Raw genomic sequence first — 144179 nt, 5'->3', positions numbered from 1 at the left:
TTTACAGGTAAAATAAAGGGGTCGTCTCAAATACAAAAAAACGTCTGATTATCATTACGTATATACATTCGATTTGGCGGTTATGTATAGCTACAGAAGATATATAAAAAGAGTAAATACAGTTTTAATTTCTCTAACATATATAATAATATTGATATTACATCATAATAAATCACGATAAATGTGTTTCTGTGAAATTCTGTAAAATTCTGGACTGTATGTCCGTCTGTTACACACTTGTAAATACAGTCGATTTTGCGTTTTACAAACGAGCTTATAATATTCGTACCCGATGTACATATTCAATTTCGGGAGGGGTGGAAATATATTGATTTCAAAAGTAGAAGGAAAAGATCACATCGCCATTATTACCAACGAAAGACTACGCCGCTTCAAGATGCCTGGTTAAAGTTGATGTATTTCCTTCATGAATAGGAAAGGGGGGGGGGGGGTAATTGATTTCTCGTTCCAGGGTTTCACCATTGAAGCAGTACTTACGCAAACCTGCCTATTGAATTTATAATACACTGAACACGCTAGTTACTATAGAGCATTGCAAATTCTTTTTGAACAGTGATAAGCAGGGGTTGGGATTCCGATGACTTAGGTTATAACTTATTTAATTATATAGTCATCATCACGAACTGATTGGCCCTTATAATTGCTAGTGTTCCCTTTATCGTAGAGCAATTCCCCAGTTGTCGAAAACTATCGTAAGGTGTCTTACAAGAAGCGGGTATCGCAAAGCAATGCATTATGGAGTTGAATGGGGTCCGTGTTGATCAAGTATCGTTGGTTTTATAGGTTACACTGTCATTGCTATTTTTTATTTTGTTGTCAACGGGTCAGACATTGTTTCTCTGTTTCTCTTTTTTCTTGACAAAGCTTTGCCGGTTTTATAATCATTACTATACTAGTAAAACCCCGTCGCATTTTTTTTGTGAGCCTGAACCACAGGCACTTATCTCAGAAAAGAATTCCTATAATATACCTTAATATATATAGGGCAAAAAAATCTGAGACAAGTGCCTGTGGCCTGAACCAAGTCCTGAAAATGTTGGTAATTTGAACGGCCTTCACACAGTAGAAACTTAGTTAATGATGTGCTGTTTTGACACCAGTCTTCGTCTTCATATTTGATTCCCTTTTAGTCGTTAAGTAAATCCTCTTCTTTATTTTAAGTTTAAACAAAATCCATGTCATTTGGACTTTGGTAGAAAGATGTATCATTGCCAACCAAAGAAATGTCAACTAATAAATCCAATAGTGATCAATAGCATTATTTTCAATCTTTATAATAAGACGACCCACACATCTTAACTGTCGAAGTCGTGCTCAACTGTGGTTGTAGACAATTGTTGAAAAGGTCTACTAGTACCAATTATTAAGATTAACCCCAAGATTAAAAAAAAACGTTAACTGGGAATGTGTTTATAAGAGAGGGACCAAAGACACAAAAGGGACAGTCAAACTCGTAAATCTAAAACAAACTGACAACGCCATGGCTAGAAATATAAAAGACAAACAGAAAAACAATATTACACATGACACAACATAGAAAACTAAAGAATAAACAACACGAACCCCACCAAAAACTAGGGGTGATCTCAGGTGCTCCGGAAGGGTAAACAGATGCTGCTCCACATGCGGCACCCGTCGTGTTACTTATGTGATTACAAATCCGGTAAAAAGTCTAATTCGGTAGGTCAAATTCACGAAAGGGAAGGGGATTGTAGTTACGACGTAAGGAACATATCCGATATCATTTGTGAAACGGTTATTCCATAACGGTCAACCAACTCGTGATGGCGTCCGTAAAATTTACGAAGGATTGATTTCAACTTCACCATTTGGAACTCTTGGTTTATTAGCTTCCTTGTGAGCAGTAACCCTCTACCAAGAAAATCATGTAAGTAAAGATATGAAGCCGACTTAACTGTATCTGTAGTATCCTTTATCTCCAATTGGATGGGATAGATGCGATCCAGATAGTCACCGAATTTTGAATTGTTTAGTGAAAGAACGTCATCTATATAGCGGAAAGTAGAGTTAAAGGCTTTTGCTAACTTCTTATCTTTCTTCCTAAGAAGTTCCTGCATGAAGTCAGCCTCATAATAATAAAGAAACAAGTCAGCAAGTAGAGGGGCACAGTTTGTTCCCATTGGGATGCCGACAGTTTGTTGAAAAACACGTCCTCCGAACGTAACAAATATTTTGTCAATCAAGAAATCAAGCATCTTGATAATATCGGTTTCAGAGAATTTTTTATTTGAATCAGAATGATTCTTTACAAAGTAGGATTTATCCCTCCCTAAGACAAGATACTTGTATCTACGTTGGCCATTCTTTTTTGTGAAGCAAAGTAATACCAACTCTTTTAATTTGTCTTTTAGTTTGGAATGTGGAATACTTGTGTAAAGAGTAGAAAAATCAAATGTTTTATAACTCACATCAAAAGTCCTTCACCGAAGTTGAGACGTAATTTATTTAAATAAATGTATATTAGTATTTATTAATACACCTTCTTATTTATCCAGGACAGAAACAATTAACCACCTTATTGAGTATATGATAATTGTATATCATGTTTCATGTAACTCCGTTGTATTTTTTCCCTGCATTAGTGTTTCCTTGTTTTTATTAATTTTCGATACAGATTCACACAGATCGACACGTTTTTAAATTTTCAGTTTTAAAAGTGTTATATATGTTTCCCGTATAAGTTAACGTGGGAAGTATCAGTAGACATATTTAATTACCGACCAATTGTACTGCAAACAATACTTGAAATGTTTAAATACTTCAGAATGACGACGTAGACATGTATATATACTCATGCGCAAAACATTTAGATAAAGACACGCTTCTAATTCATATTACAATTAGTAACAAGGACACATTATATAGTATTTCAAACATGGATAGACATTGAACAGTTCCCTTCGTTGTTATTTACAGATCCATAGTTGAATCAGATATCAGATGCCTTGAAGTAAGTAGTCTCATTTGTTTCTTCAACTAGAATTTTTTGTTAAATGTTCATAGTTAGAACTAGAATAGTGTCTTGGTTGGAACGTGTGTTTTTATCTTATTTTGTTTTTAGTGTAAAGTTTTTTTTTTTTTAGTGTAAAACATAAATATATAATCTTGGCATTTCGAAAGCTCTTGTTTTTTATCTGACTGTTTATGACGTCTTTACACTAAATCCATGGGATGTTGGATGTGTACGGATTATTAAAAAGTAAAATCACAAAAATACTGACCTCAGAGGAAAATCGAATCGGTTTGTCCCTAATCACATGGCAAAACCGAATGACAAAAGACATAAAAAACGAATGGACAAGATCTTCCATACTCCTAACTTGGTACACAGGCATTTTCAAATGTAGAAGTTGGAGGATTTAACTGGTTTTATAGCGCTAAACCTCTTACTTTGTACGACAGTCCAAAACAAGTCCGTTAAATTTACAATGATGAATGAACTAAACAGACATACAAAATAAAAGAGTCAAGATTTGGGTACAACAGTCATCATCGTGTTAATTTAGTCTGAGATGTTTTTTTTTAGTTAGTTGTCAGTTAACTGCGAGTACTTTTAGATATGTTCCTAGTGTCTTTTTGTTGTTGGTATATTCAACTTCCCGGCCACGTCCACTTGTGTTTTAGTCCATCTGATGAGTTAAGGTTTTTTCAACTGATTTTTATTGTTCGTTCTTATGTTGTACTGTTATACCACTGTCCCAGGTTGGGGGAGAATTAGGATTCCGCTAACATGTTCAAACCCGCTACATTATGTATGCCTGTGCTTGTCGCAAGTCAGATGGTCGTTTGTTTATGTGTTACCTTTTTGTTTTTCGTTCTTGTTTTGTACAAAAAAGGTCTTTATTTTTCTGGTTTGAATTGATTTACTTTGTCATTTCGGAGCCTTATTTAGCTGACTATGCGGTATTGGCTTTGCTTATTTTTGAAGGCCGTACGGTGACCTATAGTTGTTAATTTCTGTGTCATTTTTGTCTATTGTGGAGAGTTTTCTCATTGGCAGTCATACCACATCTTCTTTTTTTATTTTATATACAAGATTATACTATGTTACTAATTTAGTATTTGTAATGACTCTCTGTGCATACCCAATTAAGACCGGACATCGACATGGACTTGTATGTGGACAAGTAACTGTACATAGCCGAACGGACGCTCTCTTATGTCAACACCGAGTGGGACACCACGGCAAGAAGGGGAAGAGAAAACTTTTGGATTCACCAACTCCACACCTTAGAACCTGATGGTCTTAACGAAAAATACGAGAAAAGATACAGGAAAGATGTCACTGATGAGTCTTTTGTAGACGAAACGCGCGTCTGGCGTATATACTAATTTAGTCCTGGTATCTATGTTGAGTTTATCATGTTTATGTATATACAAATATTTATACAAGAAAGTGATGCATTTGTAATATTAATCTTTTAAATTGAGATAATTATGTATTACATTGTATTATTCAAACTGTTTCAAAAATTACTAAACATTTTTTTGCATAAATTATTTCATTTCAACTTTGGCAAATAAGGGGAAGCAATTCATTCAACCTCAGTTTTACTACAAACAAATGATAAATTACACCACTTTCCGCATAATATATATTTAGTCCCCATGCAACGACGTTGCGGAGAGTATCATGTTTTTGATCCGTCAGTCCGTTCGTCAGTCCTGTTTCTTGTCTTCGCAACTCCTATCATCACACAACAGAATTTCACGAAACCTTTTTAGATGAAAAAGACATATTATGTAGTTGTGCATATCAACAGGAAATTACGATTCATATTTTTCTAAGGGTTACGCCTCTTCGAACTTATTTACTTTAATGTACTACTGTTACAGTTTGTCATCGCAACTTCTCTGAAACTACACAACACAATTTCATTAAACCGTTTAAGATAATAAGGACATGCTATGTAGATATGCATATCGGCAGGAAATTTTCTAGGAGTTACATCGCCTTGAACCTATTAACTTTAAGGTACTACTTTAGCAGTTTGTGATATCAACTTTTCTGAAACCACACAAGATAATTTTATGAAACTTGTAGATAATAAGGACAGTCTAGATGTGCATATCGACAGGAAATTACATTTTTTTATGAGTTACGCCTCTTTCAACTTATTTGCTTCAATGTACTTCTGCAACAGTTTGTCATTTTAACTCCTCTGAAACCACACAACATAATTTCATGAACTTTTGTAGATAATAAGGACATACTATGTAGATGTAAAAATTGACAAGATGTTACGATTCATTTTTTTCTAGGAGTTACATCGCTTTTAACTTATTTGCATTAAGGTACTTCTTCAACAGTTTGTCATCTCAAGCTCTTTGAAACCACACAACAGAGCTTTATGAAACTTTGTAAATAATAAGGACATACTACGTAGTTGTGCATATCGACAAGAAATTACGACCCTTTGTACTTTTTTGCTTCAGTGTTCTTCTGCAACTGTTTGTCATTTTAACTCCTCTGAAACCAAACAACAGAATTTCATGTTATTTAATTTTGTATCATTTTAGTTAAAACTGCCAGAGAAAAATACGACCTTGTGCAATGCCAAGATACATGTGTCGACATGTGTCGACATATTGCCCTTTTATAGCTTATTGCTCGATGTTAGCCAACGCTCCGTGTTGAAGGCCGTACATTGACCCATGATGGTTTACTTTTAGATTGTTAAGCTTTTTCATTTTTAATACTTATTAAACGGTCCCGTCCTAATGATAAAGGCTTTAAACAAAAATTAAGAGAAGATTACAACGAACTATTTAAAATTTTCTTATTGCATTGGTTGTACGAACAAATTTTATTCATTTAGATATCAACAGTGGAGTTAACTGGACAAAAAGACGAAACCAGTATCTCGTCTTTCACATTGAACTGGTTTGCTTTCCGAGTGGTAAACTGTATTTTTTTGTGCAATATGTTTATTTTTCGCTCATCCATGCATTTATGTCCTGTTAATAAATGAGCATAATCCCCCTCCCATATTTAACTTATATGAGAATGACATGCCTTGTATGTTTAAACATCTGAGAATAAATGATTGTCCCCATAACATAAAGAATGATGACAAAAAAGGTGAGCATACATATATTTATAACTTAATGCTGAAGTACACAGTAATTATATAAATATGTATGTCTAATAAAAAAAAATCCTACAGACACAAAAATTCTGTAAACAGGCTACAAATAAAAAAACATTGTCCTCTTATAAATGTAAATGAAATCATTGATTATTTCAAAGATATAATAATTTAAAATAATATTTTATCTGTAATAAGTTATACTTAATATTTAGAATGGTGAGTGACATACTCCAACATAACACCTTTTTTAAAACACTGATTGTATTACTGTAAGTGATACATTTCTCTTTCTTTTCATTTTACAGGGGTTCCGGATTCCAAAACATTTGATGTAACGTTGATGATCTGTTTGATCAGAAACTTGACATCTATCAATCCTCCAATCAATGGATTTGACAGTCTACCACTACCAGGGGAGATAACTCCAGGATCTGATCTAGCCAGGATAAAATGTTACAGGAATAAACTAGCTCATCATGATGGTAATACAATGGACACTACTTATTTCAATACAGCATGGGAAGATATATCAGATGTAAGTATCTCTACATTGATACTTGGATTGATTTTAACATGTTGGACTATGATCCCATTGTCAATACATAGCTCAAGTAAAATAATATTTGAATTAAGTAATCAATAAACTTTTCTTACCATCTTGCCTCTGAAGGGATCTTTGGGACTGAGGAAGGATGTCATAAACTTCCACATTGCACTATACACCATTGTGCATTCCACATCAAACACTACACTTTTCCACATTGCACAATACACCATTCTGCATTCCACATCATACGCTACACTATTCCACATTGCACCTTATACACCATTCTGCATTCCACATCAAACACTACACCATTCCACATTGCACATTGCACTATGCACCATTCCAATTGCACCATACACCATTCCATATTGCACCATAAACCATTCCACACCAGACACTACACCATTCCCATTTGCATTATGCAGCATTCCAATTCGCCTTTTCAGAATCTAAAACACTATGGGTAATCTCATTGTTCATGTTAAAAAAATCATCTGCTCTGCAACTAGGCGATTTGCTACCAAAATATACCTGAATGTTTCATAGGGTTTCTTGTTTCTAAATTGTATCTGGGGATTTAATATATTAATAAACCTGGATGATGTTGCTAAATATAAAGCAAGTAAAAGGTCGTAAAATGCAGTTTTTGGGATACGATTGCTGAAGACTTTTACCACTGACTCCTTTCCAAGGCCCTCACGTCAACCGTTTTGTGCATTACATTAAGGAACAACTCAGATTCTTAAGATTGTCTTGTTATAAAAGGTAAAAACAAACAAACATATTGAATTTAAACAACTTTCCTATAATTTTCATCTCATAATCTTCATGTTTTGTTTGGAAAATCAGAATTAATCAGTATTTATATTTAGAAACACGTCAAAGAGGGAATTCCGCAGTTATGATAAAATCATCATCAGAGTTGTTCCTATAAAACTATTTCTGTCAGCTAAGTACTGAAGTGGAGTTTTTCTTATATGTTACCATGGTTACCGTTATGAAACTGAAACTTTGATATTGAACTTCCATAAGGAAATGGAGAACCATCTATGACGTTTAACTAACATTTAATATGCTACAATTGACCTAAATCAAATCATAATTCTAACGGTTTGTTTAGGTATTATGTGCATGCATATAGTTTTCTTGACCTATAGGGGTATCAGACTAAATGGTTGATCTGGTTTCCCCACTCCATTGATTAATTTGAAACTCGAGAGATCCTTTCTGTGTCTATCTGCTATTTAGGGTAATTGTTGTTGCATAATTTTAAATCATGTGCAACATTTAAATAAAAAAATGTAGTCAACAATAATATGGTAGAACTAGAACACCCCTTCAGCCGAAATGGAGTCTTCCATATTATCAACGTTAAGAAACTTGCTGCTCATCTTTGATCAAAGATTTTTTTTAAAGTAAAATTTCTTAAGCATGTTGTGAACTTGGTCATTGATAGATTGTGAACAGCACAAGTTTATTTAAAATGATTTATACTTTATACTGTTATGGGTAACTCTCCTACCTTATCGTGTTGTTCATAAACATTCGGACATTTAATGCAGGGAACCATATTTAGAGTTGTCGCCCATACAATACTTCGGTCAATTAAGAATCAAAATACCACGACACGACAAGTAAAATTGATCCGTTCTGTCAATAGATGTTGAATTTTATTAAAAGCGATGGCAATTTAAACAGAGGAATGTGTACGGAAAGGAGTCATGCCCACTGACCTAAAGGAAATTAAATTTTTAATGAATTAGAATTGGGATTCCTCCTAGAATTCACGTAGGAAAATAGATGATAAGGTACAATGATACCTTCTCTCTATATAATATATCAGTGACCGCTGTGTATATAGTAAACATGGAATTGATAGTACAAAATTAAAACACAATAATTACATCATTTACATTGTTCATACACTTGTATTAGAGATTGGCTATTTTCTAAACATGTAAATCTAATCAAATAGAAATACATGTGCAGTTAAATCATTTTGGAGAATAATACTAATATCAATGAAAACAATATCAATCGTATCCCTCAGAGGAATCATGCTCTTTGATTGTATTTTTTATCTAAAAAAAAAGTAGTCATGGTAGTTGATACAAAACTGAAAAAGCAAAAAATTAACAGCAAGTTAAGGTCTATATAATGTTAGATTTTCTGATAAATCTAAAGATCCATTATTGGCATATTTATGCCCCCCGCCGTAGCGGAGGGGGCATTAAGTTTTACCCTTGTCCGTCTAGATCTGCACGTCCGTGTGTCCCGAACTTGGTTTCGGTTCTGTAACTTTAGTTTGCCTCAACCAAATGTTTTGAAACTTGCACATAATGCCTATTACTACAAAACACAGATCAAGAATTTTGGTGGCGTCACTTCTAGAGTTATGTCCCTTTTCAAATGCAAAAAATGCTGAATTTGTCATTTCTGTTCTCTATCTTTAGTTTGCTCAACCAAATGTTATGAAACTTATACACAATGATCATTACCACAAAAAAAAAAGGATCAAGTTTAAATTTTAGTGGTGTCACTTTTACAGTTTTAGTGTTATGCCCCTTTACAAATGGAAAAATTGCTGAATTTTTCATATCTGTTCTCTTACTTTAGTTTGCTCAACCAAATGTTATGAAACTTATACACAATGCTCATTACCACAAAAAAAAAGATCAAGTTTGAATTTTAGTGGCGTCACTTTTACAGTTTTAGTGTTATGCCCTTTTACAAATGGTTTTTCGTTTCCATTCTTTTTCTTTAGTTTGCTTCAACAAAATGTTACTCATTACCCCAAGACACATATCAAGTTTGAATTTTGGTGGCGTCACTTTCACCGTTCTAGAGTTATGCCCCTTTACAAAAGGAAAAATTGCTGAATTTTTCGTTACTGTTTTTAACTTTAGTTTGCCTTAACCAAATGTTTTGAAACTTATACACAAGGCTTATTACCCAAAAACACAGATCAAGTTTGAATTTGGGTGGCATCACCTTTACAGTTCTAGAGTTATACCACTTTACAAATGTCCGTTCTCAAATTAGATATAAGAAGATGTGGTATGAGTGCCAATAAGACAACTCTCTATCCAAGTCAAAATTTATAAAAGTAAACCAATATAGGTCAAAGTACGGTCTTCAACATGGAGTCTTGGCTCACACCGAAAAGCAAGCTATAAGGGCCTCCAAATTACTAGTGTAAAACCATTCAAATGGGTAAACCAAGGGTCCAATCTATATAAAAAATGAGAAACGAGAAACACTTATGAACCACATTAACAAACAACAACTACTGAACATCAGATTCCTGACTTAGAACAGGTGCACACAATTGCAGTGGGTTTAAAGTTTTAATGGTACCAAACCTTCAGCCTTATCTTAAATAATAGTGCAACATCACAACATAGAAAGACACACTATAAAATATCAATTGAAATGGCTTAACTCAATCAAAAGACATATTAACACCAGTGAACATACACTGAACAAATAAATATGATCTATGATACAATGTAAATACTAAATAAATAAACTAAGGGAAGAATAATTAAAATAACATGTTATACCGCTGTGAAATGTTAAACAATTTGCCTCAACCAAATGTTATGAAACGTATACACAATGCTTATTACCACAAAAATCAGATCAAGTACAAATTTTGCTAGCCCACTTTTACAGTTCTTGAGTTGTGTCCCTTTTTAACAGTATATGCAAGCGGGGGCATCATCTGTTTCCCATGGACACATTCCCCAATTATTTTTTACCTATTTACCACAATGACACAATGTTTGGCCTTTTGAATAGCAGCCCAAAATACACTTTATAATGTAATTTATGATCTTGTGGTACAACTGTATACTATACACACAATTTAATCCTCATGTTTACAGCATTGCCTAGCTATCTTGATTTACAAGCAAGGCTCGTTTAAATGAATTAAAAATGATTATTGTATCTATAGTTATACATGAAAATGAATGATGATTTGAAGAATAAAAAAAATATCAAAAATTGAACTATTCATTTCTAGGCTGTAGGTCGATTGGGAGGTCAAACAATGTATCAAGAGTGTCAAGGGTTAAAGGTGAAAATCTTGGACCAGTCTAATCAGGAAATTATGTTGGAAATCAAACAATCACTGGAAGAGTTGAAAGAACTGAAACTAACAATGGAAATTTTGAAAGACCCAATACCATGGCACATCAAAGGTACATTATACTTATTGATACAGATAAAAGTAGACTATCAATTGACAGGGTAAACATTTACCAATTCTTCATTTTCTCATATATTTTGCAATGTTTTACTCCTATACGTCACGTATATTGATCTAAACAAATATCAACATTCCCTACAGAAATGTCTCGCCTGTGAAGAAAGTTGCAGTATGGGAGACTTGGGTATGAAAAACCTGTGGGATCTACGGCATAAACAATTTGTTTAAAGCTATATATTTCAGAAGGAAGAAGACCTGGATGCTTCATACCTCATTTTCATGGTTGTGTGACTGCTTGAGAAAAAGTTTTCTTTTTAAGTGAAATACTCACTTATTATGACTATCAGGATAACTATATTTGGTATATTGGTTCTTGCAACGTATACATGTCCGTCAGGTAGGATTCTCCTGACCTCGACCTTATTCCATGGATCAAGATCAAGGACAATGTACATATGACAGACAAAATCTTCGTAACATAAGGTATCCGCACACAAGGTATCAAGGTTAAAATTACATGGTAAAGTCCATATCTCGGATAATATAAGCGATAGGTCAACAATATTTGGTTTATGGAATGATTGCAATTTCATGGTTCATTGGGTAATGTTTAGTTTTTGCGGTTTGATCTGTTTTTCAGGTACTATATAATCAATACGACCACTATATTTGTTGTGTGGAATGACTGTCAGTTGTACATGTCTGTATGACAGGTTTTATCTAACCTTGACCTCATTTCCATGGTTCATTAGACAATTTTAAGTTTGTGTGTTTTGGTTTATGTCTCAGATATTATAAGCAATAGGTCAGTTATATTTAATGAATAGAACAATCTTGAGGTGTACATATCTGTCTGGTATGGTTCATATGACCTTATCTCATTTTCATGGTTCTTTGGTCAATGATAAGTTTTTGTAATTATGTCAATTTATAAATTACCAAAAGCAAAAGGTCAACTGCTTTTGGTGTCTAGAATGATTGTAAGGTTTACATGTCTGTCTGGCAGCTAGAGTTCATATGACCTTGACCTCATTTTCATGGTTCATTAGTCAATGTTAAAATTGTGTGGTTTGATCTGTTTCTCTGGTACTTTTAGCAATGGGACCACTAAATTTAGTGTATAGAATGATTGTAAGCCGAGGTATGCATGTCTGTCTGGCATGGGTCATATGACCGTGACCTCATTTTCATAGTACATTGTTAATGGTAAGATGATGAGATACTATTAGTAAACCCTTTATATAACAGACTTTCAACATGAGTTCATGAGTTACATACAATCTTGATAATGTCATGTTAATGTGATACTTGTAGTAAAATCTTTATTTTAAAGACTTTCAGCAGAATTTCAATCATGATCAGTTTAGCAGGCAAGACAGTTCATCCTTTAAACTCTTGCATGTCTTGTTTTCATATTTTGGCCGGATTTTTTTTCTTAACAGAACCTAGGCTAACCTATAAGGGACATGTAACTTTGGCATACACATGTAAAATTGTGTGCATAGTCAGATCTCAGTAGGGTCATTATAATTTATTCACCTCGAATTGATGTACTCAAATATGTATTAGTAAGTAAATCAAATAGTCTTTGCTGTGATATTGGATACGTTTCAATTTTTAAAAAGTTTGTGCTTATTCAAAAAGCAGAGCATCATTCAATAAATTTGTAAATAAAGGCAACAGTAGTATACCGCTGTTCAAAACTCATAAATCCATGGACAAAAAACAAAATCGGGGTAACAAACCAAAACCGAGCGAAACGCATTAAATATAAGAGGAGAACAACAACACAACACCGAAACGCAACACACACAGAAACAGACCAATCATCAGACAAAACACCACGAGAATAACAAATGTAACATGAAAACCAAATACATGAATTTAAGATAGACAAGTACCGTGCCACCTCTAATCTCAATATCTCAAAAATAAGAGAAAACACAAACGACTCAACGTTAAAATGCAACACAAAGAGAAACGAACAATATTATAACAATGACCATCTTCCTGACTTGGTACAGGACACTTTTAAAGGGGAATAAAAGTGGTGGGTTGAACCTGGTTTTAAGGCATGCCAAACCTCGAACTTTAATGGCAAAGTTAAAGATAACATTGAAATGACAACATAATATTACAGGACTACAATACAAATAAATAGGAGAACATAATAGACACAGAAAAACATGATTAATAGATAACAAAAAGCATCAGGTTTAAAATTGAATACGCCAAAAACGCGCCTTGTCCACACAAGACTCACCAGTGACACCCAGATATAAAAGATCGAAAGTGAAAAAAGTACAAAGTTGTACAGCAATGAAGATCAAAAGTTGAAAAGGTTTCGCAAAATACGGCATTGTTTTTATGCCCGGGATAAGAACATTCTTATTATATAGAACAATTCATGCTATTGCAAACAGTAAATTTTATCAAATGAATATGAAAGAGATATACACAAAGAAACTAAAGTATTAACTAATTACAGAAAACTAAACCTGAATACATAACGCCTAGATATAAAAGATCGAACGTGAAAAAGGTACAAAGTTGTACAACACTTGTAAAACCTATGGAGTTATTAAATGTATGCAAAGTACTAAATTTTAAAATAATTTATTCATTGTTATTGTGTGAAAAAAAACCCAGAAGCTACATCACAAGGGGCTTTTTAGGGTCAATTATTGAAATATAAATATCACTTTGGACCCCGAAAATTTCACCTCACATGTGCAAATGTCTCAGCTTCGAAACAAGCCATCATACATATATGCAAGTTTGCCAATAATACAGCTTTGTCCTCGCCAAAACTTTTTTACACTGTGTATGAAGGTGTATAATTGTATCATTATATGACGCTGTTGTGTTATAATCTTTATGTGACCTTGACCTTTAACCTGATGGTCAAATTAGTTGATTTTTGGGGATATTGTTTTATTTGACTTTTCATATTTAGAATAAGGGTTCACCAATGAGTCCACACCATGATGAATGATCATTCAATTCAAGATAAAATACTTAAGTATGTTCAGAGGAACCCAAAATCATGTATTTTAATGATTTTTTTCAATTTCGATTGTATCAAGACAAGTAGATGTGATATGATGGCCAATGAGACAAATATCAACAAAAGTACAGGCAGGTATACAACCACTGGTCAGCATCCCGCCATCAACAATGAGTACCACAGATATTGTATAGCAAATTGTATATTAAGGTATGAAAGGTTTTGAGATAACACAATGTGAAACAACTTACACCATAGACTTATTTCACCATTTTACATATGTTTTAATTGATTATAATTAATTCATATGAATAGTAAGTTTTTTATGCCACGCCGTAGCGGAGGGGGCATTTAGTTTTACCCTTGTCCGTACATACGTCCCAAAGTTGATTTTCGTTCTCTAATTCTGGTTTGCGAAATGTTACCAAATGTTATAAAACTTTTACACAATGATTATTACCTCAAGTTTGAATTTTGGAGGCGTCACTTTTACCGTTCTAGAGTTGTGCCCTTTACAAATGGAAAAATTGCAAATTTTTTCGTTTCTGTTCACTAACTTTAGTTTGCCTCAACCAAATGTTATGAAATTTATACACAATGCTTATTACTACAAAATACAGATCAAGTTTGAATTTTGGTGGTGTCACTAATAAACCGTTCTAGAGTTGTGCCGCTTTAGTTTCCGTTCTCTAACTTAAGTTTGCCTCAACCAAATGTTATGAAACTTATACACAATGCTTATTACCACAAAATACAGATCAAGTGTGGTTTTTGTTGGTGTCACTTTTACTGTTCTAGAGTTATGTCACTTACAAAAGGAAAAATTGCTGAATTTTTTGTTGCAGTTCTCTAACTTAGTTTGCCTCAACAAAATGTTACAAAACTTATACACAATACTTATTACCACACTATAGATCAATAACAAATTTGGGTACCATCACTTTTAACGTTCTTCAGTTATGTCCCTTTATAACTTTATATGATATGCAATCGGGGGCATCATCTGTGTCCCATGGACACATTCCCCATTTATTTTATTTCTAATTAGCTACACTTAATATATTTTTCAGAGCTGTTAAAAAAACAAATAGAAGACTGGGAAAAGAAAGATAAGATGTTCGTGTCTACAAGAGCTTGTGATTATGTCATGGAACAGTTACAGGACAACAGTTGTTTGACATTAACCGCCCCATCAGGAGTTGGAAAATCATTTATTGCAAGACACACAGCACTTCTTTTAAAGAAGGAAGGGTACAATATAATACCAGTGTTCTCACCAACAGACATTAGAGATTATTATCAGCCTGATAAACAGACCGTCTTCATTGTAGATGATATTTGTGGAAATTTCACTGCCAACCAACAACAGATTGATAACTGGAAACAACTGTTACCTGTGATTAAAACAATAATGGCAGACAAATGTTGTAAGATTATTGTATCTTGTAGATTACAAGTCTATAAAGATGAAAAGTTTAACATATTATCACCTTTTAAATCTTGTGAATGTAATTTAATATCAGATAAGTTATGTCTTACATCTGTAGAGAAAACAAATATAGCAAAAATTTATATTGGCACAAGCATGACAGACATTGATGATTCATCTTCTAAATGTGATTTTTTCCCACTCTTATGTTCCTTATATCATGAAAAAGAAGATGTAGATGTCAAAGAGTTTTTCAAAAATCCTTTTAATGTCTATAAACGTGAGCTAGACAGGTTAAGTGAGCATGGTGATGAAGGGAACTATAAAATATGTAGTCTTGCTTTATGTGTTCTCTTTAATAATCAGCTGAAAGAGAAATGGTTCCAGGGTAAAGTTACAAATGAACAACAAAATATTATAGAAGACACATGTGAGGCTTGTAAATTGAACCGAGGTACATCGAAAGCAAAACTTAAAGAGGCTATTGACACTCTAGATGGTACATTTATATGTAAACATAATGATATTTATAGAACTCTACATGATAAACTGTTTGACTTTCTTGCTCATTACTTTGGTCAGAAAATGATTGAATGTTTAATAGACCATGGTGATAGTGATTTAGTACATGAACGTTTTATCTGGCAGGAATCATCAGATGACAAGAACAGTAACATAGACTTCATTATTAAAATACCAGATGATTGTTTAGAATCATATTTACAAAGGTTTAGAAAGGACTGGTCAGTAGGAAAGGTGTCAGCTTTATTCAGAAACAATAATATAAAAGTATCATCATTCAGACAAAAGTTATTACAGTACTTACTACAACTAGATAAACCACAACAAGTAATATTAGCCAGTACCAAGGATACAGTGCTACCAAAGGAGAATTCTGGATCAGGTAATACTCCACTGATACTTACTTGTTTTCGTGGTTATACAGATATGGTACAGTGGATGTTACATAATAATGTGGATGTGGATCAGTGTAGAGATGATGGGGTTACTGGACTACGCATGGTAAGTGATAAAGGACATACTGATATAGTAAAGTTACTGTTAGAGAGGAATCCTAATGTTAATCTATGTGACAAGAATGGCTATAGTCCTCTGTACATGGCAAGTTGTAAAGGACATACTGATATAGTAAAGTTACTGTTAGAGAAGAATCCTAATGTTAATCTATGTGACAAGAATGGCTGTAGTCCTCTGTTATGTGCAAGTAGTAATGGACATACTGAAATAGTAAAGTTACTTTTGGAGAAGAATCCCAATGTTGATCTATGTGCCAAAGAAGGTTTTACACCACTGATCATTTCATGTAGTAGTAACCACACCAGTATAGTCCAGCTATTAATGAAACATAAACCAGACATCAAAGCCCAGACGGATGATGGAGGTAATGCTTTATATTTCAGTGCACTGAACGGAAACCTAGAGATAACACGGTTATTGTTAGAGAACAATGCTGACAGTAATATATGTATGCATAGTAAACAGTCTATAGCAGAGACATATAATAACCGTCTGGATTACACCTTAGATAAAGAAAGACAGGAATGGTTTGACTTTCTCTTAGAAAAGGCTTCATCAAATATTAGAGATTACATCAGTGATATGTCAGTAGGTTATGGGTTTAATGTAGTAGTTAGTTCTTCTCCATTACATATAGCCTGTTTTATGGGTAGGACAGATGTAGTCCATTGTCTTCTCAAATACCATGTTAACATCAATATGACAAAAGAAGATGGAACAACTCCATTATTTTATGCATGTGAAGTAGGACATGAAGATATTGTACATTTATTGTTAGATAAAGGGGCAGATACAAAGATATATAGACTAGATGGAAAATCCCCGTTAAACATCGCAACAGATAATGGACATACATCTATAGTAATGATGTTACAAATCGCACAAAGAAAGAAGAAAGTTCAACTTTCTTCTTAAGTCTTGTTCTTTAGTCAGTGGTTTTTCATGAAATATAAAAAAAGATATGCAAGGAATGTGGATTTTTTTTTTATTCAACTCTTGTTCTGTAGTCAGTGGTTTGTAATGACATGTAAAAATCATGCAGCAGATGAGAAAAAAACCTTTCTTTTTTATTTTCTTGTTGTTAGGTGTTAGTTTATGTTTGGTATTTACTGCAATTCATCCCATCATATTCTCTCTATTTCTACACATGCAGTTAAGCTTCACATTACATGAATATATATCTTAATTGTATCACAAGGAATAGAAGAAACATTTTAAAGTAGGAAATACTTTTGCACTCTTGTTTCAAATTATTTTATCCTGGAAGTAATGAAAGTAATACGACTGAATGCTGTGTATAACCACCCTGCTTAAAAAAAAAGTATGAAACTTACTTGCCTTGCCAGTTTTTTTACTATTTTGTAGTAACCTCATAAAGTTTTAACATGGCAGCTAACTCCATTTTAAGTCAATATTTTATATCCGTTTTCAAAATTGCTGGGGCTGTTTCAAAAAAATCTTACTGCAAGAATTGTTTGTAAGTTATTTACTGAAATGTTCTTGACTGAAGAGTATTTTTTTCTCTTTCGAATTTTTGTGATATTTGTCCTAATTTTTAACATTGCAGAGAAATGCATCTGTAGAAAAAAAGTTTGAATATGACAGCTTCTGTTGCAGTAAAATATGTACCATTACTATGACAGGTTTAGATAAATTCCCCTGGTAAAGAAATGTTCAACATCACAGTTTTACTGTCTAGAGTGCCATGTAAGCAATGCAGACTCAAGTTTATTATAGTTAATTAACTCCTTGTAAGTTACAGCAAAATCAATCTATATACTGTGATTAGTCTCAAGTAATAGAATTAAGAATTTCCAGTAACAATTATTTTTACCATTTATTACTGTTTGAATTATATATTGTAATATAGAAATATATTTTGATGATATAAAAATAATCATAATAAAATCATTTATCAGTATTTTATGTATTTTTATTCACTTAAATATGTTAATTTGTTGACAAGACAACTGCTGATAGTTATGGTCTTCTACGTTTGAATTGGGTTTGAACAGTATTCAATGTGAATATGATAGATTTGGAGAAGGCATTCATCATTTTGTCTTTGCAGTTTACATTTCATAATGACAAATTGTGTAGTTAACATGACGGAGTAGTGCAACCAACTTTTATACAAACAAAGCAAGTAGGCCAAACAAACCTTTTACTTGCTAGCATTAGGATAACAGATGAAGGAGTGGTGCAACCAACTTTTATACAAACAAAGCAAGTAGGCCAAACAAACCTTTTACTTGCTAGCATTAGGTTAACAGATGACGGAGTAGTGCAACCAACTTTTATACAAACAAAGCAAGTAGTCCAAACAAACCTTTTACTTGCTAGCATTAGGATAACAGATGACGGAATAGTGCAACCAACTTTTATACAAACAAAGCAAGTAGGCCAAACAAACCTTTTACTTGCTAGTATTAGGTTAACAGCTTTAACTACAAAAGTCAACTTGGATTTATTATAATCATATCATAAAAGATGTCTGGGAGTCGGCTTTCTAGTTTTCTTAGGGACAGAATATTTCAATTCAAAATGATTATTTCACACAACTTGTTTTGATATTGCTCCGTTGGAAAACTGTACTGATTTTAGGATTAATAGGTCATGTTACAGTGTCTGTAAATCTACTGAAAGTTTTGAGGCCTATATTGAGTTTTAGGTTACTAATATAAAGATATAGAGATGTGATATGATTGCCAATGAGAATATTATACCATAGTATAAAAAGAGACCAAAATTATATGTCATCAGCTATAGGTCAACAATTAGCAAAACCTATAACTGTAGTCAGCTGTATAAGGCTCAGACATAAAAAAAAACTAAATTATATTTCAAACAAACAAGAGTACACACGTTTTAATGTCTCGCCAGCTTTACTGACCATTGATTTTATGTTGAAAGTCTTAAAGATAAAGGTTTAACTAAAAAAATCACAGAAACTCAGGTCAGATAAATGCCGTCAAACAGACATACACACCTTACAATTTGTTTATACACAAAATATAATTGACCTATTGCTTATGCTATTGAAAGACAGACAAAACAAAAAACATTTACCAATGAACCAATGAAAATGAGGGCAAGGTCAGAGGATACCTGCCAGACGGATATACACCTTACAACCATTCCATACAACAAATATAGTTGACCTATTGCTTATAGTACTGGAAAAACAGACCAAAACCAAAAAAACTTAACATTGGCCAATGAACCGTTAAAATGAGGTCAAGGTCAGATGATAACTGCCAGACAGACATGTACACCTTACAACGATTCCATACACCAAATATAGTTGAGCTGTTGCTTATAGTACTTGAAAAACAGATCAACACACAAAAACTTAACATTAAACCAATGAACCATGACAATGAGGTCAAGGTCAAGGTCAGATGAAAACTGCCAGTCTGACATGTACCCATTACAGTCATTCCATACACCAAATATAGTTAACCTACCGATTATACGGTATTTGAGAAACGGACCTTATCACGTAACTTTCACCTTGATCACTGATCCATGAAATAAGGTCCATGTCTGACGGACATGTAGACGTTGTAAGGTACTCATATACAAAATATGGTTATCCTATTACTTATAATAAGTGAAAAATTCACATGACAAACAAACTCAAATTTGTTATCAAACAGTCGCTGAACCATGAAAATGGGGGTCAAGGACATTGGACATATGACAGACAGAAACTTCGCAGCATAAGTTTTCTACATAAAAGATATGAAGCATCCAGGTATTGTACCTTCTAAAATATAAAGCTTTACACATACAGTTTACACCGCCGGATAGTAATACATATGTCTCGCATACTGCGACGAATTTCGACGGCGAGACAAAAACTAAAGGGCCTTATGTATGAACAAGTCCAAAGCCATAAGGCACAGTCGACTAAAATTATGGCAATATTAATTGTTTCCTGATGCTATCTTTAAATCAAATGTCCTATCTTCACGAAAATTTGGGAAAGGTTTGCTTCAGGACAATATATTGAGTAATGAATAAACTATCTGGGGTGTAAAATTTCTTTTTGAGAGATAAAAATCCCTAGTATTTTAAGGAAAAATTGTTAATTTTACAGTGGTTATCAATAAACTGAAATAATTGGTGGTGTATTATTTTCCTGAAGGTCTCAGTGTAACTTTCAAATGAAGAACAACAAAAAAAATCCCAATTCGATTTTGTCTGTATCGAGTGGACATGACATATGATATAAGAACCACCTATTGTAGTCTAGTGGTAGTGTGCTTGCCTTCGAGTGTGGGCGGACGTGAGTTCGAGCCAAAACAGGTTCAAAGATTTGAAATGTGCTGTTCTCGGCTTTGCGTGGAGCATATAGAAGTAAGAGCTCTAATCAAGAACAATGTGTTCATGTAATATATGTTTCTGTGGACTATAACCATGTGAACTAGCATTGGTTTCTTACTCGATTTGTCTCTAATTTTTCTGGGACCTTTTTGTCGGACCTGTTGTCACGGAAGCGAAAAAGCGATCATACTCTTTGTCGTCAGCGTCATCAGTCTGATGTTTAAATATAAAAAGAAGAAGATGACTGTATGATTTTCAATGAGACAACCAGGGAACAAATGACGTATATGTTAGCAACAATAAGTCGCTGTACGGCTTCAGTAATGAGTAAAACCCATACTGTATAGTAATTTATAATGAGACAACTATCCACCAGAGAACAAATGATGTAGATGTTAGCAACAATAGGTCACCGTACAGCTTCAAAAATGAGTAAAACCCATACTGTGTAGTAAGTTATAATGAGACAACTATCCATCAGAGAACAAATGACGTAGATGTTAGCAACAATAAGTCGCTGTACGGATTCAACAATGAGTAAAACCCATACTGTATAGTAAGTTATAATGAGACAACTATCCACCAGAGAACAAATGACGTAGATGTTAGCAACAATATGTCACTGTACAGCTTCATCAATGAGTGAAACCCATAATGTATAGTAAGTTATAATGAGACAACTATCCACCGGAGAACAAATGAAGTAGATGTAATCAACAATAATTCGCCGTACAGCTTCAACAATGAGTAAAAACTAAACCGTATAGTTAGTTATTAGAAATGGGCCCGATATTAAAAAATGGTACAATTATGACGAGAAAACTAATGACATGATTTATGAACAAAACAATGAACTTAAACAGGTGCTTCTTTATGAGCAATAGACAGTAGCCAGTACAAAGTTTTAATTTCTTTTTCATTCGTTTATATTTTACATTACAGTTTTGAATTTTCATATATATATATCACTGAGGAGACAATAATTGTCGGAATGCTGATATGCTGCATATAATTCGTACCATTACTGTGATGTTAGCAGGGTCAGAGTCATATTGTATTAACATATTCTAGTCTTGATATTCATGTGATATTTGCCACTGGACATTAAACATAAATTCCCCCTCCTGTCGGTCCAGATAGAATACAGATCTCATTATTTTCTGCATCCGAAGTTATCTAAGAGATACCTCGATGTGCACCGTGGTTGCCTTAATATTACTATTATATAGCTTTTTTTCTTCAATTCACAGTTGTGACGTGATCATCAGTTTGCAAAGAATTCTGCTTAAATCAGAGCTAGGGGTGAGAGTATTTTTTCTACGTGCCGAAAGCTTCACTTTTACTTTGAGCAATCAGATGACTAGTTCTGTGAATTTTGTGTTTTTTGCTGTGCATATACTGATTTTGTGTCATGGAAGGATGCCCCATATCATTTCTTTTCTACAAATCATTATTTGACATGCTTTATTTCAAGTTAAGATTGATCGACGTGTTGAAAGAATATGTAAGTTGTATCACTCCACGGATCGAAATTAAAATGGATGATTGAGATTACAAAAAAACTAGCTTTAACCCAATACATATTCATTTGCCTATCCTACCACAGGAAGTTGGTAAGTGGTTGTCTTGTTTGATATACATTTTAATGCGGTTGCTTTGTGGTGTACTATGTACTGGCGTTAGATCTTAATGCGTTTGATATTTGGTGTTAAGGTATTGACGGTTGTTACTTGGTGTAGAAGGTATGACGGTTGTTATTTGGTGTAGTAGGAATTGACGGTTGTTATTTAGTGTAGAAGGAATGAGGTTGTTATTTGGTGTAGTAGGAATGAGGGTTGTAATTTGGTGTAGAAGGAATGAGGTTGTTATTTGGTGTAGTAGGAATGAGGGTTGTTATTTGGTGCAGTAGATATTAACGGTTGTTACTTGGTGTAGAAGGTAATGACGGTTATCATTAGGGTAGTAGATATTGACGGTTGTTATTTGGTGTAGAAGGACTTGACGATTGTTATTTGGTGTGGTAGGAATGAGGTTGTTGTTTGGTGTAGTAGATATTGACGGTTGTTATTTAGTGTAGTAAATATTGACGGTTGTTATTTGATGTGGTAGGAATTGACGGTTGTTATTTGGTGAAGTAGGAATTGACGGTTGTTTTATTGTGTAGTAGGAATTGATGGTTGTTATTTGGTGTAGTAGATATTGACGGTTGTTATTTGGTTTAGTAGATATTGACGGTTGTTATTTGGTGTAGTAGATATTGACGTTTTTTTTTTTTGTGTAGTAGATATTGACGGTTGTTATTTGGTGAAGTAGGTTTTGACGGTTTTTCATTTGGTGCAGTAGGTATTGACGGTTGATATTTGGTTTAGTAGACATTGACGGTTGTTATTTGGTGTAGTAGGTATTGACGGTTGCTATTTGGTGTAGTAGGAATTGATGGTTGTCATTTGTTGTAGTAGGTATTGACGGTTGCTATTTGGTGTAGTTGGTATTGACGGTTGTTATTTGGTGTAGTAGATATTGGCGGTTGTTGTTTGCTTTAGTAGGTATTGACGGTTTTTCATTTGGTGCAGTATTTATTGACGTTTACTATTGGGTGTATTAGGTATTGACGGTTGGTATTTGGTGTAGTAGGTATTGACGGTTTGTCTTTTGGTTTGGTAGGCATTGACGGTTGTTATTTGGTTTAATAGGTATTGATGCTTGCTATTTGGTGTAGTAGGAAATGACGGTTGTTGTTTGGTGTAGTAGGTATTGACGGTTGTTATTTTGTGTAGTAGATATTGAAAGTTGTCATCTGGTGAATAAGGTATTGACGGTTTTTCATTTGGTGCAGTAATTATTGACGTTTACTATTAGGTGTATATGGTATTGACGGTTGTTATTTGTTGTAGTAGGTATTGATGGTTAGTCATTTGGTTTAGTAGGTATTGACGGTTACTATTTGGTGAAGTAGGAAATGACGGTTGATTATTTGTGCAGTATGAATTTACGGTTGTTATTTGGTGTAGTAGGTATTGCCGGTTGTTTTTCTGGTGTAGTTGGTATTGACGTAAATCGGTGTGGATAATTGACACTGAGACTTAACTCTAGAACGTTAATGTAAAATCAATGTTTACACGTAGTTTATAAACAGGTGCAGTCGATAGTCAATGTAGTCAATGTAGACCATTTCGGGGCCTTTTATATCTGACTATGCGGTATGGGCTTTGCCATTGTTGAAGGCCGTGTAATTGTTAATTTCTGCGTCATTTGGTTTTTGTGAAGAGTTGTCTCATTGGCAATCATACTACATTTTCTTTTTTTTTTTACATTTGTGGGTTAAGTGTACATGTGCATAAAACTAGATGTTGAAAAATTAAAGTAGATTCGATTATGAATATTTAAGGAAATTACTTACATTGAATACAAATGATTATAATAGAGTAATGAATTAAGATATTTACCTATTTATATGACAAAAACCCAACAATTGCTCATTTTAAACTTGATGAGTACGAATAATTTAGCGCGAAAATTGTTTTCACGTTTTGTACACAACTCTTTCTTGCAAAGTCCTGCACGCAACAATAATTCTTTATCGCTATCATACGATTGAGAGGTTTAGCTTGCTATAGAATCATGTTTAATCCGCCATTTTCAACATAAGGAAATGCCTTTACCATGACAGGGATATGATGATTGTTTTCCATTCGTTTGATGTTTTTGAGCTTTTCATTTTGCCATTTGATAAAGGACTTTCCAATTTGAATTTTTCTTGGACTTCTGTATTTCTGTTTTTTACTTTTTTTGGGGGGAATATAAATATGTTCACTTACGTTTTCTTCTGATCGACCGTAAAATTCTCGCCAAAGTCTGTTTGGCTGTGCGGGATGTACAAGTACTCAGCCGACATTGAATCCGATGCATCGTGAAGAGAGAGTGCCACGCACGCTGTATGTTAAGAACCATTGCAATAATTCTTTGAGGGGTCCGGGGATGGTCTGTTGCACGGCAAAATTTCTGTCACTAACCAAAATACTGCGAGTATTTTCCATTTGCCCCGATCTTCTTCCCCGACGGCCTTTATTATTGTATTTATAGGGGATTTATTTTCGTCCTGAACATGTATGTAACATTTGCCACTGGACATTAAACAACCGTCAATCGATCAATTTATTGAAATCATTTTCAAAATCCTGTTTTCGCCCATTGTTACATTTTAATGTAGCAACATTCCAGCAGCACTTAGCTGCATACGGAGTATATATTTCCTATTTGATACGATATTCCAGGGCATGTATTTTCTATCATGATTTCCTTGGTAGAGGGTTGCTGCTTACAAAGAAACTATTAAACCAAGAGTACCGCAGTGGCTAATCCAGAAATTTTCCTAAGGGGGGAGGGGGCACTGACAGCCTAAGAGGGGACCCGCTCCAATCATGTCTCAGTGATTGTCTAGTATATAACCAACCAAATTGTTCCAACAAAATGTGGGGGGGGGGGGGCAACCTGCCCCCCTAAATCCGCCTCTGGTACCAAGTGGAGAAGTTGAAATCATTCCTTCGCAAATTTTACGAACGCAATCACGAGTTGGTTGACCGTTACGGAATATCCGTATCACAGATGATAGCGGATATGTCCCTAATGTCGTAACTACAACCCGGTTCCCTTTACCCGAATATGACCTTAGTACGGAATTATACTTATTACCGGGGTGTGTACTAACATGAGCAACACAACGGATGCCACATGTGGAGCCGGATCTGCTTACCCTTCCGGACCACCTGCGGTCACCCCCAGTTTTGGTGGGGTTCGTGTTGTTTTTCTATGTTATGAATTGTGTACTTTTGTTTGTTTGTTTGTCTTTTTTTTTTTAGCCATGTTTATTTTCGACTCATAAGTTTCGATGTCCCTTTGGTATCTTTTGCCTCTCTGTTACTCTTTTTTGTTCAGTTTTAATCAATCGAACGATTTTCTGAAGGTACCGACTATTCATCTTCGTAGGAAAAGACATTTGTGTATTACATTGCCTTCATACGTAGTATATATTTAAATCAATGACATGTATGTGCAGCATATACATATAAAAAAGAAATGATTTGTTTTTACTCAATTTCTCGAGTTCCCGATTTCCCGATTTCTTGATTTCGCGTGAAAGTGAAAGAAGAAAACGCGAAAACGCGAAATGGCCGCATCCGGCCACCATACATATTCCTGACTTGGTACAGGCATTTTCGAATGTAGAAAATGGTGGATTGAACCTGGTTTTATAGCGCTAAACCTCTCACTTGTATGACAGTCGTATGAAATTCCCTTATATTTACAACAATGAGTGAACAAAACAGACATAATAGGTTACATTGTCAAAATATGGGTACAGCAGTCCTCACTGTGTCACGATCTCAAAACAAACAAAGATTTAACAAAGAAGCACAAACAGCATCTATTAAATTTAACAACGACATTCATTGCTTACTTATATATGTTTTTCAAATCAACCCATAAAGAATTGAAATATTTAAAGTCCTGTGACTACATTCACATCTACTCTTAGTGTAGAGTCGCGTGTTTGACGCCGGAAAATGTAAACGTCACACAGGAAGAAATATAAAATAATTTTGTAGTTCAAAGTATTTTCAAAATTATAATTTCACATGGGGAATGGTGGTATACAGGGTTGAGAAATCAAAAGTTTTTGTTAGAACTAATTTCAGATAAAGACCGCGATTTAAAATTATCCAGAAGTTCTTTAGAATTTTTAAGAATCTACATATGGTTAATACCACAAAGCAAGTAAAATAAATGTGTCGTTCATTCAAAGTTTTTTCAAAATTATAATAGAACAATAATTAATCTCCTTAAGATATAGGAGACAAAACGTTAAATAGACAGACCTCACCAAGTATAATAAAATTAGTAGAACATAAAACTGATTATATTGAGTTGAATTTTTAACCTGCAACAGAAGATTTTGTCAGTAAACAAACAAATAGATTAAATATAAGAAAAGGTACTGGATATAACAATAGTTCACCAAAAATAATAAAAATAGCACAACCAGTAATATCATATCCTATTAAAATCTTAGTTAATAAATCAATTGAAAGTTCAACTTTCAAGATAATGTTAAAGCTGCTCAGGTGTCTCCGTTTAAAAAGAATAACTCTCTAAACAAACAAAAAAATTATAGACCTGTAAGTGTGTTTTAAATAAAAATATGAAAGAGTTATACTTGATCAATTAAAGGAATTTTCAAATAAACATTTGAATACTCTTCTTTTGGCATTTGGGTCAGGTTTTGACAACCAAACTGCACATATTAAAATAATAGAAGACTGGAAAAAAGCTCTGGACGACAACAAATGTATTGCTGCAATTCTGGCGGATCTATCTAAAGCATTTGAATGTTTACCGCAAGATTTTCTGTTACTAAATTTGGAAGCATAATGGTCTGTCAAAAAATTCTCTAAAATAATTACAAGATTTTTTACATAACAACAAAACAACGTATAAAAATGGGAAGTTCTTACAGTGAATGAGATCGTATGTTTAAAGGTGTACCACAAGGATCAATTCTTCGTCCGTTTTTTTCAAGTCTTCATAAATGATATCTTTCATTTTTGTACAAAATAGAACCATTTATAATTATACTAATAACAACACTGTATCATATAGTAATTATGATATAGATAAAGTTGTTAAAAATTTAGAAGCTGATAGTTTTAATCAAATAAACTGGTTTTCGATACATTTAAGGCTAATCCTGACAAATTTCAGGCAATAGCCATTGAAAAAAACAACAAATAAACATAGTTTGACATTCAATGTAAATCAAAACAAAATCTGTTGTGAAGAAAATGATACAGTTCTTGGAATAACTATAGATTTGGACTATAACTATAACAATCATATACATTTAGTTGAGGGGAAATCGCCAGGTGGTTAAAACGTAGGAATGGTGGAATAACTATAGATTTGGACTATAACTATAACAATCATATACATTTAGTTGAGGGGAAATCGCTAGGTGGTTAAAACGTAGGGATGGTGGAATAACTATAGATTTGGACTATAACTATAACAATCATATACATTTAGTTGAGGGGAATTCGCACGGTAGTTAAAACGTAGGGATTGTGGAATAACTTTAGATTTGGACTATAACAATAACAATCATATACATTTAGTTGAGGGGAAATCGCTAGGTGGTTAAAACGTAGGGATGGTGGAATAACTATAGATTTGGACTGTAACTATAACAATCATATACATTTAGTTGAGGGGAAATCGCCAGATGGTTAAAACGTAGGGATGGTAGAATAACTATAGAATTGGACTATAACTTTAACAATCATATACATTTAGTTGAGGGGAAATCGCCAGGTGGTTAAAACGTAGGGATGGTATTTGGTGTTTAAAGAGTACATTTTAATTGGTGTTTAACTATATTGCAAATCTGCAGGACGATAAATATTAGTTCTATGGGCCGAACAAAATCATACAGGACGATAAATATTAGTTCTATGGGCCGAACCAAAATCCTACAGGACGATAAATATTAGTTCTATGGGCTGAACAAACACCTACAGGACGATAAATATTAGTTCTATGGGCCGAACAAAATCCTACAGGACGATAAATATCATAAGGGACAAAATCCGTCATCTTCTTTCAGTGGAATTAAAATCAGTAATCAAATAATTATTTTGGAAATAATCCCTGAGGATTTTCAATCCTTTAGAATAAAAACGATATCCTACATGATAAAGGTAATATCATACAGGATAAAGTTAATATCCTACATAATAAAGTTAATATCCTACAGGATAAAGTTAATATCCTACAAGATAAAGTTAATATCCTACAGGATAAAGTTAATATCCTACATGAGAAAGTTAATAACCTACAAGGTACAGTTTATGTCCTACAGGATAAAGTTAATATCCTATAGGGTAAAGTTAATATTATAGATGATACAATTAATATCCTACATGATAAAGTTAATATCCTACATGGTAAAGTTGATATCCTACAGGGTAAAGTTAATATCCTACGTGATGAAGTTAAAATCCTACGGGGTAAAGTTAATACCAAACATAATAAAGTTGATAACCTACATGATAAAGTTAATATCCTACAGGGTAAAGTTAATATCCTATAGGGTAAAGTTAATATCCTACAGGGTAAAGTTAATATTCTACAGGATAGAGTTAATATCCTACATGATAAAGTTAATATCCTACTTGATAAAGTTAATATCTTACATGATAAAGTTAATATCCTACATGATAAAGTTAATATCCTACATGATAAAGTAAATATCCTACAGGGCAAAGTTAATATCCTACAGGATAAAGTTAATATCCTACAGGATAAAGTTAATATCCTACAGGATAAAGTTAATATCCTACAGGATAAAGTTAATATCCTACAGGATAAAGTTAATATCCTACAGGGTAAAGTAAATATTCTAGATGATAAAGTTAATATCCTACATGAGAAAGTTAATATTCTACAGGGTAAAGTTAATATCCTACAGGGTAAAGTTAATATCCTACGAGATAAAGTTAAGATCCTACGGGGTTAAGTTAATATCCCACATGATAAAGTTAATATCTTACATGATAAAGTAGAAATTAATATCCTACAGTGTAAAGTTAATTTCCTACGGGGTAAAGTTAATATCCTACGCGATAAAGTTAATATCCTAAGTGATAAAGTTAATGTCCTACAGGGTAAAGCCAATATCCTACAGGGTAAAGTTAATATCCTACAGAGTAAAGTTAATATCCTACAGGGTAAAGTTAATATCCTACGTGATAAAGTTAATATTCTACATGATAAAGTTAATATCTTACATGATAAAGTTAATATCCTACATGATAAAGTTAATATCCTACATGATAAAGTAAATATCCTACAAGGCAAAGTTAATATCCTACAAGATAAAGTTAATATCCTACAGGATACAGTTAATATCCTACAGGGCAAAGTAAATATTCTAGATGATAAAGTTAATATCCTACATGAGAAAGTTAATATCCTACAGGGTAAAGTTAATATCCTACAGGGTAAAGTTTATATCATACAGGGTAAAGTTAATATTCTACAGGATAGAGTTAATATCCTACATGATAAAGTTAATATCCTACATGATAAAGTTAATATCTTACATGATAAAATTAATATCCTACATGATAAAGTTAATATACTACATGATAAAGTAAATATCCTACAGGGCAAAGTTAATATCCTACAGGATAAAGTTAATATCCTACAGGATAGTTAATATCCTACAGGGTAAAGTTAATATTCTAGATGATAAAGTTAATATCCTACATGAGAAAGTTAATATTCTACAGGGTAAAGTTAATATTCTACAGGTAAAGTGATCTCAGGAGCTATCTTCATTTTTTAAATTTGAAAAAAATAGCAAATAAAGGAGGAAAAGATAATCATGAATAATGTAACGGATAACTATATTTCCTCTCATAGTTTTATTATTAAATGAATAAGAAGTCCAGTACAATCAAGACACAAATTTAACCTTTGTTTTTACATCAGCTGTGAAATCTGCGATTAAAAATTTAAAGAAAATAATAATCGTGAAAAGTGGTTTTAGTGTGCTGCATACGAATTTTTATAATAACTATCTTTTAGAGATCGTTTTCAAATCACAAGACACTATAAGATAGAAAATGGAATATTAGCAATGCTGTCATTTGTTATGTGAATGTCGATGTCAAATGAATGATACATCATTTGGACTTAAAATATGTGTCCTTGACAATATACATATAAAATGAAATTGATACTGTTTACGTTTATGAGTTTATATTCATGTTTAAAAGAAGCACTTGAAAGTGTTCATTAAGATCATATTATTAAAAACTGGTTTTGATAATACGACGTTTATTTCATTCAATGGCCGAATATATTTGTAATACATAAAGGATGATCAGCTGAGATACTACTGACAACTTTTCCATTTAATACGTTTTTAAAAAATGCTTTATTTTTTATTTTGTCGAATGTCCAACATTAGAGGAAATTAGAGGGAAATAAATGTTTAAAGTTATGAAGTAGACGAAACTTGAGAACTTTAGTTTATGATCAATTTCTAAATATATTTACGGAAAATTAAAACAAATTCAAATATACAATTTATCATGTAACATGTGTGTTTTGTTCATTTTCAAAAATCAGTATCTCATATGCCTAAAAGATAGACGAAAGATCCAAAAGGACAGAAAACGCTATGTATGGTTAAAAAAAGACCAATAGACGAACAATAGTACACAAACACAATATAGAGAACTAAAGACTGAACAATACTAACCCTACCAAAAATTGGAGGTGACCTCAGGTGCTCTGAAAGGGTAAACAAATTCTGCTCCACCTTTGACACCCGTCGTGTTGAATTAAACTATGTCCAGTATCATATTGCTTAATATCTATTGCAGATTAAAACAGTTGAATTGTTTGTTACTACTGAGTTAATGGAACTCTATGAAGCTAGAAAAAAACAATTCAATTTTCATTTGTAGATTTTTTTGATTTTTTTTTGTATTATCTGCTTGTATCCTAAAATACCGTTAACGTAAGGTTTCGTTTACTTTTTTAAGTATACGTTATTGTGATAACATTTTTTTTTTAAATCAGACGTGGTTAGATTGTAAATGGAAAAATATCCACCAGACTACATGTGCGTGTAAGGAATTATAGGTTAACGTAAATTATTTTACAAAAATACTTCAATCAAACAACAATGTTAATTGTGTTCATCAAGATCGAATTTTAGAATATCATATACCAAGTTCATCATCCTATTTTTTTCTTAAGTCACTATAACGCATTAACCGAGTTTAATAATACGCCAAATACAATTATTCTTTTGCTATTTTTGTAGATATTCAACTAATTCATTTGCATATGAAATAGTTGTACTTAAACAGTTTCTGTCCTACTATCTGACATTTAAAAACATAGGTGGGTATAAACTGAATTTTTAGACCGTAAACTATTATAGAAAACCAGTAATATGAGTATAATGATGTACCTGAATTTTTGATGACATAAAAGTCGGTAAATACTTGCTATTGTATTCTATATATTCATTATATTTTTGATGATGATTAAGTCAACTGTGTTCTATCAATTGCAAGGAATGGTATATTCAGTTTTTTTTGTGGTGTGACTATATAAATAAAAGGAATCGTCCATTCTGTTTTTTTCTGCCTCTTTGGCAATAGTATTATGTACTTGAAATGATAGGCTCATCTTTAACTTGTGATTTATATCAATCTAGTTAACGTTTAAGATCGTGTATGTGCCCAAAACAATCGGCTTGATATACTGAGCTTAACGAGATAACATAGAAAAAAGAATATATACTAATAATAAAGAGAGTGTATGACATTCTGACGTAAACATGTAAGAATAAGATGTCTCTTTGACACATTCTTCATTACCATTCTCAATTTATATGCAGAAGCATGGATTGATTAATATGATGACACACATCTGACATGTTTCACAACAATTGTAGATAACAATACGGAACAGTACGAGGCTAAGGAATGCAAGTCAGGAATGTGGCAGTTGATTTTCACTCGTTTACATGGTGGAAAACTTTGAATTTTGATAATTAAACATTCCGGAATCAACCTTGGAGTTCTGTGCTTTTGAATTTGTTTGTCTATTTAGAATGCAGAAGGCTTATTATCATCAGCGTTTTCTCATTTATTTTACATCTGAAATAGTTTTGAAAACAATACTGACAATATGCCTGATTTATGATAAAGACATCATCTTTCAATAATCTTAATTGAGGTCTGGAGGTGGCATGTAAGTTAACTACTAGATGTCCTTGATATTTATGTATTAGTGTCATTTTATTTATTTTCTTTTGTTACATCTTTTGACATCGGACTCGGACTTCTTTTGAACTGAATTTTAATGTGCGTATTGTTATGCGTTTAATTTTCTACTTTGGCTAGATGTATAGGGGGAGGGTTGTGATCTCATAAACATGTTTAACCCCGCCGCAATTTTGTGCGTGTCCCAAGTCAGGAGCCTATGGCCTTTGTTAGTCTTGTATGATTTTTTAATTTTTGTTTCTTGTGTATAATTCGGAGTTGCGTATGACCCCCATTTTCACTGTACTAGTATACATATTTTTAAAGGGCCAGCTGAAGGACACCTACGAGTGCAGGAATTCTCTTTACATTGAAGACCAATTGGTGGCCTTCGGCTGTTGTCTGCTCTATTGTCGGGTTGTTGTCGCTTTGACACGTTCACCATGTCCTTTTTATACTATTGCTATTTAAACAAAATATACAAAATGTTTTGTTCATTAACCACCAGAATGTCTCAATAATTTAGCCGGAATTATTAGATTCAGAGGAGACTATTATACAATTAATGTCTTCTGATAAAGAAAAGATGCCGTTTCAATGACCTGTGAACATGTGACTGCCGAAGTGAATGTCAATTTTTAAAAAGTCAACTAAACCACATAAATACCGGCCCTTAAGACTGCGATAATTGTTTTATTCCATATTCAGAGAGAAATATATGTATTTGAAATTATTTACCAAACGTGTTTTGCAAAATACAACGAAATAATACACGTAATAGAACGCAACGTTTTGCGCCGTGAATTTACTGTTTCTAACGATGAATACGCTTATTTAATCAAAATCCCTTTTCTATAGGAAAACCTACTTAAGTTTAAAAATATCAGGTGAATATGGAGTAAGACGTTTTAAAAACTTTCGCAAGGGATCGTCTAAGCCAATCAAATGTTGATTTCGCTTTCCATATTTATATACAGTGGAAAAAAGACATGTCTGCCTTGAATATTTAGCTTGTCGACGCCTGTTTTCATGTTTCCTGATCCTAAATTTGGTTGAAATTCGGTCGATTATGTCATTTTATACCAAAATATGTTATCTAAGACTATTTTGGAAGTAAAAATCAGCGCTAATTATTAATGTCAACGTGAAACCTTTTTAATCATGTTACGCTGAACTTTATAATCGGGGCTAAATTCAAAGTTTCGGGGATCAATATATTTTACACATGGCATTAAGTATTTCACATACTTAAAGACACAAACTGTGAAGGAGAATATTACAACAGTCAAATCGAAATATATTTTTTAAAACTATTCATATTCAATTAAGTAATTTAAAAAACATCACATGACTGGGCAAGTCAGAATGGGCATACTGATATAGTAAAGATACTGTTAAAGAAGAATCCTAATGTGGATATATATGACAAGGATGACTGTAGTTCTTTGTACAGGGCAAGTGCAGAATGATGGTTTCCCACCACTGATCCAGTCATGTATCAGTAACCACACCAGTATAGTATAGCTTTTAATTAAACATAAACCAAACATAAATGCCCAGACATTTGATGGTGGTAATGATTTATATCTCAGTGCAAAAAATGGAATCATAGAGATAACAACATGACTGTTAGAGAACAATGGTGACTGTAACATCTGTATCCAGAGTAAACAGTTTATAGCAGATACAGTGAATAATCACCCACTGTACACCATGGACACATTAGACGAAATAAAACAAGGCTTTTTAAATGAATTTGTAAAGAATAAATCATCACATGTAACAGATTATGTCAATAAGAAGTCAGTAGATTATGCCTTTGATGTAATAGCTGGTTCTTCTCCATTACACTTTGCATGTTTTGAGGGTAATATAGATAGTCAGTTGTCTTCTGGACTACATTGCTGACACCAACATGACAAAAGAAGATGGAACAACACCATTATTTTTTGCATGTGAAGTAGGACATGAAGATATTGTATGTTTATTGTTTGATAAAGGAGCAGATACATAGATATGTAGACTAGATGGGACATCTCCGTTAACCATTGCAACAAATAATGGACATACATCTATAGTAATGATGTTAAAAATCACACAAAGAAAGAAGAAAGTTTAACTTTCTTCTTCTTCTTAAATCTTGTTCTTTGGGCAGTGATTTTTCATGACATGTAAAAAAAAATTATGCAGGGAATGTTGAAATTTTTTCTTTTATTAAACTCTTGTACTTTAGTCAGTGGTTTGTAATGACATGTAAAAATCATGCAGCAGATGAGAAAAAAAAAACGTTCTTTTTTATTTTCTTGTTGTTATGTGTTTGTTTATGTTTGGTATTTACTGCAATTCATCCCATCATATTCTCTCTATTTTTACACATGCAGTTAAGCTTCACATTACGTGAACATATATCTTAATTGTATCACAAGGAATAGAAGAAACATTTTAGATTCAAATGCAGTAAAAATATTTTGTTGATGCCAATGAATAAAACTGTACCACACTTAGTACACATTGTATTTCTATTGTTACTTAGTATTCTTTTTAATTACTTCATTGTTTTCTAAATTCACATTTCTTTCTGCCTGACTAGCCAGGTCATTTTTTGTATTATTTAGTGTAACAATATTCAATTCAGAAAACAAATAAATAAATACGTACATGTACATCAATACAATACAGGTATCGGAAAACAAGTGATAAGTCACTTGTAAAACTCTTTTTGAATGGCGAAATTAATTACAATGGACAGACAAATTTACAATCATATCATTGCCTAATTTGCTTCTCGTGTTAAACATACACCATTTTACTGTATTATTGGTAGGATAGGTGTAGTCCGTTGTCTTCTGAACCACACTGCCAACATAAACATGACAAAAGAAGATGGAACAACTCCATTATTTTTTGCATACGAAGTGGGACATGAGCATATTGTACGTTTATTGTAAGATGGTGCAGTTATATATAGCGGTATGCGCTTTGCTCATTGTTAAAGGTCGTATTGTGACCTATAGTTGTTAATTTCTGTGTCATTTAGTCTCTTGTGAAGAGTTGTTTCATTGGCAATCATACCACATTTTCTTTTTGTATGTATACAAATATAGCCTACCATTTTATTTGTATTGTTATGTAGAGTCGTGTTTTCTCTTGTGTAACATTTTACTGATTGTATGACGTACTTTTATGTACTGTATACAAATATAGCCTACCGTTTTATTTGTATTGTTATAAATGTTTGTTCGTGTTTTCTCTTGTGTATGTATTCCTTTCTATATTTTTGCTAACATGACAAACCCCTATATTGTTTGTTTTGTTTGGATGTTTGGGAACTGTATAATTGCAAGATAAATATGTTGTATTTAATCTGTTAATAGAACTAAAACCATACTTTCTAAAGAAGTAAAACAGTGATTTATATATGCTAAAGAAATAATATTGTATCACAGCATGTTTGAAAGGCCATATAAGATCTGTCATCACTTTGGGTCCATTGTTTGTTTGTCTTTCCGTCTATTGCTTTTCAGCTTTTGAAAGATGATTTTATTTGAAACCTTGAATGAGTTTTTACTTAATTTTGTATGCATTTTTATACGACCACAAACAAATTTGTGGTCGTATAATGGTATTACGTCATCATATGCATGGTCCGATGAATTTTGAATTACCTTTACAATTCTAAGTTCTTTGACTACAGTTATTCTGTGTCAGAAACCTATTATGTGTCAAATATTGAATTACAATCCAAATTCAGACCTGTATCAAGCGCGAATATTGTGTCCATTTTTGCCCCAACTGTTCAGGGCTGGACCTCTGTGGTCGTATCCAGCTGCGCTCGGCAATTTATTTCTTCTGGTTTAAACATTCAAAATTTATATTCGTATGATTGATTTAAAGATTTTTTACTTATGTCACTTTAAGTTTTTATATTGGTGAAATTGTACTGACAAAGATAATACTAAATATATTGTTTTTGTTTGAAGTCTTATGACTAGCTTGGTATTAAACATGATTGAAACTCTCAAAAAGGATCAGAGGCAAAATTGAACTAAAAATAATGAGTAAAGCAGGAAAGACTTTTCAGTGTTTGCACTCTTGTTTCAAATTCTTTGATCTCTCCTGGAAGTTATGAAAGTAATAGACTAAATGCTGTGTATAACCACCCTGCTTCAAAAAAAGTATGAAACTTACTTGCCTTGCCAGTTTTTTTACTATTTTGTAGTAACCTCATAAAGTTTTAACATGGCAGCTAACACCATTTTAAGTCAATATTTTATATCCGTTTTCAAAATTGCTAGGGCTGTTTCAAAAAAATCTTACTGCAAGAATTGTTTATAAGTTATTTACTGAAATGTTCTTGACTGAAGAGTATTTTTTTCTCTTTCGAATTTTTGTGAAATTTGTCCTAATTTTTAACATTGCAGAGTAATGCATCTGTAGAAAAACAAGTTTCAATATGACAGCTTCTGGTGCAGTAAAATATGTACCATTACTATGACAGTTTTAGATAAATTTCCCTGGTAAAGAAATGTTCAACATCACAGTTTTACTGTCTAGAGATGTCATGTTATCAATGCAGACTCAAGTTTATTAATGTTAATTAATTCCTTGTAAGTTACAGCAAAATCAATCTATATATTGTGATAAGTCTCAAGTTATAGAATTAAGATTTTCCAGTAACAATTATTTTTACCATTAATTAATATTTGAATTATATATTGTAATATAGAAATATATTTTGATGATATAAAAATAATCATAATAAAATCATTTATCAGTATTTTATGTATTTTAATTTACTTAACTATATGTTAATTTGTTGACAAGACAACTGCTGATAGTTCTTCTACGTTTGGGTTTGACCAGTATTCAATGTGAATATGATAGATTTGGAGAATGCATTCATCATTTTGTCTTTGCAGTTTACATTTCATAATGACAAATTGTGCAATTAACATGACGGAGTAGTGTAACCAACTTTTTTACAAAAAAAGCAAGTAGGCCAAACAAACCTTTTACTTGCTAGCATTAGGATAACAGATGACGGAGTAGTGCAACCAACTTTTATACAAACAAAGCAAGTAGGCCAAAAAAACCTTTTACTTGCTAGCATTAGGATAACAGCTTTAACTACAAAAGTCAACTTGGCTTTATTATAATCATATCATAAAAGATGTCTGGGAGTCAGCTTTATAGTTTTCTTAGGGACAGAATATTTCAATCCAAAATGATTATTTCACACAACTTGTTTTGATATTGCTCCGTTGGGGAAACTGTACTGATTTTAGGATTAATAGGTCATGTTACAGTGTCTGTAAATCTACTGAAAGTTTTGAGGCCTATATTGAGTTTTAGGTAACTAATATAAAGATATGGAGATGCCAATGAGACTATTATACCATAGAGACCAACATTATATGTCATCAGCTATAGGTCACCATAAGGCCTTCAACAATTAGCAAAACCTATAACTGTAGTAAGCTGTATAAGGCTCAGACATAAAAAAAAAACTATATTATATTTCAAAAAAACAAGAGTACACACGTTTTAATGTCTCGTCAGCTTTACTGACCATTGATTTTATGTTGAAAGTCTTAAAGATAAAGGTTTAACTAAAAAAATCACAGAAACTCAGGTCAGATAAATGCCGTCAAACAGACACCTTACAATTTGTGTATACACAAAATATAATTGACCTATTGCTTATGATAATTGAAAGACAGACAAAACAAAAAACACCACATTTACCAATGAACCATGAAAATGAGGGCAAGGTCAGATGATACCTGCCAGACAGACATATACACCTTACAACCATTCCATACACCAAATATAGTTGACCTATTGCTTATAGTACTGGAAAAACAGACCAAAACCAAAAAAACTTAACATTGGCCAATGAACCGTTAAAATGAGGTCAAGGTCAGATGATAACTGCCAGACAAACATGTACACCTTACAACGAGTCCATACACCAAATATAGTTGAGCTGTTATATATATATAGTACTTGAAAAACAGATCAAAACACAAAAACTTAACATTAAACCAATGAACCATGACAATGAGGTCAAGGTCAGATGAAAACTGCCAGTTTGACATGTACCCATTACAGTCATTCCATACACCAAATATAGTTAACCTACCGATTATAGTATTTGAGAAACGGACCTTATCACGTAACTTTCACCTTGATCACTGATCCATGAAATAATCCCAACAGTTTAGGAATTAGGGGCCAAAAAGGGACCCAAATAAGCATTTTTCTTGGTTTTAGCACCATAACGTTAGTATAAGTAAATAGAAATCTATAAAATTTAAACGCTAGGTTTATGACCATAAAAGGAAGGTTGGTATTGATTTTTGGAGTTTTGGTCCCAACAGAATAAGGGGTCCAAAGGGTCCAAAATAAAACTTTGTTTGATAAGGTCTATGTCAGGCGAACCATATCTGACGGACATTTAGACGTTGTAACTCATATACAAAATATGGTTATCCTATTACTTATAATAAGTGAAAAATTCACATGCCAAAAAAACTCAAATTTGCAGTCGCTGAACCATGAAAATTGGGGTCAAGGACATTGGACATATGACAGACAGGAACTTCGCAGCATAAGGTATCAACATAAAAGATATGAAGCATCCAGGTCTTGTACCTTCTAAAATATAAAGCTTTACACATATAGTTTACACCGCCGGATAGTAATACATATGTCTCGCATACTGCGACGAATTTCGACGGCGAAACAAAAACTAAACGGCCTAATGTATGTGCAAGTCCAAAGCCATAAGGCACAGAAGACTGAAATTGTGGCAATATTAATTGTTTCCTGATGCTATCTTTAAATCAAATGTCCTATCTTCACGAAAATTTGGGAAAGGTTTTGCTTCAGGACAATATATATTGAGTAATGAATAACCTATCTGGGGTGTACAATTTCTTTTTGAGAGATAAAAATCCCTAGTATTTTAAATATCAATTGTTAATTTTACAATGGTTATCAATAGACTGAAATTATTTGTGGTGTATTATTTCCCTGAAGGTCTCAGTGTAACTTTCAAGAAGAACAAATAAAAAAATCCAAATTTGATTTTGTTTGTGTCGAGTAGACATGACATGTGATATAAGAACCACATATTGTAGTCTAGTGGTAGCGTGCTTGCCTTCGAGTGTTGGAGGACGTGAGGTCGAGCCAAAACAGGTTCAAAGACTTGAAATGTGCTGTTCTCGGCTCTGCGTGGAGCATATAGAAGTAAGAGCTCTAATCAAGAACAATGTGTTCATGTAATATATGTTTCTGTGGACTATAACCATGTGAACTAGCATTGGTTTCTTACTCGATTTGTCTCTAATTTTTCTGGGAGTTTTTGTCGGACCTGTTGTCACGGAAGCGAAAAAGCGATCATACTCACTGTCTTCAGCGTCATCAGTCTGTTGTTTAAATATAAAAAAAGAAGATGTATGATTTTTGATGAGACAACTATCCACCAGAAAACAAATGACGTATATGTTAGCAACAATAAGTCGCTGCACGGCTTCAACAATGAGTAAAGCCCATACTGTATAGTAAGTTATAATGAGACAAATAAATTTATGTGCAGTATGCGTACGAATTTTTGGATCTATTTTAGTCTATCTTTTAACAATAGAATAAACTAGTTATGCAAATTAGTAAGGTATATAATAGATTGAAAACGGGTTTTTAAGTTTATCGAAGGCTGGGCGGTGACCACTCAACTCAATTTTTTTTTTTTTTTTTTTTTTTTTTTTTTTGTATTGTTAAATGTGTATAAGACGTCTGTAGTGAATATGTATATATAGTATACTGATTTGTAATGTTTAATTTATAGATTTGATAGGATGAAGTGTTTATGCAGAGATGTTTGATGAAATGAAATGAAAAGACATTGATAGAAAATTGATTACTAGTAGATTGTGAATTATGATGAATAAATATAAATGGTCACCGTGCCTGTTAGTATCAGAACTATTCTTGTCTTATGTGTATACATATATACAATATGAGTCAGTTTAGAATAGAAATTAGGAGCAGAATTGTACAAGAAAAATAGAGCAAGTTAGCACATAAATCTGTTATGTTCGTTTGAACATCGTGAATTAAGATCATAACTATCCACCAGAGAACAAATGAAGTAGATGTAATCAACAATAAGTCGCCGTTCAGCTTCAACAATGAGTAAAACCTAAACCGTATAGTTAGTTATTATAAATGGCTCCGATATGACAAAATGGTACAACTCTAACGAGAAAACTAATTACATGATTTATGAACAAAACCATGAACTTTGACAGATGCTTCTTCATGATCAATAGACAGTAGCCAGTGCAAATTTTAATTTCTTTTTCATTCTTTCAAATTTCACATTACAGTTTTGAATTTTCAAATATATTTATCTAGAGTACACGTGTATCACTGAGGAAACAATAATTGTCGAATTGTGATATGCTGCATATAATTTGTACCATTAATGTGGTGATAGCAGGTTCAGAGTCATATTGTATAACATATTATAGTCCGGATATTCATGTAATATTTGCCACTGTACGTTAAACAAAAATTCACCCTCCTGTCGTTCCAGATAGAATACAGATCTCATTATTTTCTGCATCGGATGGAATCTAAGAGAAACCTCGATGTGCACCGTGGTTGTCTAAATATTACTCTATGGCTTTTTTCTTCAATTCACAGTTGTGACGTGGTCGTCAGTTTGCAAAGAATTCTGCTCAAATCAGAGCTAGGTGTGAGAGTATTTTTTCTACGTGCCGAAAGCCTCACTTTTACTTTGAGCAATAAGATCGCTAGTTCTGTGAATTTTGTGTTTTTTGCTGTGCATATACTGATTTTGTGTCATGGAAGGATACCCCATATCATTTCTTTTCTACTATTATTAGATTTTGTGTCATAGAAGGATACCCCATATCATTTCTTTTCTACTATTATTAGATTTTGTGTCATAGAAGGATACCCCATATCATTTCTTTTCTACTATTATTAGATTTTGTGTCATAGAAGGATACCCCATATCATTTCTTTTCTACTATTATTAGATTTTGAGTCATAAAAGGATACCCCATATCATATCATTTCTTTTCTACTATAATTAGATTTTGTGTCATAGAAGGATACCCCATATCATTTCTTTTCTACTATTATTATGTGATATCCTTTATTTCAAGTAAAGGTTGATCGACGTGTTAAAAGGTCATGTTTGTTATATCACTCCACAGATCGAAATTAAAATGGATGATTGAGATTTTAAAAAAAAAAGTTTTATCCCAATAGATATTGCCTATCCTACCACAGGAAGTTGGTCACGTTGTTGTCTTGTTTGATATATATTTTAATGCGATTGCTTTGTGGTGTACTATGTACTGACGTTAGATCTTAATGCGTTTGGTATTTGGTGTTTAGGTATTGACGGTTGTTACTTGGTGTTTAGGTATTGATTATCAGATTATTATCGTGATATATGGACTGCCCACAGAACAGTGATATTAACTAAGACAGCGATAATGACCAAGCCGTATAGGTAGCACATGTATTACATTAACGAGCAGTATGTAGCCCATGTATTACATTAACGAGCAGTAGGTAGTCCATGTATTACATAAACGAGCAGTAGGTAGCCCATGTATTACATTAACGAGCAGTATGTAGCCCATGTATTACATAAACGAGCAGTAGGTAGTCCATGTATTACATTAACGAGCAGTAGGTAGTCCATGTATTACATTAACGAGCAGTAGGTAGTTATGTATAACATTAACGAGAAGTAGGTAGTCCATGTATTACATTAACGAGCCGTAGGTAGTCCATGTATTACATTAACGAGCAGTAGGTAGTTCATGTACCTTCAATAACTATAATGTTTATTTCATTGAGGAACCATTTTTTTTAATTCGTGATGAAATGTTATACTAGAGAATAAAGCATGTCATGTGGCCCCTTGTTGTTCAATAACAGAAGCTAATGCTTCCCCTTCCAGAGCACCTGAGACCACCCCCATTTTTTTGGTGGGTTGTGTTGCTTAGTCTTTAGTTTTCTATGTTGTGTCTTGTGTTCTATTGTTTGTCTTTTTCTTTTTTAGCTATGGCATTGTCAGTTTATATTCGTTCTATTCGTTTGACTGTCCCTTTGGCATTTTCGCCCCTCCTCTTAACCGATATGAAATATGATGTATTATCAAAATGTGTATGACTACTTCCCCCTGACTTTGTTCAAATCAGTCCAGGGATAAAATCATGATGGTTGTTGAAATTAAGTGGAATAATTGCTAGAACTTGCTGTTGAATATAAAAGTAAGAAAACTCGGTTTGTTATATTGAAAACGAGACAAGGATCAACTAGAAACTAAGTTATAAGTTCAAGACAACTTTAAGAGAAAAAGTGAAAAACATGTACGTTTCGATCAAATTTGCATTGAATAATTAATTGAACTTCAATGGCAAATATTTCATGTACATTGAGGAAATATATTAGACGTTGTCAACCAAACGGAATCCATGTATACATTTGTAAAAGAGCATACGAACTTTGAGTAGGATATTAACGTTATCATGTAGGATATTAACTATATCATGTAGGATATTGACTTTATCATGTAGGATATTGACTTTACCCTGTATGATATTAACTTTATCATGTAGGATATTAACTTTACCCTGTAGGATATTAACTTTACCCTGTAGGATATCAACTTTATCATGTAGGATATTAACTTTACCCTGTAGGATATTAACTTTACCCTGTAGAATATTAACTTTATCTGGTAGGATATTAACTTTACCCTGTAGGATATTAACTTTATTATGTAGGATATTAACTTTACCATGTAGAATATTAAATTTACCTTGTAGGATATTAACTTTATCATGTAGGATATTAACTTTACCCTGTAGGATATTAACTTTATCATGTAGGATATTAACTTTACCCTGTAGGATATTAACTTTACCCTGTAGGATATTACCCTGTAGGATATTAAATTTACCCTGTAGGATATTAACTTTATCATGTAGGCTATTAACTTTATCATGTAGGTTATTGACTTTACCCTGTAGGATATTAACTTTATCCTGTAGAATATTAACTTTACTATGTAGGATATTAACTTTATCATGTAGGATATTAATTTTATCATGTAGGATATTGACTTTATCACGTAGGATATTAACTTTACCATCAAGGATATTAACTTTACCATAAAGGATATTGACTTTATCTTGTAGGATATTGACTTTATCTTGTAGGATATTAATTTTATCCTGTAGGATATTAATTTTATCCTGTAGGATATTAACTTTATCATGTAGGATATTGACTTTATCACGTAGGATATTAACTTTACCCTGTACGATATTAACTTTATCATGTAGGATATTGACTTTATCATGTAGGATATTAACTTTACCATGTAGGATATTGACTTTATCATGTAGGATATTAACTTTATCATGTAGGATATTGACTTTATCATGTAGGATATTAACTTTATCTTTTAGGATATTAACTTTACCATGTAGGATATTGACTTTATCATGTAGGACATTGAATTTACCCTGTAGGATATTAACTTTATCATGTAGGATAGTGACGTTCTCCTGTATGATATTGACGTTATCCTGTAGGATATGGACTTTACCATGTAGGATATTGACTTTACCCTGTAGGATATTCACTTTACCCTTTAGGATGTCGGTGATTTAGAGACAGTTTAACTTACGCGTCAAACGTTAACACTACTTTTAACGCCGTTTCCATTCACATTGTTAACGTCATCATTATCTTCTGTTAATGTTGTTCTATTGTTATGTATCATGTTACTATATTGAGTTCAGATTACCCATCGAGGAGCCGCGAGGAGATTAATTTTAAAGATTGAAGAGGAATTAGAGAAAGAAACAACACAACGCGACGAAATAAAAAGCCTATGTGATACTTTGAAGAAGAAGAGGGATATTTTTTCGGAACTTGATAATGAAATATTAGAGGAGATTGCAGAGGAAAACATGGAAGCAGAGATAGAAGACTCAGATCGGTATGTTTTAGATATAGAACGAATTTTGACAAAAGTACGCAATTCATCAAGTTCAAAACAGAAAAATAAACCAAATGAAACTAGCTCTAATCAGAACTTAAATCCAAATGCAGCAGATTTTGTATTTATCAACTCCACATCTACATGTAATTCTCCACATCTACATGTAATTCTCCACATCCCATGCAGAATAATGATATGCAATACAGATCGACAATGAGCGCAACAAATTCAAGCATCTACCACAAGCTACCAAAATTGAATCTTCCATATTTTAATGGCAATTTGTTAAACTGGCAACCTTTCTGGGATGCGTATCAATCAACAATATACGATAACCAAACATTAACAGACGTGCAGAAATTTACGTATTTGCAAAATCAAATTCAGGGAATAGCCGCGCAATGTATCGCCGGTTTACCACTCACAAGTGCAAATTACTATCAAGCCGTATCAATACTGAGAGAGAGGTTTGGTCAGAACCACAAAATCACGAACGCATATATTCAAAATGTAATTGATTTACCCGCACCGAGGTCAAACGCAGACAGTTTGTGAAACTTTTCCGACAGAATTGAGTGTAGCATACACGGATTAGAATCGTTAGGAACAAACGAGAGAACATTTGGAGCCATTCTTACGCCTATTAAATACAATAAATTGCCGTCCGACGTACGAAAAAACATAACCCGAGATCGCGGAAACGACGACTGGGACATCGAATCATTCAGAACAGCAATAAAGAGGGAGGTATGCGTACAGGTCGCAGGACAATCTACAGGTCCAAGTAATGAAGATTTAGAAATTTTACCGACCGCTTCGTTTATTGCAGAAACATTTCCCAGAAAGAACAGAAAACAGTCACGTAAGAAATGTTTATTTTGTGAAGTATCCCATCATCCAAATACATGCAAAAACGTGAAAGATGTTGAGAAACGAATTGAAATTGTGAAGCGAAAAAAGGTATGTTTTAACTGTTTCGGAAGTCATAGAGTAGCTGAATGTAAGTCTAAATTTATATGCCGCCAGTGCGGAAAGAAACATCACACGAGTATACATGTACAAGTACATTACACAGAACCAAAGAGCTTAACCGAAAACCAGTATAGTACACAAAAGACCGTAGCACATACCGCCGTAGAGGAAACGCCACTAGAGCTTACCACATCATTACATTCTACTGTTACTGCTTATACAGATGTTTTTGAAAACTGCCGTAACTCCAGTTTGGTCCGAAAATCGATCTATCATGACAAATATTCTACTTGACGAGGGAGCACAAAATTCATTCATAACTGAAGATTTAGCTAGAAAACTAGAAATTGAATCCACCGAAAAGATTGCACTGAAAATATCTGGATTTGGAGGAAACGCAGGACAAGTTCGTCATCTTGATAAAGCAAACATAGCTATTGAAACTGTTGATAATCAAAGAATAGAAATAGAAGTAATAATTGTACCGAATTGTATCCGATATGCGCAGAAGACAAGTTTAACATATCTTTATTGATTGGTGCAGACTATTACTGGTCAATAGTTGAAGATGAAATAATAAGAGGAAATGGGCCGACCGCAGTTAAGTCGAAAATTGGTTACCTCTTGTCGGGACCCGTACTTACTAAGAACGGAAGCACTTCAAAACAGTCAGCAAGGCTGAATATTTTGACTGATCACAAAGCCGTTGTTTGCGACTTGGAAAAGTTTTGGAACTTAGAAGCGTTGGGGGTTTCAGGAAGCGATACCATTAAAAGTCAGTCTGAAGTTGTACGAGAATACGAAGACAAGTCTATAATACTAGAAAATGGACAGTACACAGCTAAGTTACCATGTAAACCAGATTTCCTTCCGCTGCCTCATAACAGGGAATTGGTTAAACAGAGGACAAGTAGCGTTATTAGGCGTCTAACCTGATTTACTTAAAATGTATGGAGATATCATAATGGAGCAGGAGAGACGACATTTTATTGAAAAGGTTGAAGAAACAAAACTTCCTACCGATCGACCCGTACACTATATCCCGCATCATCCTGTTTCCAAGGAATCATCTACTACGCAAATACGCATTGTTTATGATTGTAGCTTCAAAGATGGAAGAGTCAATCCAAATTTTTATTCATCCATTGGACAAGTCAGAGATCCTGAACAATCATTTTGCTGATATAGCTAATATTGATATAGAACCAGAAATTCCTGTTAATAATGAGCCTCCTCCATGTCGTTTAAACAAATTTGTCATCACTGAGAAAGAAATTTTAGACCAGTTAAAAATTTTGAATGTTAATAAACCAGCTGGACCTGATGGTATCAGTCCTAGAATTTTAAAAGAGGTTGCTAGCTTTATTTCTAAACCATTGACTAAGTTATTTAATATGTCTCTATCAGTTAAACAGGTTCCACTGTTATGGAAAATTGCACATGTTAATCCTATCTTTAAAGGAAAAGGTAGTCCACATTCAGCTCTAAACTATCGTCCAATATCTGTTACTAGTATTGTTTGTAAGATTATGGAAAAAGTTTTATTTAAACATTTGTATAATTATATGAGGAGTAATAACCTTTTGTCAAAGTTTCAATCTGGATTCCAACCAGGTGATTCTACTGTTAATCAGTTAATCGAAATATATCATAAAATTATTAGTAATATGGATAGTGGTAGGGATGTTAGGTTTGTATTTTGTGATGTATCTAGAGCTTTCGATAAAGTTTGGCATAAAGGACTTTTATTTAAACTGAAACAATCTGGCTTAAATGACCAGCTCTTATCGTGGATAGAAAGTTATCTTTCGGATCGTCAACAAAAGGTAGTTTCAGGAGGCTATCGTCAACTCTAAGAAGTGTACATGCAGGTGTCCCCCAGGGATCAGTTTTGGGACCCTTTCTGTTTCTTGTTTATATAAATGATATAGTTAATGACATTGCTAATGATATTAGACTTTTTGCAGATGACACCTCTTTATTTGTCATAGTAGATGATGATCATGATGTAGCAGCCACTTCTTTAACTAATGACTTAGATGTTATCTCAAATTGGGCAAAATCATGGGCTGTTCAATTTAACTCTAAGAAAACTAAAAATATTGTATTTACTAGAAGGGAAAGGGAGCATCCACCTGTATTTTTTGGGATAAATGGTGAAGAGGTTGAGAAAATAAATATTCACTGTCATCTTGAGATAACATTTCAGTCATCAGCTTCATGGCATACACATATTGATATTATTTATAAAAAAGCATGCTCTCGTCTTTCTGTGCTTCGCCAAGTTAAGCACTTATTAGATAGGAGTTCACTTATCCGTATTTATTATGCTTTTATTAGACCTATATTAGAATATGGTGATGTTATTTGGGGCAATTGTTCCCAGCATGAGACTGAGCTCCTTGAAAATATTCAGATAGAAGCTGCTAGAATTATTACAGGATTACGACGTAATTCCTCCAGACAAAAACTTTATATTGAGTTAGGTTTAGAAAATCTGGAGAATAGACGTAATAAACATAAGCTTATACTATTCTATAAAATATTAAATGGGATGACACCTGCATACTTATATGAGTTAATCCAGCCATATCTTCCCAGACAAACCCCTTATACTTTGAGGAATGAAAATAACACTTTTCACCCGCCTCTTGCTAGAACTAGCTCTTATTTTAATAGTTTCATTCCTTCCACTATAAGACTTTGGAATAGTCTTCCTTTGAGCTTACAAAAGTCACCAAGTTTGGGTATATTTAGAAGTGGACTGGATAAGTTTTATAGGACTGGTGATATATTTAAACCTTTCAACTATGGGATAAGGAAACTTAATATAAGTCATTGTCAACTCAGAAATAATGCTAGCAACCTTAAATCTCATTTATTTAATCAGTTCTTATCTGAGAACACTTTTTGCACAAACTGTAACCATCCTGTTGAGGATAACAAACATTTCTTTTTTATTTGCCCTAAGTATAATGATGTAAGACAGATCCTTCTTGATTCCATTTACTCCATTGTTGATAATGTTGACATAAATATTGAATTACTACTTTTTGGAAACAGATTATTATCATATGATATGAATATTGCTATTTTTAAATCTGTTCAGAAATATATCAGTGACACTCAACGTTTTGTTTGAAACTTACTTAATTTTTGTTTCATCTAGTTTTATTTTTTATTTTTTTATTTTTTTTCTACACTCCAACGTTAATTCATTTGTTCCACTAAGCAAGCTTAGTGTCTCCTTCAAGCCATATATATATTTCTAATGACTTATAAAGGATATTTGCATGTTTCAAGGTAATTTAAATAACTGAAGATTAATTGCCTATATATTTATTTATACTTTGCATTTATTAAGTAACACTGTAATCATATTTTGCTCGTGTGTGCTCACAAGTAGCATGCATGTTCCACTAAATTGCATTATTTTAAATACAGTTGTTGTATAAATTGAATCATACCTTGTACATGTATTATGGAGAGAGCTTTTATAGGCTGTGCCTGTTGCTCAATCCTTTTCATATCTTAATGAATAAAATATGTTTAAAATCAAATCAATCCAAGTCTAAATGAATGCTTAGAATCACACCCACCAGTTATGAATGATATTACGGGAATACTTGTGAGATTTCGCGCTAAGAAATGTGCTACAACATCAGATTTAGAAAAGGCATTTCTACAAATACAGCTCGACGAGAAAGACCGAGATGCAACGAGGTTCTTATGGCTTAGCGATCCTACAAACACATCAAGTCCGCTAATAACATATCGTTTTAAGTCCGTACTCTTCGGAGCTACATGTTCGCCATTCATTTTGAGCGCCACACTTCTCAAGCATTTTAAGGAAAATCCATTGAAACTTTCTGATACACTTGAAAATGTGTTATATGTGGACAACATTTTAACTAGCTTTGATAACGAAAATAGCGTAGTAGACTATTATAGGAGATCGAGAAAATTACTTACGAAAGGAGGATTCAACCTACGCTCATGGAATTCAAACAGTCTAAAATTACAAGAAATCGCTAGCAAATAACAAACCTTAGACAAAGATGAGCTTACAAAAATTCTTGGTATGCAATGGAACGCTAAATCGGACATGTCATTTTACCAAAGTAACACGTTCGAGATGGACAAAAAAGGAAAACTGACTAAAAGATATATTTTACGGCAATCATCCAAGATTTTCGATCCGTTAGGACTATTAAGCCCAGTTAATGTAAAGGCTAAAATCTTTATGCAATCACTTTGGAAGCTAAATTTGGAGTGGGACGAAATATTACCTGAAGATATCCAATCAAAATGGATATTAATTTCACGAGATCTAGCATCGAGCTTAGAAACAGAGATTCATCGAAGTACTCAAACACAGAACGAGAAAAACAGAAATTTACCAACTCTTCATGTATTTACCGATGCTTCAACTCATGCGTATGGCGCATGCGCGTACATCATGTATGACAGAAAACCAACAATAGTAATGGCAAAGAATCGAGTTGCGCCTATCAAGACTATAACCTTACCAAAACTAGAGCTTATGGGGGCTGTAATTGGAGCAAGACTTGCTGATCATATCTGCAAAAACTTCCCAGAAACTTTCAGTGAAATACAATTTTGGAGTGATAGTCAAATCGTACTTAGTTGGCTTTCATCCGTAAAACCACAGAGACAATTTATGCGAAATAGTATTGAAGAAATTAAAATTTTATGTGGAGATAATGTATGGAGATACAGCACTACGAAAGACAATCCCGCAGATCTGCTTACACGTGGTATAACATCTAAAGAACTGCAACAGAATGAAATATGGTTTAGTGGACCTAAATGGTTAAACAGCAAAGAAGATTGGCCGAGACATGGAACGGAAACAATGTAACGTCTAATGTATGTACAACAATGTCGGAGAACGATGACAAAATTGAAACAATGGAAAATAATCAAAATGTATGTATTGGTATAGGAGAAATCATAGATATCGAACGGTACAATTCTTATAGAAAGCTAACCCGCATTACCGCATATGTAATGAGATTCGCAACGAACTGCAGAGCAACGGAAACTGAACAAAAGAAAGATTTGTTACGTAGTGATGAAATTGAAAATGCAAAATTCCTATGGATAAGATATACACAAGGTAAAATATTTAGTGACGAAATAAATTGTATAGATAATTCTACAAAACGTAATACAATTGTGCGACAATTAAAACTCTTTCTAGACGAAAAGCAATTATTACGATGTGGTGGCCGCCGAATAGACAATGCGACAGTAGGAGAAACAGTCAAGTTTCCATATCTGTTACCAGCAAAGGACCGTATTACACATTTGCTAGTGTTAGAAGCACATGAGAACACACTACATTCAGGTATAAATATCACTCTAGCATACATACAACAAACATTTTGGATTCCGAAATTAAGACAGTGCGTGAAATCTATGTTGTCGAAATGTGTAACGTGCCGAAAAGTAATTGGAAAATCTTATTCCGCACCAGAAATTCCACCATTACCAAAGGAGAGAGTTCAAGATGCTATACCCTTTAGCATAACCGGTGTAGACTTCACAGGAGCGCTAACGATAAGGAACAGACACAACGAAGAATCGAAGGTTTACATTTGCCTGTTTACGTGTGCTGTCACTCGAGACGTACGTTTGGAGTTAGTTTACGATCTCAGCGAAGAATCTTTTTTATTGTGTTATCGGAGATTTGTAAGTCGACGATCAGTGCCGAAAATTATGATGTCAGATAATGCGCTAACATTAAAAGCTGCTTCAAACGAAGTTTCACGACTTTGCAATTCCACAAAAGTTAAAGAAAATGTTCGGAATCATGGCATTGAATGGAAATTCATCCCAAATAGAGCTCCATGGTTCGGGGGCATGTGGGAAAGAATGATTGGCTTAACAAAAGCATCACTTAAGAATGTATTAGGACGTGCACATGACAACGATGAGACTCTAAGGACTGTATTAACAGAGATTGAAGCCACGCTCAACGATCGACCAGTGACGTATATTTCAACAGATATCAGAGATCCGGAGCCGCTTCCACCATCCCATCTTATACATGGACGAAGAATAACAACTTTACCGTATGTATCGTCAAATAGCTATTGACAATCTAAATATTTGCGAATTAACACACACAAACTTGAACAATCAAGCGATACGACAGAGACAATTGATTGAGAACTTCTGGACAAGATGGAAAGGAGAATACCTTACTTCATTGCGAGAATATCACCAAAGAGCTGTAAGCGACGTTCGGAAGATCAAAGAAGGCGATGTCGTTCAGATACACGACGAATCAAAGCGCGTGCATTGGAGACTTGGAGTTGTGCAGGACACTGTTAAAGGCAAGGACGGCTTGGTACGCGTCGCTATGGTGCGTACCTAATCAGGAATTACAAATCGACCCGTGACGAAACTCTACCCATTAGAAGTCAACAGCATTGACTCGTATCTGAGACGTAGTGAACGAAGAAACTAACGTGTGTGAACAGACTTGTTAATTTTTCTTATTTGTGAAAAGACTGTAAATTCAAAGAGTTTTTTACGTAATTTAATAATTTAATCCTTTTTTTCATTATTTGTGAGATCAATCTATTTTTTGTTCTTTCCGCATGCCACTACATATCACAGCTAATGGACATTGCATCTGGTGGCCCCGAGTATGTCGGTGATTTAGAGACAGTTTAACTTACGCGTCAAACGTTAACACTACTTTTAACGCCGTTTCCATTCACATTGTTAACGTCATCATTATCTTCTGTTAACGTTGTGCTATTGTTATGTATCATGTTACTATATTGAGTTCAGATTATACGATCAAACGAACCAGACGTTGTTTTACTGCCTGTCTAGACTTTTAGATAACACATCCGTCACATAGGATGTCAACTTTATCATGTAGGATATTGACTTGATCACGTAGGATATTAACTTTACCATGTAGGATATTGACATTATCATGTAGGATACTAACTTCATCCTGTAGGATATTAACTGTACTTGAGAATCACTATGGCATGACTGGAGCGGGCCCCCTCTTAGGCAGTCAGTGCCCCCCCCCCCTTTATGAAAATATCTGGATCCGCCACTGCGGTACTCTTGGTTTAATAGCTTCTTTGTGAGCAGCAACCCTCTATCAAGGAACTCGTGCTAGAAAATACAAGCCCTGAAATATCGTATCAAATAGGAGATATATACTCCGTATGCAGCTAAGCGCTGCTGGAATGTTGCTACATTAAAATGTAACAATGGGCGAAAATAGGATTTTGAAAATGATTTCATTAAATTGATCGATTGGCGGATGTTTAATGTCCAGTGGCAAATGTTACATACATGTTCAGGACGAAAACAAATTCCCTATAAATACAATAATATAGGCCGTCGGGGAAGAAGATCGGGGCAAATGGAAAAAACTCACAGTATTTTAGTTAGTGACAGACATGTTGCCTTGCAACAGACCATCCCCGGACCCCTCAATGATTTATTGCAATGGTTCTAAACATACAGAGAACGTGGCACTCTCTCTTCACGATGCATCGGATTCAATGTCGGCTGAGTACTTGTACATCCCGCACAGCCAAACAGACGCCCCATTTTGGCGAGGATTTTACGGTCGATTGGAAGAAAACGTAAGTGAACATACTTATATTCCCCCAAAAAAAGTGAAATAACAGAAATTCAGAAGTCCAAGGAAAATTCAAAACAGAAAGTCCTTTATCAAATGGCACAAGGAAAAGGTCAAAAACATCAAACGAATGGAAAACAACTATCATATTCCTGTCATGGTAAAAGCATTTTCTTATGTTGAAAATGGTGGATTAAACATGGTTCTATAGCAAGCTGAACCTCTCACTTGTATGACAGCGATAAAGAATTATTGCTGTGTGCAGGACTTTGCAAGAAAGAGTTGTGTACAAAACGTGAAAACAATTTTCGCGCTAATTTATCCGTACTCATCAAGTTTAAAATGAGCAATTGTTGGGTTTTTGTCATATAAATAGGTAAATATCTTAATTCATTACTCTTTTATAATCATTTGTATTCAATGTATGTAATTTCCTCAAATATTCAAAATCGAATCTACTTTAATTTTTAACATCTAGTTTTATGCACATGTACACTTAACCCACAAATGTAAAAAAGAAAAGAAGATGTGGTATGATTGCCAATGAGACAACTCTTCACAAGAAACCAAATGACGCAGAAATTAACAATTATACGGCCTTCAACAATGAGCAAAGCCCATACCGCATAGTCAGCTATAAAAGGCCCCGGAATGGTCTACATTGACTATCGACTGCACCTGTTTATAAACTACATGTAAACATTGATTTTTATCAATGGGAACGTACTAGAGTAAAGTTTAAGTGTGAATTACCCTTACACCACACCGAATTACGTCAATACCAGCTACACCAAAAAACGACCGGCAATACATACTACATCAAATAACAACCGTCAATTCCTACTACACCAAAAAAACAAACGTCATTTTTTACTACACCAAATATTAACCGTCAATACCTACTAAACAAAATAACAACAGTCAATACCTTCTAAACCAATGCAAATGACAAACCGTCAATACCTACTACACCAAATAATAATTGTTAATACCTACTACACCAAATAACAACCGTCAATACCTACTACACCTTATAGTAAACGTCAATACCTACTACACCAACTAACAACCGTCAATTCCTTATACACCAAATAACAACCGTCAATACATACTGCACCAAATGAAAAACCGTCAATATCTACTACACCAAATAACAACTTTCAATACCTACTACACCAGATGACAACCGTCAATACCTACTACACCAAATGACGACCGTCAATTCCTACTACACAAAATAACAACCGTCAATACCTACTACACCAAACAACAACCGCCAATTTATACAGTCCGCCAAAAGTTAAGCACCACCGACATATAACTGGCAATATTTTTTAAACTATTGTGAAATTAATATTAATGTTTGGTGTTATGAATTACCTTTAACATACACTACGAAAATGCATTACGACCGAAAAAGATTGAACCCCGATAAAGCAGTCAAGCAACCTCTTATCAAATGTCATTTGAGTGTTTACAAATACCCTGTTTCTCCAGGTAGCCGCGTTAGTGTTCCTACATTGGTCTGTCGACTTCTTAGAGGCAGCCGAAGAGTATGTCATGGTGTATAGAGACCTATACTTACAGGCAGGCACTCTACCGTCAGGTTTCAATGGCATAATGACTATCTATGCTTGAACATAAAAAGATGACCAAACACTCATTGATCAGATGACAGTAGACTCCATAATACCAATTTCGCCGGAAACAAAACGGCCTTTGACCATAACAATGTTTGCACAAGGACTGCATTCAGTGCTGGTGGTGTTCCAGAACGGGGTTGCTTCTTATACCGTGATAAGCTTGGTTTGCATATTCTGCTGGGTAACATAAACGGACAGAAATACAGAGATTTTGTGCCTTAAAACATTGCAGTCCCTCATTTTAGTAATCTCCCACTTGCGTCAACATTGCCAAGACCCTTGTACATGGACGACAACGCTAGACCACACTGGGCAAGGATTTTAATTGAGCCCAAAGAGCAACAAGCCATTACACTATGTTTTGACCTTCCATGTCTCCATACATAAACCCTGTCAAACATTTCTGAGATGCCATTGGCGGAAATTTTGATCGCAGAGATCCACCTTCACGATATTTTGTCGATTTAAAAGTGGCATTTGTTCTTTAATGCAACATATTTCCTCATCTAAAGTTGTGAAGGCTTGTACTGAGAATGATACGTCGTGATATGAAACTGAACCGGAAAAGAGGTTGTTACACATGCTATTGACTCAAACATTGACATAAAATTTGCCGATTATACCAAAGATTATGTGTAGAAAATTTTAATGATATTGGGTGATCAATTGTTGTCAAAAAATTATCTTCGGCTCAGAATATAAAACAAGATAAATAAAACTTTTATTTTGGCAGAAAATTATTATAATACAAGTTCATTTAACAAATAATTTATACACATACATGACATAGAGTATACACAATTGCGGGCCCTACAAAAATAAACCGCACAAATTAAATCTGTCAATATTAAACTCACAAGTACAATAATTAGATATTAGGGATGGGTGGGAGGGTAACTAATCGAAAATATATCTAATAATGATTACAAAGTTACTAAGAAGTACTCACTGAACATATACTATAGATAGTAGAGAATTACGAAATGTCGAAGAAAACGAACTTCGCATATAATTATGCGTTTTTAGAATTAAAAACTATACAATCATCTTTGGCTCAGAATATAAAACAAGATAAATAAAACTTTTATTTTGGCCGAAAATTATTGTACAAGTTCATTTAACAAATAATTTATACACATACATGACATAGAGTATACACAATTGCGGGCCCTACAAAAATAAACCGCCAAACAAGCCCGCAAAAGACAAAAATAAAAAAAGCAAAAGCAAAAGAAAAATAAATAATAAAAAAAAAAGAAAACTATATTCTAAAAACAAAACAAAACACTCTTAGAATAGCAATAACTCAGACCCACAAACTGATATACACTTGTGTAAGCCTGACGAGACTCAAGAAATCAAAACCATACTTTCTTGTAAATCTCTTACTGAAGATCCAAAGAATATGTTACTTCTTTGAAAATCTTCTGACTCAACGAATAAAGAACTTCATTGTAAGCCGCATACTAGAATGGTTATCTACAAAATATGAACAAATCAGAATTAACATACTATAAATTACAACTACATAATTAAATATATACAATTTACAAATGTGAAATGACATGAATAAAACACATCTTAAGCTGGGCAACTCCAGCTTCATTTAAATGCAAACCTCCATCTTTAATTGCAAATAAATCTCTTTTAGGAGAGCCCTTAAATAAAAATCTTCTATAAGACTTAATGAAACTTATTTTCTCATCTTTACAAATACCAATTAAGGCTTTATTAATCTGAGAAACCTTATATCTTAACTGAACAAAATCAACTGGTCGCGGTAAAATAGAAGATATCAAGATATTTATATCTCTATTTCTATTTCTTACACTATATATCAAATTTCTAAATTTACATACAATAATCTCTATAGAATGTTTCTCTATATAATTGGTACCAAAATGTAAAATAACATGCGAAAAGCTATCAAACTCATGAAGATATATATACTCCTTATCAATAACATATTTAATGTAACCTAAATTAGCTCCACTAAAACTCTTTACAACCGTGTCTTTCATCCCATCCAGATATTTCCCAATAGAGTCACATAAGATTAACACCCTCTTCTTCATTACTGCAATTAAGGGATAAATTAAGTCATGGCCTTAGCAACAGAGACTTTCTCGGATAAAGAAAATAGAAGATATAATTTTTAGGCATCACTTGCCCAATCACCATCATGAACTTGTATTAACTCTGCAGGTACCTTAGATTCAAAAGCAAAGGTCGCAACCCCTCGGCGGAAACTATGAGTAGAAAATAGTCGTGAATTCCTGCCTATCTTACTAATAAACTCCTTAATATACCGCTGAAAATCTGTATATGTCACAGGAACTAACTTGTGTTTACTAGGAAATAAAAAGGCTGGACTATCTCCGGCGGCAGGAATTAATTTAGTACCTGATTCTAAAATGTCTTTTGACATAGATAAACAGTTAACAAGAAATAAAGTAATTTTAGAGGGTAATATTGCTATTGTAATTTTTAATTGGTCAAAAACCATACAGATGGGTAATAGAATTTAGAAGATACCATTGATTGAAAATACTAGATCTGCATTATGTCCATTAAGAGCTTATGAAATATGTGTAAATTAATTCCTGCCGCCGGAGATAGTCCAGCCTTTTTATTTCCTAGTAAATACAAGTTAGTTCCTGTGACATATACAAATTTTCAGCGGTATATTAAGGAGTTTATTAGTAAGATAGGCAGGAATCCACGACTATTTTCTACTCATAGTTTCCGCCGAGGGGGTGCGACCTTTGCTTTTGAATCTAAGGTACCTGCAGAGTTAATACAAGTTCATGATGGTGATTGGGCAAGTGATGCCTATAAATTATATCTTCAATTTTCTTTATCCGAGAAAGTCTCTGTTGCTAAGGCCATGACTAAATTTATCCCTTAATTGCAGTAATGTAGAAGAGGGTGTTAATCTTATGTGACTCTATTGGGAAATATCTGGATGGGATGAAAGACACGGTTGTACAGAGTTTTAATGGAGCTAATTTAGGTTACATTAAATATGTTATTGATAAGGAGTATATATATCTTCATGAGTTTGATAGCTTTTCGCATGTTATTTTACATTTTGGTACCAATTATATAGAGAAACATTCTATAGAGATTATTGTATGAAAATTTAGAAATTTGATATATAGTGTAAGAAATAGAAATAGAGACATAAATATCTTGATATCTTCTATTTTACCGCGACCAGTTGATTTTGTTCAGTTAGGATTTAAGGTTGCTGAGATTAATAAAGCCTTAATTGGTATTTGTAAAGATGAGAAAATAAGTTTCATTAAGTCTTATAGAAGATTTTTATTTAAGGGCTCTCCTAAAAGAGATTTATTTACAATTAAAGATGGAGGTTTGCATTTAAATGAAGCTGGAGTTGCCCAGCTTAAGATGTGTTTTATTCATGTCATTTCACATTTGTAAATTGTATATGTTTAATTATGTAGTTGTAATTTGTAGTATGTTAATTCTGATTTGTTCATATTTTGTAGATAACCATTCTAGTATGCGGCTTACAATGAAGTTCTATATTCGTTGAGTCAGAAGATTTTCAAAGAAGTAACATATTCTTTGGATCTTCAGTAAGAGATTTACAAGAAAGTATGCTTTTGATTTCTTGAGTCTCGTCAGGCTTACACAAGTGTATATCAGTTTGTGGGTCTGAGTTATTGCTATTCTAAGAGTGTTTTGTTTTGTTTTTAGAATATAGTTTTCTTTTTTTTTATTATTTATTTTTCTTTTGCTTTATCTTTTTTTATTTTTGTCTTTTGCGGGCTTGTTTGAAAAAGGCAAATAAAAATAAACACCATATAGTGCACTGCTTTGGATCGTCGTGATTTATAACTCTATTAATATCTAATAACATATCTACAGTAATAGCTTACGCTTGTTGTGGTAAATGCTGCTTCTCTCTAGTAATCCCTTTCAATAATAACTTGACACAAAATTCATCTAAATGAACAAAAGGTTTGTCTAACATTAAATGCATAGTTTTAACCCCACATACATAATTTTTTATAGAACTTACTGATTTGAACGATCTACTCAAAAATTGAATAAACAAACAGATCGTTTTTAATGAAACAGGACATTCATTTAAATTAAAAAATGTACACAAAAGCAAAAAGGCTCGCCACTGAACCAATAAATTATTTTTTGTTCCTACAGCAAAGGCTGATAATGTCGATATCTTTACATGGCTTTGTAGTTCTCTAATTTGTCTATCTGAAAACGTAATTTACCATTCATGAATAAACTGAAACAACTCATTTGTCACTTCAAATTCTTCTAAATGTATATATTTTGTCTCTTCAAAAAATGTTTTAGCATAATTACTATGTAAATGCCAGCGAGACAACATATCAGCTAAACGATTGTCAACACCTGCAATGTGAACTGCCCTCAATTCAAATTCGTTAATGGCGGCTACAAAACAAATCTCACGCAAACAAGATTGTAAAAACTGATTTCTTGATCGTCCAGTGTTAATTATTGTTACTGTAACCTGGTTATCACATTTAATTATAATTCTCTTTCCTCTCAATTTAGTTCCCCATAATTTCAGGCATACCACTACTGTTAACATTTCTAATGCATATGAAGCTGTTCATTAACAATAGCATCAGGGAATTCAACATGAAAAAAATGTTCTTTGAACATGCCACCACAACCTGTCATGCATGCATCCGAAGAGCATATTTCATCTGGTTTCGACCATTTCTCTATTAACATCATTGATACACCATTATATAAAGGTAAAAACTTTTTCCACCATAAGATGTCTTTTTTAACAAGTTCAGGCACCTCGCTCTTTTTTTTATATCTTGATAAATATATCTTAACCAATTAAGTATTCGAGAAATAAAAACTCGTCCGACAAAATTCAGTTTTCCAACAAGCGATTGAATTTCACGCTTAGAGGCGAATTCTTTTCCTACCCACTCCAATAAAATTAAATCTATCTCTGTTAATCTTTCAATAGAAATTTCTAAAGTCATTTTAACTGAGTCACAAATAATTCCTAAAAACTCCATTCTAGTTGAAGAACCCACAGCTTTATGTTCGGACTCTTCAATTCCACAAGAAGCTAACACATTTTGTAATTCTAAAAAGGCTTTTGCAGACAATTCTGGACTTTCTACCCCGGCAAAGTCATCTAAATAGTTTATGATATCAAACCCTAAAGAGCTATAAATATAAGCAATAACGTTTGTCAATCTTCGACATATTTGTGCAGCTGATCTTAAGCCCATAGACAGCACAATATCAAAAAATATATGTCCATTCCAAGCAAATCCTACTAAAAAGGTATCTCCAATATCAATTGGAATTTGTCTGTAAGCCCGGGCAAGATCCCGTTTGAAAAGATGAGATCCACTTCCCTTTTTCTTTGTTAACAAAACTAAATCATCTACTCTTGGATATGTTAAAGATACTGGTTCACCTAAATAATTATCTATAAATTCATTTAAACCAGTTCCACCAGCCGAACTTAGGTCTAGAATGATCCTTCTTTCCGTTGAATCCTTTTTAGGAACCGTATTCAATGGAGATAAAATAATACCATGATCAAAAGGATTCACATGAAAAGGGCCAATAATTTAATTAACTAATCGAAAATATATCAAATAATGATTACAAAGTTACTAAGAAGTACTCACTGAACATATACTATAGATAGTAGAGAATTACGAAATGTCGAAGAAAACGAACTTCGCATATAATTATGCGTTTTTAGAATTAAAAACTATACAATAAAATCACAGTGAAACTTAAATTCCGTTTCTAAATTGTGTAATTTACACTCTTTCTATGAACCAAAAACCTACATGCATAAAACCTTCATAAGTGACCAATATTCCCTGTGTGGTTTGTTTATGATATACATTAGCAAAATTGCCATATGATTGTTTTCTTTTTTTCGAGGAATAATGGATTTTTTGAATTTGAAAAAAAATCGATGCAATAAAAATGAGTGGTGCTTAACTTTTGGCGGACTGTATATATTAAACCTAATAGTAAACGTCAATACCTACTAGACATAATAGTAAAGTGACTGTAAACGCCAATACCTACTACACCTTATAGTAAACGTCTAAATCTACTACACCTTACAGTAGATAGAGAATATCATATGGCTTTTCAATATCACATCCGTATCAATCCGAGACACCAATGTAATCCCAAGAGCTCTGGTTGAGGGTTGATACGGTGTGTGATATTGAAAAAGCCATATCATATACACCTTATTATATACATATACCTCACGTAGATTTTTTATGTGAAATGACGTCATACAGATTATAGGTTTGACATGACGTCATACAGATAAGGGGTTTGATAAAGCCTTTGCAACAGTGACTGCAATCGTTAATGTGACGTCATACAGATTAAAGGTGTGATAAAGCATTTGCAACCGTGCTGATATCGATATCGTCAGGGGTGGCTGATACAGCACGCTAGCAAATGATTCTATTACACATACAATTTATCTGTATTTACTACTTAATTATATAATAAACGTCACTAACTACTACACCAAATAACAACCGCCAATACCTACTACACCTAATAGTAAACGTCAATACCTACTAACTACACCAAATGACAACCGTCAATGCCTACTACACCAGATGACAACCGTCAATACCTACTACACCAGATGACAACCGTCAATAACTACTACACCTAATAGTAATCGTCAATGCCTACTAACTACACCAAATGACAACCGTCAATACCTACTACACCAGATGACAACCGTCAAAACCTACTACACCAGATGACAACCGTCAATACCAAGTACCCCAAATAACAACCGTCAATATCTACTACACCAAATAACAACCGTCAATATCTACTACACCAAATAACAACCGTCAATATCTACTACACCAAATAACAACCTTTATCATATACTTAGACTAAATAACATTAAAGTTTTTTCCATATTTTTCGAATTGGTGCTTAGCGGGCTGATATGAAAAGTTAATCACATGCTTCGATTGTTATCACATGCCTTTCCGTAACGTTATGACATGGCATTCCGGTGATACTCGCCAAATCCGGAAATTACACCTCAATGCTATGTTTTCAGTGAAAAACATTAAAAAGAAGTGTACAAAACAATTATTTGAATACTGAAAAGTATATTCTGTAAAATAATAAAAAAAAAAAAAAAAATTTAAAAAACCAACATTAAATAAATGCATTTTTTAAATTCTTCTGAAACATAAAAGTTAGAAAGTTACTTTAAAAAAGTTGACTTTTCCAAACAATGTTCATTACGTATATTGTTGAATTTATTTTTGCCTATTTGTCCATATTAAAATGTGTTTTTTCTCTCCGTTGAGGTAAATGATAGAAAGCTTTCATATTGAATGTATCTAATTTTGGGTCCGACATCCGTGAACATTTTACTTTTTCAATCTCTTTTCGGGAACCACGTAAAAGGATCAATATATGAATCTGTTATTTTTCTCTACTGATGAAGCATATGATAAAAAGATCATAACATGTCATTTTTCATATCGCATGTATTATCAGCCCTCGGTCAATATCAGCCATGCGGCTCTTGGGCTGACATTGAACCTAGGGCTGATAATACATGCGATATGAAAAATGCCATGTAATGACCAGTTTTACAATAACTATTATATAAGTAAAACTCCTTGTCAAAAACTAGAATTTTGTATTTCCAAGTAGAAGCACTTTTGGAGAAACTAATAACTGTTGACTCCGTCACATGTACGTTATTGTGCAGTTTAAAGTTATTGATTGGAGAAACTAATAACTGTTGACTCCGTCACATGTACGTTATTGTGCAGTTTAAAGTTATTGATTGGAGAAACTAATAACTGTTGACTCCGTCACGTGTACGTTATTGTGCAGTTTTAAGTTATTGATTGGATGTATTAGAACAGGCTGACTCACTCTAAACAACTTTAAGATTTATAAAACAAAATATTTTCATATGCAAATACGTGAAACCAAGCCACAAGCCATTCCTTAAGTTTAATAGAAGAACCATTTAAATTCAAGGGAGAGGGAGTTATTGCTTTTAATATTGGTTTGAATTGTTTTTCAACAGATGGACACATTTTCACTTTTTTTAACAAATTCAAACTCTTTTTTATTTATTACCGATTCGGAAGCGATAAGTTCTTTTTCAACTGCCCAGAAAGTAAATATCGTCTGTGTTCCTTTGAAATCACTAGCAGTAAATAAGGCTTTCAATGGAAAAATTATAAGTTGATATCAATGATACAGCAAACCCTTGTATTGATCAAAATAAAGGTTCTAATTCTACTGCACCAAATGCGCATTTCGAAAACTATTGCGCGGTTATGCAGCTGTTAACTTAAATTCTACTAGCAGCCTTGCCATCTGCTTATAAATATTCATGTCCACCGTACAAAAAACATCGGAATTGCAAAAACAAAATCTTACAAAACATGTGCCTGTAGCCAACCAGCAATCGCTAAATAACCTGGTGACCTTAAATTATGTGTGCTATATAAAAAAAAAATCAAAGGAACACGCTGCCATGTGATAACCTTAGTGTATTGCCCTAGATAAAACAACTGATCCGCGTATGGAAAATTCCACTAGTTGACATCATGTATACATGCAATACGGGGCGTTATTAATCTAGAGGAATTAGAATAAAATATATTTAATATATTTCTCTGTCATATTTAATTTTAAATCAGAATTGCTAATAGAGATAAAAAAAAGCACTGTTAAACTAAACTCTAAATACAATTTTGTATAATAACCAAATCAAATATATTCGTCCTCTAAAAATGAAGTCTTTTTTTTATAACCAAAAGTAACTGACAGTTGTTGAAAACTTGTGGGAAGAATGTAGTACGATTTATATTTACGGAAATTTCTGTAAAACCATTAAACAGTTCATTTTATTTATAGATTGACACCTTGCAATGATTCATTAAATGATTGTGTAGTTTCCTTGTTGGTTTGAACTTAAATGTTTTTGTTTAAAAGAAGCGTATGACAAAGGTCCGCTTAATGACAAATGCAGCGCGTTGTATTCCTTGGCAGATTATATACAGTATTTTCCAACGTTATATGTAACGCAACTACGTACGTTCTGTATACTCATGACAGCGGTGCTTCCTGTTGTAGTATAAGATAGAGGCAGAAATGTAGAATAAGGGCCAATTGTCGAATTAAGTTTTAAAAGGCTTTGTACAACTGGACAACAAGCTTCGATGATGTTTCGCCAAGAGTTAAAGGTTCCGTGATACTTTCTGTTAACGTCTGTCATATACGTATCTTATCATCATTATCAACCCGCTGGTACAAAGAAAGGGATGCTACTGACTTATGTCCAGTTAACGGCAGGCATGGGGCGAATAACATTGCAATGTAATGTATAACAATACAATTACTTTGACAAAACCATGCATTATATTACAATTACCATTACATGAATTTATCAAAGTAATGCATTACATTACAATTACTTTTGCAAAGTAGCGCATTGAATGACACATTACATTTGTAAATTTTATTTATATCAAGTGAAAAGAAAATTCAAACATTTTGAATAACAAAATAAAGTCACAAAAGCATATTCAGTAACTGTTCCATGCAATGAATATAAGTATATAATTATGTAAAAAGTATATTCAATATGATAATGAGGACTGTTGCATTTCAGCATCATTAGGGTTTCAAATGTGTCATCCTTCATTCGCGTTTTATCAGACCTGAATACTTATCAAAAGATGTTATGCTTCATACTCATGTAAGATATTCTCAGCAGTATGTCTACCTTTGAACCATTTACAAGCAATCATTGCAGATGTCATTTCTCAGTTGAATTTATAATGAGCTGTTATGCCAAGAAAGCCTTTCATTGACCTGTTAGACCATAGGTCAACAGTGAGACAGATGTGACCAGCTTTTTTAAGATTGTCGTGCAATAATTGACGTACTTCCTTGGTTTAAGTATGAATAAGTTTAGAGGATAATTGTTTTCTGCTTGGAAGGTTAAATTTTGGATCAAGTTTTTCAACAAAGCTCCTAAAGTTTTGTCTTTCAACTGTAGCAAAGGGAAATAAATCACCGGTAATAGACTGAATTAATGCATCTGTAGCCTCTTTTTGCTTAGGATCATTTATATGATATTTCTGATTTCCAGTCTGTTTAACAAAACCTGTAAAAGTTGATTGCTCTTCTGTCTTTAGTTTTAAGGTATCAATGTATACATATCTGTGTTTTCTCTAAGGGATGTAGTTTAATACACATTTTAAGTTAATGTTAATGTTAATTGCGTGCAATACAAGCTCTTGCCACGAGAACATCAAAACCGGCGATATACTTACTTCTTGGTTTTCTCCCTGTAGAAGCAGAAATTCACAAGAGGAAATGTCTACATTCCCTTACAACCTGCTCCAACAATAAAATTAAAGAAATCATTAACAGACAAATTGGAGTGAACTTTGACAACAACAATAGCTTCTTCTTTCGAACTGCCGTATTACTATCAAAATACAATCTACCAGACATCTTTGTCAAAAACATTCCAATTCCATCAACACTATCATGGAAGAAATTAGTAAAAACAGAAATCTCATCCTTCTGGACCCTCAGACTCATAGAGGAAGCTCACCAAATGTCATCTTTAAAACTTCTGAACCTCAACTTTGGCATTGCAGAATCAACTCATCCTGTATGGGACTCAGGAGGTCAGAATATGACAGAAATGCGAAAAGTCACTACTAAAGTAAAGACGCTGACAGGAACCTACATGGTGCAAGCCGACAAACACAAGTTCAGCCAATTGACCCCACATGCCTTCTATGCAACAGGAAAATAGAGGATATCTTACATAGATTTCTCATGGTCCTAAGTTTAGAGAACCCCAACACATCAATTGGAACCATAACTTAAAAAAAAATATGGATTCCATTGTGGAATACGTCAGAACATGGGCCAAGCGAGAAGAAGTTGAAGTGGACCCTTTGTCAGAATGGGTTAAAACTATCAGGTCTCTGATAAAACGTCGCATTCACAAGTTGAAAAACGGTGTGAACGATCGACCAAAGTCCGTTTTCAGAGACAAAGAGGCCATGAGACGTCTATCATCTATTTATGATAAGTATGTTGTTGTTCCAGCGGACAAAGCTTCAAATAATATTGTCTTTGTATGTAAATCGTATTACTACGAATGTCTTGTAAAGGAATTGGATATAAAGAAACACACAGGTAATTCCACATACAAAGACATATCATATCAAGGATGAGATTTTAGCAATTTAAATCATGTCCTTCATGGCTTCAATAAACATTACATTGAACACCAAATCGGAGAACTTAACTTGTTTGTATTGGATACCAAAGCTCCATAAAATTCCGTACAAACAACGGTATATTGCTGTCTCATCTACATGTTCCACTAAAGAATTGTCTATTAGATTGACTAAAATTCTGTCCGCAGTGACAAAGGGTCTTCAGGAATACTGTGGAACTGTTTACTCGCGTAGTGGTATTAACCATACATGTATGTGGATTCTTAAAAATTCTTAAGAACTTCTAGACAATTTAAAATCTGTCTTTTTCTGAAATTAGTTATATCAAAACCTTTGATTTTTCAACCCTGTATACCACCATTCCCTATGCGAAATTGAAAAATCGCCTAAAAGAAATAATCCACAATGTCTTTCAACATAAACATGGTAGCATACGCTATAAATTTATTTCTTTGGGATTTCATAAGGCATATTTCGTTAATAGTGACAAACAAAAAGGTAAAACATTATACACAGAAGAACAAGTGGTCAGTATGCTGGAGTTTCTTATCGACAGTATATTTGTTGACTTTGGGGTAGACTTTTCCAACAAATTGTCGGCATTCCTATGGGAACAAACTGTGCACCTCTTCTTGCCGACCTCTTCTTATTTTCATATGAATCGGAGTTCCTTCCTCCATACACTTGTCAAAAACAAGAGGATTTAAGAAGCCAGATTATTTAATTTCACTTTCAGATATATTGATGATGTTCTTTCCATAAACAATCCGAACTTTTCTGATTGGGTTCCATTGATATACCCACCAGCACTAGAAATTAAAGAAACATCAGACACGGCTTCCTCCGCCTCATTTTTAGACTTATTTCTCGAATTTGACTTACACTGTCATCTCTGTTCCAGAATCAATGACAAACGAGACGATTTTAGTTTTGGAATTATAAATTTCCCCTACCTTAGTACCAAATATACCAACTTCACCTGCATATGGGATATATATTTCCCAACTTATTCGATATTCAGAGCTTGCAGCTCCTACTCAGACTTTGTAAAACGTCATCAGTGTCTGAGTAGAAAGTTGATGAACCGGGGTATGTCAAATAACGTCTCGTCCTTCTAAAAAAAGTTCATCGGAAGGTACCAAGACCTTGTTGATAAATATTCCGTATCAACTTCACAAATAATACACGATGGTCTTGATGTATAGCTTCTGCGTACTGATGTTTTGTTGTATATCATCTCAACAACGTGTTTTATAGTTCTTTCATTCGTCTTTGTTCTATTAATAATATTACTTGTACTGTTGAATGGTTTTATGTGATATTCGTTTGACGTGGCTCGGTACTGATACATCTCGTCAATGTGTTTCTATTGTCTTTCATTTTTTGGTGGTGTGTTTTTTATATGCAACTTTTTGTATTTCTTTGGTTCTTATAACGTAACTCTGTACTTTAAAAGATACCGTCAGTATGATATTGTTCTATTTTAAGCCCCAGTCCCACTAGACCACGATCGCACCACGCTCACCGCGATCTAAAAAAAAACTAAATCGTGGTGAGATCGCGGTATGAGCGGCATGCAAATGTTAATTTTTGTTGCTTTCACGATGCTACTACGTCCTAATTACGCTTCTACAACGATCCCGCTACGATTAAACCACGTTCTCACCGCGCTTATTCTGCGACCTCACTACGCTTATAAATATCTTTCTACGCTCTTCACGTTCTCACTACGACCATACCACGAGTTGTCCGATTGCAACACGATCTTACTGCGATTATAGCACGTTCTTACCATGATTATACTACGTTCATACCGCGATCTTACTACGTTCTCAGCAATACCGTCAATATCGTGTTTCATATCAATATAGTTCCATTCCTTCTATTTCTGATTAAATCGGAGATTTCTAGAAACAATAACGTCATGCCACGAAAATCTACTAGAACACGTGAGCGTGGTGGTAGGGGTTGATGTAGAGGCAGAGGGAGCAAAGTATGAACGCCATACTAAACTCCAAATAGTACACAAGAAAATAAAATTAAAAATAGTACAAGACTAACAAAGGCCAGAGGCTCCTGACTTGATACCTCTAGCCAATGAAGAAAAGTAAACGCATAACAATACCATATTAAAATTCAGTTCAAGAAAAGTCCGAGTCTGATGTCAGAAGATGTGATTAAAGAAAATAAACACAATGACAATAATACATAAATAACAACAGACTCCTAGCAGTTAACTGACATGCCAGCTCCAGACTTCAATTAAACTGATACTATACACATAAGTAGTATAATACTTGTCATCAAGAGATGTCGGAACGACCAATCAAACCTAAATTACAACCTATTGCTGGTCCATAAAGCTCAAATGACGATATTTTAGTGAACGATAGCAGAGATGACACAGATGTGTCAATATATATAGGAAGATGTGGTATGAGTGCCAATGAGACAACTCTCCATCAACGTAAAATTCTATTAAAGTAAACCATTATAGTCCAAGGTACGGCCTTCAATACGGAGCCTTGGCTCACACCGAACAGCACGTTATAAAGGGCCCAAAAAATACTAATGTTAAATGATTTAAACGGGAAAAAAACCAACGGTCTAATCTATATAAAACGAGAAGCATGGTTGAGCCGTTAGATAAAATGGATAAATACATTCAGACAAACAAAATCTAGGGAGTTTTTTTTATATATTTTTTATGTGAAAATGACAATAAAAATGATGGTCGTAGTGTGAACGTAGTAAGGTCGTGAGAAGAGCGTGATGAGGACGGCAAGGGGTGCTAGAATCGTACTATGGTCGTGAACAGCGTGGTAAAGTCGTAGTGGAAGCATAGTTGGGTCGCGGTGAGAACGTGATGGTCGTAGTAAGGTTGTGATAACGTCGCTGTGAGATCGTACCGCAATCTCTCCGAATAGAATCACGCTTTCGCTACGCTCTCGCTACGATTGTACAGCGACCTTTGCGATCTTACTACGATCTTAGTGCGCTCTCACTACGCTTCGACTACGACCTAATTTTGCCACGACTGCACCACGATTGTTTTGAACATGTTCAAAGTTGGCCACGCTCTTCACGATCTTGAAGACCTCATCACGACCGTTGTACGACCTTACTGCGATCTACACGATCGTACCACGATCATTAAAATATGCCTTTTTTTTACAGATCGTAGTGCGATCGTGGCCTAGTGGGACTGGGGTAAACTATCATAATGATATAATTCTATTATGAATTACAATATACGTTGAACCACAAATGTAAATATCATTCAATCGCGTAGTGGTATTAACTATATTCTATATATAATTTTTGGACTAGTTTAAATCTCGGTCTATTTCTGAAATGTATTCTTACATACTTTTGATTTTTTAATCCTGTATGCTAACATTGCTTAGGTAAATTTTAAAATTGTTTGTATGCACATTGAACGACAAATCTATGTGACGTATAACATTTTCTGACGTCAGACACACAAATCAATGAATGTGTTTGTAGATAGATTTTTTTGTGATCTGTTAAATTGTTCCTTTTAAAATTGTTATACGATGATGACTGATGTACCCATATTTTGACTACTTTATTTATTGTGTCTGTTTAGATAACGCATCAATGTAAATATAACGGAATTCGATGAGACTGTCATCAAAGTGAGAGAGTTAGCGCTATAAAACCAGGTTTAATCCAATTTTCTACATTTGAAAATGTCTGTACCAAGTCAGGAATATGACAGTTCTTGTCCATTCGTTTTTGATGCGTTTTGTTATTTGATTTTGCCATGTGCTTATGGACTTTCCGAATTTATTTTCCTCTAAGTTCAGTATTTTTGTGATTTTACTTTGTACATGTCCTTACACAGTCTCCTGTTCTAGGCAGTGAGAGAAAATAATACTTCACTTCTATTAAACAACTTGTGACTGAAAACTATCCTCCTCTAACATGGGAACTCTGTTTAATAATAAACTAGCAGTTACGAAACTTGTACTGGACTGTACAAAATATATCAAACAACTTGGACATGTTGGATTCAAAGAAGAGTTCATTCTTAAACTGAAAACGCTTACAAGACACTTCTGTTTCAAAAAAACAAATTAGTGTTTTATGACAATGTTCAACTATCTGTTATTGAATCAAGACAAGCTATTCATTCATCTTTTGACAACAATGGAACACTTTTACAGTATATCTTTTCTTATATAATATAAAAAAGATGATGTGGTATGATTGCCAATAAGACAACTATCCACAAAAGACCAAAATGACACAGACATTAACAACTATAGGTCACCGTACGGCCTTCAGCAATAAGCAAAGCCCATACCGCACACCTGGTACAGTGGTATAACAGTATAATATAAGAACGAACTATAACAATCAGTTGAAAAGGGCTTAACTCATCAGATGGACAAAAATACAAGTGGACGTGGCCTGGTATAATGTTTTTTTATGCAGGAAAATGCAGGAAATATAATCAAATAAAAAGTCATTAATAAAACTACAGTCTTATAACAAACTACGATCTAGCACTATAATTACAAACCACAGTCTTATAACAAACTACGATCTAGCACTATAATTACAAACCACAGTCTTATAACAAACTACGACCTAGCACTATAATTACACACCACAGTCTTATAACAAACTACGATTTAACACTATAATTACAAACCACAGTCTTATTACAAACTACGATCTAGCACTATAATTACAAACCACAGTCTTATAACAAACTACGATCAGCACTATAATTACAAACCACAGTCTTATAACAAACTACGATCTAGCACTATAATTACAAACCACAGTCTTATAACAAACTACGATCTAGCACTATCAATACAAACCACAGTCTTATAACAAACTACGATTAGCACTATAATTACAAACGACAGTTTTATAACAAACTACGATCTAGCACTATAATTACAAACCACAGTCTTATAACAAATTACTATTAGCACTATAATTAAAAACCACATTCTTATAACAAACTACGATCTAGCACTATAATTACAAACCACAGTCTTATAACAAACTACAAGAAGCACTATAATTACAAACCACAGTCTTAAAACAAAATACGATAAGCACTACAATTACAAACCACAGTCTTATAACAAACTACGATCTAGCACTATAATTACAAACCACAGTCTTATGACAAACTACGATTTAGCACTATAATTACAAACCACAGTCTTATAACAAACTACGATCTAGCACTATAATTACAAACCACAGTCTTATAACATACTACGATCTACAAAATGTAGCACTATAATTACAAACCAAAGTCTTATAACTAACTACGATTTAGTACTATAATTACAAACCACAGTCTAAGATTCATACGACACTATAATTTTAACTTGTAATGAACAGCTCGAAGGAGGTGAAGCAGTAGCTTCTCATTTCTTTTCTTTTATCTATGTTTAATATTTTTGGAAACAATATTTTTGATAATGAGATACTTGTACTCGCTGTGTTAAAAAGATTGTAAAAGATTATAACCCCCACTTTAACTACTACTGTAAATGATTATAAAAAAATAAAGAAATAAAGTCAAGAAATTTATAAATAAAATATCGAAGCATTACAAGTATTTGCTAGTTCATTAAGGAGTTGTCTCCCCTTTCAACTCATATTACGTCATATAACCATGAGTATTAAGACTAAACAGCACATTCTGATTCGGTGTTCAGTAACATGGATTTCTTTACACAATATATTCCAGAAAGATACCATAAATAACATGAACACGCTCATTTTCTGATCTCGTTTTCTCAACCGACGACGGTCACAGCGGTAGGCTGACACAGTATTCTACTGTTTCTACTATCCATAGAACATATTATTTCCACTGTACCATTAATAACCGTTAATTGATCCAGTTTCTCTTTTCAGATTTTGGGTAGAAACACTCTACCAACGAAATTCTATTCGAAAACAATTTCGAGACTTTTGTATTAACCGGCATAGCTTTTAATCATAAATTTACATCTGGTTGTCTATCCGCAAATGCCTTACATGCAATCCAGTTTTCAAGGACCTTTGATACAGTATCGATGATATTTCGTTAATATAACTATATAATTACACTATAAAGGTATATATTATATTCTTGTGTCTGTAATAGGTAAATTAAAAACATAAATATAATAATAAGAAGCTGTGCTTTGATCACCAATAAGACAAACTATCGACCAGAGATCAACTATCCACCAGAGATTTACTATTTACCCGACACCAACTATCTATCAGAAAAAAACTAGGCATTGTTCAGAGATCAAATATCAACCGGAGATCAACTATCTACCGCAATGTACTAGAGACAAACTATCCACCCGTGACCAACTTTCTATCATAAATAACTGATCCACCAGGGATTGTTCAGAGAACAACTATCCACCAGGTCCTAACTATTCACCAAACAATAACTTTCTTTCAGAGAACAACTGTCCACCAGAGACCAACTATCTATCAGTAATCACTAATCCACCAGAGATCAACTATCCACCAGGGATTTTATATCGTTCAGTTACCAAATAACCACCAGAGAACAACTACTCACCTGAAACCAACTTATCACCATATACCAACTATATATCAGAGATCAACCATCAACCAGAGATCAAATGATCACAAGTGACCAACTATCCAACAGAAATCGGTAAGATATCAATTATCCACCAGAGACCAACTTTTCACCATAGGCCAACTGCCTCAGAGACCAACTTTCCACCTGAGACCATCAATTACCAGCGATTAACTATTCACTAGATATCAAATTAAAATTGAGAATGGAAATGGGGAATGTGTCAAAGAGACCACAACCCGACCAAATAAAAAACAACAGCAGAAGGTCACCAACAGGTCTTCAATTTAGCGAGAAATTCCTGCACCCGGAGGCGTCAAATATCCATTAGAGATCGTTTAGAAATAAAATATTATCCACCAGAGACAATTCATATACCATACACCGCGGATCCAACAGAAACCAATGATTAACCAGAAAACCAAATATCCACCAACGACCATGGATCCACAAGAGACCAATGATCCACCAGAGATAAACTATCCAACACAGATCAACAGAACGAAATATAAACAATTATAGGTCAACGTACGGCCTTCAACAATATTATCAACTATCCACCAGAGACCAACTATCCGCCAGATACCAACTATCCATCCGAGAGACCAACTATGTTTTAATTATCATCTACACGGTGGGTATGATTGTCCTGCAAGAGAACGTACTGTGCTGGTGATTCGGTCCTGACGGGTGCTGGTGATCAATGAAAAAATGTAAACAAAGACGAAAATGATGATTTTTGACGTTTTCACTCATAAAAAATGGAAGAAAACAGTTGAGATTTTTCAATTTCGTTTCTTATGGGTTCATATATAAACCATTAAAAAAATGACCCTTTAAACTGTTTCAGTAAGCGTAACACAAAAATGCTAATTTTCAGAAAATCTCGAACTGAAAAAATAAAACAAACATGCTCATATAGTCCGCTTTCTATACCGCAATCCACACAACAAAACAATTTTGTGAAAAAACATTGCAATTTATTAAAATTTAGCATTTTCTCAATTTATTCATGTCCTGATACTGTGCTGGTGGGTCCTGTCATTGTGCTGGTGGGTCCTGATACGGTGCTGGTGATTTTGGATAAGAAGTTGGTCATATTTGAAACAAATGTTACAAAATCAATAAAATTAGCCAGATAATTAATGCCAACTAGATCTATGACTCCTATTTTAGCTCTTGTGCATCCATTTGGCTGTTTAATATGTGTTTTCAAATGATCTGAACTTGTATTACATAATAACATAAAAGGGCAACATCTTTCGTTCAATATCAGATAATAATATATATTATCTAAAATAAGTTAAAAATTCCACAATACTATATAAGTCATTTTATGTGTCAATTTGTTCGAAAAAAGTTGAAAAGAAGCAATTTTTTTTAATGTCATGATTATATGTCGCTTTCTAGATCTATGCATAGCATTTTTTTCAGATGACATTGACTCCTCACCCTGATGACCCTGCTGCCTTTCATAACTTTATCCGTATACATATATATTAAAAGATAAACAAAAGGCTGCATGCAACACGTATTTTTGTATTTAAAATGATTCGTTGTAACGAGAATATTTGTGGTGAATGGAAACTGTGAGGGTCACAATCTTAAATTGCTTATAAATGTTGCTGGAATCAGTTTCGTTATCTGATCTGAATTTTCTGAAATGTGCAAGGTAGATAGACATTTTGATTTTTTTTTACTCGGTAATGAACCATTGTGTAGATCCCATGCTAAACATAACAAAAATCTCTGTACAAAGGTCTGTGAATTTTCTACAAAAATAGTGATTTTATTTTCACTTAATTCTCTTTTTCTACTAAATACAATAATGAACTATAAATAATAATGCTTTGCAAGAAGTTTCCCCTTGATATATGTACAAAATTATATCTCTATTATTCATTGTCTGTGCTGTTTTGATACTATTGCAGTTTGCACATTTCGGAATTGACAGGCCACAGACCCATAAACCGTACACGAAAAGATAAAATATTGATATAAGAAATTAATTTGCATCTTTGAACCCCCACCCCGGCTTGTTTTTTTTTGGAGCCTGGGGTGTCTAAAAATGTTCGATTACAGACAGCCGAGTACGCATATTACTTTCCAGGCGTGTTATTGTTGATTGTTAAAGTCCTGAAAACGGATAGATGGAAACAAAAATGTTTGATATATCTGGCTTTAGATTCATTTTTTTTTAAATACAAATTAAGGCTACATTTTAAAATAATAATCTATGAATTCACAATATAAAAAAATGCAGAAAAAAAATGAATGAAGTGAAATATCTTAGTAAGGAGTCATTACTACATAGATGGTGTGTTTGACACACAAAACTTAAAAGCTTAGTGGTATTACCAATACTAAAATAAAAGTGTATTTTAGTTGGGTATTTTTTCCATTTACTCATTTTCAATTATAATCAAGACACATTTTATTTTTATTCATGAAAAATATTTATATATAGAAAAGAAGGACACATTGTTCACTTCCTCCCCCGTAATTCTTTATCAAAAATATTTATTTTGAAATGAAAAAGGCTAAGAAATCTTAATTTTATTAGTAATCTCTATGTTATCTCGTCTTCATTCTTTGACATATTCTAGCCTGCCCTTTCATAAAATTGTGATTTTTTTTAGTGTTCTATCGAACTTTCGAAAAAAAAACACCTGATAACCGTTTAGACAAAAAAAATGTATTGGAAAAATCTTACAGCAAGTGATTCTTAATAGCTATAAGATACATTTTTCTTTTACAATACAACTTTAAAATCTTACGGGAAACTATTCCAAGCTTTCACTGTAACCTCGCTCTAACTTATCCCCATCCCTCATTTTATGGGTTATTGTTGAAGTTCGTACGATGACGTATGGTTGTTAACACATACTTCCTTTGGTTTCTTATGGAAATTTGTCCATTGACAACAAACATACCACATCATCTACTTTATATAAGTATTGTATAAATTACAAAGTATTTTGCAAAATGATCGTAATCCCGAAAATCGTAAACATATTTTCTTATCTTAAAAGGGGGCAAGAAGGGTTCCATTAACAGACCAAAAAAAAAAGATTACAGTTAGTTTTAATTTTTTTTTTTAAATAGGGGTATTTTTTCTCTCATCATAACAGTAAACAGATTCACAACAATGTCAATTTCAAGAAAGCAGACAACAGCTTATAAATCAATTACAGTACAGCATCAATGATCTTGAATATATGCCACTTTTAACTAAAATATAAAAGCACAGAACCAGGACATAGGAGCACAGAACCAGGACCGTTTTTCTTATCACCAGCACAGCGTCAGGACAATTCCGTTTAACGAACTTGCACGACTTTTGCAATATAATATTGTTGTAATATACTTTGAATGGTACTTATGACACATCAGAGAAAAATTAAGCAACAAAACAGTCGTTTTATTGCCGTTCTGATACAATGTAAACAAACTCACCAGCACAGAAGCAGGACCCACCAGCACCCGTCAGGACTAAATCACCAGCACAGTACGTTATCTCGCAGGACAACCATACCCACCGTGATCTATCTATCAGAAACCAACTATCCATCAAATATTGTTAAAAGATCAAATATCCACCGGATAAAGTCTATCACTATCAACCAAAAAAAGAAATCAATCCACCAGAAATACAATCCACCAGAGACCAATGATCCACCATAAACCACTAATTCAGCAGAGATTAACGATCCACCAGGAATCAGGTATGTACAAGAGATCAGCTATCTACCATAATTAAGTGAAAGGGAAAATTAACGACTACAGGCAAACTTGAACATGTTAGTTGGCAAACATTACTACACAGAAGAAATCTTGCATAAGTAACCCTACTCTGCAAAATCCATCATCAACTTGTTTCCACACCAAACAAGCAGTACTTAGTACCATCAATTGAAAAAAAAGGAATAGTGCAGAGCGAAGCGCAACAAAATATATTTTGCAGATTTTACCCCCCCCCCCCCCCCCCCAAAAAAAAAAAGGGGGTGGCATACGCGCTTCAACCCCTAGCCCCCGACTCCTTAACTCATGCTTGTCGGATTTAAATGATGTGGACTCTTAAGTGTTGCCTTCTCAGTTGTCATTCCTTTGTCGGAATTAAACAGTCCCTTCTTTTGAGAACATGTGTGCGCATGGTTGTATCTGTATTCTACATTAAGTAGGTCTCCCAGTTAGAAAGGGTGGAGCAGATGTAAATATTTTTGTGTCCTGAAATTTTGTCCATCTCTTTTAAAAAATGTCCAGAAAAGATCAATAAAATTCCATTTGCAGTTTTCTCCATATACAGACTATATTTCATATAATAAATTAATAGTATGAATTTTATCTTGTTTTGAAAGAAGTATAAAGCATGATAAATATTTTGTATATAAAGACATTTCTTCATAGATTGCCTGACATATTGTAGTGAAAATGAATAATCAGTCTCTTGTTTTAATAAAAATGAAAAATCGTGCTTCAATGGTGCAGAAAATGAATAATATAATATGTCCTCTTAGTTTGCAAAAATTAATAAAAAAAATAAATTAAAAACAAATCCTCCTTCTCTCCCCCCACCCCCGCCCCGAATATCAATTGGTCGTCCCTTAAGGGAGCAAACCATTTAACTTCAAAGAGGGGGAAAGGGTATGGTTTTATGTCTGAGTCATGCAAATATTTTCGCGCAAGTTTCGAACTTTTGTTTTGGGGGTGTTGTTCAACCCTTTCAATACAAATATTTTTTTCACTACTTAACACTGTAGCATGTGTAAGGTATGGAGAAAATCTGGATTCAGAATATATTGTTGGCTCTGCTTGACCAGATTATTGTTTTGATGAAATTGGGGATCAGAATATATTTTTAGAAAAACCTTTCTTTCCCTTACTGTAATCTGTAATCTGTAAAGAAATACTAAAAAACTACAGGACTTAATTAAATAATCCAATATTATATATAAACTTTGCTCTAACTGTTTGTAGAATGTAACCTCCAGTAGCTGTTTTCAATTTTGTAGGAAATGTTATAATGACCCTCGAGTTCGTAGTGTTTATATTAGCAATATGCTGACAACATCCTGGTGTATATATCAATGACAAATAGTGTAAGCTGGTATAAAGTTTTGCTTCATTCAGTATCTTCTCCGTCCTGAATTTTTGAAATTTGTAAGTTATTTCACTTTTCCATAGGTTTTTAGAAATTGGATTGACTAAAAAGTGTCCTTCTTGCTTTCTTTAAATTATCATCTTTTACTTTAATCTTTTTGTACGATATATTCCTTTACGTGTTCCTTTATTTGAAGTTGGAAGAGTTAAATTGCCTAAAGTCCAAAAATGTTCAATTGCTTTCTCAAGGTCACGTGATTTAAACTGTATAACAATTGTTTTTACTGGTTGTAGTAAGTATGACTCACGTTTACTAAAATCAAAGGTCAAACGATCAACATATGTGTTTCATAGGGACAATTGGTAAGTATCGCTAATTCATCTGAGCTAGTAGGAGCACAAAATGAAATTGATCCAATTTCCCCTCCATATCCCGAATCAGCTAAAAATGTCTTAAAGTGTTAATATAGATTTTGTGAAAGTCTGCACTAAGAGTCACACCTTGTCTTACGCCTTGCTCTATACTAAAAGTGTCTGATATTATGTTATTCCATTTTTTTTTTTACAGGAAACAGCATTTTTTTGGATAAATTATCAATAATTTAAATAGATTGTTTTAGAATTTCATTTGATATAATCTTCTTATAAGCCCAGCATGTTTTACAGCATCGAATGCAGACTTTGAATCAAGCATAGTTATTATTGTTTGATCATTTAACTCGATACATTCCTTGTGAGTTTCTTCTATAATAAAAGAGCAGTTTAATGGTGCTGTTCTTTTAGTAAAACCACGTTGTAATGGATTTTGATATTCTATAATGTCAGGATTAATTCTGATCTTTAAAACAGCCTCAATGAGTTTGGATAATGTTGGAGTAATTGTTATTCCACGATAATTTTTACTGTCTTTACAACTTCCTTTATTCTTAAAGAGCGGAGTTACTATCCCTATTTTCTGTTCGTCTGGTATATAACAAAGTCTAAATGTACTATCCAAAAGTTCTTGAAGGTGATAAATAAGAGATTGTTCTCCATATAATAAGTTTTCAGTTGAAACTCCAAATATATCTGGTGATTTATTTAAGTTTAATAACTTCAAAGCTTCTACTACTTTATTTTTAGTATTACTTTGATGCTGAAACATAGCTCTACAAATGTCAATTATATTAATACATTCTTGTTCGACTTTTTGTTTGTACTTGTTGTCAAAATGTTCATGAATAGAATTTTTCGTTAAATTTTCAAAATGGTGTTTCCATCCAATTAAAATGTTGTCTTCTGTACTATACACTGTGCCATCTACGGATAGTTCATCTATATGATTACTTAATAAGGGTCCATAATCTTCCCCTTTGTTTTTAAATAAGTCTTTAAAATGAGTTTTATTTTTTATATTTGCTTCCATTATCATTTCTCTTTCATCAATTTTATTCACAGCAACTGCCTTGCAACAATGTTTACGTAAATCATAAGATGTATCATTTTTCTGGATATAAAGTTCATTCCTGGGAACTTCAGACTTCCATTGATAAACAAACGTGTTTTTTTTGCATTACAATTGCGTCCGAAATTTCATTCGTTCATTACTTTTGATTTCGGGTTACTGAATCTTTTTCGCGGAGCTTGACAACAACTTTTTGCTGAATTGAAGAGTAAACTGTTTATATTTTGAAAAGCAAGACCCACTTCATATTTATTTTCTAAAGATGATGGCAAGTTATCTAAACCATTTCAACTTAAGTTTTATATGCGTCTTTTTTTTCCATGGAATTTTACCAGACATGGGTAAAATGTTTGAATTTGAACATTTGATTTTTCTATAGCATTGATGATATTTCACTGATAATAATCAGATACATTAGTAGCCACATGTCCATTGTTTCCATACAGATCACATTCTCTTTAAAATCTTGTTTAAAAAGGAAAAGTCAATAGTTGAGGTGCCTTTATCACTACATTTTACAAAAGTAATTTCATTTTCTTTAGTACTGATATAAACGATTTTCATTAAAAAAAGTCTGCAAAATATTTGTTTCTTCTCGTATCAATTTAATTAAGATATTTTCGTTAAAATCGCCATCAATTATAATGAAGTGAGAGTCACTGTATCTTTGAACAATTTCATTTAGTTGATCCATACAGTTAGAAAATTCCAATTAATCAGATGGTGATCCTTTACATGGTAAATAAACAGAGACTAGGAGTAGCTTTGAAGATCCTAAAAGTTCAATACACCAAATTCTATCATTTCCTATATCTAACGGATTAATAAAATTGTCGAGATCTTATCTCCATAAAATTCTGGTTCCCTCATAACCACGAGTTAAATTGGTTGGATTAATTGGGTCTTTATCATCAACAGCTTTTTCAATTCCACAAATATTTTGATGGAGTTCATTAAGTAAATTCCGTTGAAAATCAAACAGCCAATGTTCTTGACTTAAGAATATATCTGTTGATTTAAAAAGTTCATAAAAAAAACATACCACTCGTTTGTATATTTTTACAATTGAAAGTTAAAATATGGAGTTCTTTCTTTTTATCATTCTCTCTACTTTCACGATCTAATTGTTCCATTATGTTGGTTGGACGCTAAGGTTTGTTTTCCATAAACCACTGGTCCAGGTACAATTTGTCATTAATTGGTTGTTTAACGCTAAGACATCTATAAGATTCGCATGACTAACGGTTTGATTATTGTCCTGGGAAGAATCTTGAAACCATTGAATTTCATAATCACATCTATCATCTGAATCGCTATAACCCTCATTTTCAGTTTCATAACTGTCTGTATGATATGAGTTCTACTGATCATAATAATATGGATATTGTTGATAATAATTTTGATAACCCCAATTATCTTTAGAATATTGATTTTCTGAATTACTATTAAATAAAGGCAACAGTAGTATACCGCTGTTCAAAACTCATAAATCCATGGACAAAAAACAAAATCGGGGCAACAAACTAAAACCGAGGGAAACGCATTAAATATAAGGGAAAACGACACAACACCGAAACGCAACACACACAGAAACGGACCAAGCAACAGACAAAACACCACGATAATAACATATATAACATCAAAACCAAATACATGAATTTGGGATAGACAAGTACCGTGCCACGTCTTATCTAAATATCTCAAAAATAAGAGAAAACACAAACGACTCTTTTTGTTGATTTAAAATATTTTGTGTATACTTTGATTTATCATTATTTTCACTAAGATTGTCAGTTAATTGATCCACTTTATTTCGATCATGTCCAAAATAAATTGTGTGACTTTGTTCCTTACTTGTACTAGTAGCTCATCACTATTATCCCTGGGACTATTCAAATTTCCAGATTCTGACTTGTTATTACGCAAGGAGAAGTTATTTTGATTTTCTTCCAATATATCAATTTTCCTATTTTTTGTTTTTATGGTTTGTTCTCACTCTGTTTTTTGGGATTCAAGTTGAACTTGGTGAAGACAATCGAGAAGTTAGGTTTTCTCTTTAAGTTTGTCATTAACTGACAATTCTTTTAATTTCAAACTTTCTTCTTTTTTCTTTAATTTTATTTCTAATTGACGTAATTCTTTTTGTTTCAACACATTATTTCCATTATCCTTATCTTGAATTTCTTTAGATTGATCACAAATACTTTCGTCTACACAAACTGGAGATGGACGAGGTGATGTAACCTTCTTTACTAACGTTTCATTATTTAAATGTAAATGTAAATTTTCAGAATTTTGACTATGTGTTGCTTCACCGCCTAGACACATTTTATTTTATTTTCCCTAAATATTGTACGTGATAAGATTGATATCAAACTTCACATATTTGTTCATCACTGTTTAATAATTCTAAACGTAATGCACCAGTCCTGGGAAATTCCTCCAATAAAAGAGATTAAGCTAAAGTTATTTAAGGTATTACTTGATCTTTATCACAGTTTGTGTCAATAGTAGGCAAATGTTTTATATGTTGTTTTACTAAAGTTTAGGTTTTTATTTTTTCATTTCCTTCTACAAAAGATTCTTCATTGATTTCAAGTTTGTCAATACATATATATATGGCAAATAAACATAAGGCTGTGTAATGGGCCAAATTTTAATAATAAGGAAATGCAATTAATAATGCAATCAGTACAATGAAGGGTAGACAATCCCCGAATGCTTTATATTCCTTTAAAGTCAATTCAGAATGCAATTCTGAAAGCTAAAACATATATGAATAATCACAAAAGATAGACAAATAAAATAATAATACATGTTATTGTAGTATCCTATAATTGATATAATGCAAACGTGATATATATATAATCTATGCTTAACCACACCCATTCAATAATGCTACTGGGATGAGTGGGTGGGGAATGCACAAATTGCGCCATGCGGCTGCTTATATCATTTATTTATAACTGCGTATGCCGTTTACATCATTTATCTAATGGTTTAGTTAAATACCAGATTATAAAGATTGCAAATAAGAATGGAGTAGGAAGTACCATTTTACATCAAAGTCGGTATTCACTGAATCCCTTACATTGACCATGTTTACCAAAGGTGTCACTATTACATAATTGAGTTTCTGTAGGATAGTTAACAGGTAGTACTTGCTCATCATCTATTGAGTCGATGTCACAAAGTGAACATATATAATGGATTGTGTCTAATTTATTCTCTAAAATGTTAATCATTTCACTTTTTAATTTCTCGCAGTGATAATGTATCCAATGATTTTCCTCTACTACACCAAACAAATATCGATAAGAATTTTCTTTCACATTTTAAACATTCTGCAGGGTTCTTAATATCATCGACCTCTAGTACCAGCACTTTTAAAATTTTTAGAGAGTTCATCTATAAATGACATAGATTGTTTCCCATTTACTTCAATACGACATGTTGTATTAGAAATGTTCACCCTATACAGTTGCTTTGAAGGATTATTAACATCAGAAAATGAAATTGACCTCTCTGATAATTTCTTTGATAGATCGAACCTCTCATTTACTGTTAATTTTTAAGCTTTAGATTAACCTAAAATACTGGTCGAAGCATTTAGCTTTAGATGGATTAATCATTGTATTATTCACAACTGATGAATTATGATCATTGTTAATTGATGATAACAAAATATCACATTGCTCTTTAATTTTGGTATTGAGATGTTTATAGTCTACATCATTACTCATCTGCGACGAAATTTTAGAAAGTTCATCTATAAATGACATAGATTGTTTCCCATTTACTTCAATACGACATGTTGTATTAGAAATGTTCACCCTATACAGTTGCTTTGAAGGATTATTAACATCAGCAAATGAAATTGACCTCTCTGATAATTTCTTTGATAGATCGAACCTCTCATTTACTGTTAATTTTTAAGCTTTAGTTTAACCTAAAATACTGGTTGCTGGGTGTATATATTTTGGTTGGAACTAATTCTCTATTTGACCTTCTCGACACTCTATTTGACCTTCTCGACATTTTGAATATTGTGACTGCTAGTACTGTTGGTTGTATCTACTCAGAAACAGTGATATTGAAAAAATGTTTAAACAAAACAACTGTCTTTCATAAAACTATTCTCTATATATTATATGTTTGAAAGGTAAAAGGAATGTTATATAAACACTTTTTAAAAATTTCTTCGTAAAATCAAGATGGCGACTATGAGTAAGCTATTGTTCTTTGTCTCGTGTATCACATTTTTTCTCGAAAAATGGCAATGATTGGATTTTCTCTCTTCTAAAGGTTATAAGAGCGTTAATATTTGTTTACATTTTTACCCAAAGATGATCCTCAGAATAGAATCCTGTACGCCTTTTAATGATACAGGATTTGAATTACTATTAATCGAAAGCATATAAAATATGTAGAAAATCATATTCACATTTTACAAAGTATAGACAATATTTTCTATTTCTGCACGTCGGAGCCATTAAAAATATGCCTTTTTCATTCAGCAAAAAAATTAATAGACGATCTTTTTCAACTGCACTTTAAGTAGATTGTTGCCGCATGAACATATATATTTTTTTGGTTGTAATGTAAATGTTGCATTTCTAGTAACAGGAACTGCTACCCGTTTTTTCCCTAGTTTGTTTAGTCTTCGAGGGAAATAAAATACGTAAGACCAGTGGTACCCTATGAAAAATGCATTACGAATAATTGCGCTCTTGATACCTAAAAAATCATTCTGGGTTCTCATTGGGTACTCAGGAGTTAAATGTTCACATTAAAACACTATTAAGTTTGTAAAATCTGTAAAATCTGTAAAAACTGTAACAATCTCTCTTCAACAGTTACACAACCATACACAACCTTCACCAAATAACTTCAACAATTACACAACCATACACAACCTTCACCAAATAACTTCAACAATTACACAACCATACACAACCTTCACCAAATAACTTCAACAATTACACAACCATACACAACCTTCACCAAATAACTTCAACAATTACACAACCATACACAACCTTCACCGAATAATTAATATTTTGTCCAGCAATTCAGTATATACTTTGAAAAAGTCTAAGAAGTGCTCATAATTTTTTGACAGATTATTACCTAAGGCAGACAAAATTAGATTATGAAACATTTTCATTGACAAGATGTTACAGTAGAATACTGTCATGGACAGAATTTCACAGTGTCATTGACAGCATAGTTAACTATTATCCCGAAGAAAGTGACTAAATTGCATGGACAAGGACTGTATTTCATAATTAAATATTGTCTTAAACAGTACATCAATTTGAAATAGTGTCCGCGGAAAATATTTGTTTTATAAAAAAATTATAATGAGCACCAGTGGGCCTCGTGACAACTGATGCTGAAGTCGGAGTTTGCGCACTGCTGCAGCGCCCCCTTCAAAAAGACATCTTCCGATAGTAGACCATAAACACGGCACAGCACTAGAACGCCTATATCTTGAGGTATTTATAATTAGGATTGTGAAGAGTCCTTTCTCAAAATGAGAAACATACATACACACCTAGGGGACAACTTTCTCACCACGATACGAACATCACATTATTATTTTCCCCTACTGACCCTATTTCTGCGAAAAGATGTGTTGTTTATTTATTAATAAACTCCACTTAACTTGAACTTCCTGCTAGGTTTTAAACTCTTTTAAACTTATATACTTATAAATAAAAGTTGCGATGTATAGATACTAGTGCAATAAAATATTGGTTAATCAAAAAAAAAAATGCTTGAAGCTCATATGTCATATTTTGTGAACGTTAAAAGAAACAAGGTAAGAAAGAGAATAGTTTTGATCTGTAATTCACAAGCTACTATATGCCTTCTTCTTCATTATTTTCTTCATTATATGGAGTACCACTACCTGCGAAGTGTAGCACGGATTAGTAACTTTAACTGTAAGCAACTATGTGCATATGCAGGACTAATTTACAGCAAATATAATAGGTGCACAAACCAGTATAATTTCGCCTATAACTCAATTATTAACGATATTGGTATAAAGGATACCAACACTGCCTGGCGTACCTATCTTCAAGTTAAAATCGCAGTGGCAGTATAAAAGTTATGAGAGTCCAATCATTTGTAACCTGAAACGAAGGGATGCTTGGAGGAAAATACGGACGTGTGGAGAAGGGGTGCTTAGAGGAAAATACGGATGTGTGGAGAAGGGGTGCTTAGAGGAAAATACGGACGTGTGGAGAAGGGGTGCTTGGAGGAAAATACGGACGTGTGGAGAAGGGGTGCTTAGAGGAAAATACGGATGTGTGGAGAAGGGGTGCTTAGAGGAAAATACGGACGTGTGGAGAAGGGGTGCTTGGAGGAAAATACGGACGTGTGGAGAAGGGGTGCTTGGAGGAAAATACGGATGTGTGGAAAAGGGGTGCTTGGAGAAAAATACGGACGTGTGGAGAAGGGGTGCTTGGAGGAAAATACGGACGTGTGGAGAAGGGGTGCTTGGAGGAAAATACGGACGTGTGGAGAAGGGGTGCTTGGAGGAAAATACGGATGTGTGGAGAAGAGGTGGGGGTCCTTCATTTCTGCACTTTTTAATATAGTTATTTCAATTTTCTTTATTCATTATTTTTTAAGTTTACAATGATGTCCTATTCTACACATATTCTAATTTTATCAAAGTCTTGAAACTTTTATCGCAATATTAACCGTATAATGTTTTTTTGAAAATGCACCCGATGACCCCGCCTGCAAACTCACATGGTTGACATGGCTATCAATAGAAAATAAGAGAAATATTCAATTTTGTTTATTATCCTTTAAACCCTCTATAGATAGAGAAAATCTGACACATGATGTTGAGAATGATGAGATCTACCTTACGACTATTGACATAAAACTGTAATACAACTTTTTATATGAGTTGAGCACCTAAAGGACCAAGCTTATCATTTTATTTTTCATTTTTACATATTATTTTGATAATAATTATATTTAGAAAGTTAGAGATAATCCTTGAATAACAAATATGATTTCCAAGACAAAAATCTACAAATGTTTCAAATGGTAGAAATCGTCAGATGACTCATTACGATAGTTGTTGTCTTTAGATGACAATTGTTATCAGTGTATTTAAGTTTAGATAAAACTACCATAAAGCTACAATAGATAGATAGAAAATCAATGAGTAATAAAGATCAGCAAGAGAAGATGTCCATACATGTAGTGTCATTGTGGAAATCTTGCAGTTGTTACTCTTTAATAATGTTTTTTATAATTTTTTTGTCAATGTTGCCTATTCTAAAAAAATAGAATTATAATTAGAAAGAAACTCAAATAAGTGAAAATGATCAGCAAGAGAAAATATACAAATAAGTCTAACAGCCAAAATTGTATTTCACTCCTTATTGGAGTTAATGCTCTCTACAGTCTTCATGACAAACTTTTGAATCTACAGGCATTGACAGGACTGAAGCTGAGGTTAACGAAAATATCAGTCAGATTATATTGGCCTGTAGATTTTTACAGAGACTTGTGTGGTGGGCTTTATGGTTCAGTGCAAGAATTGTCTTTAATGAAGATTATTAGTATTTTGTTGGGATTTTTTTTGTCTAATAAAGGCAACAGTAGTATACCGCTGTTCGAAAGTCATAAATCGATTGAGATAAAACACATCCGGGTTACAAACTAAACCAAGGGAACCAAATCAGCTATAAAAGGAAAACAACGAAACGCTTAAGTGCAACAAAAAAACACAAACGACAATGTTACACACAGAACAACGAACTCCAATTTTCCTGACTTGGTACAGGACATTTAAAGAAACAAATGGTAGGTTAAACGAAAATATATAATAAACATGACAAATAGATAGAAACATAAATAAGTAACACTGATTAGCAGGAAAAGATCTACAATTATAAGTGTCCGGTCGAAATTGTCAGTTCAGTCCTTAATCATGATGTTCTTTAATGACAGATTTTACCCATTTTCAGTGTTCTGTCTCACATCTTTAATTATTTTAGATAAACAATTATTTTAAACAGCAAAAGTGATTAATGAAGAAAAGAGATACAATTGATTTAAATTTTGCTGAAATAAAATTGACTCGATAAATATTATATTTAATTTTAGCTGTTATTGACTTTGGTAAAAGTTGAGTTAATACATATGTATTAAAAACTTGACTTGTACGTATCATTATTGATTTCTATTTTTGTCATTCATTTAACATTTCCGTTTGTACAGACTATCATGTGATGTCGATTGTGTTTATGTCACGTGGTTTTCTTTGTTTGAATCAAACTTATCTTTATGAAATTTAAGTATTTCCTGTAATTGTTGTGAAATTGTGAAAATGCAGTGTATGACAAAAATTGTAAACAATTATTTCTGCACTAGTTGAAATTTCCGGATTTCAGATTCACGTTTTAAGATTGGTTCTTGTGTTTGATTAGAGTTTGGTGAGTCAAGCTATTCCTAACTTACGGTTTATGTTTAAGGTAAGCTGTAATAGCAGTGTCTTGGGTTGGGGGGTGGGGGGTTGGGTGAGCTATCATTTACACATTTAACCCTGCCACATTCTAAATGTGCATGTTCTAAGTCAGGAGCTTGATTTTAAGTAGTTGTCTGCTATTTTGTTATAAACAATCTGTTGGCTTTTGATATTTAATGTCACATTCTGTCAGTTCCGGGTCTAATTTATAACTGACAACATTTTTCACATTGGTGATTGCATTCCAGTAGTTTTCGGTTGTTTAAATCCTCTTTATATGAACTCTGTGAAAATGTTGTCTCTTTTCCGATTACACCAAATCTTCTTATTCTATATATAACTTTTGGACAAGTTTAAATCTCGGTCTATTTCTGAAGTTTATTCTTACATACTTTTGATTTTTAAACCCTGTATGCTAACATTGCCTATGTAAATTTTAAAATTATTTGTATGCACATTGAACGACAAATCTATGTGACGTATAAAATTTTCTGCCGTCAGACACTCAAATTAATGAATGTGTTTGTAGATAGTAGATGTTTTTGTGTTCTGTTAAATTAGCGGGTTTATTCCACCATTTTCTACATTTGAAAATGCCTGTACCAATATGACAGTTCTTGTCGTCCATTCGTTTTTTATGCGTTTCGTTATTTGATTTTGCCATGTAATTATGGACTTTCCGAATTGATTTTCCTCTAAGTTCCGTATTTTTGTGATTTTACTCTTCTTATTGGGTAAAACAAGTAGTGTTGTTACTCCATTAAAAAAAATGGAAACAAAATGCAAGAAATTGTTGACGATCTTGAAAATATATAATAAAATGCGAAAAAAAGGTGGGTGGTGGGATTGGAGTGTTGAAAAAATGCTCAAAATAACAAGATCTACATACTTTGCAGTGTTTAGTGACATGTTTTACTTTTGCAGGAGTACATGAATCATAAAGAAACGATGATATAGTTTATTATTCTTAAACGAATTAGAAATCATGACATCTGTTTCCGAAGAAGAGGAGAATTATGTCCGGTTAGCGTTGTTGTTAAAAGGAGTGACACCTAGAGCAGTCCGTACTTATTTTGACAGAGAATTTCCACCTACCTCTCTACCCTCAACATTAAGTAGAAGCAACAACACTCTTTTGGACTTAAAAGTTAAGAGAATCATAAATCAGGCTCAGTGGAATCTTTTGATTCCAAGAAATGGTGGGTTTACAGCATAAATTTTGTGGATTGAGATTTCATTAACATGAGGTTCACATCTGATTTTTTTCTAGTAATGGCTACATAACCAAAAAATCTTAATGAACATCTTCAATATTTTTTCATTACTAATTTTGTTTTGCATAGTTGTTGCTTAATTAATTTCAAGTCTGTATTGATGACATAGATTTATAAAGCGTGACCGTGTTCTATGCTGAAAACACAAAAAAATGGCTACAGTCAGAGTCATTACTTAAACAAGTAACTTTTCACATGTTCCGTTTCACAAATTCAGTATTCGAGAAATAAAGATAAGTATATCTAGGTAGTAGAATTTACCCCAAATTATGTTCATTATTGTAACATTATCAGTAGTAACACGTAGCACAAAAATCAAAGATAAATAAATACAGGTGTGATATTCCTGCCCTTGCTATCTTTTTAAAAGTAAACAGAAATGTTGAATCATTGTAATAAATATAAATAACCTGTTAATATCCTGATTGTAAATGTACATACCCCCCTTTTAGGAGCTTATATGAGAATGACATGCATTCTAACATGACGTCCTTTAAACGCTTTAAGTACACACCCGTGGTAACATATGAATATATTGTTTGGGCTGTTCCGATCATACTCCCATGTCATATGCTTTTTTACGAATGAGCTAACCAACGTCATGAAACGTTGACGTCAGAAAATAAGCATTAAAGGGAAAATGCACGCTTCTGAAACCAAAAAATATCACAGCAAGGAAATGTAAGCAAACAATGCTTAAATGTGTTATAGAAGCCTTTTTTGTAAACATATAACAATTTAAGTAAAATTATCGTTTAAATTCATCCAAAACTATGTAAATATGTTATTTAGTCTCCCAAACAAAGTTTGGAGACTTATTGTTTTTGATCAGTTCTTCTTATTCCTCTGCCTCTTCTTTTTCTCTTTCGCCACTTAACAAATGAACTTGTCCGCAGCGGTTCTCCTAAACGGCTTGTCAGATTTACAGAATTTTATATTATATTAGACTTACATGTCTAGGGGAGCCATCAATATTCGTTTGTGCATTGTTGTCTGTTAAGGAGGATTTAGAGGGGCATAAAGAGGGGAGGGGTTTACTATAGAATCCTATGGAATTTTATTTAAAAAAAAGATCAAATGCCTATATCTTAAAATCTGTAAGTGATACACACATGCAGTCTTCAGAAATGAGTACAGGACAATAAAACGAAAATGAAATATAGGGCGAATCCCTTTGGGTAACCCAACCCCCTTAAATTTGAGAATGTGCTTTCATCTTGTAAACGGTCCAGAGCCCCACCCCAAACCATATATATTCTTGTATGGGACAATTCAACAAATCAAATCAAATAAAAGGAAAGTCCCTAGGAGTCACCCCAACGCCTTTTGTTTGAGAACTTGTAAACGATCGAGATTCCCACCCCCTAAACCATATATATCATCGCATGGGACAATAAAACAAACCAAATGAAAGAAAAAGGAAGTCCCTTGGGGTCAGCCCTCCCCCTTTTGTTTGAGAACATGTAAATAGTCGAGATCCCCAACCCTAAACCATATATATTCTTGCAAGGGACAATAAAACAAATCAAATAAAAGAAAAGATAAGTATATGAGGTTCATCCCACGCCATCTTGTTTGAAAACTTGTAAACCGTTCAGATCCCCACCCCTAACCCATATATATTCTTGTATGGGACAATCAAACAAATCAAATGAAAAAAAGGGAAGTCCCTAGGGTTCATCCCACTACCTCTTGTTTGAGAACATGTAAACGGTTGAGATCCCCACCCCTAAACCATATATATTATTGTATTGGACGATAAAACAAATCAAACCAAATATAAGGGAAGTATATGGGGTCACCCTACACCCTTCTATTTGAAAATGTGTAAACAGTAGTGATCCAACCTCTAAACCTAATATATTCTTGTATGTGATAATAAAACTAATCTAATAAAATATGGGACCATGGGAATGGCTAATTATGGGAGCTTTGTTTAGGAGACTTCGTTCAGGGTAAAATATTTGTCATAAAGGGCCAACCCGTGGTAAAATCACGATATATTCAAGCCCCAATGAATTATTTCTTAATTATATGTTAGAAACATCGGAGAAAAAATTATTTTCCACATTACATAAAGAGTGAAGACATTTATGGAGAGCATGAACATTGTAATAAAGCTGAGGATGACGGTATATTTATATATATTCATGTCTGATAAACTATATCCTACTGCCTGACTCTATTCTTTCACATGAAAATTCTGTAAACCGACTACAAATTAAAAAAAAACCCACATGTCCTCATCTAAATGAAATAATTAATTACTTCGCAAATATGCTAGTATACAATTTCTTACAAAAGTCATATTTTTCAGTTTTTGGAGTAAATATTTTATATGTAAATAGTTATACTTATACTTAATATTAAACTGGTGATTACAATTCTCCAATATAACACATTTTGACACTGATTTTAAGACTAAAATTGATACATATCTGTTGCTTTTGATGTACAGGGGTTTCGGATTCCAAAACATTTGATGTAACGTTGATGATCTGTTTAATCAGAAACTTGACATCTATCAATCCCCCAATCAATGGATTTGACAGCCTTCCACTGCCAGGGGAGATAACTCCAGGGTCTGATCTAGCCAGGATAAAATTTTACAGGAATAAACTAGCTCATCATGATAGTAATACAATAGAAACTACTTATTTCAATACAGCTTGGAGAGAGTTATCAGATGTAAGTATTTCTACATTGATACTTGGATTTATATTTAACATGTTGGACTATGATCCCATTGTCAATACATAGCTCAAGTAAATTAATATTTGAACTACGTAATCAATTAACTTTTCTTACCAAGTGAATAAGCCCCAATGGCTCTTGCATCTGAAGGCCTCTTTTGGACTGATGAAGGATGTCATAAACTTTAAAAAAAAATCTACTTCTCTGAAACTAGGTGAATTGCTACCAAACTGTACCTGAATGTTTTTTAGGGTGTCGTGCTTCTAAATTATATCTGGGGATTTAATATATTAATAAACCTGGATGATGTTGCTAAATATAGAGCAATTTAAAGGTGGTGAAATGAGATACGATTGCTGTCAAGCAATTTGTAGAATTTTACCATTGACTCCTTTCCAAGGCCTTCCAAGGCCTTCACGTCAATCGTTTTGTGCTTAACATTAAGGAACAACTCAGATTCTTAAAATTGTCTTGTTATAAAAGGTAAAAACAAACAAACAAATTGTATTGAAACAACTTCATATAATTTTCATCTCATAATCTTCATATTAAGATATCTCCCTTTTTTATATGCGTTTAATTTCAATACGGAAAATCAGAATTAAGGTGGTACCTAACACTACAGGCAGATAACTCTGAAAAGTCAGCTAAACGTTTTAATTATATTGTGTTGTAAAGGGAATATTAAGCTTCTCAATGATCAAAATTCGTGTTTGTCAAACTGCTATATAACCAGTGTATTTTTTCTGAAAAAACGGTTGGTTCAAACTTTTTGAAATTTTTATATTTTTGTTAAAGGGTCAAAGTAAATACTTTGTCAAAATTTTATCAAAATTAAACGAGCCAAATTAATTTTGGTGAAAGTGTTAGGTACCACCTTAAGTAGTATTTATATTAAGGGTTTCATATATTTAGAAACACGTCAAAGAGGGAATTCCCGATTATGTTAAAATGCGAGTTCATCATCATCAAAGTTGTTCCGATAAATATATTTCTGTCAGATAAGTTCTAAACTGTTTCTTATATGTGACCATGATTACCGTTATGAAACTGAAACTTTGATGTTGAACTTCCACAAAGAAATGGAGGAGAACCATCTAGGAAGTTTAAGTAACATTTAATATACGTCCTTGCTACAATTGACCTAGATCACATCATAATTCAAACGATTTATTTAGGTAATTATGCGCATGCGTATTGTTTTCTTGGCCTCTAAAACGTATCAGACTAAATGGTCGATCTGGTTTCCCCACTCCATTGATTAATTTGAAACTCGAGAGACCCTTTATCTGTTTATCTGCTCTTTAAGGGTTATTGTTGTTGCATGATTTTAAATTATGTGCAACATTTCAATGAAAAAATGTAGTCAACAATGTAATGATCGAACTAGAACATCCCTTCAGCCAAAAAGGAGTCTTCCATATTATCAACGTTAAGAAACTTGTTGCTCATTGTTGATCAAAGATTTTTTTTAAGGTAAAATTTCTTTAGCATCTTTTAATTATTTAAGTAACTTTCATATGTGTTTATTTGCTATTAATTATTCCTGTTTTGTTAACATTTTGAGTAGATCAATAATGAACTTGGTCATTGATAGATTGTGAACAGCACGAGTTTATTTAAAATGATTTATACTTTATACTGTTATACTCTCGTACCTTACCGTGTTGTTCATAAACATTCGGACATTTAATGCAGGGAACCAGATTTAGAGTTGTCGCCCATACAATAATTAGGTCACTAAAGAATCAAAATACGACAACACGACGAGTAAAATTGATCTGTTCTGTCGATAGACGTCGAATTATAGTAAAAGCGATGGCAATTAAAACAGAGGAATGTGTACGGAAAGGAGTCATGCCCACTGTCCTAAAGGAAATTAAATATTAAATTAATTAGAATTAGGATTCCTCCTAGAATTCACGTAGGAAAATAGATGATAAGGTACGAAGTGAGATACCTTCTCTCTATATAATATATCAGTGACCGCTGTGGATAGTAAACTTGGAATTGATAATACAAAATTAAAACACAATAATTACATCATTTACATTGTTCATTAACTTGTATCAGAGATTGGCTATTTTCTAAAAATGAAAATCTAATCAAATAGAGAATACATGTGCAGTTAAATTATTTTAGAGAATAATACTAATATCAATGAAAACAATAACAATCGTATCCCTCAGAGGAATCATGCTCTTTGATTGTATTTTTTATATCTAAAAAAAAAGTAGTCATGGTAGTTGATACAAAACTGACAAAGCAAAAATTATCAACAAGTTAAGTTCTATATAATGTTAGATTTTCTGATAAATCTGAAGATCCATTATTGGCATTTTTATGCCCCCCGCCGTAGCGGAGGGGCATTAAGTTTTACCCTTGTCCGTCTGCACGTCCGTGTGTTCCGAACTTGGTTTCGGTTCTGTAACTTTAGTTTGCCTCAACCAAATGTTTTGAAACTTGCACACAATGCCTATTAACACACTTCTAAAACACAGGTCAAGTTTGAATTTTGGTGGCGTCATGTTTACTGTTCTAGAGTTATGCCCCTTTTCAAATGCACAAATTGCTGAATTTTTCATTTCTGTCCTTTAACTTTGGTTTCCGTTCTCAAATTAGATATAAGAAGATGTGGTATGAGTGCCAATGAGACAACTCTCTATCCAAGTCAAGAGGAGTAGGTTCAGTAAGACCCCTTTTTGGCCTCAAAATATAGCAGTTTTACAAAATTGTTAAAATGTAAACTTTTAGTTATTTATTGGGCAGTAGAATGCTTCTGCTACATAAATATGGGCTGTTTTTGACAATACAATGCACTTATATCCGGTACTAGCACCATTAAGTTATGCTAAATTACTGAAATCTTCATAATTCTAGCATTTTAGGTAAATTTTAGACGGTTTTCGATTGAAACGAAAGTGGCCGCATTCGTGTTTATCCATAATATTGAAATGTAAGTTGTATTTGATGATAACACATTACATATATAAAGGTTGAGGATGAACACGGATGCGGCCACTTTCGTTTTTACCAAAAACCCTCTGAAAAGTGTCATTTTTCGGCATATTTTGTAGATTTTCCATATTTGAGCTTGAATCTGTTCGTTTTTAATGATTAAATCAGTTAAAGTCTTTCACATAAACTAAATATTTCAAATAAAACAGACACTTAAGTGATTGAAAAGTGGTCAAAATCTTTTGTCAGATGAACCTAAAATTTGAGGCCAAAATTGATCCTTACCGGACCTACTCCAATATAGGTCAAAGTACGGTCTTCAACATGGAGCCTTGGCTCACACCGAAAAGCAAGCTATAAGGGCCCCCAAATAACTAGTGTAAAACCATTCGAACGGGTAAACCAAGGGTCTAATCTATATTAAAAATGAGAAACGAGAAACACTTATGAACCACATCAACAAACAACAACTACTGAACATCAGATTCCTGACTTAGGACAGGTGCAAACAATTGCAGCGGGTTAAAAGTTTTAATGGTACCAAACCTTCAGCCTTATCTGAAATAATAGTGCAACATCACAACATAGACATGATAGAAAGACACACTATAAAATATCAATTGAAATGGCTTAACTCAATCAAAAGACATATTAACACCAGTGAACATACACTGAACAAATAAAAATAATCTATGATACAATGTAAATACTAAATAAATAAACTAAGGGAAGAATAATTAAAGTAACATGTTATACCGCTGTGAAATGTTAAACAATTTGCCTCAACCAAATGTTATGAAACGTATATACAATGCTTATCACCACAAAAATCGGATCAAGTACAAATTTTGGTAGCCCACTTTTACAGTTCTTGAGTTGTGTCCCTTTTTAACAGTATATACAAGCGGGGGCATCATATGTGTGCCATGGACACATTCCACAATTATTTTTTAGTTATTTACCACAATGACACAATGTTTGGCCAGTGAATAGCAGCCCAAAATACACTTTATAATATAATTTATGATCCTGTGGTACAACTGTATACTGTACACACAATTTAATGCTCATATTTACAGCATTGCCTAGCAATCTTGATTTACAAGCAAGGCTCGTTTATATGAATTAAACATGATTATTATATAGACATGCATGATAATGAATGATGTTTTGAAGAATAAAAAAAATATCCAAAATTGAACTATTCATTTCTAGGCTGTAGGTCGATTAGGAGGTCAAACAATGTATCAAGAGTGTCAAGGGTTAAAGGTGAAAATCTTGGACCAGTCTAATCAGGAAATTATGTTGGAAATCAAACAATCACTGGAAGAGTTGAAAGAACTGAAACTAGCAATATACAACTTGAATATGGAACATTCAAAAGTTATGGACATTTTGAAAGATCCAATACCATTGAACATCAAAGGTACAGTACACTTATTGATACAGATAAAAGTAGACTATCAATTACAAATTCTTCATTTTCTCATATATTTTGCAATGTTTTAGTCCTACGTCACGTATATTGATCGAAACAAATATCAACATTCCCTACAAAAATGTCTCGCCTGTGAAGAAAGTCGCTGTATGATAGACTTGGGTATGAAAAACCTGTGGTATCTACGGCAAACACTATTTGTATAAAGCTTTATATTTCAGAAGGAAGAAGACCTGGCTGCTTCATACCTCATTTTCATGGTTGCATGACTGCTTGAGAAAAAAAATTACAGTTTCCTTTTTAAGGGACATACTCACTTATAATGAGTCTCGGGATAACTATATTTGGTATATTGGTTTTTGCAACGTATACATGTCCGTCAGGTAGGGTCCCTTGACCTCGACCTTATTCTATGGATCAAGGTCAAGGACAATGTACATATGACAGACAAAATCTTTGTAACATAAGGTATCTGCACACAAGGTGTCAAGGTTAAAATTACATGGTAAAGTCCATATCTTAGATAATATAAGCGATAGGTCAAAAGTTTTTGGTATATGAAATGATTGCAATTTCATGATTCATTGGGTAAAGTTTAGTTTATAAGGTTTGATCTGTTTTTCAGGTACTATATACTCAATACGACCACTATATTTGGTGTATGGAATGATTGTGTGCATGGTCCATTGGGTAATGTTTAGTTTGTATGGTTTGATCTGTTTTTTCAGATACTGTATAATCAATACGACCACTATATTTGGTGTATGAAATGATTGCTTTCATGGTCCATTGGGTAATGTTTAGTTTATAAGGTTTGATCTGTTTTTTCAGATACTATATAATCAATACGACCACTATATTTGGTGTATGAAATGATTGCTTTCATGGTCCATTGGGTAATGTTTAGTTTATAAGGTTTGATCTGTTTTTTCAGATACTGTATAATCAATACGACCACTATATTTGGTGTATGGAATGATTGCTTTCATGGTCCATTGGGTAATGTTTAATTTGTATGGTTTGATCTGTTTTTTCAGATACTGTATAATCAATACGACCACTATATTTGGTGTATGAAATGATTGCTTTCATGGTCCATTGGGTAATGTTTAGTTTATAAGGTTTGATCTGTTTTTTCAGATACTGTATAATCAATACGACCACTATATTTGGTGTATGGAATGATTGCTTTCATGATCCATTGGGTAATGTTTAGTTTCTGTGGTTTGATCTGTTTTTCAGATACTATATAATCAATACGACCACTATATTTGGTGTATGGAATGATTGCTTTCATGATCCATTGGGTAATGTTTAGTTTTTGTGGTTTGATCTGTTTTTCAGATACTATATAATCAATACGACCACTATATTGGGTGTATGGAATGATTGCTTTCATGATCCATTGGGTAATGTTTAGTTTATAAGGTTTGATCTGTTTTTCAGATACTATATAATCAATACGACCACTATATTGGGTGTATGGAATGATTGCTTTCATGATCCATTGGGTAATGTTTAGTTTTTGTGGTTTGATCTGTTTTTTCAGATACTATATAATCAATACGACCACTATATTGGGTGTATGGAATGATTGCTTTCATGATCCATTGGGTAATGTTTAGTTTATAAGGTTTGATCTGTTTTTCAGATACTATATAATCAATACGACCACTATATTGGGTGTATGGAATGATTGCTTTCATGATCCATTGGGTAATGTTTAGTTTTTGTGGTTTGATCTGTTTTTTCAGATACTATATAATCAATACGACCACTATATGTGGTGTATGGAATGACTGTCAGTTGTATACATGTCTGTATGACAGGTTTTATCTAACCTTGACCTCATTTCCATGGTTCATTAGACAATTTTGTGTGGTTTGGTTTATTTCTCAGATATAATAAGCAATATGTCAGTTATATTTAGTGAATGGAACAATCTTGAGGTATGGTATGGTTCATAAGACCTGATCTCATTTTCATGGTTCTTTGGTCAATTATTAGTTTTCGTAATTATGTCAACTTATAAGATACTAAAAGCAAAGGGTCAACTGTTTTTGGGGTCTTGAATGATTTAAGATGTACATGTCTGTCTGGCAGCTAGAGTTCATATGACCTTGACATAATTTTCTTGGTTCATTAGTCAATTTTAAAATTGTGTGGTTTGATCTGTTTCTCTGGTACTTTTAGCAATGGGACCACTAAATTTAGTGTATAGAATGATTGTAAGGTATGCATGTCTGTCTGGCATGGGTCATATGACCGTGACCTCATTTTCATAGTACATTGTTAATGGTAAGATGATGAGATACTTGTAGTAAACCCTTCATATTCCTTACTTTCAACATGAGTTCAATGATAACATAAAACAGGCGAGACATTTCAGTGTGTGCACTCTTGTTTCTATTATTAAGAGCAATAATATCATTCTATTTGGTACATACAATCCTTTGTAGGTATACATGTCCATGAGACAGGGCTTATCTCACCTTGACCTCATTTATTAAGTTTCATGTATCAATGTTAAGTTTTCATGGTTAGGTTTGTGTATGGAATCATTTAAAGATGTTTCTCTGGCAGGATTCATCTGAACTTGACCTCATTTACATACATTCTTGATAATGTCATGTGAATGTGATACTTGTAGTAAAATCTTTATTTTAAAGACTGTCAGCAGAATTTCAATTATGATTAGTTTAGCAGGCAAGACAGTTCATCCTTTAAACTCTTATCTAATTTAGGTCAGATTGTTTTATTCTTGTATTTTTTCGTAACAGAATCTAGGCTAACCTATGACGGACATGTAACCTTGGCATACACATGTAAAATTGTGTGCATAGTCAGATCTCAGTAAGGTCATTATCATTTATTCACCTCAAATTGATGTACTCAAATATGTATAGTAAGTAAATAAAAAAGTCTTTGCTGTGATATTCACTGGGGTAAAGCTGATGACTGTAACTGCATTCACGATCATCCCAAGATGTCGGACGAAAAATTAGGTCAGTATTTCCATTGTCTGTTAAGGTGTTTCTACATAATTTTTTTTACAAATCATACATTGTAATGATGTAAATTTATAAAAGATTCACACGGAAGTCACAAATCTCTACCGAGGATCGTGTATAGAACGGGAAATTGGATTTGAAATATTCGCTAAGACGACCGTTAATCATCTTTAAAATATTTTCATGATGACCGTTACATATAAGGATGACCGTGATTGGTAAAATGATGACTGTAATTTCGAAAGGATGACTGTAATTTATAAAGGATGACCGTACCTTTCATAGTATATTAACCGTCATTTCTAAGAAATCCGTATTTGTATTAACTTTTTTGTATCATATCATTAATCGTGTTGGTGTAAGACGTATTTGTAAGACAGCATTAGTTTAAACAATATTTATTCAGATATTTCATCATGATACGATATTATACAAAGATCTACAAAGGAAATAATTAGTCCGGCCGATTGGTGCAAATATAGAGCAGAATTGCTCACTTGATGAGGAAAGCATGAAACTTTGCATAGTAGTTCTTGGTTATATACCCTTTGAATTCAGCTATGGACCCACTCTGGAAAACCAATATGGCTGCCATTTCAAGATGGCGGAAAAACGGTATAAATATCAAGATTGTACTAAAGGTATTCTATATAATTTCGGAAGATAAAGTAATGATTCCTTAAAAATGGAATTCATGTTCTTGAATTTGTAATCAATTAATTTAAAAAATAAATTAAAAAAAAATGGTTATTTCTATAACACATACATTTGCAAATATGGCTGCATATACAAAAACAAATAATGAAATTCTAAATGTTAATCAATATGTTACATGTTATTGTAAATGTTCTTTAAAAGCTTTCAGTTTTGATAGTTGGAATAAAATAGGTTGAAACGAGTCGATTGAACGTTAATATATGTCGGTTAAATGTGGTGGAATAGTAGGTAACTCGTCTGAACTTTGAGGCAGTGCCGAGGGCACCTTGTCTCGTGTCTCATCAATGCCACGTCTTACGTCACTTATCGCGTTTTCATCTGCCGTCCGCACTACATCGTCAAATTATTCTATGTAATCAATAGGTGTACCTTTAATCAGGCAGATGAGACGATTGCCATCATTCAAACGGGTTATGGGGCAATTATTTCCTTTTCCAACTACGTGCGGAACCAATTCGCAACTGTTCAGCTAGCATGGTCCTAAAATGCACTCCTGGTCAGCACTTTTATTAGTTTTAATGGTAACAGTCATTTGTTAGTTTGGCGGAACTGTGATGGTTCGTTTTATGCAAACTTGCTGAGTTAAAATTTCGTTTCCACTGCTAACAAATGCCGCATTTATCACTTTATTGTTGATGGTAATTGTGGGAGTACTCAGGTTTATCACTGCGCTCAGTGTGTCCAAATTATCTTAGAATAACATCGTCTGTTAATGGATAAACACCCCATTGTATGTTTACTCTAATACTGTCGAGAGTCATTCTTTAGAATATTCACAATAACAAGTTGTTAACCTGAAAGCGTTACGTTAACAAAATTTCCATTTGCTGCCGGAATTTATTTCGCATTTACTAATGTTATCATTGCAGCAGTGTCCACAATTATGTTCACATTCTGGTCATGTATAGTTCCTCGTACTGTTATGCTATTTTAAATGGTTCGTCTAATGACAATATCGGACGAGGCCGTGGACCTCTGTTCGATTATGTAATGAGGTGATGTTTCATGGCCAATAGACTTTGGAATCGTGCGTTAGCCTTCTGGCCCGACCCTTTGCTGTTTAAAGACTCCATTGTTGGGGTTGCACTTTGATTTACTACTATCCTGGTTAAGGTGACCGTTGTCTGAAATAACCGGGATTTCTGGAGTTGTTCGTGGTGATGCTAACCGTTGTCTTTAGGGACTATATGATCTATAGCGATTATATTGCTCAGGAGATCTTCCACGTGTATATTGATCAGGTGATCTTCCATTGAACTGATGATCTTCTATTTAACTGGTGATCTTCGATGGTTATGGTGATTATTTGAAAGCATAACATTATCTAGTTTTGTGACAATTTATGTGAGGTTATGCACCTCATTATCCAAAGCACTGTTCATATTTCCTTTATCGGTCGGTGATACTGCGCCATCAGCAAAGTAGATTTGTCGATGGTCACAATTGGCACTTTTTTATCCATATATCGCCATCTGGTTTGCTGGTTTTTAATTGTTTGAAAGCCTTGTTGAATGTTTCTGGGGTTCTCTCTATTACATGCCTTGAGGAATCTTTGTCTTTACATCCTCGGAAGAATGCTTCGGTTCCAATCTGGTTTGATCGTCTTTCTTGCTGAAGCGCTGCTTCAAATGAATGCTTTTTTATAAGGCCTTGGAATCATCATTTGTGTTTATCTTGCGAGCGTACTGAAAGCCAACATCGGCCTGGTAATCTGGGGCCTACACACATTTTTCCTGTTTTCCCATTTCATCAACCGGCAGTTCGTTCAAATTGGTAAATGTGTCCAATTCAAGGATCCTCTTCAATTGAGTTTTAGCATTTTTCGGAGTAGTGGGCTTCGGCTCCGGTCCCTTGCAAAAAGATTTTCTTGTCATCGAGTATATTCTCTCTCCAGTGAGGAGTCTGAACAAGAGCTGTTGCCACCCTATTTTGGTTTCCTCTGCCCCTTTCTTGGATCGGTCAGTGGAGTCAGCTTGCTGTTATGGGAAGTCTGTTAGAGCTCAAGGAGCTGACGAGGTTGTCATGATTGGAGTGATAAATGTGAGATTTGCCGTTGACTTGACGGGGATGATACCGTAAGTAGGCACTGCAATCCGCATTGGAGAAACTTGATAGAATCCACTTGATAGAAGCCAATTGTTTCTGTAATGGTGTGCTGCTCTGAACCAAATAGCATCGACTCATAGTAGATGGTAAGTGTGCGTAAGAAGACATATAAGCTTTTTGTTGGTATCCTTGATTAGTACTAGAGGTTTATAGTATGTTCTAAAATGGAGATTGTTGTTGAACAATTTGAAGTGTCTCATGCAGGTCCAAGGGCCCTGTCATAGAACTTTAGACTTAAGGTGAAGACACCTTCTACATGGTTGGCGCAGTTGATGGTTCATGCGAACTACAATTCGGGAAAGACCCAAAGTATAGATTTTGTTGTGTACTTTTGGTAAACTTACGTTGTACTTGCTAAGGTCTAATTTTGGCTTAGATGATGTGTCCATTGCAGGAATTTTAACTTCTTTATTTCTGATTTTTTAGCATTAGATTTTCTATGTGCAAAAAATTATTGGTACAATTGTTTAATAGTCATTTCTTTGCTGTCCTTTGTTAACGCGTTTTCAGCTGTGGGTTTCTCCATATCCCCAAGTGATTCAGTTTCTGCCATTTCAATGTTCTTTTCCTTGTTGTCATCAATTCCTACCATTTCACTGATATGCGTTTAAATGATTTTCAATTCACAGTATAATATCTCAAATTGCAAAATATTGCGATCCAAGAAATAAGATAGGCACTGAATATTATCTTAAGGCAGATAAATCCCAAATCACAGCTTTTATGTGTGACCCAAGACAACGAATATTGCAGCTTTTAATCAAAGCTACTACTGCATCTTTTTATGAAAGCTACTACTTTGTTTATGAAATGGCAAGCAAGGCAAAATCAAAAAGGACAGAACTGGGACAGATACTAAACACTAAACATCAATAAAATGCTACTATTCAGGTAAATTCTCAATAATGAATATTTGCTTATTTTTCAAGGCGGCCATTTTGAAAATTGCCGCCATTTTGTATTTCAAAGATAGATCAAAACAAAATCTTGCTTAGTACACCAAGTCATTCAAATAAGTTGGCTTTTGTGCTTCCAGCATCAAATCCTCTGTGGTTTGTGCAATACTGGAAAATATTTTAGAACGTACGACAGCCATCTTGAAATAAGCCGCCATATTGAATTTTTAAGGGTGGGTCCATAGCTAATATTGCATAGTACACAAAAATGTACCATCATGCAAATATTGGTGCTTTCCTCATTATTTGAGCATTTTTTTCACCGATCGGCCGGACTAAATATTCAGGATTCAGAAACAAGCAATTTGCTGTTACAAATCTGTCTCCTTTACAAAAATAATACACTTATTGAACAATACATAAATATAAATACTGGCATGCTCTGTAATAAATATATGAATATGAAAATGGTGAGAGAAGAATTTGAAGAAAACATTTAATGAGAAAAAAAAACAAAAAAAACAAACTTGAATTGTTGTAATGTATACAGTGTGAAATGCAATGATGAAGCATTCATTTCAAGGGTTAAAACGTTTACTTTTAATAATATATTTCTGCACCAAACTAAATAAAAGACTAGTTTTCTCATCTGAGAGTACCGTTGATCCAAAAAGCAAAGTTTTTGTGTTAACTTGGACAGGAAGAACTGAAATAGAATACAATAGTTATTGTCTTAAATTAGTATATATAGGACAAGATAACAAAAAGTGAGAATTTGTTTCTACATCACCACAACAACAGTTTGGAGAGTGTACTAAGTTACGAAGGAAAAGGTGATGTCCTATATAATAATAGGCTGGGATCTTACTATTTTTGGGTACTAATTTGGTTTTTGAATAATGATAAAGATTAACATTTTCTTATGTTTAAGTTAAGAGTGTTCCATAGTTTTGTTGTTGCAGGGATGAAATATTCAGAATATAAACGGGTCCGTGTGTTGACTTGTGAAATATTATTTCTCTGTCGTGTATTATGATCATGCCTACTGCCTACTAAATCAGGCAATAAGTCTCTTAAATACTCTGGAGTTTTATTATTCAAAATTTTTTGATGAGTTAGTCTGTGATTGCGTCGTCTTTCAGATAATTTTTCCCATCGAGTTTCAACATATAAATAGTTTATACTGGTTAGTTTAGTACCCCCCTTGATGATACGCGCTGCGTCAAGCTGAATACTTTCAAGTTTAACAATCAAATTCTGATTTTGAGAGTCCCAAACGGCATAGGCATATTCAAGAATTGGGCGAACAAATGATATGTAAATTTTTTCAAGTCAAAATCTATCAAGAACATTTTTCATTTTTCTCATTATGTTTATTCTTTTGTAAGATTTAGAAACTATATATTCAATATGGTCGTTCCAGGATCCGTTGTTAGAAAAAAAGACACCTATATGTTTGTGTTTACTTACTGTTTGTTGCTCTTGGGTGTTCATTTTAATGGAGGATGAAAGGGTCTATTTATTTATTTTGAAATTATCATACTTTTAGTTTTTTGGGCATTAAAATTAACAAGCCATTTTGTTTACCAATTATTAATCTTATCTGGATCGTCATTTAAAATTTTAGCTGGTTCTGTTGGATTGTCAACCATAATATATAATGAAGAGTCATCTGCGAAAAGATTTATTTGAGCTTGAATATGTTCTACAACATCATTTATAAATACAATGTATCAAAAAAGGAGAGGGCCTAGAATAGACCCTTGTGGGACGCCTGCATTTACAGGTAACCATTCGGAACTTGAACCGTTAATAACCACCCGCTGGACTCTATTTGTAAGATAATTTTCAAACCACCTTAGAAAAGAACCCGGTATGCCCGCTTGTTGAAGTTTAAATAGCAGTCCCTTATGCCAGACTCGATCAAACGCTTTACTTATATCACAGAATACTACCCTTATTTCTTTACCGCTATCTAAAACCTTCCCAAAATCATTCGAAATGTTGATTAATTGATTAACTGCTGAATCCCCCCGTGTAAAGCCCAACTGATTTTTCATTAAAATATTATTGCGCATAAAGTGATTGTTAACATGTTTATATACACATCGTTCCATACACATTGATATTACACTCAGCAAGGAAATAGGTCTATAGTTTTTAACGTCATTCGGTTTACTATTTTTATAAATTGGGGTAACATTTGCTCTTTTCCAGTGATCTGGAAAAGTAGACGTTCTTAACGATAAGTTTAATAATTTACATAGTGGATACTTTAAAACAGAAGATGATTCTTTTAACAAGTTGGGACTTATGAGGTCTGGGCCAGAAGCTTTTGTGGGATTAACAATTTTCAATATATCTTCAACTTCAGTAACAGTAAGTTCTATATAACTAATGTCATCACTAATATTATGAAGTTCCTCAGGTAACACAGCACTTGAATCATCAATATATGACTGGGAAGAAAAAAAATCGATTAAATTCATTTGCCTTTTCGATTTCATCAAATATTAAGTTGTTATTAAGTTAACCATTTATGGGGGTACACTTGCGTCGTTTGTTTTTAATCCGGATATTTATTTAACCGTTTTCCAACAGTTAGTAGTGGACGGGTTACTGTTCATGATTTTTTTAATTAAATAGTTGTTATAATCATCCTTCGATTTTCTTATTAAACTTGTAACTTCATTTCGTATTTTATTTAAATTTTGACCACTCTGACGGGTTATTATATTTTTTAGTCTTTCTGTGGATTCTATTTTTTTCCTTATCTTTTTTTTTAACATCATTTGTTAGCCATGGATGTTCATTTTTGCGAACAGTTATTATTTTATTTGGAATATATTTTTCAGCAGCTTCTATGATAGTTTTTGTTATTTCGGTTGTAAATTGTTCAACGTTATTCAAGTTGATTACGGAATCCCATTTTTTTTTAGATGAAATGTTACGATATCTGTCATAGTCTCCTCGATCATATAGCCAAATTTTCCGCTTAAAAGTTTTTGACGACATTTTGGAAAGTTCAAAAGACTAATTATAGGACAGTGAAAACGTATTTGGTCCCGACTCCACAGTAATTTATTATGTCAGCATCATTTGTTTTAAAAAGATCAAACAATGATGACGACGATTCAGTAAAATGAGTAGGTTCATCTATCATTTGAGTAAGACTAAATTGGCTTAACAAAGCTGTAATTTTTGAGGACAACATTATCCTAAAGGTAGACAAAAAAAAGACGTGCTTCAAATACATGGTTCGTCATATGTATCATCCAACTACAAACCAAATAGTTTTTAAAAGAACTAACCGAGCCCCTATTGCGACAAACTCAACAAAATACAATGCATACAAATATGGATATTTCTTTCAATTGACGGTCATCCTTTAAAATTTAGTCATTCCTTATATATTACGGTCATCCCTCACAATTTACGAACATCTTTTAACCAATTACGGTCACCATTGTTATGAATCGCTAATCCTGTTACGGTCATCTCGATTACGATTTACGATCATCCTCGCGAATTTTTCAAATCCAAATTCCCGTTTTATACACTTTCCACGGTAGAGATTTGTGACTTCCGTGTGAATCTTTTATATATTTACATCGTATCAAAGTAAGCTTTGTAAAGAAAATGATGTAGAAACACCTTAACATACAATAAAAAACTGACCTAATTTTTCATTCGACGTCTTGGGATGACCGTGAATGCAGTTACGGTCATCAGCTTTACCCCAGTGGATATTGGATACGTTTCAGTTTTTAAAAAGTTTGGGCTTATTCAAAGAGCAGAGCATCATTCAATAAATTTGTAAAACCTATCATGCCTATGGAGTTATTAAATGTATGCAAAGTACTAAATTTTAAAAAAAATTATTCATTGTTATTGTGTGAAAAAAAGGATTTATTACCAACAGAAGCTACATCACAAGGGGCTTTTTAGGGTCAATTACTGAAAAATAAATATCACTTTGGACCTCGAACATTTCACTACACATGTGCAAATGTCTCAGCTTCGAAACAAGCCATCATACATATATATGCAAGTTTGCCATATGGGCAGAGGAATTGAGTTAAAATCTTACCATTATCGCCTACCTGAAATGAAATGTGCATATTGAACAAGTAGGCCAATAAGACAGCTTTGTACTCATCAAAACTTTTTTTACACTTTGTATGAAGGTGTATAACTGTATCATTATATGACGCTGTTGTGTTTTGACCTTTATGTGACATTGACCTTTAACCTGATGGTCAAATTAGCTGAATTTTGGGATTATTTTTTTTATTTGGCTTTTCATATTTAGTATAAGGGTTCACCAATGAGTCCACACCATGATGAATGACATGACTATTCAACTCAAGATCAAATACGTAAGCATGTTCAGAGGAACCCAAAATCATGTATTTTAATGATTTATTTTACAATTTGTTATATTTTTCATAGTACTGATCCTTGGTTAAACTAGGCAATATGGGCCGAGAACACAGTTATGTCGTAGTGCATTTCTTTAAGACAATAAATTCAAATTAAAAAAATCGCACCTGCTCTTTCTCAAAACGATTTTTTACAGTATAGTGTACTACCAGTGAAACAAATAATATCAAAATTTTAGAAACTTCTACCAGCTCTAACTCAAAATATTGACAATTCTGTGTCAAGGGGGTGTAACATTCAGTTTGACAGCTTCAGACGTGATAAATTTTGACCTTTTAGAACTGGGTCAATTCACTACTTAACATAAAGATTCAGCACCAAAATTTTTTTGACATGTAATTACATCTCCCTACTTAATATTTCATGCATTTAATATCAAGAAATAAATTGGGAAAGTGTATCAAATAAAACATGCAAGTTATACACTGTTTACACTAGGGACTATTTTCGTAGACAACGAAAACCAAAGGACGATAACTGTGTCCTTGGACCATATGTTAGTGTCTTACTAATAAGTATATTTTCTGAGGGGTTATTTTCAGTTTCGATTGTATCAAGACAAGTAGATGTGATATGATGGCCAATGAGACAAATATCGACAAAAGGACAGGCAGGTATACAATCACTGGTCAGCATCCAGCCTTCAACAATGAGTACAACAGATATTGTATAGCAGATCAAGTTTGAATTTTGGAGGCGTCACTTCAACCGTTCTAGAGTTATGCCCTTCACAAATGGAAAAATTGCAAACTTTTTCGTTTCTGTTCACTAACTATAATTTGCCTCAACCAAATGTTATGAAATTTATACACAATGCTTATTACTACAAAATGCAGATCACGTTTGAATTTTGTAGTGTCACTTAAACCGTTCTAGAGTTGTGCCAATTTAGTTTCCGTTCTCAAACTTAAGTTTGCCTCAACCAAATGTTATGATATTTATACACAATAGATATAGGAAGATGTGGAGTGAGTGCCAAAAAGACAACTCTCCATCCAAAAAAACAGTTTTAAAAAAAGTAAACAATTATAGGTCAAAGTACGGCCTTCAACACGAAGCCTTTGCTCAAACCGAACGACAAGCTATAAAGGGCCCCAAAATTACTTGTGTAAAACCATTCAAACGGGAAAACCAACGGTCTAATCTATATAAAAAAACGAGAAACGAGAAACACGTATAAATTACGTAAACAAACGACAACTACTACACAATGCTATTACCACAAAGTACAGATCAAGTTTGGTTTTTGGTGGTGTCACTTTTAATGTTCTAAGGTTATGCCACTTACAAAAGGAAAAATTGCTGAATTTTTCGTTTCAGTCTCTAACTTAGTTTGCCTCAACAAAATGTTACGAAACTTATACACAATACTTATTACTACAAAACTCAGATCAATAACAAATTTGGGTAGCATCACTTTTACCGTTCTTCAGTTATGTCCCTTTATAACTTTATATGATATGCAAGCGGGGGCATCATCTGTGTCCCATGGACACATTCCCCATTTATTTTATTTCTAATTAGCTACACTTAATATATTTTTCAGAGCTGTTAAAAAAACAAATAGAAGACTGGGAAAAGAAAGATAAGATGTTCGTGTCTACAAGAGCCAGTGATTATGTCATGGAACAGTTACAGGACAACAGTTGTTTGACATTAACCGCCCCATCAGGAGTTGGAAAATCATTTATTGCAAGACACACAGCACTTCTTTTAAAGAAGGAAGGGTACAATATAATACCAGTGTACTCACCAACAGACATTAGAGATTATTATCAGCCTGATAAACAGACCGTCTTCATTGTAGATGATATTTGTGGAAATTTCACTGCCAACCAACAACAGATTGATAACTGGAAACAACTGTTACCTGTGATTAAAACAATAATGGCAGACAAATGTTGTAAGATTATTGTATCTTGTAGATTACAAGTCTATAAAGATGAAAAATTTAACTTATTATCACCTTTTAAATCCTGTGAATGTAATTTAATATCAGATAAGTTATGTCTTACATCTGTAGAGAAAACAAATATAGCAAAAACCTATATTAGTACAAGTATGACAGATATTGATGATTTATCTTTTAAATGTGATTTTTTCCCACTCTTATGTTCCTTATATCATGAAAAAGAAGATGTAGATGTCAAAGAATTTTTCAAAAATCCTTTTGATGTCTATAAACGTGAGCTAGACAGGTTAAGCGAGCATGGTGATGAAGGGAACTATAAAATATGTAGTCTGGCTTTATGTGTTCTCTTTAATAATCAGCTAAGTGAGAAATGGTTCCAAGGTAAAGTTACAAATGAACAACGAAATATTATAGAAGACACATGTGAGGCTTGTAAATTGAATAGAGGTACATCGAAAGCAAAACTTAAAGAGGCTTTTGATACTCTAGATGGTACATTTATCTATAAACAGAATGGTATTTATAGAACTGTACATGATAAACTTTTTGACTTCCTTGCTCATTACTTTGGTCAGAAAATGATAGAATGTTTAATAGACCATGGTGATAGTGATTTAGTACATGCACGTTTTATTTGTCAGAAATCATCAGATGACAAGAATAGTAACATAGACTTCATTATAGAAATACCAGATGATTATATAGTAACATATTTAGAAAGGTTTATAAAGGACTGGTCAACAGGAAAGGTGACAGATGTATTCACTAACAATAATATGACAGTATCATCATTCAGACACCAGTTATTACAGTACTTACAACAACTAGATAGACCACAACAAGTAATATTAGCCATTACCAAGGATACAGTGGTACCAAAGGAGAATTGTGGATCAGGTAATACTCCACTGATATTGAACTGTTATGGTGGTTATACAGATATGGTACAGTGGATGTTACATAATAATTTGGATGTGGATCAGTGTAGAGATGATGGGGTTACTGGACTGTACATGGCAAGTCAGGAAGGACATACTGAAATAGTAAAGTTACTGTTAGAGAAGGATCCTAATGTAGATCTATGTAACAAGTATGGCTGGAGTCCTCTGTGCATGGCAAGTACTAAAGGACATACTGATATAGTAAAGTTACTGTTAGAGAAGGATCCCAATGTTGATCTATGTAACAAGGATGGCTGTAGTCCTCAGTGCATGGCAAGTACTCAAGGACATACTAATATAGTAAAGTTACTGTTAGAGAAGGATCCCAATGTTGATCTATGTAACGAGGATGGCTGTAGTCCTCTGTGCATGGCAAGTAATAATGGACATACTGATATAGTAAAGTTACTGTTAGAGAAGGATCCCAATGTTGATCTATGTAACAAGGATGGCTGTAGTCCTCTGTGCATGGCAAGTACTAAAGGACATACTGATATAGTAAAGTTACTGTTAGAGAAGAATCCTAATGTTGATATATGTAACAAGGATGGCTATAGTCCTCTGTACAGGGCAAGTACTAAAGGACATACTGATATAGTAAAGTTACTGTTAGAGAAGGATCCCAATGTTGATCTATGTAACAAGCATGGCTGTAGTCCTCTGTACGTGGCAAGTCAGCAAGGACATACTGATATAGTAAAGTTACTGTTAGAGAAGGATCCCAATGTTGATATATGTAACAAGGATGGCTGTAGTCCTCTGTACATGGCAAGTCTGGCAAGACATACTGAGATAGTAAAGTTACTGTTAGAGAAGGATCCCAATGTTGATCTATGTAACAAGGAGGGCTGTAGTCCTCTGTATACAGCAAGTAATAATGGACAAACTGATATAGTAAAGTTACTGTTAGAGAAGAATCCTAATGTTGATATATGTGACAAGAATGGCTGGAGTCCTCTGTACATGGCAAGTCTGGCAAGACATACTGAGATAGTAAAGTTACTGTTAGAGAAGAATCCTAATGTTGATATATGTGACAAGAATGGCTGGAGTCCTCTGTACATGGCAAGTCTGGCAAGACATACTGAGATAGTAAAGTTACTGTTAGAGAAGAATCCTAATGTTGATCTATGTAACAAGGATGGCAATAGTCCTCTGTACATGGCCAGTTGGGAAGGAAATACTGATATAGTAAAGTTACTGTTAGAGAAGAATCCTAATGTTAATCTATGTAACAATGATGGCTGGAGTCCTCTGTTATGTGCAAGTCTGAAAGGACATACTGAGATAGTAAAGTTACTGTTAGAGAAGGATGCCGATGTTGATCTATGTAACAAGGAGGGCTGTAGTCCTCTGTTATGTGCAAGTCATAATGGACATACTGATATTGTAAAGTTACTGTTAGAGAAGGATCCTAATGTTGATATATGTAACAAGGATGGCTGTTACGGTAGTCTTCTTTACATGGCAAGTCAAAATGGACATACTGATAAAGTAAAGTTACTGTTAGAGATGGATCCTAATGTTGATCTATGTAACAAGTATGGCTGGAGTCCTCTGTGCATGGCAAGTACTAAAGGACATACTGATATAGTAAAGTTACTGTTAGAGAAGGATCCCAATGTTGATCTATGTAACAAGCATGGCTGTAGTCCTCTGTACGTGGCAAGTCTGGAAGGACATACTGAGATAGTAAAGTTACTGTTAGAGAAGCATCCTAATGTTGATCTATGTAACAAGGATGGCTGTAGTCCTCTGTATTTGGCAAGTACTAAAGGACATACTGATATAGTAAAGTTACTGTTAGAGAAGAATCCTAATGTTGATCTATGTACCAAGACAGGTTTCACACCACTTATCCAGTCATGTATCAGTAACCACACCAGTATAGCACAGCTGTTAATTAAACATAAACCAAACATTAATGCCCAGACCTATGATGGTGGCAGTGCTTTAAATTTCAGTGCACAGAATGGAAATGTAGAAATAATGCAGTTACTGTTAGAGAACAATGCTGACTGTAACATATGTGGCCATAGTAAACAAAAAATAACAGATACATTAAATAATGATTCATCCCGAACACTAGATGAATATAAACAAGGATTATATGATGACTTTCTAAAGAATGCATTATCAAATGTTAGAGATTATATCAGTAAGAAGTCAGCAGATTATGTCTTTGGGGTGAATGCTGGTTCTTCTCCATTACATATAGCCTGTTTTATGGGTCGAATAGATTTAGTCCGTTGTCTTCTTCACCACAATGCTGACATCAACATGACAAAAGAAGATGGAACTACACCATTATTTTATGCATGTGAAGTAGGACATGAGGACATTCTACGTTTATTGTTAGATAAAGGAGCAGATACACAGATGTGTAGACTTGATGGGAAATCCCCTTTAGACATTGCAACAGATAATGAACATTCATCTATAGTAACAATGTTAACAAAGCACACAAAGAAGGAGGACAAACTTTCTTCTTAACTCTTGTTCTTTAGTCAGTGGTTTTTCATGACATGTAAAAAAATATGCAAGGGATGTTGAAATGTTTTCTTTTAAACTCTTGTTCTTATGTCAGTGGTTCTCTATGACATTTGAAAAAAAACCATGCAGGTGGTTTTGAAATATCTTCTTAAACTTTTGTTCTTTAGTTTAATGACATGTAAACATACAGCTTTTTTTTTTTTATTTTCTTGTTGATTGGTGTTTGTTTATTATGTTTTATATATACTTCTATTATTTCCATTAAATTGTCTCTAACTTTACTAAACACATGCAGCTTTGCTTACCATTACACGGAATATTAATAATTTCTTGATTTTATCACCTGGAACAGAAGACCATATACATGCTATATAATTTAGATGTACTAAAACTATCCTAGTCATGCCAATAAGCACACCCTACTACACTTGGTTAACATTGTAATTCTATCATTACTTAGTAGTTGTTTTCTAAAGACATATTTCTTTATACTTGATGAGTCCTGTCAGTTTTTGTCTTATTTGATGCTCATATTAAAAGATTCTCATTTTTACAGATTGTATGACATTTTTACACTGTTGACTACCATTGATGTTTATTTCTATATTGGTTCATGTTTTCATTTGTATATGTATTTCTCTACCGTTTCGATCCCTAACATCACTGAAGAGACATATATTGTCGAAATCTAGATCTGGTGTACTAAAGAAATATTGACACCGAATGTTTGTGGCACAACATCGTAGCCACAAGTTAACATTTTTTTTTTCTTTCTGTGACGTATTAAATTTATATTCAGATCCATTTTGTTACATCTTGTGATCAATTGTATTTGGCAATCGTCAATGGCAGTCAGCAGGGTTAAAGAACATCAGTTGTTCGACCTGTTAGTCAAATGCGTTTTGTTTAAATATACTTTTTCACTTTTTTGGTCTTTTGGAAAATGTTGTTTGTGCTGTTTTTAGACCCTTCTACAACGAAATTTGTTTGACATGCACACGTATAAAAATTGCGGTTTTTATCCAACGCAATCATAGGTTTGAACGTAGTTTTCAATTTAGACTCGTTTGTATTTCTCTATATATATCTTTGTCCCTTGTATAAGTGTGACATATACTTGTTTCGTCAATTTTGACGGTGTTTACCATTTTGGAGTTATGTTGATGTAGATGAATAATTATGGCAATCTACCAATTGATAAATTACAACACAATAATGAAAAAATGTTGAAGTCTATTCTGTTCTTGGGGTCAAAAGACAGTCATCAAAAATAGCTAGACGACTTGAATATAACAGAAGTCTAATATTGATTTTCTCATTATGTTTAATGTATAATTAGTATATGAGACTACTTAAAATACATAGAGATATAATAGTATATAGTGTGTTTACTGCAGATCAAGAATAATCTCAAGAAAACTCAAAATGCTGGTTTTCTACCCTAAATAAAATAAAAAATAAAAAAAGTACTTTAAGAATGGTCTAATAAGATATCATAATCAACAATCTGACTCACACCTGCAAAAAATAAAGTCTAGAGATGTGGACAATAAATTGATGCTTTTCAGTAATATTTTTGTTCTAAATTTTGTTACCTTCTATCTTGAAACTACCAAAACTATAAAAAGTAAAAAAAAACCAAATACGTCAGTGCTAATTGTTTAAATATAGAGCGGGGTAGATATAACAAACCCAAAATTCCAAGAAAAGAACTCTGCATTGAAGCAGAGACAGAAGAATATTAATATATAATTACATTAGATGTATGTTTCATTATAATACTTTATTTTGATTGGCTAACTACACATCACGTGCTATTCCGTAGGTAATTGCATCACTCAATAACACTTTTCATTCATGAAAGCACGTGGTCCCACAATAAAGTGCACCGGTGAATAAAATACAAAATTTATAAAATTCGTGTTTTCATGATCATAGCTAAAAAATGTAATTATAAGTATTGAATGCTTCTTTTTGTAACTTTATAGGGTTGTAAAAGCGTTGACTGTGTGCACATTTTTAGTATGAAGCGCTTCCACGCTTCATACAAAATGTACTTCCGTCAACGCTTTTACACCCCAATAAATTTACAAAAAGAAGCATTCAATTCTTAAATAAAGATAAAGATAAGGCAAACTTTTTTCCAATCTTATGGTGTGAAAGATTCGCATAATAATTATTTTTTAGTTTCTTAACTTTTTAATCCACAAAATATTATATAAAGAAACAACTGTTAAAATTATGTGTTTAATTGTATTATTTTATACTACATGTAAAACCTTGAAATGTTGTTTTGTTTATTATCATATGATTTGTAATAGAATACACTAATTAATAAAGAACCTGAATCTGTGATAGTAAATTATCATTTAAAAGTTAATTTTCAATCTCACAGCTTTTACTGTTTTAAGGTTTGTGTGAGCAACACAGGTTGCGGTTTATAGTTAAAATCCTTGTAAAGTTATAACAATACCAATCTACAAATATAAATTTGGAGATGCAGTATGACAAAATGTGCTATAAACATGATGGAGAAGTGTATGCAACTTATAACTGAGTTGCCAAAAAGTCAACTCGGCTTAATTATATTTATATTATGAAAGATTTCTGGCAGTCAGCTTTCCAGTTTCCTAGAAAAAAAAATCGAACCATAATGAACATTTTACCAAACTTGGTTTAATAAAGTCCCATTGGAAAACCCCTACTGATTTTAGGATTATTAGATCAATGTTACAGTCCCTATGAATATACTGAAGTATAGGAAAGTTTTGTTCCAAATGTTATCTTTTTGAGTCATAAGTAGTATTTTACCAACTTTTGGTGGATAAATTGCCTTCGAGTGAATAAGGCCCCCATTCATTTTTAGGTTACTAATACAAAAATAAGCAGATGTGGTAAAATTGTTGATCAGACAACTTTCTCACAGATACAAAAATTGGATGTAAGCAGCTAAAGGTCACCATAATGCCTTCAACAATGAGCAAAACCTTTAGCTATAGTAAGCTGTAGAAGGCATGGACATTACTTAATGTGAAACATTTCAAACAAGAAAACCAACGATATGATTTATGAACAAATTCATAGTCTCAGAAGAAATTAAAGGACAGAATTGTGGCAATGGATTTTTTCCCCCAGATACTATCTTTTAAATCAAATGTCCTATTGTCATTACAAACAGCTTGAAAATGCCCTCTCATCATGTATGGTTTTTTGGTGAGAAGGTAGGGGAGGGTTGAGATCTCACAAAACATGATTAACCCTGCCAAATGTTTGCGCCTGTCCCAAGTCGGGAGCCTCTGGCCTTTGTTAGTCTTGTATGTTTTTTAATTTGAGCTCATTTATATGTTTTGGAGTTTAGTTTGAACTAGTACACAATTTTATTTAAAGTCCAGCTGAGGATCACATCCGGGTGCAGGATTTTTTCGCTGCGTTGAAGACCCATTGGTGGTCTTCGGCTGTTATCTGCTCTTTGGTCGGGTTGTTGTCTCTTTGACAAATTCCCCATTTCCATTCTCAATTTTAAAGGTTAAGGTTAAAAAAATTGAATAGACTGAATGAAAATTTGGGAACGGTTTAGTTTCAAGATGATATCTTCTGAGTCATTATCTGTGGTGGACAATGTTACTTAGAGTGATTTCTTACTCGATTTGGCTCTAATTTTTCTGGGTCCTTTTTGTCGGACCTGTTGTAACGGAGGCGGAAAAGCGATCCTACTTTAAGTCGTCAGCGTCATCAGTCTTTTTAAAAAGAGGATGATGATTTATAATGAGACAACTATCCAACAGAGAACAAATGACGTAGATGTTAGCAACAATAGGTCACTGTACAGCTTCAATAATGAGTAAAATCAATACTGTATTGTAAGTTATAATGTGACAACTATCCACCAGTGAACAAATGACGTAGATGTTAGCAACAATAGGTCACTGTACAGCTTCAACAATGAGTAAAACCCATACTGTATAGTAAATTATAATGAGACAACTATTCACCGGAGAACACAAAACGTAGATGTAAGCAACAATAGATAACCGTACTGCTTCAACAATGAGTAAAACCCATACTGTATAGTAAGTTTTAATGAGACAACTATCCATCAGAGAACCGAAATGACGTACATGTAAGCAACAATAGGTCACCGTACAGCTTCAACAATGAGTAAATCCCATACTGTATAGTAAGTTATAATGAGACAACAATCAACCTGAGAATAAATGACGTCGATGTACGCAACAACAGGTCCCTGTACAGCTTCAACAATGAGTAAAACCCATACTGTATAGTAAATTATAATTAGAAAACTCCATCAGAGAACAAATGAGGTAGATGTTAGCAACAATAGGTCACTGTACTGCTTCATCAATGAGTAAAACGCATACTGTATAGTAAGTTATAATGAGAAAACTATCCACCAGAGAAAAAATGACGTAGATGTAAGCTACAATAGGTCCCTGTACAGCTTCAACAATGAGTAAAACCCATACTGTATAGTAAATTATAATTAGAAAACTCCACCTGAGAACAAATGAGGTAGATGTTAGCAACAATAGGTCACTGTACTGCTTCAACATTGAGTAAAACGCATACTGTATAGTAAGTTATAATGAGAAAACTATCCACCAGAGAAAAAATGACGTAGATGTAAGCTACAATAGGTCCCTGTACAGCTTCAACAATGAGTAAAACCCATACTGTATAGTAAATTATAATTAGAAAACTTCACCAGAGAACAAATGAGGTAGATGTTAGCAACAATAGGTCACTGTACTGCTTCAACAATGAGTAAAACGCATACTGTATAGTAAGTTATAATGAGAAAACTATCCACCAGAGAAAAAATGACGTAGATGTAAGCTACAATAGGTCCCTGTACAGCTTCAACAATGAGTAAAACCCATACTGTATAGTAAATTATAATTAGAAAACTCCACCAGAGAACAAATGAGGTAGATGTTAGCAACAATAGGTCACTGTACTGCTTCAACAATGAGTAAAACGCATACTGTATAGTAAGTTATAATGAGAAAACTATCCACCAGAGAAAAAATGACGTAGATGTAAGCTACAATAGGTCACCGTACAGCTTCAACAACGAGTGAAACCCATACTGTATAGTAAGTTATAATGAGACAACTATCCACCAGAGAACAAATGATGTATATGTAAGCTACAATAGGTCCCTGTACAGCTTCAACAATGAGTAAAACCCATACTGTATAGTAAATTATAATTAGAAAACTCCACCAGAGAACAAATGAGGTAGATGTTAGCAACAATAGGTCACTGTACTGCTTCAACAATGAGTAAAACGCATACTGTATAGTAAGTTATAATGAGAAAACTATCCACCAGAGAAAAAATGACGTAGATGTAAGCTACAATAGGTCCCTGTACAGCTTCAACAATGAGTAAAACCCATACTGTATAGTAAATTATAATTAGAAAACTCCACCAGAGAACAAATGAGGTAGATGTTAGCAACAATAGGTCACTGTACTGCTTCAACAATGAGTAAAACGTATACTGTATAGTAAGTTATAATGAGAAAACTATCCACCAGAGAAAAAATGACGTAGATGTAAGCTACAATAGGTCCCTGTACAGCTTCAACAATGAGTAAAACCCATACTGTATAGTAAATTATAATTAGAAAACTCCACCAGAGAACAAATGAGGTAGATGTTAGCAACAATAGGTCACTGTACTGCTTCAACAATGAGTAAAACGCATACTGTATAGTAAGTTATAATGAGAAAACTATCCACCAGAGAAAAAATGACGTAGATGTAAGCTACAATAGGTCACCGTACAGCTTCAACAATGAGTGAAACCCATACTGTATAGTAAATTATAATTAGAAAACTCCACCAGAGAACAAATGACGTATATGTAAGCTACAATAGGTCACCGTACAGCTTCAATAATGAGTTATAATGAGACAACTATCCACTAGAGAACAAATGAGGTAGATGTTATCAACAATAGGTCACCGTACAGCTTCAACAATGAGTAAAACCCATACTGTATAGTAAGTTATAATGAGACAACTATCCACCAGAGAACAAATGACGTAGATGTTATCAACAATAGGTCACCGTACAGCTTCAACAATGAGTAAAACATAACCCGTACAGTTACTTAAATGGCCCCGAGATGACAAAATGTTAAAATTCCAACGACAAAACTAACGACGTGATTTATGAAAAAAATTATGAACGAAAATCAAACTTGATAGACAGCAAACAACTACCATTGAATCCCATTATCCTGACTCTGGTCATGCACATACAGTATGTGGTGGATTTATAAATGTTTGGGTGATATCAACCCTAAACTGGGATAGTGGTGTAACAGCACAAAATAACAAATAAATAGCTGCACCGTGATTGCACGATTCGCCCTTCGCCCTGTTAGCTCGTCTTTATGCTTTTACTGAATGTATATCAATAACTATAAATACTTTGACGACTGTAATAGTTAAAAGTTTAAAATCGAAAGTCTTGACTATGACTTAAAAGTTGTCTGGGTTAAAATATCCGTTTTTCTCCAGAAATAACCCCAACTGAATAATCATAAAAATGGATGACAAATGCGACCTATAGGACACAGAGGCATGATGATTATTTTTTTGCGGAAGGAAGAGAAGCGACAAACATTTTTTTTTGAAATTGAAAAGTAGCTTATGTCTATAGATATAAACACTTCCCTAAAGTTTCATGAATATTGGTGAAAGCGTTTTTGAGTTATTGTTCGAAGTGTTGACCACGGACGGACGGATAACGGAATACAATAATACGTCCCAAAAAAAAACCTGAATTAATCGACAAAATTAAAGCAACAACAAAATAAAAAAAACCAATATAAAAAGAACGCAAATAACATATCTGAGATTACCCGTAGTTACTGAATGCTATTTTCCCGCGTCATTTTACAAAACTAAGACAGATGCTTCTTTATGATCAATAGACAGTAGCCAGTGCAACTTTTAATTTCTTGTTCATTCTTTCATATTTTACATTAAAGTTTGAATTTTCAAATATATTTGTCTAGAGTACACGTGTATCACTGTTGAGACATTAATTTCGAATTTCTGATATGCTGCATATAATTTTTACCATTAATGTGACGACAGTAGGTTCAGAGTCATATCGTATAAACATATTATATTCTTGATATTCATGCAATATTTGCCACTGGGCGTTAAACATAAATCACCCTCCTGTCGGTCCAAATAGAATAAAGACCTCATTAATTTTGCATCCAAAAATATCTAACAGATATCTCGATGTGCCCCGTAGTTGTCTAAATGTTTGTATTGTTTTTTTCACGCTTCAGTGTGATCGCCGAAATAAATCATGATAGTACATACATGTATTTGATTTCTTTGCCAGATTTGTTTTATTCATATTACTTTATGTTTTTTTTTCTTCAATTCACAGTTGTGTCGTGATTGTCAGTTTGCAAATAATTCTGCTCAAATAAGAGCTAGGGGTGAGAGTATTTTTTCTACGTGCCGAAACTCTCGCTATAACTTTGTGCAATAAGATCGCTAGTTCTGTGCATTTTGTGTTTTTGTTGTGCATGTACTGATTTTATGTCATTTACGGAAACACCGTATCCTTATTTCTACTATAATTATGTGATATCCTTTATATAAAGTTAAGGTTGATTGACGTGTTAAAAGGTTATGTTTGTTATATCACTCCACGGATCGAAATTGAAAAAAAGCAGGCTGGTACAGGATTGGGGAAATGTTCGTAAATGTCGCCAACGTCGCCAACATTCTGAACAGTACCCTGTTCGCCAATGTCGCCAACGTCACCAACATTTTGCACAGTACCCCTGTTCGCAAACGTCACCAACATTCTATTCAGTACCCCTGTTCGCCAACGTCGCCAACATTCTAACTAGTACCCCTGTTCGCCAATGTCGCCAACGTCGCCAACATTCTAACCAGTATCCCTGTTCGCCAACATTCTAACCAGTACCCCTGTTCGCCAACGTCGCCAACGTCGCCAACATTCTTACCAGTACCCCTGTTCGCCAACGTCGCCAACATTCTTACCAGTACTTCTGTTCGCCAACGTCGCCAACGTCGCCAACATTTTGAACAGTACCCCTGTTCGCCAACGTCGCCAACGTCGCCAACATTCTAACCAGTATCCCTGTTCGCCAACGTCGCCAACGTCGCCAACATTCTTACCAGTACCCCTGTTCGCCAACGTCGCCAACGTCGCCAACATTCTTACCAGTACCCCTGTTCGCCAACGTCGCCAACGTCGCCAACATTCTTACCAGTACTTCTGTTCGCCAACGTCGCCAACGTCGCCAACATTCTAACCAGTACCCCTGTTCGCCAACGTCGCCAACGTCGCCAACATTCTTACCAGTACCCCTGTTCGCCAACGTCGCCAACGTCGCCAACATTCTTACCAGTACTTCTGTTCAACAACGTCGCCAACATTCTGAACAGTACCCCTGTTCGCAAACGTCACCAACTTCGCCAACATTCTGAACAGTATTCCTGTTCGCCAACGTCGCCAACATTCTAACTAGTACCCCTGCTCGCCAATGTCCTCAACATTCTTACCAGTACCCCTGTTCGCCAACGTCGCCAACATCGCCAACATCACCAACATTCTTACCAGTACTTCTGTTCGCCAACGTCGCCAACATTCTGAACAGTACCCCTGTTCGCCAACGTCGCCAACTTCGCCGACATTCTGAACAGTACCCCTGTTCGCCAACGTCGCCAACATTCTGAAAAGTGCCCTTGTTCGCCAAGGTCGCCAACATTCTGACCAGTACCCCTGTTCGCCAACGTCGCCAACATTCTGTAACAGTACACCTGTTTGCCAACGTCGCTAACATTCTAAACAGTACCCCTGTTCGCCAATGTCGCCAACATTCTGAACAGTACTCCTGTTTTAGTACCACTGTTTGCATACTATCTAAACATAATGAAGGTTTGCCAACATAAAATATATTTAATGTTATTTAAATATAACATCTTCTTAGTTTCGCATGTGTTTGTAACACTGCATTTAGTTCAAATAAAAAAAATCTCTATAACTAAAAAATTATTACACCAGGGTTTTCATTATCACAAACCAGTCATTACATGAACTAAATTTCATCATTCATACAAAGACATAAATCAAAAATAAATCAACATGCAAACTTCTTTTTGTCATGTTCAGGACAATAAGGTATTTGATAACAAACCTTTTATGGTAATATACTATACAAAACACAAAAATGTTGTCATTCCTTAAAGCTAACAAAACCTAGTTATTCAGAAGGGTTATCGATATATAGATATATTTTCTTTCATTTTTTTAAATAAATAAGGACTTTAGTTTTCTCGTTTCAATTGTTTTACATTGTCTCATCAGGGCCTTTTAAAGCTGAGTATGCATTATGGGCTTTGCTCATTGTTAAAGGCTGTACGGTGACCTAAAGTTGTTAATGTCTGAGTCATTTTGGTCTCTTGTGAAAAGATGTCTCATTGGCAATCATTATACCACATCTTCTTTTTTTTTTTAAATAATCCCATCATCCTGTTAGCCGAATTCCACAACTTCCAAATGGTTTTAACAAGTACATGTACCCCTGTGTCTACAGTTAATTAAAGAGTCTTTCAAACTTGTTTGCCTTAAAATTGCCAACATTCAAATCATTAAAAAAATATATAAAAATAAGAATAAATAAAAAACTCATAATGACAATCAATACTTAAAAATATAAGGAATATATACTTGACCATCTTTTGTAAAATAAAAAAATCATGCAAATCTAATACCATCTCTAAAAAGTAATAGTTTAATCAAGTTGAACAATTGCAACCTATCCAGAAACTAAATAGTGCTACATTTTTTATGAGTAAATAGCTATAGCCCATAAATAGTTTCCAAAAAGGAATACAAAAATCTTCAAAAAACACTTACCAGCCTGCTAACACCCATTTAAACATCATTATAAAATGTAACAAGTGCTTTTAAAATAAAAAGCAGAAACTCAACAATAAAAATAAGGACAATAACATGTACATATGACAAACATTTATAACTTCGTAACATTATATATCTGTATAAAAATAAAATGTAAAAAGCATTCAATTCTTTAACTTTAAAATAACTATAGGCTTTAAAGAGCTTAGTCTAAGTGCATATTCTACAGTCTCAGAACACTTACTCTCCAACATTGATCTTGTCAGAATATCTCAATTCATTACAGTTTTATAACTAGATAATAAGACAAAATTTACATTTTACACTTTGTACTTTTTTTTACCATGTCTGCCATCTTCATTGTCAGGTGGACAGGCTCAAAAAACATATTTTACAAAAAAAATACATACTCCAATTATTATTGTAGCCATGTCTGGTAAAATTTTACCTACAAGTTTCAAATTACATCTTTGTTAAAGTAAACCATGTAAATAGACAATTTTAAATGAACATTATATAAATTAAATTTATATTCAACTAAAGATTTCTGGCTGTTGTGCAATACACAGTGCAGTCATGCAGTTGCGCAATACTAAGTATGCTGTTGGGCAATACTTAGTAAATCTTTTGTCAAAATTTCAAGATTCTTTATTTCTCAAACACCATAAAATAACAATGGTACAAAGAAGTTCATCAAAAGTTATATAGTAACATAATACAAACTCACTATATCAACTATAAAAAAATAAAGTTCAATAACTTTTTAACATTTTATTATAAGAAAATTTATAAAAAAACTAAAAAAAAGGTTATCCTAATACATGTAATAATAATAAATAAAAATCAGTCATCAAATCTTAATAAAAACTGCTTTAAGCACTTTAAGGATATTGTCCAAAACCTAAAAAATCAACCCTTTTTATAAATAAAATCTTACAATTACTCAGAAGGGTAAAATCTTCAATTTAGAAAAACCAAAAGAAAGCTTACAACAATAAATATAAAGTTTAAAAAAATGCAAAAAGCATTTTTCAGTAACTGTCTGAAAACTTAAAAATCACCCTTTTTGTACAAAATAAATCCCCATAACATGATAAATCAAAAAAGGTATAGTACAAAATGTATAAAAATCAAAAGGAAGCTCATATAAATAGAATTAAACAATTCACCACAGTTTCTTGCAAGTTGGTAAAACTATTTTTAAGGTTATAGTCTGTAAACTGAAGAATCTCCCCTTTTTTAATAAATAAAAGTAGGAAACGGAAAATCAGGTATATTATTATAAAAAAAACAAACTCATGGCAATATATATAAAAATAATTCACCAAAGTTCTTTTCATATTGGTTAAAGCGTTTTTAAGTTAATGTCAAACATTTTAAAGACGAACAGAACAAACATAAAAACAAACTTTTAACAATATACCATAATATGTCAGTTGAGTTATCATGGTCATGTCCCTTAAACATTAAGATATTTTTACTTGTAAAAGAAAAAAAGTCATCCTATCTTCTGTATTGAATTCTTATGATTTCTTTGCTCTAATAGAATTTTAAATTATCTGCCCTTTACAAATGTCTTTATTAATCATTTAAGTGTAATTTCATAGACAATTAAAATCCCATTTGTCTGTTATCTTCAAAACACTGCTCATTTACAAGCCCCCAAGGAGCAATTTTTTAGGCCTTGCCCAAATACTTTTAAAAGATCTTTGCCCAATCAGTTTCTTTTTTCAATTAATGAGATGAAACATTAAACTCTAATAAAAAAAAATCAGCAGCCTGGAAAAAATCATAAAAGGCATGAATTTACATCACAAAACTTAATAACTTTTGTGAGATTGTAAGAAAAATTTGCTTATACAAGTAAATTTTAAAGAAAATTAAGGGGAGATTATTCAAACATTATTTACTTACTTATATGTGTATATACACCTTATCGCTATTAACCTACTCGGCCGGCCTTTTGACGCATACAACAATCACTTTTCCATTGTGGCGTCAGATATCTTTAAGTAAATAAAGATAACTTGTACAAGTAGTACCCCTGACTGTACGTCGTCCCATAAATGGGCGTAAAACAAGCATTCTGTGAGTATTGCATGGCAATGCAAAATCCCCTACCATTTAAAAAAATAACTGTATTGAAACAAAATTGTAACTTGATTTATAACTTGTCATTGTAAACCTTATAACAAAAATCAAGTTAATGTATTTTAAACGCATGACAAAAAAAGTGTTTAAAACTGATTATTTCAAATAATTTTCTAAGCCCAACAACCAAATACTCTCCACAAAATTATCAAACAAAATCAAAATTTAAACTTTAAACTTTAACTGTTACGTACTTGGTACATGTATGATAAAGATATACTAATTATTAAATCCATATATACAAAAATGACAAAAAAGGTGAGAAAAACTGATTATTTTAGTAAATTTTCAAAAGTCAAAGGACCATAACTCTGCCCTAAATCATTAGACAGAAACAAAATTCAAAATTCTTTGTAACTTGCAATGATATAATAAAACAAACCAACATCATATCTTCACGAATAACAAAAACAGTGAGTAAAACTAATTTGCAAAACTGATGCTGATTAAAGAAACAAACCAATACTTTAAACTTAAACTGTTCATGGGTAAAAAATTAATTTGAGGCTCTTAACAAACTGTGTCACACCTAAATATATAAATTTGTACTTTTAACAAAGACAAATAAATGTCCACTCTCAAATCTTCATACATGTAGCATAGTATAAATCTAAAATGTAATTTAAGACTTAACAAGAATGTGTCCATAGTATACAGATTACCGACTCGACTCGCACAAGCTTTCTATGTTCTGCAGTTCAGTGGACCGTGAAATTAAAATCAAAACTCTAATTTAGCATTAAAATTAAAAAGATCACATCAAAGTTTCAGGTTAATTGCAATACAATTTCATCAATTAAAACTATTATAACCAAACCTTTTACCTAAAGAGAAACAAATGAACAAACAAACACACAGTCCAAAAAACATAATGCCCATAAATGGGGCATACACATTAATTTCAGGGAAGGATCCAGCCATTTTAAAAGGGAGGTTCCCAACACAGGACAAAGGGGGGTTCCAACTTCATGTCCCCATTCAAATGCATTAATCTGCCAAAAAAATGGGGGTTCCAACCCCTTAACCCTCCCCTGGATCCGCCAATGATTTTAAATGGTCTTGCTGATACTGTAAATTCAGAAATTATTGCGAGGTTTTTATTATTGCGAATAATGCGACTGAGTTGTAAACGCAATAATTAAAACTCGCATTTTGTAATATTTTAATTTAATTAAGCATGACTTTTCTCAAAATCGTAAAAATTAAAATCGCATTCAAGTGTAAAATGACAAAATCGCAATAATAAATGCACGCAATAATTTCTGAATTTACAGTAATTTTTGTTGTATACATTTTCTTAATCCCCCCCCCCCCCCCCCCCCCATTTTCCCCAAAAATGCATATATATGGGAAAAATCATCATTGCATATTCCTTAAATAAAATACTCCTCAGGGCGCAGCCTAATACAACCGCAGAGGTAGTACCCAAAACAAAAGGGGCAAGTACAAACACAACATTCAAGCTTGATACAACTCTTAATTTATATTGTGATTAAATAATTAACTCAGCATAAATTCTGACACAGAATAAATGTGGTCTAAGACTTTTAAATTTTCCTATTATAGTCCAATATCCAAAATCTAAATACATAGTTATATTCAGCATATTAAAAACCCAATAATCCAATTTTTCATAAATCAAACTAAATAGATATAGGAAGATGTGGTGTGAGTGCCAATGAGACAACTCTCCATCCAAATAACAATTTAAAAATTAAACCATTATAGGTTAAAGTACGGCCTTCAACACGGAGCCTTGGCTCACACCGAACAACAAGCTATAAAGGGCCCCAAAATTACTAGTGTAAAACCATTCAAACGGGAAAACCAACAGTCTAATCTATATAAACAAAAAGTTCGCTTTTGTACCCTTTTCTCCTCAATAAGGAACCAACTTCATAACTCATAACAGGACCCAAACATCAAAATGTAAATAAGTGGTGAGATTCAGCATATCAAAAAAAACAAAGAACTCAATTTTTGTTGAAATCAAACAAATTTTCAATTTGTACCCCAAATTAGACAATCTTCTGAGCCCTTAATCAAAAATCTAAATGTTTAAATTCAAAATATCAAAGAACCCCCAAAAAAATCAATTTTTGTTAAAATCACACTAAGTTTAATAATTAACCCTTTCAACCTTAATGTAAACCAAATTAAAAACCGAACCTAAAATTACAAATTAAATTTCACAGTACGATTCGTATATCAAAGTACACCAAGAACTCAATTCTTAAGGAAATCAAACTACACATGTAAGTTTAATTTCAAACCCTATGGACCATAATGTAGACCGATTTAAAAACGGTACCAAAACTAAAAATCTATATACAAATTTATATTAAGCATATCAAAAAAACCCAATAATTCATTTTTATTAAAATCAAACACAGTTTAATTCTGTACCCTGTGGACCTCATGAATGTGGACCATTTTAAATTTGGGGCCCAAAATCCAAAAATATAATACATGGTAACATTCAGCATATTAAAGAACCCCAAGAATTCAAGAATAAAACCCTGTTAAAATTAGTCCAAAAAATAAGCAATTTATACAAAAAAATAGAAAAGTATTGGTTTTGTCCCCTAATTCCTAAAAAAGTTAAGGCCATAACTCTCAAAATAAATTTAATAAAAATAAAATGGTGCTATGAAACTCCCAAGATATATATATGTTAAAAAAAAAATCTTCAATCAAAAGCAGGTTTAGCTTCACAATATGCTTTCATATAAAAAATGTTATAAATTGTTATAAATGCAAAGAAAGTTGTTTCTGTGGTGTTTTAAAACATTAAAACAAAGGTTAATTACTACCCTGAAAAAATTGTCGTCATAAAGATTTAATAAAATTATTTTATTTTTACCTGTTACATGAGGGTTGTAAAGGGGGATATTAAACACGGAAACGCATGAATTAAAAATCTCAAAAACGTTGCACGAAAAATAAAGGTCGGAAAAAATGAAGCATGTCAAAAATTACTGTAAATATTAAAGAAAAAATTACCACAAGTAATTTTTGAGTAGTTCTTCAAAATCATGCAGCCTTTATTAATGAACATAAAATTCTTGCGGTCAACTTTTACCATCTGCTACTTGCATCTTAATTATTTGAAAATAAAATATTATTCATAGTAATTTGATAGACTTCATTCATACAATAAATTTTGCAAAAGTAAAACATACATCAATTACTATTAGATTAAACAAATTTCAGAAGGTATTACACTATATTCCACACTTTTTAATTAAATGCGAAACATGGAAAACAAATAAGGGGAAACACAAAGCAAGCAAGTCAAGCCAAACATGAAAAAAGGAGAAATGAAAACATCAAAACACGAAATTTACGGAAAATAAAAAGGCCGAAAACGTTAAAAAAAATAACCCTTTACCACCCTTTTACATGTATATCATTGCGGCATACCATGTGTATATGTAACACTCAGAAACGTGTCCTTCCCCCCAAACATGTCCACATTGATGTCACTGAACTGCAAAACATGTCTAGTTAAAAACATCGTCAAAGCGTGTGATTTGTATAAACGCCCAAACGTGTCAATTTAAAAAAAAAAACCAAACGTGTCAAATCCCAAAAACGTGTCCATATCAAGCGTTATTTGGTTATTGCTATTCCATTAATGTATACTCATTATACCATTTCATTAAAAATATAGATAAGGTACTTTTTTAAACCAGCAAAAATGGGTAAAAGTGGGGGGCGTCCCTTCGGCTATGTCGTATGTAAATTGTAAGCAAACATGTTTAGTTAAACTGTACAGTCAACGGATGAAAGTGTCCCTTTCTCTGCAAATTAAATTTGTAATTACAGTAACCATTAATAACTGGCGTTGATCACATAACATTCATATTGATAAAAAGAATCTATAAAACATGAAATATTTGGCACTGGATGTTATGTCTCTTGCTCGTGTGTCTTTAGTGATGCTGGAAACATAAAATTTATTAAAAAAAACAGATAACCAGTTTATGATTTTTACAAAAGTTAAAAAAAAAATGCTGCTTAACTCCCGCCAGGCAATATTCGAATAAATTTAAAACGCATCATTGGAGTTTATAAGTACAAAATAATTTACAAAGTAACGGATTAATTCAACTCTATATATATGTGCAGATTCGCTCTTAATGCGTTTGAAATACTTGCAACTGAACAAGAAGCAATTTCAGTCAAAAATTAATTAACAATTACAGATTAAATTTTGAATTATGATATTCATTAAAAACCTACATTTAATTAACTAAAGCTATTAAATGAAAACTTTGTCACCTGTGTCCCCATTATTAAATTGTCGTCAACGTTATCAGCGATTTTATTTAGGAGATAAAATTGAGAATGGAAATGGGGAATGAGTCAAAGAGACAACAACCCGACCAAATAAAAAACAACAGCAGAAGGTCACCAACAGGTCTTCAATGTAGCGAGAAATTCCCGCACCCGGAGGCGTCCTTCAGCTGGCCCCTAAACAAATATATACATGAACTAGTTTAGTGATAATGAACGCCATACTAATTTCCAAATTGTACACAAGAAACTAATATAAAAATAATACAAGACTAATAAAGGCCAGAGGCTCCTGACTTGGGACAGGCGCAAAAATGCGGCGGGGTTAAACATGTTTGTGACATCTCAACCCTCCCCCTATACCTCTAACCAATGTAGAAAAATAAATGCATAACAATACGCACATTAAAATTCAGTTCAAGAGAAGTCCGAGTCTGATGTCAAAAGATGTAACCAAAGAAAAAAAAAAATGACAATAATACATAAATAACAACAGACTACTTACAGTTAACTGACATGCCAGCTCCAGACTTCAATTGTATATAATACATGTATTAACGCTAAAAGACATGAGACGTTCTGGCGTTAGATATTGGACAAGTTTTGGTGAATAAAATTTATCGGACACGTTAGGGGGTTATGAATTCGGACACGTTTGGGGAATATTGTACATTTCGGACACGTTTAGGGAGAAAAGACACGTTTGTGGAAATCGGACACATTTGGGGGGAAGGACACATTTGGGAGTGTTAAATATATGGCAGATAACATAGCCTAATATAAATACTGTATAAACTCACAAAAATCTCATTTATTATCTCAAATAAAGTATTATACCTTACATTGCCTTAAATTTTATTAACTAATCATTGCTAATAGTATATAAAACAGTCAAAATGAGTATGACTGCACTTTTAATCAGTTAATAGTCCCATTATGTCCAAGACCACACTTATTTTGCAGTGCATTTCTTTTAAAACAAAAATGAAAATAAAAAAAAATCCCACCTTCGCTTTCTCAAAAAAACTTTTACAGTGTGTTGTACTATTTTTGGGACAAATTATAGAAAAATTATAGAAAACTTCATTGGCTCTAACTCCAAATATGGACAATTTCATTTTTAGTGCGTCTTGAAATCTTTTCACATCTTCCAAAGTGCTAATTTTAAAATTTTTAGAGTGTAATTTGACCCCCCTACTTGCAATTTGAGGCATTAAACATGGAAAAATAAATTTGGAAGGCATATAAAAATTAATGGCAAGTAACCCACTGTCAACACTAGGGACTATATTTGTAAACAACGAAAATCAAGAGACGACAATTGTGGTCACAAACCTAAAAGAATATAAAGAGTTGTAAATTTAAATTTTAAAAGAACTTGGTATGACCAAAGCTTAATAAATTATAGCACTATTTAAATTACAAAGTTTCATAACAATAGCATGTATATTATATACAATAAGTTAAAAGGTCTATACTCATCTTTGCGTGTAAAATTTTGAACTATCAACATTTTTGGCTTTAAAAATTAAAATAGTGCAAAAAAAATACTTTTTAAATGTCTTAATATATAACTATATGCATTTAAATGGGAACATTAAGTTTGACCCCACAGGCACTCATCTCAACAACAAAAAATCCTATATACATGTATATAATATATATATAAAGGCAAGGATTTTTTCTAAGACGAGTGCCTGTGTTGGACCAGAGACATATAATAATATGGACCCTCCCCCCTTTTACTCTAGGTTGGGAACCCCATTCTTAATGTTTATCATGTTTATCCACAAGTCCTACAGCATTGATTGTAAAATTCTTCTCTACAAGCCAACAGAATCCAACCAAAGACATATAATACAATATTGTATATGTCTCTAATCCTGAGCTCTAATCCAACTAAAATTTTCAAAAAAAAAGTGTCTGGCTTGAAAACGCAAAAGTTAAGCGTAACGGCTGTAACCCCCTTTTAAAAATGTCTTAATTTATCCCTATAAAGTGTTCTGATAGTAATAGTAGTAAAAATAAATACGTACCACATTCTTATTTATATTAAAGTTGTCTTGAAACATGCCGGTCATGGACATTTGTCAATACATGTAACGTTGATTAAACTAAAATTTAATTCCTTTTTTTAGTCGGTATTTAATGTTTTTAAAAAACTTACAAAAATAAGGAACATTATGTATACCATTTCACAGCATTATAATGTTCTATATCATCTATTATTTTAAAATTAAGACTCAGTAAACGGTTAGCGGTCAATATTTCCAGGGAAAGTAACTTAGAGAAAACGGATGTTGACAACATGTGTATTTCCAGAAACAAGGACGGATACAATCCGAATTTAATTTTTCGCCAAAAATTGTTACCTATAATAATATATTTATATCTAAATTTAATGTTTACAAACATACTAAACAAAAAGTAAAAAATATTTTGTGCAAACTGTGCAAACAGTACATTAGAAATAATGTTGGATATATTGGTGAATAAAACATACAAAAATAAATATTGGCAAACTCGGGTATATTGCCAAATATTACATATACACATTGCATGGCGAGCAGTAATGTTTTCCTGAATGTTTGCAACCAAGCGAACAGTATTAGTTTGTAAATGTTTTGAATAGTAATGACTACATAAATATTGGCAATGTCAGCCATGCGGGCGAATATTTGAATGAATTTATAAATGTTGGCGAACTGTATTAAGTTTCGTAAATGTTGGCGACGTTGGCGAACAGTAATGAGTTCATAAATGTTGGCAAACAGTACAGTTTCTAAATGTTGGCGACGTTGGCGAAAAGTGATGTTTCATAAATGTTGGCGACGTTGGCGACGTTGGAGAACAGTAATGAGTTTGTAAATGTTGGCGACGTTGGCGAACAGTAATGTTTCATAAATGTTGGCGACGTTGGTGACGTTGGTGAACAGTATTGAGATCATAATGTTGGCGACGTTGGCGACGTTGGCGAACAGTATTGAGTTCATAAATGTTGGCGACGTTGGCGACGTTGGCGAATAGTAATGATTTCGCAAATGTTGGCGACGTTGGCGACGTTGGCGAACAGTAATGTTTCATAAATGTTGGCGACGTTGGCGACGTTGGCGAACAGTATTGAGTTCATAATGTTGGCGACGTTGGCGAACAGTATTGAGTTCATAATGTTGGCGACGTTGGCGAACAGTATTGAGTTCATAAATGTTGGCGACGTTGGCGAATAGTAATGATTTCGCAAATGTTGGCGACGTTGGCGACATTTGCGAACATTTACACAATCCTGTACCAGAATGAAAAAAAGAGGATTGAGATTACAAAAAAACTAGCTTTAACCCAATAGATATTCATTTGTCTATCCTACCACAGGAAGTTGGTCAGTGGTTGTCTTGTGTGATATATATTTTAATGCGATTGCTTAGTGGTGTACTATATACTGACGTTAGATCTTAATGCGTTTGATATTTGGTGTTTAGGTATTGACGGTTGTTACTTGTTAGAATTAACGGTTGTCATCTGGTGTAAATATTGACAGTTGTTATTTGGTGTAGTAGGATTTAACGGTTGTCATTTGGTGTAGTAAGAATTGACAATTGTCATCTGGTGTAGTTGGTATTGACAGTTGTCATCTGGTGTAGTAGGTATTGACGGTTGTTATTTGGTGTAGTAGGTATTGACGGTTGTTATTTGGTGTAGTAGGTATTGACGGTTGTTATTTGGTGTAGTAGGTATTGACGGTTGTTATTTGGTGTAGTAGGTATTGACGGTTGTTATTTGGTGTAGTAGGTATTGCCGTTTGTTATTTGGTGTAGTAGATATTGACGGTTGTTATTTGGTGTAGTAGATATTGACGGTTGTTATTTGGTGTAGTAGATATTGACGGTTGTTTTTGGTGTAGTAGGATTTAACGGTTGTCATTTGGTGTTGTAAGAATTGACGGTTGTCATCTGGTGTAGTTGGTATTGACGGTTGTCATCTTGTGTAGAAGGTATTGACGGTTGTCATCTGTTGTAGTAGGCATTGACGGTTGTCATTTGGTGTAGTTAGTAGGCATTGCCGATTACTATTAGGTGTTGTAGGTATTGACGTTTATATTAGGTGAAATACGTATTGACAGTTGTTATCTGATGTAGTAGGTATTGACGTTTACTATTAGGTGTAGTAGGTATTGACGTTTACTATTAGGTGTAGTAGGTATTGACGTTTACTATTAGGTGTAGTAGGTATTGACGTTTACTATTAGGTGTAGTAGGTATTGACGTTTACTATTAGGTGTAGTAGGTATTGACGTTTACTATTAGGTGTAGTAGGTATTGACGTTTACTATTAGGTGTAGTAGGTATTGACGTTTACTATTAGGTGTAGTAGGTATTGACGTTTACTATAAGGTGTAGTAGGTATTGACGTTTACTATTAGGTGTAGTAGGTATTGACGTTTACTATTAGGTGTAGTAGGTATTGACGTTTACTATAAGGTGTAGTAGGTATTGACGTTTACTATTAGGTGTACTAGGTATTGACGTTTACTATTAGGTGTACTAGGTATTGACGTTTACTATTAGGTTTACTAGGTATTGACGGTTGTTATCTGGTGTAGTAGGTATTGGCGTTTACTATTAGGTGTACTAGGTATTGACGTTTACTATTAGGTTTACTAGGTATTGACGGTTGTTATCTGGTGTAGTAGGTATTGACTTTTACTATTAGGTGTACTAGGTATTGACTTTTACTATTAGGTTTACTAGGTATTGACGGTTGTTATCTGGTGTAGTAGGTATTGGCGTTTACTATAAGGTGTAGTAGGTATTGACGTTAGTATTAGGTGTAATACGTATTGACGGTCGTTATTTGGTGTAGTAGGAATTGACGGTTGTTATTTGGGGAGGTAGGTATTGATGGTTGTTATTTGGTGTAGTAGATATTGACGGTTGTTATTTGGCGTAATAGATATTGGCGGTTGTTATTTGGTGTAGTAGGTATTGACGGTTGTTTTTTAATGTAGTAGGTAGTGACGTTTATGATATACTAAGTAGTAAATACAGATAAATTGTATGTGTAATACAATCATTTGCAAGCGTGCTGTATTAGCCACCCGTGATGATATCGATATCAGCACGGTTGTAAAAGCTTTATCGCACCTTTAATCTGTATGACGTCACATCATCGATTGCAGTCACTGTTGCAAAGGCTTTATCAAACCCCTTATCTGTATGACGTCATGTCAAACGTATAATCTGTATGACGTCATTTCACATAAAAAATCTACGTGAGGTATATGTATATAATATGCCAGCTATGCTGGCACTTATGGTAGAAGCATCGTTTTGGGACAAAGAACGATTACTCTTGCTAGACGACCCATCTGAAAAGTTTCGTCACTCAGATTCGTTAAATCTCGTACAATTAATTTTTTTTAATGGCTGCCAAAATTCTCGTTTTCACGCGATCTTGACAGATCGGAATAATTTCGATGTTAACTACGACATAAATTTTTATTTGTTTGCAAAAACAAGAATTCAGAAATTTTGGCTACTTGTGTAGCTTATTTAAATTTTATTGTACCACGGAAATTACCGAAGTTATGACAACAACATCTGACGCCATGTTTCGTCTGCTTCAACATTCCATTATCAGTGAGGTCAAAACAAATGTCCCAAATAATCACAGGTACTTCATTCAAAAGTCACAAAATCATAGTTAACGAAAACAAATTTAGCGTAAAAGTTCCGCCCAGACAAGGAAACACAGAAAAAAACGTTGCAAGCAATACATTTCGCATTCCTTTTTACAATACAATACAATACAATACAATATTTTTATTGTCAATCAAAGACGCCCTAAAAGAGCAGTACAATTTGTTACAATGATTATTATTAATTCTTAATGATATGCAAATGACAAAATATAGAATAAAGAAAATTGGCCATGCCGGGCATGCGGGGTAAACTCCGGTGCACTGGTTGACCACTGGGAACAGTATATCTAACGGGAAATGAATCTCGTAAGCATTTCAGTATAAAGTTATTTCACTCCCGTACGTCACGAGACTTCGCGAGATTAATGGAGACTGGAAGTGTCGGACTGAAAGCTATCGTGACTGCTAATGAATCATCCACATAATTCCACACGTTCAACAACGTTAATATATATGTTCCTGTTGACCATGACTCCTTATGTTCATCTGCCACATATCATTATTCCCCAAACCAAGGAACAGTCAATGAAATTCCTCCACCAATATGTGTACACAGGTAAATTCACAGTTCACAATAGTCATACACAAGTTTATCTTATTTAACATACATGTTTACGCCACGACAGTGTTAAAAATATTTCAAATGCAATTAAAATGGTAAAAACTAATTTTTAAAATAAGTTAAAAATAAGTTACAATAGAGACAATAAGTACAATTATATATAAAAAAAAATTTTTTTAACACTGTTAAAAAGAAAAAAATAGGAAAGTTTACAAGTGCAATCCGTAAAAAATTTAATAGACTTTAAAACTACTAAAAGAGGGAGATCCATGTGTACCCCGACATGTATATAGTACAGCTAAAATGATTTTACAGTTCTTCATTTTCTGTTTGCTTTTGTATCAATTTTTGTCAACACATCATAGCGCTTGGAATGAAGTGTATATAACAGTTGGCGACATAGCGGTACCAAGTGATTACCGACTCTATCTTCAACATCCTTGCACATCTTCTTTGGTAGGTAGTGATAAGGATTAATGATTAATGTTATTAAATCAATAGGAGTTTGCAGGCTCTATCTTGCTAAGACCAGACTACCTTCGTGTAGAATTTTGACGATAAGGGATGACCTTATTTGTGAAGTTGTTTCACACAACAAGATAAAATGTTCAATGGTTTCGTCAGCTTTATTACAGAGTCTACACATCGGATTTGTTGCATAGTTTGAATATTCCGCTTTATTAGATTGTAGTATGTAGGTTCCCGTAGCAAATTTAGTGCAGATTGACAGTTTCTTGATCTCCGTTATATTTGCACTTGTTGTTTTAAGTAAAGGATGAATTCTGCCAATGTCATATTCACAATTAAGATATTTTAGAGTTGAGTACCCCTTCATTTTGGTCTTTATGTCACCCTCCCAGTACTTATGAATCTTTTTGGTTATGAATCTCTTCCATTCAATCTTTGTTAATGGCTTATCAAGATACTGTTCTATATCTATGATGTCATATTTGCCACATATCTTTTTTAGATCAATAAACCAGCTATTGCTTGAGTAGGTTTTAATTTGAAGTTGTCGTTCAGCTATTCTCCATTCTAAGGACGATCTTTCAGATCTGGTTATATTCCCAAATAGTGTAATAATTTTAATATGGATCTCTGCTTCAAGTGGGAGCAAACCTGATAACATATAGACAGCCGGGTCAGCCACATTTAGTTTGAGAGATAAAATCTGTTTAATCCATCTTTTATGTTGCTGTTGTATAAGATCTAAATTTTTGCCTGTTGGTATCAAGACTTCTAGGCCGTAGGTCAAAACTGGCAATATGTATGTTCTAAATAAGGAGACTACTGTTTCCGGGTCTAATCCATTTTCCCCATGTAATCCAGCACCCATAAGACTGTACATAGATCTTCTGGCCTTTTTTATATTTTCAGTGATGGTTGCATTAGTAGAATCTTTTTGAGATTTTTTTATTCCAATATGAGAGGAGTCTTGGACAATGGGCATATCTATATTTTTAAGTTTCCAAAAACCTTGTTCAACATCTAGCATTTTATTACATGTTTTGATTGGCAAGACTACACTTTTTTGAGGCTGTAGTAGATATCCCTCTCTTTGGCTGAAATCAACTGCTAAATTTATCATATTTTGGAGTTCAAAAGGATTGTTGGATATCAAGGCAATATCGTCAGCACAAGTTGGCGCACAACAGTTTATATTTCCAATTTTGGCTCCCAGTCCAGAGTTGCTGAGAATTTGTAGTAGGGGGTTGATATAAACTTTGTAGAGGTCAGCACTAATGGCTCCACCCTGTCTTACACCTTGTTCAATATTAAACAATCGATTTGAAATTGTATTGCCCCATTTTACACAGGATGTTGCATTTTCATATAAATTGCTGATCAGTAAAATAGATTGCTGTGAGAATCCAATTTGAAAAAGACGTCGTATCAGGTTTTTATGAACTACAACATCAAAAGCAGATTTTCCATCCAGTAATGCAACATAGGTTGGTAACTTGAGATCTTTATTTTCTCTTTCAAATTCCTCAATGAACAGTTCACAAAGCAATGGAGTGGATTTTGCCGTAAAACCTTTTTGTAGAGGGTTTTGATGTTCCAAAATCTTATTATTTTCCCTTCCTTTAATTATAATCTCTATTATCTTCGAGTAAGTTGGTGTTATAGTGATCCCACGGTAATTTTTAGCATTCTTAATGTCACCTTTGTTTTTGAAAACAGGAAAAAGGGTTCCAATTTTTAGTAAATTTGGTATGTAGCAGTGTTCAAAACTTGTGTTAATTAAAAGTTGAAGATACTCTAAAAGTGTTTCGCTGGCATAAATGAAATTTTCAGCAGTGATTCCATAAAAGTCCATAGCTTTATTTGTATTTAATTTTTTTACAGCATTTTTCAGTTCTTGGATTGAGACTTTTTCATGTGAATAATTTTCCTTACATATTTTTAATATTATTTCTGTTTCAACCTCAACTGCTTCTAAATGATTCTGATCAAAGTTTTGATAGTTAGATTTTTTGGCAAGATCTCCGAAATGTTTTGTCCATCCTTCCAATACACTGTCAGATGTTTGATATGTTTCATTTTCAACTATAAGTTCTTCAATAAATCTACCCATTTTCCCCCTCTGTTTTCTAACTAGCTTATAAAATAATGTTGTATCACTGGATTTAGCATCCAAGATTTGTTGTCTAGTATTAATCCTTTCTAGTGCTTGCTCTTTTCTACATAGTGTCCTGAGATCATATGTGGTGATTGTTTTTTCCTTAAGATAGAGGTTATCAGGTTCTTTTGGTCGACCTTGTTGTTTCCAAATATAGAAGGCAGTTTTCTTTCTTTTCACAGCGTGTAAGATTTCGTCATTCATCACTGGAAGTTTCTTCTTTTTCTTACCCTTTTGTTTTCTTAGAGCAATTTTTGAAGTTGTATCTGATAGAATTTTGTTTAATTCATCAAATGCTTGATCTAAATTCAATTTTTCTGAGATAGGTTTGATTTTCTCTAATTTATCATCAATCAAAGTTTTATATTCATTCTTGTCCACCTTATTCCAATTAACTTTGACGTGTTTTGTATTAGTACGTTCTTTCATCTTCTTAAAGGATATGTCACATTTCAATGACAACATCAGTGGAGTATGGTCAGAGACGTTGCTATTTATTTCTTGTTTTTCAATCTTGATAACATTTTCCTTATAGTGATCTTGAAATAGAATGTAGTCTATTGCAGACATGGCTTGACCACTTGGGTGTATGAAAGTAATTCCTCATTCAACTGTTGAAAGTTTATGTTCTGACATAAAATTAGATATGGCTGTTTTTCGTTGAGAATTTGTTGAACTGTATATGTTTTCATTGAGGTCTCCACCTATTATCATTTGATGAGAGTTTTTAAAGGTTTCGAAAATTTCGTGAAGGTGGTCCAGACATTCATTGAGTTCAGTAAAGTGGTTATTAGAGCCCCTACATGGCAGGTAGACAGATATTAATATAGTATTGGGATTACCTCTGACTTCCACACATTGTATTCTTTCATTCCCTAGCTGCATTGGAGTAATTATATCGTCTAATTCACGTTTCCAAAGGATTGCCACTCCCTCGTAACCTCGAGGCATATGACTTGGTGGAATGGGATCATTCATATCGACCGCTTTACCAGTTCCATTGAAGTTTTTATGCAGTTCTTGTAATAGATGTATTTGACAATCAAAAAGCCAATGCTCCTGTATAAGCATTATATCAATATTATTCTCAATTTCATGTATAAGAGTCACAGTAGTTAATATATTTTTACAGTTAAAATCTAAAACTCTCAATATATCCTTCTCTTTTGTAGACTCACAATTATTACTGTTATCAATTACAGATTTTGTATTAAAATCTAAAACATGGTGCACATTATTTACATTGCTGTGTTTATTTACAGTTGAACATTCATCATATGAAGTATTAACTTGCTTTTCTTTTAAGCAGACAGTTATACAATTTTGTGCCTCTCTGGAATGAGGCTTTTCTGGACTAAAAAATGCTGCTGCTGCTCTTTTGGTGTATAAAATAAGGGTTGTCCTTGCCGATCGTCATGATACTGTTCTAGGTATTGATATACGTCCTCATTATACACAGGTTTGATTCTTTTCTCAGAGACACATTTGTTTCTTATATCAGCACTTTGATTGGAAGAGGGGAAGCAAAGGTGATTATTTGGATCTTGTGCTGGAATAATCTCAATAAGATTTGAGAGAACTGCACTTTTTCTTGATGCATACATTGAATAGTTGGTCTGATGGTAACCATGTTGCACATCATTCTGTCTATTATGACTGTTACTCATAGAACAATCAGGAGAGACGTTGTGGAAGGACCCACCATCGCTCCCTTGATGTCTATAAGCATTTTGATTCGATGGACCAGCACAGTTTCTTGGTTCCTGTGGAGTTGAATACTGATCATAAGTATATGGTTGATATGTATAAAATTGTTCATCTTGGGAGCTATGACATTTGTCATTTGTAGGACAATCAGGAAAGACGTTGTGGTAAGGCCCACCATCGCTTCCCTGATGTCTATATACACTTTGATTAGTATAGTCATTACGGTGGTATGGTTGGTTTGTTCCAAAGTCTTGATAATGAGAACTATAATTATAATTCCTTGTAGGACGATCAGGAGAGACGTTGTGGTAAGGCCCACCATCGCTTCTCTGATGTCTATACATATATTGATTATAATAGTCATTTTGATAGTATGGTTGGTGTAATTGTGTTCCTAAATCCTGATAATGAGAATTATAAGAAAAAATACTCGTAGGACAAACAGAAGAGACGTTGTGGTAAAGCCCACAATCGCTCCCCTGATGACCATGAGTATCTTGTGTTGAGTCATCAATATGGTGATATGTATGATTCGTATAAGGCCTGTGATTCTGGGAATTATAACTGTTATCACCTGAGGAACGATCGTGAGATAAATGGTGATTGCCATATGATTGTTGTATATTTGGTCCGTTACCCAATGGATTAGAATCAGCTGTTGAAGAGGTAAGCTTCTTATTTGTGTCCATGCCCAGAAGTTGCGACAGTTCTTGATCCACTTTTGTCAAAACATATTTTGTGACTCTGTCTCTTATTCCTACCACAATGTCATCACTGCAATTTTCCTCTTTCATCTTAATTTTACTATCTATAGCTTGATTTAATGTTCTAATTGTATGTTCCAATTCAATATTCTTACTTTCAGCCTTTAGTATTCTATCTAGAAGAGTGGTCTTTTCTGTTGCATTTTCATTTAAAATTGCCTCTTTTATTTTCAATTGCTCTTCTTTTTTCTTTAGTTTTTGTTCTATCTGCCTTATCTCTTTGGGAATGACAGTCTCCTGTTTGTTGCTGTCAGGTTCACTAGCTGTTTGGTTGTTCTTATTTGCTTTTGATGAGGATATAGAGGATTTAACATTGGTAGGGTTGTTATAGAGATGTTCTTTACTTTTGTCATCTACATTAGTGAGGGTCTCTGTGGTATTTCCATGGCTCGTTTCAGGTTTTTCTTTCGAGATGTTTAATGAAAGTTGATGATTGGCACCTATACATCCATAACAGGTTTCTGTGTTTTTGTCAATACATTTACTATGGAATATATCATTACATACCATACATGTACACTCATCATCGAGAATAAAATTACAAGAAGGGCAATTTTTGCCTGTTTCTTCACGGAGGAGAGATTCAGCAATTGAGATATGGTCAGTACAGATCACATTGTCTTCAAGAACATGTTGTTCTATGGCAAGAACATTATTCCTTGTATGTAGATGTTTAGATATGGTACTTAGATCAGTATTTTGGATATCAAGTTTTTGGACTGTTTGGGGTGATGTATTGCATTCTAAAGTGTGTACCTCATTTTCCTTGTAACATGAACGGCAGGAATATGGATAATCCCCCTTTTCCAGTTTGGAGATATCCTCCTCTGATAGTCTTTCACATCTGTAATGAACCCAGTGCCCATTAATACATTGAACTGCTCTTGTTTTGCAGTTGCGCTTACATACATAGCATTTCTCTTCTGTACCTACAGTGGTACTCACATTGCTTGGAGTTTCTCTATCATTAGTCACATGATTTGGTACTGGCCAAGTTTGTAGAGCTTGCTTGAGTGTATGAGCAAGTTTTTTATTTAATAAATGAATGTCAATACAGGAGTTATTAATTTTTGTATTATCCATAATATGTTGTAACTGTTGTAAATCTCTTTCTAATAACATTTTGGTATTGCCACCATTGATAAGTAGGCTACATTTGGTTAAATATGCATTAATGGTATATCCTAACGATGGACTATCAAACACACGAAATATGTGTTGAGTTTCGTTACCAATTCTGTCTTTCATTGTTGTTTTATTGAAACTATCCAATTTAGTAACTGGGTTTTTGTAATATTGATCACAGGCATGTATAAATAGTTCGAATGAAATGGGGTCAAGCTGTATAGTTATACCTCCTTTTGTAAAGTTGTAAGTGATTTCATTTCTATTTGTGCAATCAAGTTTCTTCTTTAGAGATTTCTTTAAATTCAAGACATAGCTTTGGTTGTATGCAGTAGCATCAGAATGTTTTGATGAGTTGTTTTGGTCATCATTGTGATGTTGCGGAACTGTTATACACAAATCCATGATTTGATAATATTGTTTAATTTAATAAAGAATCAAGCAACTTTATGTAGAATAATGAGCTGTTCCACGTATATATATATTTATATATCAAACTCAACAGATGCTAAGTTAAGTCCATACAGAGTCTGATATTAGAAATAAGACTTCTAATTGTCAATCAATTTATAATAAATCAATACAAATAGGACGTTGTGGTAGGACCCACCATCGCCTATAAGTATAGATTCAGTAAATAATAATAGATTTATATTGTAGAATAAATATGAATACTGAATTATATTACACTACCTATTGCCAGCAATCAGTTCTAATCCTGTTTGAAATTTTTCGCAGCCAAACTTTTGAAAGGTTGATTTTTGGATGAATACCATCAATATATAAATTAAAGTTGTATAAATCTCTTGGTTTTTTGCGACTGTTTTTTGATTTACAGGCTACAGAATGATATATGTCCAGGGAGAAAGCTGGTGATCCTACATGAACTAAGTTGTTGAGTTGTCGAATTTGCTGATTAATTTCAATTATGTTGACAATTAATGAGTCGTCCTGATTTTTAAATTGGTTTGGACTTGGGTGATCATGAGATTTGTTCCACTCGAAAATTGAGAATATAGGAATTTCCAAAAATGTTAATTTACATGTAGGATAAGCTGATAATAATTCTTTTATGTCTCTGAAATTATTTATGACAGTTTGTACCTCTTCTTCAGGGTTTGGTCTTAGAGAGACAAGTTTTGAGCTGCGATCATAAGAAGTGAGGTCACACGTTCCCAACCAAACATAAAGAGAAATGTTATCTAAGTGTCCAATTTTAGATGCTAAGTTGTTTTTCAGCCAGGCAAGACGCTGCGATGAAGTTTGGCCTGATTTATACCACCACTTAATATTTTTTTCAAAAGCTGTTGTGCATTGATTTTCAAGATATCTTCCCTTGCTATCTGAAATAATCACAGGAGTCAATGATGCTGGACTTGTTGGGGGAATAAATTCCTTTTTCAAATATTTTTCTAGTTTATGTTCTGTCATCAGTATATACTATCAGTGAAAACTGAAGTTATACAATATAAGGGGTACACATGGACAGTTATTCAAAAATTTAAAAAGTGCGCCATTTGCAAATGGCGGTCACCACAAAAAAATAGTCCGACTTCAACAGTCAAATTCTATAATTTTATTGATAAAATCTAAAAAGAAATGATGATTAAGCACTAAGAATTATATTATATTAAATAATTAAGGTTTGTATTATAACAGGTGGGGCTTTAACTACTTTTTAAAGAACAAGAAGGATTGCCTTCGCGGGGGGTAAATTACACGAGGTAAATTTGAAAAGGTATAAACTCGTCTAATATTTTTTTAAATGTCAATTTTAAATCTGCGCCAATGATAAATGCGTGTAAATGTCACCAGATAATATCACATAAAGTTCTTTGAAGCTCTGAAATATGACTATAAACAGAATTTTTCTCTCTCGAGACAAAAACACATCCACCACCTTCAATTACAATTACTGTAATACACCATGTGATCACGGTTATTCATGTAGTCAATGGCGAATCTAGCATTTTTCATAAAAAAAGGGGGGGGGGGGGCTGACGGGGCGCTCCAGTCATGCTTCAGTTATTCCCTATATAATCATCATTTTTTTCTCAAGAAAAGGGTCTCCCTCTGGATCCTATGGTAGCACACAGACTCATTCAAAACTTAACAAAAGTTAAAACATTCAAATAATTCACAATCTTCTAATTCTGTACTTCCTAAATGGCAAACTCTCAAGACATCTTTTCAAATTTCCATTCATTGATTATGTCACACCTTATACAGTCCCAGGAAATGGAAACTGTTTTGTTTTCTCTCTAAGTTAAATCCTAAAAGGAGACTTGAGTCTGAATAGTACATTTAGAACTGACTCAGTGTTCTCCCCAGGGCCTTTTAGCATCAGGGTAATGTGATGCTATATTTTTGAATTTGATGCTATCTAAAGTTATTTTCTTATAGATTACATGTATGTTATGGATGTGATGCTATAATTTTTAGAAGCAAGATGGTATTTCTAATTTCCCTGTTAACCATGATGCTAAATGCAATTTCTGGGGAGAACACTGTGACTACTGTATATATTGTATGCTTCAATATTGTCCAAAATTGCATTTTATGGGAAGATGGAGTTATTATGATAACCCATGTCAGAGAATAAACCATGATAGGT

General features: G+C 33.4%; 4 protein-coding genes across 7 annotated transcripts; 3 read left to right on the top strand and 1 right to left on the bottom strand.

Annotated features, from left to right (window-relative positions):
- Positions 1–6443: 6443 nt before the first annotated feature.
- LOC134690646 (uncharacterized) lies at positions 6444–18281 on the top strand. The gene is made up of 3 exons (XM_063550635.1): positions 6444–6669; positions 10709–10886; positions 14972–18281. Exons 1-3 carry the CDS (start codon positions 6475–6477, stop codon positions 17281–17283), a joined length of 2685 nt encoding a protein of 894 aa, XP_063406705.1. The 5' UTR covers positions 6444–6474; the 3' UTR covers positions 17284–18281.
- Positions 18282–50472: 32191 nt separating this feature from the next.
- LOC134691569 (uncharacterized) lies at positions 50473–51693 on the top strand. Its single transcript, XM_063552134.1, has one exon. The coding sequence runs from the start codon at positions 50473–50475 to the stop codon at positions 51691–51693; it is 1221 nt and encodes a 406-aa protein (XP_063408204.1).
- Positions 51694–84747: 33054 nt separating this feature from the next.
- Positions 84748–114988, top strand: LOC134690645 (ankyrin-3-like). 4 transcript variants are annotated; one of them, XM_063550632.1, is made up of 5 exons: positions 84748–84804; positions 88731–89005; positions 91539–91768; positions 95948–96158; positions 108890–114987. In XM_063550632.1, the coding sequence occupies exons 2-5, from the start codon at positions 88792–88794 to the stop codon at positions 112687–112689; spliced, it is 4455 nt and encodes a 1484-aa protein (XP_063406702.1). In that variant the 5' UTR covers positions 84748–84804; positions 88731–88791; the 3' UTR covers positions 112690–114987. The 4 variants fall into 4 exon arrangements, with proteins under 4 accessions (XP_063406702.1, XP_063406703.1, XP_063406701.1 ...); XM_063550633.1 differs by lacking the exon at positions 84748–84804 and adding an exon at positions 85030–85130; XM_063550631.1 differs by lacking the exon at positions 84748–84804 and adding an exon at positions 87633–87774 and having other exon boundaries at positions 108890–114988.
- Positions 114989–135860: 20872 nt separating this feature from the next.
- On the bottom strand, positions 135861–138539 carry LOC134691567 (uncharacterized). The gene has a single exon (XM_063552133.1). The coding sequence runs from the start codon at positions 138537–138539 to the stop codon at positions 135861–135863; it is 2679 nt and encodes an 892-aa protein (XP_063408203.1).
- Positions 138540–144179: the final 5640 nt, after the last annotated feature.

This window comes from Mytilus trossulus, chromosome 11 (genome assembly GCF_036588685.1).
Source record: "Mytilus trossulus isolate FHL-02 chromosome 11, PNRI_Mtr1.1.1.hap1, whole genome shotgun sequence".
NCBI lineage: Eukaryota > Metazoa > Mollusca > Bivalvia > Mytilida > Mytilidae > Mytilus > Mytilus trossulus.
The sequence above is the reverse complement of the archived record's forward strand: the minus strand, read 5'-3'. Positions and strand labels throughout refer to the sequence as shown.

Coding starts and splice junctions, on each gene's coding strand:
- LOC134690646 (XM_063550635.1), top strand. CDS start 6,475: ATGATCTGTTTGATCAGAAACTTGACATCTATCAATCCTCCAATCAAT. Junction 6,670..10,708: donor CATGGGAAGATATATCAGAT/GTAAGTATCTCT, acceptor ATTCATTTCTAG/GCTGTAGGTCGATTGGGAGG. Junction 10,887..14,971: donor AATACCATGGCACATCAAAG/GTACATTATACT, acceptor TATATTTTTCAG/AGCTGTTAAAAAAACAAATA.
- LOC134691569 (XM_063552134.1), top strand. CDS start 50,473: ATGTCGGAGAACGATGACAAAATTGAAACAATGGAAAATAATCAAAAT.
- LOC134690645 (XM_063550631.1), top strand. CDS start 88,792: ATGACATCTGTTTCCGAAGAAGAGGAGAATTATGTCCGGTTAGCGTTG. Junction 89,006..91,538: donor TCTTTTGATTCCAAGAAATG/GTGGGTTTACAG, acceptor TTTGATGTACAG/GGGTTTCGGATTCCAAAACA. Junction 91,769..95,947: donor CTTGGAGAGAGTTATCAGAT/GTAAGTATTTCT, acceptor ATTCATTTCTAG/GCTGTAGGTCGATTAGGAGG.
- LOC134691567 (XM_063552133.1), bottom strand. CDS start 138,539: ATGTCTGCAATAGACTACATTCTATTTCAAGATCACTATAAGGAAAAT.